Raw genomic sequence first — 144,179 nt, forward strand, 5'->3', positions numbered from 1 at the left:
AAGGCACCTTGTTGCTTATAAATACCCCCCTTTGGATCATTTGCAAATCATTGATTTTCATTTTCTTCTATCTCCCTCTCTAGACTTGAACCCAACCCAAGTGGATTCAAACCATAGGTCAAGTGGTTCGAACCACTTAGACTCTAATCCAATTTCATCGAGCCATATTAAGATTGGTCCGAACCATTTGGATCGGATTGCACCCAATTCAACATTTATATAGTATAGATGCATTTTTGAGTCAGAGAGAGTATTACACGGAGGAGGTTCACCGTATCCACGAGTTTGTAGTACTGCTACTGTTGGATGTAGACTGTTGTATCCTAGGAGATAGACGCCACTGAGTCCGTAAGCACCATAGCGGGGCGAATCTGTCTTAAGAACATAGTATCTAATACTAGTCTATGTCCAAGTTCTTTATTTATTATTATTATTGCTTTATTTTACATATTTAATTAAAAATATAGAGTTGCATATTTAATTAATGATTTCTTAGCATATTGTTAATTATCTCATGACATATTAGTATAAGGTTTGGTATATCTTAAGTGTCACATGAAACATATATTTTATCAACAATCTTAAGACAGATTCATTCCTTGCGTAGATTTTATTATATGCTTCTATTTAAGATATAAACAAGTAGAGATTATACTAATAATTAAGATATAATAAAATATTGTTATATACATTATTATAGGATAATATGCTAAATATTGATGTGTTTAATATTATGTGAAATTGAAGCATGTTATATAAGTAGATTATTGAATTATTTATATAATTCAATATTGGTTGAATTATTTTAATTTTGTAATATGATATTATGAAGTATATGACATTACCTTAAATATGAGCCAAATAGAGGTGGAAAAAGGTACTTCGTTACTTTTATCAATGGTTGCACAAGATACTGTTATGTATATTTGGTACGAAGCAAATATGAAACCTTAAAAATGTTTAAACATTACAAAAAAGAGGTTAAGAATCAACTTGGCAAAAAGATCAAGGTGTCAAGAACTGATGAATGCTATGTTGATAAGTTCTGATTTAACTCAAAATTTGTGGGGGGAATTTTTTGCTTTTCGCAAATTATATTCTCAATAAAATATCTCAAAAGAAAACAAGTGTGACACTATATGAATTATGGAAAGGTTGAAAACCTTCCTATAAATTCTTAAAAGTGTGGGGGTGTCTATTTAAGGTTATAGTTCCTACTCCTAAGAAAGTTAAAGTGGAACCTATAATGTGACGACCTTGTAGGTTGGTGTGTCATGGACGAGTGCAAGAGGCACTGACAGGCTACCACACTGGGTGAGCTACAAGTGCACAGTCTCACATCGCTTAGGTAAGGAAAAGGTGAAATGTTTTTATGTGGTGGTGTTATCTCCAATTGGAATGAAGTCTTTGGGGATAAAACCCAAGAACAAAACCGTGTGGGCTTAGATCCAAAGCGGACAATATCATACCATGTGGTGGAGTGAATCATTACATAAAACCTTTGATAGGTTATACTCATAACAGTAGTGCATATCGTTTTCTTATGCATAAATCATAAAATGAAAATAAAGATGAGCTTAGACGTAGCAAGAGGGTTAGAACGTCTAAATCTTTTGGTCCTGATTTTCTAGCATGTTTATTGGAGAATGAGCCACAAAGCTTTAAGGAAACAAAGTCTTCTCCTGATTATTATAATTTCTTAGATTAATTATGTGATATAATTAATCATATAATATAATATTGTTTTTATAAATGTTTACTATAATATTGAACTATGGAGTTGAATTATTTAATGTGCATTGTAATTCAAATTTACAACATAATTTATTTAATATGTGATATTATTGAATTTGTATGAATTCATGACTGGTTTGTGTATATAATACAACAAACAAAAATTGACTAGTCCAACTATGTCAATTCTCCCAATAGTTAAAGGAAAAAGATCTATACTAGTGTTTAAGACATGTATAACTGTAAATGGGCTGAATAAGAGAAGATTTTCCAATAACTCGAAAAAGTTTAGTGAAAAATATTATGGATACACTAAGCAAGTACACAGAGACAAGCTAAATCAAGCTAGTTAGCTCTAATGTACAATTTATCTAAAAGCTAAAATGTTATTGAGTTGCAAACTAGTTAGCTTCGCTATAAGCTAAAATGATTAATGAGGTACACAGAACCTAAGAGGAAGATGAAAAACTGTTAGTTGGTTCTAGCTCTTAACTTGATAGTAAAAAACATGAGGGTGATAAGTAGCCATTTTAGCTATAAGCTATTTGAGCTATACATCATATATGCTCATGTAGAAGGGAATAATACTATTTGTAAAGTATTAGTTTTTGAAGAATATTCTTCAAAACAAATTACTCTACTACCAAGATAGACTACTTAGATAAGTGTGTACTAAATCTATGAGCTACTAGAATTGATAACTAAACAAACTTAACTTCAAGCTAGCGGTAATAACTGAGAAGTTGGTGTTCATCATAACCTAGTAGTGAGATATGAGAATAGTGTACTTAATCTAAGCTAGTAATGATAGCTATGAACTCATTTTTAACTAGGAACTATAGTTGAGAAGTGAGTGCTCACTCTGTCGTAATTGTATCCAAAGCTTAAATAACAAGATAATTATTTGCTTAAATGATTGAGTTATGTGATATGTGACACATGAAAGGTTATGACATGTTAATATGACTGACTTAACATGAACCTAAACATGAATAACTCAATTCATAAATACAAGAGATGCAGAAGTAAATATTAATTAAAGCCCATTGTAATTAATATCTAGAGATAAAGTGAATACATATGCACTAGAGACTGTTATACATGCTTGTTGAGAAGCGAATATAGAACCTTGAAAGGTAGATGAAGTAAAATATTTAATATATGATATTTCAAGAGTTGGAAAACCATAAGAAATATATCATATATAAAATTTCAGGATTATCCCAAAGTTGTGGGGGGATATTGTCCATAGATGAAATTTGCTATGAGTTACCTCACCAGATAAGAAATACTTATAAATCTAGGATTCTTAATCCTTTGAGATTTTTGGATAAAACCAAAAATCATTTATAGTATTACAACAATAGTGCATGTTGTTTCTTATGAGAAAAATATTATGAAACAACTAAAAGAGTTCTTTTTCCAGCGGAAGAGCTGAGTTATTTGTTCTAGTTGAAAAGTAAAGTGTGCAAATTTATATAAGTCCTTGAGTGGATTAAAGCTGGTACCAAGACAATGACATAAATGTGATGTATAAGTCATTGTATGCCTTAAAAAAATTAATGATATACTAATAAGTATATTTGATATAAAAGATTTAACATCTGATAACATAGTATATTCTTAATAGAGTGAGATTGAGATAATACTAGTTATGATAACAAAAGCCTAGCTAACTTTTGTAGATATAAATCTCAAATATAAATAATAGTCAAAGTATATCATTGGTTGAGATTGTCAGGCATTTTAATAACTGTGTTTAATTGCACATTTTCAATCCAAGATCGGATCACTGAAAAACAATAAATCGGGTAGTTAATATACACCCTAAATCCAATACTGCATAGATCGAGGTATCTAACTAAATTGGAGGTGTAACAGTGATGCAATCTGGATGTGGGAATTTAAAGATTTCAAATCCAAGAGTGGATATGTCTTTAATATTAAAGGTGTAGTTCTATATTCTTAATATAACTCAAAGTTAAAAACTTTGAATAAATCAAATAGAAAAGTTAATAGACTTCACTTAGAGGACATTTCAAAGTAAGTCTACACTTGTGCCACTAAAGAAAAGGATATTGCTAACAATAAGCAATTTTAGGGCATAAAGTATACAGTTGCTCTCAATTCGAGAAATCTCTGCAGAGTTAAATATTTCTAAACACAACCTTGTGGCCACATATAAAATGAGGGTTGTATTAGAGAGCAATTATACAGGTCATCGAGGGGAATGGGGTTTAAAACCGAAAGCTAACGAGTCACCTTAATGGAAACCCAACCTAGCTGACTGGAGATCCCAAGATCTAGGTTCAAAGGGACAACAAAAATTCTGAGTGACTCACCAGAAGCACTGGGAAGATACAAATCTTCTACCTATTTCTATGATGAGACCGTGCTACCTACAACGATAATTAGGATAAGCTACGCTTTTAATGACTCTTATACCTTGAAAATTTAAGTAGGGTATGGTAGGATACTCTTAATAAGAAGTCACCTATATGAGTGTGAAGTGGGGCCGCTTCTATGAGAATTATAAAGGCTAAGTTTTTTGGAGCATTCATTGAATACCAGGAGTTGTTCAGGGCCAAAATGAACACAACAATGAGAACCAACTTTGTGAGGAAAGGTACTGTGTGTTTGTTATTGTATTGGTTTATACAAACGGCTGAACAATTCAAGACATCGTGTTCACTGGTTAGCCAGTAAATCCGATAGCAATACACTAGGGAAGGTTCAAAGCAAAAAGCTACCTATTCTGATACAGTAACTTTCCGACTATACTCTCTCTAGTGTCTGCATGATCATCTTTTTCATTTTACGCAAATATTCATTCATGTGGGGGATTGTTGGAAACGAGGGCATTAAAAATATAAGCTTTAGATGAGATTTGGAATAAATTCCGCTAATAAATTTTTGCGGATCTCTAGATGAGCGCATTTCTCTCCGCAAGAAGATGAACGTGGTATATTTACTTTCTCAAATCCATTTCCGGATAAATGATAAATTAGCTCCAAAGTGTGGTATTTTGATAAGCCTAAATGGGTATGCAAAATGTGGGAAGTGTTTGTCCCATATGAAAAAAATGTTGAAACCAATTGAAATTTAAATAAGCCAAATTTGGGCTTAGGCCTAATTGTAAATTCCAATTATTCTTTTTACTAAATGGAATCTTGGATTGGGCCTTTAATTTTGGGCTGGGTTTATTTAAATGGGTGGTTGCTTTTTGAATTTAAATTAAAAGTTAGTTTTTTTTCCAAAAGGTTGCATTTATTTCTAAAGGGTTGCACCTGTTTTTCAAAGAGTTACAATTGTTTCTAAAGGGTTGCAACTCAAAACCAACAGACATAACTATTCATGTGAACCATTGCAACCTATTGGAGTGGATGTGTCTATTGGTGAACAGACACCATATGAACCACTGCAACTAATTGGAGTGGATGTGTCCAGTGTAAAGAGACACATATATAAATGGTTGTGTCTAATGATGAAGAGACACACCCACCCAAAAAGGCACCTTGTTGCTTATAAATACGCCCCTTTGGATCATTTGTAAATCATTGATTTTCATTTTCTTCTATCTCCCTCTCTAGACTTGAACCCAACCCAAGTGGGTTCAAACCATAGGTTAAGTGGTCCGAACCACTTAGACTCTAATCCAATTTCATCGAGCCATATTAAGATTGGTCCGAACCATTTGGATCAGATTACACCCAATTCAGCATTTATATAGTATAGATGCATTTTTGAGTCAGAGAAAATATTACACAGATGAAGTTCGCAGTATCCACGAGTTTATAGTGCTGCTACTGGTGGATGTAGACCGTTGTATCCTAGGAGATACACGCCACTGAATCCGTAAGCACCATAGCAGGGCGAATCTGTTGTAAGGACATAGTATCCAATACTAGCCTCGGTCCAGGTTCTTTATTTATTACTATTATTTTATTGCTTCATTTTGTATATTTAATAAAATATAGAGTTGCATATTTAATTAATGATTTCTTAGCATATTGTTAATTATCTCATTACATATTAGTATAAGGTTTGTTATATCTTAAATGTCACATGAAACATATATTTTACCAACAGTTTTTCCCATACAAACAGTTGACGTATTTTATCAACTGGGGTTTCCTCGTTAAAAATCATGGTGCAATCTCTCTAAACTTTTACTTACTTTACTTTATAGTATTTGTATTTGTGATTGTATATGTTTAAATTGATCATATAATTTAACCAATCATAAATTGAGCAAGTTGACCTAATAATCAGATATAGGTAATTAAAGGAGTTAATCACAATTAAAATCAACTAACTGTTTTTGTCACACCCCAAATTTTAACACAAAGACTCTTTGTCCTGTATGTAAAATCTGATGTATAAATTCCACCAATTCTTAACATACATCCATTCTAAAATAGAACTATAATTAATCTCCATCATCTAATTTGTTAACATGAGTGTCTAACAAACATATACAAATAATGAATAGAGGTAAAATTCCTTCTAATATAATAAAAATCCAATAACCACTCAGTCAACTAAATAAGGTCTCACAAATCACCAACTTTATTATAATGATCATAATAAAGGAAAACTGAGTAAAAATGAATGAATATGCAATGAGCTAAAATCCATCCTCGTCATGTGTCTCCATCACGTTCCTACTCTACGAGCACCTAAAATTTGATAATGGGGTGAGTTCACAAGCTCAGCAAGAAATGCTAAACACAATCATAGTTCAGCAAGCTAACCTTACCTTGTATTCCCATATATATAAGTAACTCAACACATGCATTAATTAAATATGCATAACCCAGTTAATTATAAACTCCATAAATAATCCTCATTTACTTTTAATAAATCCACATATCCCATCTGAGTCCCGGGCTCCCATCCAATAAAGTGGTGTGAATCGTATAGTCCCTGACTACCGAAAACACACGTGTGGCTGGATTGTATGTCTACTCCCCATATGATCCCTGATCACGTCCACACAATAAGGGCTCATTAGATTTATTGTCATAATAAAAAGGTAGTGCACTCCCAATTAGGTCGGTCCCTGACCATACCCAAAAGTCATCATAGGGTCAGTCCCTAACTACCCCTCCGACTAATCCAAACTCATCCATTATTTATTAATTATGGTAAATTATGAAATGTATCAATAATTAATAATTCAGATTAATAATTAATACACCTAAATACCATATTAATTTTAAAACAGAATCTTAAAGACCCAACTAGTGAGAATTCAAAATTTTGGGACATAGCCTAACCTTAGATACATGACACTGCAAAATTTCAGAATCTAACTCTTAATAGTTTTTCTGTACTCTCCCTTTTAGTGCTGAAAAATAATACTTTTTTATGTTTAAATTTCGTAAAACTAACAAACAGTATTTTAAAAATCTAGATTTCAGCACAAATAAGATCATTATACCTAAAACTAATATTCTGGAATTTAACACAAATTTTGAAATATTTAAAATATTTTTCCTTAATTTTCTAATGTAAAACTAATAAAAAATAATAATTAAATATATTATTTTATTTTGGTTGAACCCGGGTTTGGGCCCAACAGACTCAGTTTGGCAAGTGGACTCCAATGGTAATTTCCAATAGCCAAATCATTATCTCACATCAACACACTCTCCCCCACTCTCTGCTGCCGAGTGTGAGTTTATTCATAGGATCCAAAAGTGGATCTCTTTTACACTCCACAGTTCTGCAATTTCCCATCCATTACAATCTGATATCTACCCAAACGTGATACAAGTCCTTTTGGTTATAAACTTCCATTGCTCAACTATGCGTGTGTAGCATACATAAACAATATATATATATATATATATATATATATATATATATATATATATATATATATATTTACACATCACAACAGATCCTCTATTCAATTAATACGATAATTACATATATTTATATGTACTCACACATACAATCACATACATAACTAAGCTAATATTAATAATCATCCTGATACCCAATATATTGAAACATGTAACTTTCCAATCAATTTATATTAATACAATAATAACATAGCCAATCTTTAATTATAACACTAACAAGATCAATAATTAAAATTTATGTAACTAAATTATGTTTAATCCTTTTACAATACATAATCCTCTTAATCATGCCCAATTAAATTCAAACCAACTTACACAACATATACTAATTTAATCCTAAACATAGTTAAGAATAATATCTCTATAATTTATTTAGACACACCAATTAGATTTTTAAGATTCACCGCAATCAAGTTCTATAATCAAGTTTCAAGCATATATAAAAATACAATGCAAGATTAACTTGCCTGGAAATTGCTAAACCTTCCTTTTATGTAATTGCCTGACCACCGTCCTTTCTCCTGACTACTACAGAAGGTAGGAAGTATCAGTAACTTCTCTTTCTTTCTTTCTCTCTCTCTTTCTCATTTTATTTCTTTCTTTTACGCAATAGAATAATAGAACTTATATAAATATAAGAATATCGGTAGGTGAGCTAATTTAGGATCCTCTTTTAAAAAATTCAACTTTTAAAAAAGTAGCCTATTATCTCTATTATTCCTTAAAAAGTCAACTAAAAAAATAAATATTCTTAATAAAAAAATACGGGTATTACATTCTATCTTCCTAAAAAGAAATTTTGTCCTCGAAATTTGCGTACCTTATTCGAAGAGATGTGGGTACTTTTCCTTCATTTCAGACTCTAGCTCTTAAGTAGCCTCTCTCTCATCCTGATGATTCCACTGCACCTTCACTAGAGGTATCTCTGCCCGCCTCAACTGTTTCACCATATGATCAACAATGCGAACAGGCGACTCAACATAGGTTGTATTAGAGCTGAACTGAACCTCTGTGCAGTCAACAGCCTGGGTTTCATCCCTCAAGCACCTCCTCAACATGGAGACATGGAAAACATTATGAACAGCAGAGAGTTTGGGTGGTAAAGCCAATCTATACGCCACTTCCCCAATCCTTTCTGTGATCTCAAAAGGTCCAATGAATCGAGGAGCTAGCTTCCCTTTCTTTCTACCAAATCTCGTAACCCCCTTCATTGGTGATACTTTTAAGAACATGAAGTCTCCCACACTAAACTCCAAAGCTCAACGACGTCGATCTGCATAACTCTTCTGTTGACTCTGAGCTGTGCGAAGTCACTCTCGAATGATGGCAACCTTCTCCGTAGTCTCTTGCACTAACTCTGGCCCCAAAAAACTACTATCACCAACCTCGGCCCAACATACAAGTGAACGACAAGGTCTACCATAAAGTGCCTCAGACGGTGCCATACCGATACTAGCTTGATAGCTGTTATTATAAGCGAACTCAACCAGTGGAATGTGATCCTCCCAACTTCCACGAAAATCTAGCGCATAAACACGAAGCATATCCTCCAGCACCTGAATGACCCTCTCGGACTGGCCATCAATCTGAGGATGAAAAGCAGTACTCAAACTCAAAGGAGTACCAAAAGTTGCATGGAAACTACCCCAAAACCAAGATGAAAAACGAGGATCACGATTTGAAACAATAGACACCAGCACTCCATGGAGCTTAACTATGTTTTTGATGTAGATCTTACACAATTCATTTACAGTATCAGTAGCTCAAATGGGTAGAAAATGAGCTGATTTAGTTAATCGGTCCACTATCACCCACACTGTATCATGGTTATGTATCAACCTCGGTAACCCCACCACAAAATCCATCGTCACATGCTCCTATTTCCACTCAGGCACGGCAAAGGCTGTAATAGTCCTGCTGGTCTTTATTGCTCAGCTTTCACTCGCTGACAAGTGAGACATCTAGATACAAACTTTGCCACATCACGTTTCATGCCTTCCCACCAGAACTGTCTCTTAAGATCATAATACATTTTAGTGCCACTTGGGTGTACTGTGTACCTAGAGTGGTGTGCCTCTTCTAAACTCTCTCTGTTGAGGTCTGCTAAGTCTAGAACACATAGCCTACCTCGAAATCTTATACCACTATCAACTCCATACGTCCAATCGACATTACTTTCATCATTAACCGCGTCACCTGCTTTGTTCTGTAACTTGTCATCCTGAGCCTGAGTATGAATGATCCGGCTGATCAAAGTAGGTTGTACAGTCAAACTATAAAGAAAAGCCCCTGTACTCCGAGAACCCGGCATGATAGAGAACTTTGTTAATGCCTCTAACAACATCCACTCTTGAATTATCATAAAGGTAACTAATCCTATCGGTTTTCGACTCAAGGCATCTGCTACCACATTCGCCTTTCCAGGATGATACTGAAGGGTCATATCAAAATCCTTCATCTTCTCCATCCACCTCCGTTACCTTATATTCAACTCCTTCTGAGTATAGAGGTACTTGAGGCTCTTGTGATCAGAGAATAACTCAAATTTCTCGCCATACAAGTAATGCCTCCACACCTTCAATGCAAGAACCACTACTGCTAACTCCAATTCATGTGTAGGGTAATTCTGCTCATGTGGTTTAAGCTACCTAGAAGCATACGCTACCACCTTATCATTTTGCATCAAAACACAGCCAAGACCCTGATGTGATGCATCTATGTAGATCACAAATCTCTCACCACTAACAGGAATGGTAAGAACTGGTGCCGAAGTCAATCTCGTCTTCAGCTCCTCAAATGCCTACTCTCAATAGTGGTCCCAAACAAACTTCACACCCTTCCGAGTCAAACGAGTCAAAGGTGCCGCAATCTTGGAGAAACCCTCAATGAAGTGCTTGTAGTATTCTGCTAGTCCCAAGAAACTATGAATCTTAGTGACAGTAGTAGGCCGTTTCCAACTCATCACAGCCTCTACCTTGGCAGAATCTACTGAAACTCCATCCTTGGAGATCACATGCCCCAAAAACTAAATCTGCTACTGCCAAAAGTCACACTTCTCAAACTTAGCATAAAGCTGATGATCACGTAGAATCTAAAGTGTAATCTTAAGTGTCTCTCATGCTCCTCCTTAGTCTTGGAATATATCAGAATGTCATCAACAAATACCATAAAAAATTGATCCAAGTAAGGTTAAAATACTCGATTCATCAAATCCATAAAAGCTGCCGGAGCGTTAGTCAACCCAAAAGGCAAGACTAAGAACTCATAAAGGCCATAACGAGTCCTGAAGACAATCTTAGGAATACCATCCTCCCTAATCCTCAACTGATGGTAACCAGTCCTCAAGTCAATTTTAGAGAACAACTGCGCCCCTTTGAGTTGATCAAACAAGTCATCAATGCGTGGCAATGGGTACTTATTCTTAATAGTGACCTTATTCAGCGCACGAAAGACAACATATAAGCCGAGTGACCTATCTTTCTTCTTAACAAATAGAATAGGTGCTCCCCAAGATGATGTGCTAGGTCGAATAAACCCCCAATCTTGTAACTCTTGAGTCTACTTCTTCAACTCACTCAATTCAACTGGCGCTATTCTGTAGGGTGCCCTATAGATAGGTAAAATACCAGGAGTGAGGTCGATGCAAAAATCCACTACCCTCCTAGGAGGCAAACCCGGAATATCTTGAAACACCTCTGCATACTCTGACACTGTAGGCAACTACTCTATAGTCACACGTTGTTCAACCGCCTCAATGTGGGCGAGAAATCCCATAGTCATGGTGCCCTCGAACTCTCCACACTTATATCGAGATGGTGACTGTCCCGGAATTGAGAATACAATAGTCCTCTCATGACAGTCCAACTGAGCATGATATCGAGCCAACCAATCCATACCCAGTATAGCTGTGCATCACGAGGTGTGGCATGGGAGGCTTGGGATAATTACGAGCCAAATGTCCTTGCTCACGACAATTGTAGCAATGCCCGCTGAACTGATATGGTTGTGCATCACGAGGTATGGCTGATACTAAAGCTATGGATTGCTTATCTTCACCAACTTTCTGACGTTTCCCAACTCGCCAATCTTGTCTACCTTTCTGCCAACACTGACCTTGCCAGTTTCTCTGAGTTTGCTGTTGCTGACCACTCTGATTCTGTTGAGAGCTGCTCTGATTCTGTTGAGAGCTGTTAGCCCCCTTACTTTTTTGTTCCGCCTTATGCTCCTTCTATTTCTAAAAGGCAATGATATTATTCTCCTCTACCGCCATGTCACATTCCACCACTTTAGTATATATGTCATAACGATGACCTACCACAAACTTCTTTACATGAGAGATCAACCCTCTCTCAAACTTTCTAACCTTGTGCAACTCATTTGCAACAATGTGAGGAGCGAATTGGGATAGCTCTGTAAACTTCCTCTCGTACTCACTAACTGACATCCCATTATTTTATTCCAGCTGCATGAACTCAGTTGCCTTCTTTTCCCTCACTGATAGTGGAAAGTATTTATCGTTGAACCGAGTTTTAAAATTATCCCAGGTCATAGCTGTAATGTCCACAACTATCTTGATCACTGACTGCTACCACTGGCGCGCCTCACCAGATAAAAGAAAAGCACCAATCTTCCTTTTCTGCACTTTAGTGCAGTCCATCATCTCAAAATACTTTTCCATATCTTCAATCCACTTCTCGGCATCAAGTGGATCGGTAGGTCCGACAAATTCAACAGCTCCCAATTTGCGTATATCTCTAATAAATCCAATCGTAGGATTCGGTGCATAAGGTGCATCCTCCAATAGAACATTGTCATGGTCAACACCACCACGACCGACACCTCCCTAACCTCTACCTCTAGCAGGTCGTCCTCTACCTCTTCCGGCTCCTAACATCCTATTTCCAATAAAGAATGTCAATGATAAGTCTCACAAGTAACTTATACTTTAAACTAGAGCATAGTAAGAGAGCAAATAATTCGTATAAGTATATGCTCCTATTTTTACTATCACTTCATTTAGCCAGGTAATTCCTAACCTAGACTCTAATACCAAACTGTCACACCCTAAATTTTAACACAAAGACTCTTTGTCCTGTATGTAAAATCTGATGTATAACTTCCACCAATTCTTAACATACATCCATTATAAAATATAACTATAATGAATCTCCATCATCCAATTTGTTAACATAAGTGTCTGACAAACGTATACAAATAATGAATAGAGGTAAAATTCCCTCTAACATAATAAAAATCCAATAACCACTCAGTCAACTAAATAAGGTCTCACAAATCACCAACTTTATTACAATGATCATAATAAAGGAAAACCAAATAAAAATGAATAAATATACAACGAGCTAAAATCCATCCCCATCATATGTCTTTATCACGTTCCTACTCTATGAGCACCTGAAATGTGATAATGGGGTGAGCTCACAAACTCAGAAATAAATGCTAAACACAATCATCGTTCAGCAAGCTAACCTTACATTGTATTCCCATATCTATAAGCAATTCAACACATGCATTAATTAAATATGCATAACCCAGTTAATTATAAACTCCATAAATAATCCTCATTTACTTTTAATAAATCCACATATCCCATCTGAGCCCCGAGCTCCCATCCAATAAAGTGGTGTGAATCGTATAGTCCCTGACTACCGAAAACACACGTGTGGCTAAAATGTACGTCTACTCCTCAGATGATCCCTGATCACGTCCACACAATAAGGGCTCATTGACCCATGGCCATAATAAAATGGTAGTGCACTCCCAATTAGGTAGGTCTTTGACCATACCCAAAAGTCATCATAGGGTCAGTCCCTGACTACCCCTCCGATTAATCCAAACTCATCCATTAATTATTAATTATGGTTAATTATGAAAGGTATCAATAATTAATAATTCAGATTAATAACTAATACACCCAAATACCATTTTAATTTAAAAATAGAACCTTAAAGACCCAACTAGTGAGAGTACAAAATTTTTGACATAGCCTAACCTTAGATACATAACACTGCAAAAATTTAGAATTTAACTCTTAATAGTTTTTATGTACTCTCCTTTTTAGTGCTGAAAAATAATACTTTTTCATGTTTAAATTTCGTAAAACTAACAAACAGTCATTTAAAAATCTAGATTTCAGCATAAATAAGATCATTATACCTAAAACTAATATTTTGGATTTTAACACAATTTTTGAAATATTTAAAAAAAAATTCCTTAATTTTCTAATGTAAAACTAATAAAAAAAAATAATAATTAAATATATTATTTTATTTTGGTTGAACCCGGGTTTGGGCCCAACAGACTAAGCTTGGCAAGTGGATTCCAATGGTAATTTCCAATAGCCAAAACATTATCTCACATCAACACACTCTCCCCCACTCTCTACTGCCGAGTGTGGGTTTATTCATAGGATCCAAAAGTGGATCTCTTTTACACTCCACAGTTCTGCAATTTCCCTTCCACTACAATCTGATATCTACCCAAAAGTGATACAAGTCCTTTTGGTTAAAAACTTCCACTGCTCAACTATTCGTGTGTAGCATATAAACAATATTATATATATATATATATATATATTTACACATCAAAACAGATCCTCTATTCAATTAATATGATAATTACATATATTTATATGTACTCACACTTACAATCACATATATAACTGTAAGCTAATATTAATAATCATCCTAATACCCAATATATTGAAACATATAACTTTCCAATCAATTTATATTAATACAATAATAACATAGCCAATCTTTAATTATAACATTAACAAGATCAATAATTAAAATTTATGTAACTAAATTATATTTAATCCTTTTACAATACATAATCCTCTTAATCATGCCCAATTAAATTCAAACCAACTTACACAACATATATTAATTTAATCCTAAACATAGTTAAGAATAATATCTCTATAATTTATTTAAACACACCAATTAGATTTTTAAGATTCACCGCAATCAAGTTCTATAATCAAGTTTCAAGCATATATAAAAATACAATGCAAGATTAACTTGCCTGGAAATTGCTAAACCTTTCTTTTATGTAATTGTCTGACCACCGTCCTTTCTCTCGACTACTACAGAAGGTAGGAAGTATCAGTAACTTCTCTTTCTCTCTCTCTTTCTCGTTTTATTTCTTTCTTTTACGCAATAGAATAATAGAACTTATATAAATATAAGAATATCGGTAGGTGAGCAAATTTAGGATCCTCTTTAAAAAAATTCAACTTTTAAAAAGGAAACCTATTATCTTTATTATTCCTTAAAAAGTCAACTAGAAAAATAAATATTCCTAATAAAAAAATGTGGGCATTACAGTTTCTGTATCCCGCGTAACTATATTTTCATAAATTGGTATCAGAACGGGTAACTCGATATACTGATATTTATAAGTTAGAAGTTTCTATTTTTAATAAGAATTTGGAAGAAATTGGCTATAAGAATTTGAATCTTCTTCATAAAATTGATTTTCTGGAAAATGAGCTTAAGAAGGTAAATTTGTTTAATAAATTACTGGAATTTAAAATTGATAATTTGAGTAGTGAGTTTGTTAAATCAAAATTGTCTTTTCAAAAAGTTAATAATGACACTTGCAAAATTGATAGGTTGAAAAGAGAAGTTGAGAATTCTTATAGTAACAAAGACTTATTTTTTTTTTTTTTTTCATGAATGGGTTGATTTTATAAATTTTCAAAATAGAAAAATAAAGTACATAATTCAATAGAGAGGCATACCCCTCTTTATAAAAAGACATGAAATGGAGCAAAACCATTTCCAAAACAAGCTAAAAACCAGCAACAAAAGCATCAAGCAGCATAAAAAATAAGTGGCACATCAGCTAGACCAAAGGAAAAGAAATTCAAAACTTCCCAAATAATATCATTTGCAGCAACAGCAGAAGAAGCTTTGAAACCTCTATGTAAGGCTAAATTCCTTTCCAACCAAATCTTCCAAATAAAAACTGAAAATAGCCTTTTCAAAATCTTTGACTTGTTCCCCTTATCATTTGTAATTTGTATCATCCATTCCACAAATAATCTAAGATAATGAAACCTAATATTAGGAATTGCCCAAGAATTGGCTTCAACTTCAAAGGATTTGTATTTTCAAAAATCTAAAGATGTTTTTATGAAGTTGAAACCAAATCTTGTGTTATTTCTAATTCTCCTAAACTCATTTCAACATGTCATTTTTGTGGTGAAAAAGGACATATTAAGTATAAGTGTCAAAAAAGAAAAATTAAACTAGGAAAGAAATTGAAAAACCTAGAGAGTTCAAATTTGAGGAAGAAGAGGATTATGACTGTTGAGCCTTGTGACACTTTGCCTAGAACAATAGGGAAATCATTGCATAATGAATCTAAAATTGTTTGGGTAAAGAAAGAAAATTTTAAATGCCTTGCCATGCACACAACACTTAGAGCACTTGGTCCATGTGGTTGGTACTTTGATAGTGGTTGCTCTAAGCATATGACATGGGATAGAACATTGTTTATCACTTTTAATGAATGTTCAGTTGGTACTGTTATTTTTTATGAAGGTAATGCTTCTACTGCAAGTGGTAAAGGTAAGATCAAATTTTTAGGAATTGGAAAGTTAAAAAATGTTCTATATGTTAAAGGTTTAGCTGCTAATCTGTTGAGTATTAGCCAAATCTTTTATGAGAAGTTTCAAGTCAATTTTACTCAACAAGGGTGTTTTGTAACTAATGAAAAAGACGAATGCATCTTGAAAGGAACTAGAATTTCTGATAATTGTTATGTTGTGTTTTTAGATCCTTTACTAATGTGTGTTTTTGCAGTTACTGATGAAGCTGCTTTATGGCATAAAAGACTTGGACATGTGAATTTTAACGATTTAGTAAATTTGTCTAACAATGATCTCGTTCGAGGTTTACCTAAATTGAAGATGTCTAAGAATAAAATATGTGGTCCATGTTAATTAGAAAAACAAATTAGAGTGTCACATAAGAGACTTATTCATAAAGTCACTTCTTGACCTTTAGAATTGATTCATATGGATTTGATAGGTCGCATAACACCTGATAGCATTGGAAGAAAAAGATATATGTTTGTTATGGTTGATAATTTTTCTAGATTTACTTTTGTTGCATATTTGAGAAAAAAATCTGATACTTTTGTGAATTTTAGATTTATTTGCCAACTTATTCAAAATGAGAAGGGATATCGAATTAATCGGATTAGGAGCGACAATAGAGGTAAATTCAAACTTAACGAGTTTATTGAATATTATGATAAGGTATTAAGCATGAATTTTCTGCACCTAAAACACCACAGCAGAATGGTGTAGTGGAAAGGAAAAATAAGACAATTGTAGGTATGGCACGTACTATGCTTCATGGAATAAGATTGCTAGTCACTTTTGGGCTGAATCGGTACATACTGCTTGTTATATCCTAAATAGAGTTTATCTTAGGCCTAGAACTAACAAGACTTCATATGAATTGTGGTATAATAGAAAGCCCATTGTTAAATACTTTAGTGTCTTTGGAAGTAAATGTTATATCCTTAAAGATAGGGAACACTTAGGAAAATTTGACTCTAGAAGTGATGAAGGTGTGGTTTTTGGGTTATTCACAAACAAGTCAAGCTTATAGGGTTTTTAATCTTCGAACCAAAGTGGTCATGGAGTTTATAAATGTTGTATTTGATGATACAAAATCTAAGATAACCTCTTCTCAACTTGATGAAGAAGAAACTAAATTTTAAAATTATAGGAGAAAGGAGAAAACCTACAATTCATAGGAAGAAAGAGTTGAGGATTTAAATGGAGAAGGTAAAGAGGTTGAAAAAGATGAAGATGAGGAATTAGAGGTCACCATTGATGAACCTATAGAAATTCTTGCACCATCTCTAGATATTCCCACATGTAGCAGTTCCAGAACTAGATTAAGTCATCCAATTGACAATATGATAGGTCCATGGGATAAGCATGGTACTAAGAGTACAATCCATGATGATGTGGGACATTCATACATTGTAGATGATATAGGACACTCATATCACATGGCTCAGTTTGAACCTAAGAATGTTAATGAAGCTCTTCAAAATTCTTATAGGTTTATGGCAATGCAAGAAGAATTGTTTCAATTTGTAAAGAATGATATTTGGGAATTAGTGCCTCGACCTAGTGATGTTAATATCATAAGTACCAAATGTATCTTTAAAAATAAACTTGATGAACATGGTTGATAAGAACTAAAAAGTGCGCATTTAAACCCCTTAAACTCGAGTATTCTAGAACCTTTATTTATCTTATTTTTCTGTTTTAGATTAATTTCGTGTTATTGCCCTTTTCAGTTGCTTATCCCCAAAATAAGTCAATTCAACCAAATTAGAGCATAAAAGAAGCTATCTCAAGCTGAATGGAAGAAATAAGGAAAAAGGAGCAAAGTAGTGGAAAACAGCAAGGTTCGATCGATCAGACCAATCTTCAATCGATCTCACAGTGATCGATCTAGCCTCACCAAGATGGATCAAGCCCTTTGTCCTTATCCTCTTAAATTTCCATCTTCGATTGATCCAACTTTCATTTCGATTGATCAAACTTCTTTGATCTTATCCTCACTTACCACTTTTGTCTTTTTCCCAAAATATCTCAGATTTGTCTTACTCCAAAAAGGTGCCGCCAAGGTTTGATCGATCCGGCCAAACTTTGATCGATCTATCCATTCTTTGATCGATCTCATCAGAATTCGATCGATCGAACCTCCTCAAATTCAAAATAAAATAGAGTCCAGCTCATTAAAAGATGGCTCGTGGTGTAATCATTGGAGAGGCCCTAGTGCACGAGACCTAACCATTGGGTGTGACATTGGAGCTACCTATATAAGGATTTTGAGCCATTTTTATGAGGGGGGATCATCATATCATATATTATCATATAACAAGATAAGAGAAGAGAGCCTAGAGATTAGAGAGACATACACCATTTAGGAGTTCTTCCATTCATCTAGGGTTTCCATCAAGGAGAAAAAGATCAATCCTAACATGGAGATGGCCCTTAAGGGTTGGATGACTACATCAATGAGTGCCTTTTAGAGTTTGATGTTTTGTAATATGAGGGGATTTATGTTGTAACTTTTGTCTTGACATTTGATTTATATATGAATCTTGTTTCTACAATGATTTGTGTTATTTAATACTTCTAATTGATCATTTCATTTTATCCATATGTCTATGTTTGCTAAAATAGATGTTCATATGTTTATCTCTTGGTTTTGTAATATTGATGCATGTCTATGTGTGTTAATGTTATGAATCTAGAGATTATCAAGGCATGGTACTTTAATGGAATACTCTTATGATTTGTTTGATGGTTCATATTATTTCTTGATGGACTATATCTTTACCTTAGTTTAATTTGCATGTCCCTAGTCTAGTTGTAGTGTAGTTGCCTTATTTTCCTAAATGGGAGGACAATCCATACTTGTCGTTTAATGTTCCATGCTTATGAATGCAAGTAGTATAATTCTCTAACTTGTAAATATGTTTGATTGTGAGCTTAAAGAAAGGAATAATGGCTTAGTTAGATATATAGTGCTATTCATTAGGTTGTCTAGACAATATATACTTAATTAGTTATCCATGCTTGTTGATTCAATCACTCACACATTTTAGTGTTGCAACATATATTTTCTCTCATTCATTACACATTAAGTATCTAGAAAGGTGGTGTTTAGTAGTGACCTCTAAACCCCAAGGTCTTTCTCTATTGTTCTCTACCCTTTATCTACTTTAATTGCTTTGTATTGAATTTGTTTACATTATAGTTAAAGTAACCAATCAAACCACTTTTTGATCACTCGACCTACTAGTCCGACCTTGTTTTCATATCATATTGCCCTAGATCCCTTGGGACGATCCCTACTCACCCTAGCTATATTAGTAATTAGAGGTAATAGTGGCACTTTATAAATTCAAACTTGGCCACTCTTTAACACATTTTAACTTGTTGGTTCACGACGACACCAATGGTCTTGTGATGAGAAATAAAACTAGATTAGTTGTACAAGGATATACTCAAGTTGAATGAATTGATTTTGATGAGACTTTTGCACCTGTTGCTAGACTTGAGTCTATTGGACTTCTTTTTACTATTGCATGTCACTTTAAATTCAAATTATTTCAAATGGATGTTAAAAGTGCTTTTCTAAATGGTATTTTGGAAGAAGAAGTTCATGTAGCACTACCAAAAGGTTTTATTGATCCACATAATTCTGATTTTGTGTTTCATCTTAAAAAGGCTCTTTATGGTTTAAAGCAAACACCTAGAGCATGGTATAAGAAGTTAACTTCTTATTTAATGCACAAGGGCTTCAGAAGCTGATAAAACATTGTTTATTTTCAGGAAAGAAAAAGATTTTCTTGTTGCTCAAATATATGTGGATGATATTGTTTTTGGTGCTATATGTGGTAACCTTGTTTATACTTTTTCTAAAGATGTGAGTAAAACTTTTGAAATGAGCATGGTTGGTGAACTAACCTTCTTTCTAGGTCTCCAAGTGAAACAACTTAATGATGGGATCTTCATATCTCAATTAAAATATGTAAAAGAGTTAGTTAAGAAGTTTGGTATGAAAGATTCAAAGCATGTTCAAACTCCTATGAGTACTTCATCTAAATTGAATAGAGATTCTGATCCTAACAAAGTTGATCATTTCTTGTATAGGAGTATGATTAATAGTTTGTTATATTTGGCAGCAACTAGGCCAGATATTTCATTTAGTGTAAGTGTTTGTGCTAGGTATCAAGCTGATTCTAAAGAACAACACATTCTTGCAGTCAAGCGCATTATTCGTTATGTTAATAGTACATTAAATTATGGATTGCGTTATTCTTTTGAGTCTAACTCTGAGATTACAGGCTATACTGATGCTGATTGGGCTGGAAACAAGGATGATAGAAAAGTACTTCAGGTGGTTGTTTCTATGTTGGTACTAATCTTGTTTCATGGTATAGCAAGAAACAAAATTGCAAATCTTTATCATCTTGTAAGGCTAAATACATTGCTGTTGGAACTTATTGCACACAATTACTTTGGATGAAACAAATGCTACTGGATTATGGAGTTGATCAAGGTACTATTGCTATTTTTGTGCTAATACTAGTACAATTAATATTTCAAAGAATCTAGTTTTGCATTCTAGGACTAAGCATATTGACATTCGACATCATTTTCTTAAGGAACTTATTGAACAAAATGTCGTGTCTTTGAAAAAAGTAAATACTGATCAGAATTTGGCTGATATTCTCACTAAACCATTAGATGCTCCTAAGCTTTCTCACTTTAGAAAATCTATTGGTGTCTGTTGTCGTGATTAGATGCATTGCAGAGATATGGTCTAAAAAGGATTTTCAAGTATATCTTAAGAGTCTAGATTATGTTTTTGGGATGTTAAACAAACCGTATTGATTGAGTATTATGATACCCCTCGATTCTAGAGTTACGGATGATCAAGTCCAAGCACAGATCCGAGGGATACCAAACAATTAATATGTAAACAAGCAGGAATACAAAAAAGAATAAAAGAAATAAATATTAAAGCTGAAAGAATTCTAGAATTAAAACCTCAAAATTATTTCATTAAAATCCAAAACCTCTAAATAATTAAACAATTAATTCAAATAATTAACCAATTAAGCAAATAAATACATAATTCAATAAAAATGTAACAAAATCCTTAATCAAAATACCAAGACCATCCTTTTAAAATTATGGGTATTACATTCTTCCCCCCTAACAAAAGGAATTCTGTCATCAGGATTCAAGAATCTCTGAATTCTTTTATTTCAAATTCATTTTTGTTCCATTGTGGACTTTGCCTCTATGTCTAGGCTCCACTGAATTCCAGATCCTTATAGAAAATTTAAGGTTCTGGTGTTTAAGAAACACTAAAAACTACACATAGGTTGTAGTGCACAACAATTCATCCGTACCCAATATCTATACCAGGGTACCAATCCATAGTCCTCCAAGTGTCATAGCATAGACGCACAAAATTCCTATACATGTAGTGCTTAACAAGTTGGTAATGCTAAATGATAAGCTACTGCCTAAATCGATAGACAAAATCCGTGAAAAATCAATTTAATATGTAAAAATGACCTTCCTCCAAAAAGCACATTGCTTCCTATACGGAAGACATCCCAAACAACCATTTCCCAAACAACTTTTGAAATTTCCAAGAAGATGTTCAGCAAAGTCAGTACCTCCAATAAATCATTATGGCGTTTAAGTATATCAAACTAATCGTACTAGATTATTTGACTCATTCTTCTGGTTCCATTATCCCATCCTGAAACATACTATAATTACGCATATTTAGGTTTAATAGATTGGCTAGAATTATATATATTTACCAAATCCTATGACCACATGCTCACAATCCTAGCGTAAATAACGATATTCCTCCAAAATAGTAGTTAGCTAATCACACACTTGAGTCCCCAACTAAACCACATTTCCAATCCTGAATAATTGACGAAAATGAAACACATAAGATATATACAATAAAACAAAATATAATCCTACCTGAAACATCATTCTTTCTAGAAAAGAAAGTCTCTTTTGGAATCAACCTTACCAGATTGGTTCATAATTTCCTTTATAGTTTCGTAGGTAATCATCCAACCTCAAAATATAACCTTTAAACATATCTTAAAAATAACCTCCATTTGCCTAAGTAAATTCCAAAGGCTTAACACTCATCTTCCTTATACGCGGAATGCAAACCGTATAATGTTGCTTTATAGAGCAACTTAGAACGTCATAACCTAATCTCCATACTCTCCGGAACATGATATAAAATCATTGTTTCGTTCTGATAAGAACTCCATCCGATTCCTAAACTCTTAAAGAGTTCTTTTTACCTATCTTTTTTAAAGGTAATACGAAAGTTTTATATGTAGATTGATCCACACCAACTCTACTAGTATCATTCATTATACTACTAGCGAATAAGATCACCATCATGCGATCCTTCATCTTCAAGATTCAATATCCTCTTTCTTGGATACATTGAAATCTCCTCCATTAAAATCTCTTTCGGGCTCATCCTCTTCGATTTTCTCCTTTTTGAGAAAACTGAAATCGTGTAGGTCCAAGATGTGGTGACTTATCACACACACCTAACTCCTTCTTCGGCTTATACTTTTAAAAGTAACACCAACTGGAAATAAACCTTCGATTCCTAAGTTCTGCTTCTGGCAAAGAACTTAATAACATACTTGTAACGACCCTAAACTGATGCCAATTAAAAAAAAAAAAAAAATCGGCATGACCTCTCCTAAAAAGGGTCCTACGCCAACCTGCTTAAATGCATAAAAAAAAAAAAATGCAATGGTCTCTCTTGGACCTTCAAAATTTATCTAACCTGTACCAGCACATAATACAAATAATATAAAACATTCCTAAAACAAACATCAACAACTTCGTCAAAATAGCCCATCACCATCAACCCATTCATCCAGAATAAAGGAGTACTTGTCTTATACATAGTTTCATGCTCACATACTAGAATTTTACTCCAATTACATATACTTACAGTCCATGAATATAATTGATGAGCACTGAAAAGTGCGTATTTAAACCCCTTAAGCTTAGGCATTCTAGTACCTTTATCTATCTCACTTTACTATTTTAGATTGATTTCGTATTATTTTCATGTTCAAGCACTTATCCCGAAAATAAGCTAACTCAGCCAAATAAGAGCTTAATTGAAGCAATTCTGAGATTGAACAAAGGAAGGAGCAAAGTGGAGGAAGAAAGAAGCAAAATGAAGCAAAGCAGCAAGTTCGATCGATCCAAGTCCAAAGTTCGATCGATCGAACATTGATCGATTTCAACACTTCAAGATAGATCCAAGCCTTGACCCAAAGCACTTAAGTCCCAAAGTTCGATCGATCCAACATCATTCTTCGATTGATCGAACACCTTTGTCCTTATCCAAATGATTGATCCTATCCACAGCTGTACCACCCACCAACTACTTTTCTCCTTTTCCCATAAATATCTCCCTTAAATATCTCGGATTTGTCTTTTTCCAAAAAGCTCAGCCAGTTGGATCGATCCAGCCTAAATTCGATCGATCTCACTTCCTTTCGATCGATCGAACTTCCTCCAATGCGAAAAAGTTAAAATTCCATCCCATTGAAAGTTGTCCTTTATCCAATCATTAGGGAATATTGTATGCACAACCCCTGTTGTCGGTTTCCTTGATGGAGTCGCCATAACCAATAAAGCTTGAGAGTTATGTGTGTTTAGGAGGTGGCCAAGTTTTACATTTATAAAAAGCCACTACTACCTTTCTCTATATAAAATATAGATAGGGCGAGTAGGGATCGTCCCAAGGGATTTGATGGTGTATCGAATTGTGAACTATGGTAATTAGGGTTAGTAGGTCGAGTGATCACACAATTGGTTGGTTGGTTGATTATACTAAATGAGCTAAACTATAATAAAGCAATGCAATAAGATAAAGAGTAAGTAAGAAGGAAAGGTCTTGGGGTGTAGAGATCACCACCAAACAATACTATTCCAAATCATAATCAAGTGACTAATGAGGGAAATGAATGTGTTGCAACAATGTTGTGTGTATAAAAGACATTCAATTGGTAAGGGTGACTCAACAAGTGCAAATTGTCTCAATCAACATGTGTGAGGCCACAATACATCTATTGGTAGAGGAATATATTGTCTAAACATCATGTGAAGATAACAAAATAACAATTCAAGTCATTGAACCTTTCATTAAGCTCACAGTCCAAGCAATCCATAAGGATGACTTAGTTAAACATGCATTATCTAATCATCATGTGAGAAGTACAAAATATCTATTGGGAGAGGAATAAATTGTCTAAACACGTGTGAAAGATACAACATATCATAACTAATCATTAATCCTTCGTTAAGCTCAAAATTCCTTTACACCACAAAATTAGAGCATATGCTTCTTGCATTCAAAAGCATGGAACATCAAAGAACAAGCATGAATTATTTCCCCAACTAACACTACACTACTTAAAAGAGAAACACAATCCATCAAGGAATAAGTATGAACCATCTAGAGACATAACAAGAGCATTACATTAAGAACTTCATATTTTGGCAATCTCAAGATTAAAGGCATTAATACACATAGACATGCATCAATAACATTAAATCTAGAGGTGAGCATCTACTCTAGCATACATAGACATATAGATAGAGAAAATGATCAATTAAAAGCATTAATCCATAGAACTCAATGAATAATCAAGATCTTCATAAGTTCAAGAATCAAAATATGCAATACAACACAAATCCCTCAAAATTACACAAGATTAGGTAAAGAAAGCATGTTTGGGGCTAACTCTAGCCCCAAGAAGATGTCTAGCCACTCATGGTAGTGATGATCCAACCCTCAAGGGCTAACTCCATGGCTGCTCCTTGTAGATGAAGATCTCCTCCAATGGTTGCTCTAGCTTCCTCCCTTCTTCCTCTCCAAGAATAGCCTCCAAGATGATTTTCAATGTGTGACAAGAGACTCTAGACTCCTCACCAAAAAGTGTATCATATTCCTTATATAGGTAGGTCAAATACACCCTATGATGAGCTGTGGTCGTGCAAGGCATATTCTCTAATGATTGGGTGAAGGACGGAATAAATGAGCTGGACTTTAACTTTTTCTCGTTGGAGGAAGTTCGATCGATCAAACCTTAACTTGGATTGATCGAAGATGGGTTCGATCGATCGAACTGCATCTTGGATCGATCGAAGTGGTCTGACTCCTCCGGATAAGAACAAGGCTGAGATATTTCGAAGATATTTATTGGGAAAAGGACAAAAGTGGTAGGTAGGAGTACAACTGTGGATAAGATCAATCATTTGAATAGGACAAAATAGGGTTCGATTGATCGAACTTGGAATTTCAGCAAAGGCCAAGGTTGGATCTATCGAGAAATACTGTGATCGATCATAGATGTTCGATCGATCGAACTCTAAGTTGGATCGATCGAACTTTTCAGCTGCACAACTTCGATTCCTTTTTACTCCTTTCTTTTTCCAATTTGCTCTCTCCTTTGGTTTATCTCAGGATTGCTTCAATTAAGCTCTTATTTGGCTGAGTTAGCTCAATTTTGGGATTAGTGCCTGAAAATAGAAATAACACGTAATAAGTCTAAAACGGCAAAGTAAGATAGATAAAGGTACTAGAATGCTTAAGCTTAACGGGTTTAAATGCGCACTTTTCAGTGTTCATCACACCTCCAAACTTAAATATTGCTAGTCCCTAGCAATGAACTAAGAAGTAAAAGAATGAAATGAACAACTAAACAAGTATAAACTGGAAAGCAAGTAAAATGATAGCGCCACTTTCGTAGGGAACACGATTGCATTTAGCATATGCAACAAGCCTTTTAAACCCCTAGGTTACCCCTAGTGGACGAGTAAAGTCTCGTGAGGGTTTCCAGAAATGGTACCCACAAACATTAAGCTCATTCTTTCAAAAGAGGCACCAATATTGCAAACAAGCGTTGGGAGAAAACTACCTCAAGTATGCAATTTTTCAACCGTTTCTAAACAATCTCCCAAAATTTCAATATCAAGCAAGCAAGTATGGTCCTCCACATATCAAGAAAATGATCATAAAAATCGAAACAAGTCTAGAATCCATGTGAGAGGTCCGGCATCAAGTGTGTTGCTATCTTAGCCAACTAGAGAAGTAATCACATCCTTACCCTCAAACTAGCACACAAATCTAGTACCGATCATCAAGATAAGAGAGTGGACCTTTTATTAAAGCTTTATTGTTCTAGGTGCGCTTATTCTTTTCACTCTATTTTTTTTATTTTTTTATTTTTATTGAGGATCAAAGATGGAAGTATTGTGCAATGTGTTGATCTCTTAAGCTTTCTAGAAGATTCATGTAGCGAGCTTTAGGTCAATGACTCCCAAACCAGATGGCTTTAGGGCATTAGGTGTTAAGACACCCCTACGGACTTACAAACTCAAATCAACTAGGCTACAAATCAAGACAACAACCATCTAATCATTTCCCACTTCTCACCTTTTGGGAGAAGTCCTCACTTTTATTGCTTTTTGCAACTTCTTCTTTTTCTTTTTTTCTTTTTTTCAATTCAATTATTAACCTAGAGTTTGGGCCCTCCACCTTTCGGCGCGAGAAGTTCACTGCTTAATGAGGCAAAAAATCCCGGCTACTCAATGGAAAGGGGTTGTTATCCACCTTTATCAAGAATGAAAGCTTTCAATGCACTACTAGCCCAATTGGGATATAACCAATTCAATAATCAACAAAGCATGTACCCCACAATTGAATGCTAGCGTGTGCCGGTGCTAATGTAGAATCTTAGAATGAATCTCAAAATAATCACAAAATCAGGATGATGTGGACCACAAATGCAAGCAAGATATCAATCTTTTGAAAAATTTACTCCTAAATGGCATCCTTAAGGCATACAAGGAGTATTGGACTCTCAAGTCAAGCAATTTTTAAATTTTAAGCAATATAGTCCTCAAAAGATCAAAATCATAGCTAGAAATGGACCAAGTATAGAAATATCCCTCAAATACACAAGACATGCTCAAAATTTGAATTTTAAAGTAACACTGAAACATACACCAATACCCCCAAACTTAAACTGCACATTGTCCTCAATGTGTGAAGAGAACAAAGGAAAGAGTATACCAGTGCTTTAGACATGAATGATCGGGATAGAAGTATCCAAAGTGGGTGGCATGGCCCCCCCAAACTTGGGATAAACTGTGGTCCTGAAAAGTTTGCACTCGGATAAACTCATTAGATAACAAGATAGGATAATCAGTGCACAGTGGACATGCAAGTGTAAGATGGGATAAATAGAGAATAGAGAGAGAGGTGTAAGAGTGGTCCTGAAAAATTAGGCAGCACTCTCTCACTGAAGTCACTGTGGTGTACCTGATGGAGTCAAACATACAAATATGAGATACTAAGAGACATCCATAATCAAAAAGCAATATATAGAGAATATAAAGTGCAGGTACATCAATAAAATAATAAAGCCGACAGACCGGCCGCAAGGTATAATACAGTAACAGTGACAGTATAATACAAATCCAGAATAAAAGAAATGAAAGCATAAAACATCTGGAAGTATAATACAGTAATAGTGACAGTATAATTTTTTTTTTTTTTTTTTTTTCAAATAATCAAATTTCGATCGATCGAAGAAAGATTTCGATCGATCGAAAAAGATAAAGAATGTACAAGTTTAAGGGTTCAAGAGTTGACACGTGTTGGAACCTTGGATCGATCGAACTTGGAATTCGATCGATCGAACATGAAAAATTTTGAAAAGCCCCGAGAGCATGCATTTTAGAGTTTGGATACAGGTCCAAAATTTTTCTACGTGTTGGGACTCATGATCGATCGAACCACATGTTGGATCGATCGAAAGGTATTTCGATCGATCGAAATGGTTTACGATCGATCGAACTTTTGAAACTTTGGAGATCCCGAGAGCATGCATTTTGGAGTTTGGATGCAGGTCCAAAATTTTTCTAAGTGTTGGGTGCAAAATGAGAGCTGGATCGATCGAGTCCATAGTTGGATCGATCGTACCTAAGTTCGATCGATCGAACCAAGGCTTGGATCGATCGAAATTGTGCCTAAATGCTCAAAATGACTTAAATGCTCATGCAATCCCTTACTCAGTTCCTTCCAATGTATATGAACCACAAAAACAGTATCTAAACTTCGCAAGAATCAAAATACAAGATAGAAATGAGGGAGGAATAGGGTTTTGACATCCTACGAATTTCGGTCCTAGTCTTTAACGTCTCTAGCAAGACCTATGGTTCTTTTAACCCAGATCAAAGATCTTGTAATGCATCCCCTCCTTTTTGGGATGAGAGATGTTTTGAGTTCCACCCAACAAATGGTTCTTGGAAGAACTTGTTGGATTTAACTCAAAAGATGTCTTGAGTTCTTTGTCAAAATCTTCATCAATATGTTCATACACCGGGTCAATAAGATATGCAGCCTCTAAATGTCTTTGAAAGACTTGACCCTCTATGTATGGTTTCAATCTTTGCCCATTCACCTTGAAGATGTTCCCCTTCTTCAAGTCTTGTATCTCTACCGCTCCATGCGGTGCAACCGAGATAATTTCATAGGGACCTTCCCACTTGGTTCTCAATTTGCCGGGAAAGAGTTTTAACCTAGAGTTGAAAAGCCAAGCTTTTTGACCGGGTTCTAAGGACTTCTTCACAATATGCTTATCATGGAAGGCTTTGGTTCTTTCTTTGTAGAGCTTGGCATTATCATAAGCATTGTGCCTTAGCTCTTCCAATTCACTCAATTGAAGTAGCCTATTCTCTCCGGCTTTGGCTAGGTCAAAATTGAGCTTTTTAACTGCCCAAAAGACTTTGTGTTCTAGCTCAACTGGAAGATGGCAAGGCTTCCCATAAACATTCTATAAGGGGACATGCCAATGGGAGTCTTATATGCCGTACGATAAGCCCACAAAGCATCATTTAGCTTTCTTGACCAATCTTTCCGGGTGGGGTTAACCGTTTTCTCAAGGATATGCTTAATTTCCCGGTTGGACACTTCAACTTGTCCACTTGTTTGAGGATGGTAGGGAGTGGCTACTTTGTGAGTGACGGAGTACTTAAGAAATAATTGCCTCAAGAAGTGATTGCAAAAATGCTTTCCTCCATCACTTATCATAGCCCTTGGCATACCAAAACGAGCAAAGATATTGGATTTAATGAATTGAATGACCACGGAGTGATCATTTGTTTTGGTAGCACAAGCCTCAACCCACTTAGAAACATAATCAACGGCAAGAAGAATGTATTGATAACCATATGACATAGGAAATGGACCCATGAAATCAATGCCCCAAATATCAAAAATTTCAACAACCAATATATTGGTTAATGGCATCATATCTCTTTTAGACATTGTTCCCATCTTTTGACACCTCTCACACGACTTGCAAAAGTTGTAGGCATCTCTATGAATAGTGGGCCAAAAGAGCCCACTTTGAAGAATCTTTAGGGCGGTCTTCTTTGCACTAAAATGCCCAACACATGCAAGTGTGTGGCAAAACACTAGGACACTTGGGATTTCACTCTTCGGAATGTATCTTCTCACAATTTGATCGGGACAAAAACGGTATAAAACAGGGTCTTCCCAATAGTAATTCCGGATGTTGGCAAAGAAACGATTTTTGTCGTTCTTTGACCAAGAGGTTGGAAGGTTGCCTATTGCCAAATAATTCACAATATCAGCGAACCAAGGCATTATTCCATTTGAGACTTGAAAAAGTTGTTCATCCGGGAAAGAATCATGAATTGGAGGACTAGGGAAAGGCTCTATTTGTAATCTGGAAAGATGATCAGCATCCACATTTTCGGTGCCCTTTTTGTCCTTGATTTCAAAATCGAATTCCTGGAGGAGTAAAATCCATCTAATTAATGTAGGTTTTGTTTCCCTCTTTGTTAAAAGATGTTTCAATGCAGCATGATCAGAGTAAACAACAACCTTAGATCCTAGCAAATAAGAGCGGAACTTATCAAGAGTATATAATATATCAAGTAATTCCTTCTCGGTAGTGGAGTAATTCAATTGAGCTCCTGAGAAGGTTTTGCTTGCATAGTATATGACACAAGGGAGCTTACCTACTCGTTGGCCCAAAACTGCCCCCATGGCATAGTCAGAAGCATCACACATAATTTCAAAGGGCAAAGACCAATTAGGAGGTTGCATGATAGGAGCAGATGACAATGAAGTGCGCAATTTATGAAAGGCGTCTAGGCATGCTTGATCGAAGATGAAAGGAGAATCCTTGGCAAGAAGATTGCACAAAGGTCTAGCTATTTTGCTAAAGTCCTTGATGAAGCGGCGATAGAAGCCGGAATGACCTAGAAAAGAGTGAACTTCCCTCACCGTTGAAGGTGGGGGTAGTTCAGAGATGAGTTCAACTTTCGCCTTATCTACCTCAATTCCTCTTCGAGATATGACGTGACCCAAAACAATTCCCTCTTGAACCATGAAATGGCTCTTTTCCCAACTAAGAACAAGGTTTGTTTCACGGCATCTTTTAAGCACTAAGTCCAAATTTTTGAGGCAAGCATCAAAGGAAGACCCAAAAACAGAAAAATCATCCATGAAGACCTCAAGATACTCTTCCACCATATCCGAAAAGATAGACATCATACACCTTTGGAATGTAGCAGGAGCATTGCACAAACCAAAAGGCATCCGTCTATAAGCAAATGTGTCAAATGGACATGTAAAGATGGTTTTCTCTTGGTCTAATGCGTCAAGGGCCACTTGGTTGTAACCGGAATATCCATCTAGAAAGCAATAGTATTGTTGCCCCGCCAATCTCTCCAAGATTTGATCAATAAAGGGTAAAGGAAATTGATCCTTTCTAGTGGCGGCATTTAATTTTCGGTAATCAATGCACACACGCCATGAGTTGGCGGTACGCTTAGAGATTTCCTCACCTTTAGCATTTCAACCACAGTAATTCCCGACTTTTTGGGAACTACTTGTGTAGGACTCACCCATTTGCTATCGGAGATTGGGTAGATGATTCCGGCATCCAAAAGTTTCACTACTTCTTTCTTAACTACCTCTTTCATGTTAGCATTCAATCTCCTTTGGGCATCCCTAAAGGGTTTTGTATCCTCTTCCATGAGTATACGATGTATACAAATAGAAGGATCAATTCCCTTAAGGTCAGCCACACTCCACCCTATAGCTTCTTTGTTTTCTTTAAGTACATTAAGTAGAGCATTTTCTTGGTCCTCATCTAGGCTTGAAGAGATGATAACCGGAAGAGTGTCGCGAGGAATGCATACTTAAGATTAGAAGGCAAAGTTTTTAGCTCAAGAGTTGGTGGAGATACCAAAGATGGAACCGGAGGAGTACTAGAAAGTGAAGGAAGAGGCTCAATTGGAGTTTTCCATGGTGGACAATTCAAACTTGCTACGGATTCCATTATATTGCTTACTTCATTGATTGAAATTTCGTTATCAAACCCACAACTCTCATACATTTCAAGAAGACATGAGACAAGAGGATCATCGGATAAAAGAGATGAGAGATCATCCTCAAGCGGTTGTTTGATGATCATTGTGGGAATTGATTCCTCAACAACCTCATCTAACACATCAATAACATAACACTCATCTTCATCTATGGGATATCGACTTGCATTGAAAACATTGAGTTTGACCATCATGTTGCCAAAAGAAAGATCCATGATTCCGGACCTACAATTGATAGTGGCATTGGCGGTGGCAAGGAATGGTCTTCCCAAGATGATTGGGATTTGAGTATTGGAATTAGCAACCGGTTCAGTGTCTAACACTACAAAATCAACCGGAAAGTAGAATTTGTCTACTTTGACAAGGATGTCCTCAACCATACCCCTAGGTGTTTTGACGGATCTATCGGCCATTTGAAGCACCACCGAGGTTGGTTTTAACTCATTTAACCCCAATTGGACATACACAGAATAAGGAATCAGGTTAACACCTGAACCTAAGTCAAGAAGAGCTCTCCGGATCTCGTGATTTCCAATTACACATGAAATGGTTGGAGCACCGGGGTCTTTGCATTTGAGTGGAGTATTTTGTTGAAGAATGGAGCTCACTTGCTCCGTGATGAACACTTTCTTAGGACTTTGTCCTTTGTTCCTCCTCTTTTGTGTGCAAAGATCTTTCAAGAATTTGGCATAAGGCGAAATTTGCTTAATTGCATCTAAGAGGGGAAGATTTATGTTCACTTGTTTGAAAACATCCATCATGTCAAGTATTTTCCCATCTTGCCTCTCTTGAGGTGAGGTTTCTCTCAAAGCATAAGGGAAAGGAGCTTTTGGCTCATGACATTTTGGCACTTGAGAAGATGATGAAGATTGAGTATTCTGATTTGGAACATTCTCATCCAAAGAGAGAGGTATGGAATTAGAATTTTGATGAGTGACAACATTTGGTTGCACCGATTCACTATCCTCCTTTGGCAACTCAACCTTATTGTCAACTTGCTTACCACTTCTCAAAGTAGTGATTGCTTGTGTTTGAACTTGTGAGGCATTCTCCGACGTAGAGTTTGCCTCCACACAAAATTGAGCTTTTGGGTTCCTCTCGGGTTGACTAGGTAACTTACCCACTTCCCTTGTATTCAATGAATTAGCTATGATCCCGATTTGGGACTCCAGCTTTAATATAGATTGAGAGTGTGAATGCAACAAATTTGTGTTCTTCTCTAAGCTATCCAAAGCCATTAAAACCTTATCTACAAATGTAGAATCATTGTGAAGTGCATGAGGAGAATGATGCTCCGTTTGGAATTCATACAATTAAGGATGTGAAGAATTATTCATTCTTTGATGATATGAAGGAGTGAACCCTTGAAAACTTTCATTTCCCTTGTGAGGTGGAATGTACTTGTTTTAAAAATTCTGAGCTTGAAAAGAATTTGGATGTCCATTCCACCTTGGAACATAAGCATTGGAATAGGGATGAGCAAATGTAGCATTGACTTGTTCATAGTGTTCATTATAAGCATGTCCGTGGGGACAATCAAAAGTAGTGTGCAAAACACTTGAACATGTCATACAAGGCTCATTCATTTGAGAGGTATGATGATGAGGATAGGAATTGTTAGCCGGTTTTTGATTTAACAAGAATTGGTCAAACTTTTGAGAAACAGTTTTAATCTCGGCTACAATTCCCATTGAACTCTCTATTTGACAAACTTGAGAATTTTTCTTCTTCTCTTTTCGTTCATGGTCAATTTGAGAAGTATAAAATTTTTGCAAAGAGTTTTCGCTCATCTTCTCAAAGAGTTGCCAAATGTCATCCTCATGTTTCCCAAAATACGATCCTCCACATGATGTATCAACAATGTCTTTATGAATGTCGGATAGGCTCTCATAGAAGGATTGAACCACTTGCCATTTTGGAATGCCATGATGTGGGCATTTCCCTAGCAAGTCATTCAATCTTTCCCAAGCCTCATGTAATAACTCCCCTTCCTTTTGAGAAAAAGTTCTAATTGAAGTACGCATAGCATTGGTCAAACTCATGGGATAAAACTTTTTTAAAAATTCATTTTGCATTTGCATCCAAGAAGTTATAGAATTTGCTTCCAAAGTATTGAACCAATGTTTTGCCTTACTTTTGAGTGTGAAAGGGAAAAGGAGTAGTCTAATCACTTCCTCCGGGACATTCATGTATCTAATGGTGGAACATATTTCAAAGAATTCATTTAGATGCTTATAAGGCTCCTCATCATTTAGACCATGGAAAAGTGGACACAATTGAATAGTTTCGGGCTTGATTTCATATTGATTTGTCTCGAAATTAGGCAACATGATACAAGAAGGTGCATGGTATGCATGGAGATCATAATAGTCACGAAGTACCATTGGAGGCATTGGACCTTGAGCTCCGAGACCGTATTGATCGGGAGGGAGGTTTTGCATGAAATGCGGGTCTAGGTGGCCAAGATTACCCTCTAGGTTTTCCATGTGAATGCCTAGAGTGAATGATCAAGTAAAGACTACAAATCACAACAAAGCAATCAACCAAACACTTCTCCTCCACAACAAGTCAAATATCATCAACTTCCTCCATATACAATAATTCCCATACTCCCATGCTTTCAATGATATGCAATGCCACCACGTGGGCCCCCAATTTAACTAAGGAGATTGAGTAAGAAGGTCTCACAATAGTCCTTTAACACTTCAACTCCAAATTTAAAAGCTTAGCTTAGCAAAATTTTTTTAGCAACTCTTCATTTTAAGCATTTTTCCTTTGCTTTGCTTTGCTCCTTAGCTTGGAATTACTTTGCTAGCTCCTTGCTCAATGCACCTTGTTAATGAAGAACAAACTTAATAAGTAATTAAAAACAGAAAATAAAAAGAAAGTAAAAACACGATCAAAAGAATACTAATCCTAATTGAAATTCACAATTCGACGTTGCCAATTTAAAATCCCCGGCAACGGCGCCAAAAACTTGTTGTCGGTTTCCTTGATGGAGTCGCCATAACCAACAAAGCTTGAGAGTTATGCGTGTTTAGGAGGTGGCCAAGTTTTGCATTTATAAAAAGCCACTACTACCTTTCTCTATATAAAATATAGCTAGGGCGAGTAGGGATCGTCCCAAGGGATTTGATGGTGTATCGAATTGTGAACTATGGTAATTAGGGTTAGTAGGTCGAGTGATCACACAATTGGTTGGTTGGTTGATTATACTAAATGAGCTAAACTATAATAAAGCAATGCAATAAGATAAAGAGTAAGTAAGAAGGAAAGGTCTTGGGGTGTAGAGATCACCACCAAACAAAACTATTCCAAACCATAATCAAGTGACTAATGAGGGAAATGAATGTGTTGCAACAATATTGTGTGTGTAAAAGATATTCAATTGGTAAGGGTGACTCAAAAAGTGCAAATTGTCTCAATCAACATGTGTGAGGCCATAATACATCTATTGGTAGAGGAATATATTGTCTAAACATCATGTGAAGATAACAAAATAACAATTCAAGTCATTGAACCTTTCATTAAGCTCATAGTCCAAGCAATCCATAAGGATGACTTAGTTAAACATGCATTATCTAATCATCATGTGAGAGGTACAAAATATCTATTGGGAGAGGAATAAATTGTCTAAACACATGTGAAAGATACAACATATCATAACTAATCATTAATCCTTCATTAAGCTCAAAATTCCTTTACACCACAAAATTAGAGCATATGCTTCTTGCATTCAAAAGCATGGGACATCAAAGAACAAGCATGAATTGTTTCCCCAACTAACACTACACTACTTAAAAGAGAAACACAATCCATCAAGGAATAAGTATGAACCATCTAGAGACATAACAAGAGCATTACATTAAGAACTTCATATTTTGGCAATCTCAAGATTAAAGGCATTAATACACATAGACATGCATCAATAACATTAAATCTAGAGGTGAGCATCTACTCTAGCATACATAGACATATAGATAGAGAAAATGATCAATTAGAAGCATTAATCCATAGAACTCAATGAATAATCAAAATCTTCATAAGTTCAAGAATCAAAATATGCATTACAACACAAATCCCTCAAAATTACACAAAATTAGGTAAAGAAAGCATGTTTGGGGCTAACTCTAGCCCTAAGAAGATGTCTAGCCACTCATGGTAGTGATGATCCAACCCTCAAGGGCTAACTCCATGACTGCTCCTTGTAGATGAAGATCTCCTCCAATGGTTGCTCTAGCTTCCTCCCTTCTTCCTCTCCACCTCCAAGATGATTTTCAATGTGTGACAAGAGACTCTAGACTCCTCACCAAAAAGTGTATCATATTCCTTATATAGGTAGGTCAAATACACCCTATGATGAGCTGTGGTCGTGCAGGGCATATTCTCCAATGATTGGGTGAAGGACGGAATAAATGAGCTGGACTTTAACTTTTTCTCGCTGGAGGAAGTTCGATCGATCGAACCTTAACTTGGATCGATCGAAGATGGGTTCGATCGATCGAACTGCATCTTGAATCGATCGAAGTGGTCTGACTCCTCCGGATAAGAACAAGGCTGAGATATTTCGAAGATATTTATTGGGAAAAGGACAAAAGTGGTTGGTAGGCGTACAGCTGTGGATAAGATCAATCATTGGAATAGGACAAAATAGGGTTCGATCGATCGAAGGTGATGTTCGATCGATCGAACTTGGAATTTCAGCAAAGGCCAAGGTTGGATCTATCGAGAAGTACTGTGATCGATCATAGATGTTTGACCGATCGAACTCTAAGTTGGATCGATCGAACTTTTCAGCTGCACAACTTTGACTCATTTTTGCTCCTTTCTTTTTCCACTTTGCTCCCTCCTTTGGTTTATCTCAGGATTGCTTCAATTAAGCTCTTATTTGGCTGAGTTAGCTCAATTTTGGGATTAGTGCCTGAAAATATAAATAACACATAATAAGTCTAAAACGGCAAAGTAAGATAGATAAAGGTACTAGAATGCTTAAGCTTAACGGATTTAAATGCGCACTTTTTAGTACTCATCACACCCCCAAACTTAAATATTGCTAGTCCCTAGCAATGAACTAAGAAGTAAAAGAATGAAATGAACAACTAAACAAGTATAAACTGGAAAGCAAGTAAAATGATAGCGCCACTTTCGTAGGGAACACGATTGCATTTAGCATATGCAACAAGCCTTTTAAACCCCTAAGTTACCCCTAGTGGACGAGTAAAATCTCGTGAGGGTTTCCAGAAATGGTACCTACAAACATTAAGCTCATTCTTTCAAAAGAGGCACCAATATTGCAAACAAGCATTGGGAGAAAACTACCTCAAGTATGCAATTTTTCAACCGTTTCTAAACAATCTCCCAAAATTTCAATATCAAGCAAGCAAGTATGGTCCTCCACATATCAAGAAAATGATCATGAAAATTGAAACAAGTCTAGAATCCATGTGAGAGGTCCGGCATCAAGTGTGTTGCTATCTTAGCCAACTAGAGAAGTAATCACATCCTTACCCTCAAACTAGCACACAAATCTAGTACCGATCATCAAGATAAGAGAGTGGACCTTTTATTAAAGCTTTATTGTTCTAGGTGCGCTTATTCTTTTCACTCTATTTTTTTTATTTTTTTATTTTTATTGAGGATCAAAGATGGAAGTATTGTGCAATGTGTTGATCTCTTAAGCTTTCTAGAAGATTCATGTAGCGAGCTTTAGGTCAATGACTCCCAAACCAGATGGCTTTAGGGCATTAGGTGTTAAGACACCCCTACGGACTTACAAACTCAAATCAACTAGGCTACAAATCAAGACAACAACCATCTAATCATTTCCCACTTCTCACCTTTTGGGAGAAGTCCTCACTTTTATTGCTTTTTGTAACTTCTTCTTTTTCTTTTTTTCTTTTTTTCAATTCAATTATTAACCTAGAGTTTGGGCCCTCCACCTTTCGGCGCGAGAAGTTCACTGCTTAATGAGGCAAGAATCCCGGCTACTCAATGGAAAGGGGTTGTTATCCACCTTTATCAAGAATGAAAGCTTTCAATGCACTACTAGCCCAATTGGGATATAACCAATTCAATAATCAACAAAGCATGTACCCCACAATTGAATGCTAGCGTGCGCCGGTGCTAATGTAGAATCCTAGAATGAATCTCAAAACAATCACAAAATCAGGATGATGTGGACCACAAATGCAAGCAAGATATCAATCTTTTGAAAAATTTACTCCTAAATGGCATCTTCAAGGCATACAAGGAGTATTGGACTCTCAAGTCAAGCAATTTTTAAATTTTAAGCAATATAGTCCTCAAAAGATCAAAATCATAGCTAGAAATGGACCAAGTATAGAAATATCCCTCAAATACACAAGACATGCTCAAAATTTGAATTTTAAAGTAACACTGAAACATACACCAATACCCCCAAACTTAAACTGCACATTGTCCTCAATGTGTGAAGAGAACAAAAGAAAGAGTATACCAGTGCTTTAGACATGAATGATCGGGATAGAAGTATCCAAAGTGGGTGGCATGGCCCCCCCAAACTTGGGATAAACTGTGGTCCTGAAAAGTTTGCACTCGAATAAACTCATTAGATAACAAGATAGGATAATCAGTGCACAGTGGACATGCAAGTGTAAGATGGGATAAATAGAGAATAGAGAGAGAGGTGTAAGAGTGGTCCTGAAAAATTAGGCAGCACTCTCTCACTGAAGTCACTGTGGTGTACCTGATGGAGTCAAACATACAAATATGAGATACTAAGAGACATCCATAATCAAAAAGCAATATATAGAGAATATAAAGTGCAGGTACATCAATAAAATAATAAAGCCGACAGACCGGCCGCAAGGTATAATACAGTAATAGTGACAGTATAATACAGATCCAGAATAAAAGAAATGAAAGCATAAAACATCTGGAAGTATAATACAGTAATAGTGACAGTATAAATTTTTTTTTTTTTTTTTTTTTTTTCAAATAATCAAATTTCGATCGATCGAAGAAAGATTTCGATCGATCGAAAAGGATAAAGAATGTACAAGTTTAAGGGTTCAAGAGTTGACACGTGTTGGAACCTTGGATCGATCGAACTTGGAATTCGATCGATCGAACATGAAAAATTTTGAAAAGTCCCTAGAGCATGCATTTTGGAGTTTGGATGCAGGTCCAAAATTTTTCTAAGTGTTGGGACTCATGATCGATCAAACCACATGTTGGATCAATCGAAAGGTATTTTGATCGATCGAAATGGTTTACGATCGATCGAACTTTTGAAACTTTGGAGATCCCGAGAGCATGCATTTTGGAGTTTGGATGCAGGTCCAAAATTTTTCTAAGTGTTGGGTGCAAAATGAGAGCTGGATCGATCAAGTCCATAGTTGGATCGATCGAACCTAAGTTTGATCGATCAAACCAAGGCTTGGATCGATCGAAATTGTGCCTAAATGCTCAAAATGACTTAAATGCTCATGCAATCCCTTACTCAGTTCCTTCCAATGTATATGAACCACAAAAACAGTATCTAGACTTCGCAAGAATCAAAATGCAAGATAGAAATGAGGGAGGAATAGGGTTTTGACATCCTACGAATTTCGGTGCTAGTCTTTAATGTCTCTAGCAAGACCTAGGGTTCTTTTAACCCGGATCAAAGATCTTGCAATGCATCCCCTCCTTTTTGGGATGAGAGATGTTTTGAGTTCCACCCAACAAATGGTTCTTGGAAGAACTTGTTGGATTTAACTCAAAAGATGTCTTGAGTTCTTTGTCAAAATCTTCATCAATATGTTCATACACCGGGTCAATAAGATTTGCAGCCTCTAAATGTCTTTGAAAGACTTGACCCTCTATGTATGGTATCAATCTTTACCCATTCACCTTGAAGATGTTCCCCTTCTTCAAGTCTTGTATCTCTACCGCTCCATGCGGTGCAACCGAGATAATTTCATAGGGACCTTCCCACTTGGTTCTCAATTTGCTGGGAAAGAGTTTTAACCTAGAGTTGAAAAGCCAAGCTTTTTGACCGGGTTCTAAGGACTTCTTCACAATATGCTTATCATGGAAGGCTTTGGTTCTTTCTTTGTAGAGCTTGGCATTATCATAAGCATTGTGCCTTAGTTCTTCCAATTCATTCAATTGAAGTAGCCTATTCTCTCCGGCTTTGGCTAGGTCAAAATTGAGCTTTTTAACTGCCCAAAAGACTTTGTGTTCTAGCTCAACTGGAAGATGGCAAGGCTTCCCATAAACAATTCTATAAGGGGACATGCCAATGGGAGTCTTATATGCCGTACGATAAGCCCACAAAGCAACATTTAGCTTTCTTGACCAATCTTTCCGGGTGGGGTTAACCGTTTTCTCAAGGATATGCTTAATTTCCCGGTTAGACACTTCAACTTGTCCACTTGTTTGAGGATGGTAGGGAGTGGCTACTTTGTGAGTGACGGAATAATTAAGAAATAATTGCCTCAAGAAATGATTGCAAAAATGCTTTCCTCCATCACTTATCATAGCCCTTGGCATACCAAAACGAGCAAAGATATTGGATTTAATGAATTGAATGACCACGGAGTGATCATTTGTTTTGGTAGCACAAGCCTCAACCCACTTAGAAACATAATCAACGGCAAGAAGAATGTATTGATAACCATATGACATAGGAAATGGACCCATGAAATCAATGCCCCAAATATCAAAAATTTCAACAACCAATATATTAGTTAATGGCATCATATCTCTTTTAAACATTGTTCCCATCTTTTGACACCTCTCACACGACTTGCAAAAGTTGTAGGCATCTCTATGAATAGTGGGCCAAAAGAGCCCACTTTGAAGAACCTTTAGGGCGGTCTTCTTTGCACTAAAATGCCCACCACATGCAAGTGTGTGGCAAAACACTAGGACACATGGGATTTCACTCTCCGGAATGCATCTTCTCACAATTTGATCGGGACAATAACGGTATAAAACAGGGTCTTCCCAATAGTAATTCCGGATGTTGGCAAAGAAACGATTTTTGTCGTTCTTTGACCAAAAGGTTGGAAGCTTGCCTATTGCCAAATAATTCACAATATCAGCGAACCAAGGCATTATTCCATTTGAGACTTGAAAAAGTTGTTCATCCGAGAAAGAATCATGAATTGGAGGACTAGGGAAAGGCTCTATTTGTAATCTGGAAAGATGATCAGAAACCACATTTTCGGTGCCCTTTTTGTCCTTGATTTCAAAATCGAATTCCTGGAAGAGTAAAATCCATCTAATCAATCTAGGTTTTGTTTCCCTCTTTGTTAAAAGATGTCTCAATGCAGCATGATCAGAGTAAACAACAACCTTAGATCCTAGCAAATAAGAGCGGAACTTATCAAGAGCATATACTATAGCAAGTAATTCCTTCTCGGTAGTGGAGTAATTCAATTGAGCTCCTGAGAAGGTTTTGCTTGCATAGTATATGACACGAGGGAGCTTACCTACTCGTTGGCCCAAAACTGCCCCCATGGCATAGTCAGAAGCATCACACATAATTTCAAAGGGCAAAGACCAATTAGGAGGTTGCATGATAGGAGCAGATGACAATGAAGTGCGCAATTTATGAAAGGCGTCTAGGCATGCTTGATCGAAGATGAAAGGAGTATCCTTGGCAAAAAGATTGCACAAAGGTCTAGCGATTTTGCTAAAGTCCTTGATGAAGCGGCGATAGAAGCCGGCATGACCTAGAAAAGAGCGAACTTCCCTCACCGTTGAAGGTGGGGGTAGTTCAGAGATGAGTTCAACTTTCGCCTTATCTACCTCAATTCCTCTTCGAGATATGACGTGACCCAAAACAATTCCCTCTTGAACCATGAAATGGCTCTTTTCCCAACTAAGAACAAGGTTTGTTTCACGGCATCTTTTAAGCACTAAGTCCAAATTTTTGAGGCAAGCATCAAAGGAAGACCCAAAAACAGAAAAATCATCCATAAAGACCTCAAGATACTCTTCCACCATATCCGAAAAGATAGACATCATACACCTTTGGAATGTAGCAGGAGCATTGCACAAACCAAAAGGCATCCATCTATAAGCAAATGTGTCAAATGGACATGTAAAGGTGGTTTTCTCTTGGTCTAATGGGTCAAGGGCCACTTGGTTGTAACCGGAATATCCATCTAGAAAGTAATAGTATTGTTGCCCCGCCAATCTCTCCAAGATTTGATCAATGAAGGGTAAAGGGAAATGATCCTTTCTAGTGGCGGCATTTAATTTTTGGTAATCAATGCACACACGCCATGAGTTGGCGGTACGCTTAGAGATTTCCTCACCTTTAGCATTTTCAACCACGGTAATTCCTGACTTTTTGGGAACTACTTGTGTAGGACTCACCCATTTGCTATCGGAGATTGGGTAGATGATTCCGGCATCCAAAAGTTTCACCACTTCTTTCTTAACTACCTCTTTCATGTTAGGATTCAATCTCCTTTGGGCATCCCTAAAGGGTTTTGTATCCTCTTCCATGAGTATACGATGCATACAAATGGAAGGATCAATTCCCTTAAGGTCCGCCACACTCCACCCTATAGATTCTTTGTTTTCTTTAAGTACATTAAGTAGAGCATTTTCTTGGTCCTCATCTTGGCTTGAAGAGATGATAACCAGAAAAGTGTCGCGAGGAATGCATACTTAAGATTAGAAGGCAAATTTTTTAGCTCAAGAGTTGGTGGAGATACCAAAGATGGAATCGGAGGAGTACTAGAAAGTGAAGGAAGAGGCTCAATTGGAGTTTTCCATGGTGGACAATTCAAACTTGCTACGGATTCCATTATATTGCTTACTTCATTGATTGAATTTTCATTATCAAACCCACAACTCTCATACATTTCAAGAAGAAATGAGGTAAGAGGATCATCGGATAAAAGAGATGAGAGATCATCCTGAAGCGGTTTTTTCATGATCATTGTGGGAATTGATTCCTCAACAACCTCATCTAACACATCAATAACATAACACTCATCTTCATCTATGGGATGTCGACTTGCATTGAAAACATTGAGTTTGACCATCATGTTGCCAAAAGAAAGATCCATGATTCCGGACCTACAATTGATAGTGGCATTGGCAAGATGATTGGGATTTGAGTAGTGGAATTAGCAACCGGTTCAGTGTCTAACACTACAAAATCAACCGGAAAGTAGAATTTGTCTACTTTGACAAGGATGTCCTCAACCATACCCCTAGGTGTTTTGACGGATCTATCGGCCATTTGAAGCACCACCGAGGTTGGTTTTAACTCATTTAACCCCAATTGGACATACACAGAATAAGGAATCAGGTTAACACTTGAACCTAAGTCAAGAAGAGCTATCCGGATCTCGTGATTTCCAATTACACATGAAATGGTTGGAGCACCGGGGTCTTTGCATTTGAGTGGAGTATTTTGTTGAAGAATGGAGCTCACTTGCTCCGTGATGAACACTTTCTTAGGACCTTGTCCTTTGTTCCTCCTCTTTTGTGTGCAAAGATCTTTCAAGAATTTGGCATAAGGCGGAATTTGCTTAATTGCATCTAAGAGGGGAAGATTTATGTTCACTTGTTTGAAAACATCCATCATGTCAAGTATTTTCCCATCTTGCCTCTCTTGAGGTGAGGTTTCTCTCAAAGCATAAGGGAAAGGAGCTTTTGGCTCATGACATTTTGGCACTTGAGAAGATGATGAAGATTGAGTATTCCGATTTGGAACATTCTCATCCAAAGAGATAGGTATGGAATTGGAATTTTGACGAGTAACAACATTTGGTTGCACCGATTCACTATCCTCCTTTGGCAACTCAACCTTATTGTCAACTTGCTTACCACTTCTCAAAGTAGTGATTGCTTGTGTTTGAACTTGTGAGGCATTCTCCGACGTAGAGTTTGCCTCCACACAAAATTGAGCTTTTGGGTTCCTCTCGGGTTGACTAGGTAACTTACCCACTTCCCTTGCATTCAATGCATTAGCTATGATCCCGATTTGGGACTCCAGCTTTGATATAGATTAAGAGTGTGAATGCAACAAATTTGTGTTCTTCTCTAAGCTATCCAAAGCCATTAAAATCATTATGAAGTGCATGAGGAGAATCATTATGAAGTGCATGAGGAGAATGATCCTCCGTTTGGAATTCATACAATTGAGGATGTGAAGAATTATTCATTCTTTGATGATATGAAGGAGTGAACCCTTGAAAACTTTCATTTCTCTTGTGAGGTGGAATGTACTTGTTTTGAAAATTCTAAGCTTGAAAAGAATTTGGATGTTCATTCCACCTTGGAACATAAGCATTGGAATAGGGATGAGCAAATGTAGCATTGACTTATTCATAGTGTTCATTATAAGCATGTCCGTGGGGACAATCAAAAGTAATGTGCAAAACACTTGAACATGTCATACAAGGCTCATTCATTTGAGAGGTATGATGATGAGGATAGGAATTGTTAGCCGGTTTTTGATTTAACAAGAATTGGTCAAACTTTTGAGAAAGAGTTTTAATCTCGGCTGCAATTCCCATTGAACTCTCTATTTGACAAACTTGAGAATTTTTCTTCTTCTCTTTTCGTTCATGGTCAATTTGAGAAGTATAAAATTTTTGCAAAGAGTTTTCGCTCATCTTCTCAAAGAGTTGCCAAATGTCATCCTCATGTTTCCCAAAATATGATCCTCCACATGATGTATCAACAATGTCTTTATGAATGTCGGATAGGCTCTCATAGAAGGATTGAACCACTTGCCATTTTGGAATGCCATGATGTGGGCATTTCCCTAGCAAGTCATTCAATCTTTCCCAAGCCTCATGTAATAACTCCCCTTCCTTTTGAGAAAAAGTTCTAATTGAAGTACGCATAGCATTGGTCAAACTCATGGGATAAAACTTTTTTAAAAATTCATTTTGCATTTGCATCCAAGAAGTTATAGAATTTGCTTCCAAAGTATTGAACCAATGCTTTGCCTTACTTTTGAGTGTGAAAGGGAAAAGGAGTAGTCTAATCACTTCCTCCGGGACATTCATGTATCTAATGGTGGAACATATTTCAAAGAATTCATTTAGATGCTTATAAGGCTCCTCATCATTTAGACCATAGAAAAGTGGACACAATTGAATAGTTTCGGGCTTGATTTCATATTGATTTGTCTCGAAATTAGGCAACATGATACAAGAAGGTGCATGGTATGCATGGAGATCATAATAGTCACGAAGTACCATTGGAGGCATTGGAGCTTGAGCTCCGAGACCGTATTGATCGGGAGGGAGGTTTTGCATGAAATGCGGGTCTAGGTGGCCAAGATTACCCTCTAGGTTTTCCATGTGAATGCCTAGAGTGAATGATCAAGTAAAGACTACAAATCACAACAAAGCAATCAAACAAACACTTCTCCTCCACAACAAGTCAAATATCATCAACTTCCTCCATATACAATAATTCCCATACTCCCATGCTTTCAATGATATGCAATGCCACCACGTGGGCCCCCGATTTAACTAAGGAGATTGAGTAAGAAGGTCTCACAATAGTCCTTTAGCACTTCAATTCCAAATTTAAAAGCTTAGCTTAGCAAAAATTTTTTAGCAACTCTTCATTTTAAGCATTTTTCCTTTGCTTTGCTTTGCTCCTTAACTTGTAATTACTTTGCTAGCTCCTTGCTTAATGCACCTTATTAATGAAGAACAAACTTAATAAGTAATCAAAAATAGAAAATAAAAAGAAAGTAAAGACACGATCAAAAGAGTACTAATCCTAATTGAATTTTACAATTCAACGTTGCCAATTTAAAATCCCCGGCAACGGCGCCAAAAACTTGTTGTCGGTTTCCTTGATGGAGTCGCCATAACCAACAAAGCTTGAGAGTTATGTGTGTTTAGGAGGTGGCCAAGTTTTACATTTATAAAAAGCCACTACTACCTTTCTCTATATAAAATATAGATAGGGCGAGTAGGGATCGTCCCAAGGGATTTGATGGTGTATCGAATTGTGAACTATGGTAATTAGGGTTAGTAGGTCGAGTGATCACACAATTGGTTGGTTGGTTGATACTAAATGAGTTAAACTATAATAAAGCAATGTAATAAGATAAAGAGTAAGTAAGAAGGAAAGGTCTTGGGGTGTAGAGATCACCACCAAACAATACTATTCCAAACCATAATCAAGTGACTAATGAGGGAAATGAATGTGTTGCAACAATGTTGTGTGTGTAAAAGACATTCAATTGGTAAGGGTGACTCAACAAGTGCAAATTGTCTCAATCAACATGTGTGAGGCCACAATACATCTATTGGTAAAGGAATATATTGTCTAAACATCATGTGAAGATAACAAAATAACAATTCAAGTCATTGAACCTTTCATTAAGCTCATAGTCCAAGCAATCCATAAGGATGACTTAGTTAAACATGCATTATCTAATCATCATGTGAGAGGTACAAAATATCTATTGGGAGAGGAATAAATTGTCTAAACACATGTGAAAGATACAACATATCATAACTAATCATTAATCCTTCATTAAGCTCAAAATTCCTTTACACCACAAAATTAGAGCATATGCTTCTTGCATTCAAAAGCATGGAACATCAAAGAACAAGCATGAATTGTTTCCCCAACTAACACTACACTACTTAAAAGAGAAACACAATCCATCAAGGAATAAGTATGAACCATCTAGAGACATAACAAGAGCATTACATTAAGAACTTCATATTTTGGCAATCTCAAGATTAAAGGCATTAATACACATAGACATGCATCAATAACATTAAATCTAGAGGTGAGCATCTACTCTAGCATACATAGACATATAGATAGAGAAAATGATCAATTAAAAGCATTAATCCATAGAACTCAATGAATAATCAAGATCTTCATAAGTTCAAGAATCAAAATATGCATTACAACACAAATCCCTCAAAATTACACAAGATTAGGTAAAGAAAGCATGTTTGGGGCTAACTCTAGCCCCAAGAAGATATCTAGCCACTCATGGTAGTGATGATCCAACCCTCAAGGGCTAACTCCATGGCTGCTCCTTGTAGATGAAGATCTCCTCCAATGGTTGCTCTAGCTTCCTCCCTTCTTCCTCTCCAAGAATAGCCTCCAAGATGATTTTCAATGTGTGACAAGAGACTCTAGACTCCTCACCAAAAAGTGTATCATATTCCTTATATAGGTAGGTCAAATACACCCTATGATGAGCTGTGGTCGTGCAAGGCATATTCTCCAATGATTGGGTGAAGGACGGAATAAATGAGTTGGACTTTAACTTTTTCTCGCTGGAGGAAGTTCGATCGATCGAACCTTAACTTGGATCGATCGAAGATGGGTTCGATCGATCGAACTGCATCTTGGATCGATCGAAGTGGTCTGACTCCTCCGGATAAGAACAAGGCTGAGATATTTCGAAGATATTTATGGGGAAAAGGATAAAAGTGGTTGGTAGGCGTACAGCTGTGGATAAGATCAATCATTTGAATAGGACAAAATAGGGTTCGATCAATCGAACTTGGAATTTCAACAAAGGCCAAGGTTGGATCTATCAAGAAGTACTGTGATCGATCATAGATGTTCGATCGATCGAACTCTAAGTTGGATCGATCGAACTTTTCAGCTGCACAACTTTGATTCCTTTTTGCTTCTTTCTTTTTCCACTTTGCTCCCTCCTTTGGTTTATCTCAGGATTGCTTCAATTAAGCTCTTATTTGGCTGAGTTAGCTCAATTTTGGGATTAGTGCCTGAAAATATAAATAACACGTAATAAGTCTAATACGGCAAAGTAAGATAGATAAAGGTACTAGAATGCTTAAGCTTAACGGGTTTAAATGCGCACTTTTCAGTGCTCATCAACCCCAGCTCATTTTTTGGGTGTCATTTTGACCTACCTATATAAGGATAAGGATTGCTTTTTCAAAGGGAAGCCAACATTATTTTTAATATCTCTTGGAGAGGAAGTTTAGAGGAGGAGGAGGCTTGACACCATTAGAGATCTTCATCAACAAGGAGCAAACCTCTTCCATGGAGTTAGCCCTTGAGGGTTGGAGTATCATCACCATGAGTGGCTAGACATCCTCTTGGGGCTAGAGTTAGCCCCGAGCATGCTTTCTATATCTTAATCTTGTGTATTATTGAGGGATTAGTGTTGTAATTAATGTTTTGACACTTTGATATATATAGATCTTATTTAATCAATGATTTATGTGGTTTAATGCTTCCAATTGATCATTTCATTATATCCATATGTCTATGTATGTTAGAATAGATGTTCATGTGCTTATTCCTAGATTTTGTGTTGTTGATACATGTCTATGTGTATTGATGCCATAAATTTAGAGGTTGTCAAAACATAGTGCTTAAAGGAATGTTCTTGTGATTCTCTAGATGGTTCATACTCATATCTTGATGGATTGTGTCTCCTTCTTAGCTAAATTAGTTTAATTTCAATGGCTTAATTGTAGTTTAGGGATAGTATAGTATTAGATGGAAAGACAATCCATGCTAGTTGTTTGATGCTCCATACTTTTGAATGCAAGTAGCATATGTCTCTAATCTTGTGTTGTATTTGGATTGTGAGCCTAATGAAAAGGACCAATGATTTGCTAGATATGTTGTGCTTTTCACATGCTATTTAGACAATATATACTTAATTGCTAGATATATTGTACTTTTCACATGTTGGTTAGACAATGTATACTTAATTAGTCATCCTTGCTTGTTGAATTAACCAAATACACACACACCAATATTGCAACACCCTAATTGCCCTCATTAATCACTTGTCAATAATATAGAAATGCATTGCTTGGTGGTGATCTCTAAACCCCAAGACTCTTCTCTCTCTCTTACTCAAACTCCATTGCATTCAATTACTTAGTTTAATTTTGTTGTTCTTTAATCAACCTACCAACCAATTGTTTGATCACTCGACCTACTAACCCTAATAGCGATTCCACAATCAACTCCGACTCCAATCCCTTAGGACGATCCCTACTCGCCCTAGCTATATTTATAGTGAAAGGTAGTAGTGGCTTTTACAAATGTAAAACTTGACCCTCGCCTAAATTGCATGCTTCTTCAAGCTTGTGGTCACCGCGACCTACAATATAAAGGACCAACAATAATTACAATAATAAGAGTCCATAAGTCTACGTACAAAATACAATATACTAAGTTTTACAAAAAAAAAAAATAGTGAGACTTGGATACAAAAATAGCAAAATGATCTTCTAATCCAAATTAGGCATGTGGTGGAATGTCATCCGCCACTTCTTTCCCATATCCTGAAAAATGTTAAAATAATAGGGTGAGCATAAAGCTCAGTAGGTGGTGCCTAAGACACACCTCTTGTGACCCCGTGAACCCAAACAATGAATAAAAAATAGGAAGCAGGGTCATACTATGCAGGAAAGGAATACAACATTAATTCCAATTCCAAAATAACAATGCCGTGCCATGATGTGTGATGCCATGAATATTGCTCCCCATTTTCAAAATCTAAATCCATCACTTTTCAAACTGTTAATATAACCCGTCCGTTGGTGACTCCGCGGTAACACGAGAGAAGGATTGGCTACTGTTCTTAACCGTTGGTACTTTCGAGGCATCATTTGGGGCCCAGATAGCTCAACTACACTAGGGCGATCTCCCTAATTCCCTCTAGGTTATATTAACACCACGGCCATTTGGTAGCTTCGCGGAGACCGGGTTTTCATAAAAATCACTTTAATCAAAACTTTGTCCCAAAATCCCTTTTTGCTTTCAATACAATTTTCCCCTTTTCATGCCCAATGCTATACATGAATGTCTCATATATCTCAATATTGTACAAATAGAGAAATTCATTCTCGTCAAGTTATTATTCAATAATATACATGCTTTACAACATAAAAATTTGTAAAATTATAATTTTGTTTTCAAATCACCAAACTAGCACTAAAGGCACAAAGGGCTTAAATTAATCAACAATTAACATGCTTCGTAAGAAATTTATTTATCTATTTATTTATTTATTTATTTATTTATTATTATTATTATTATTATTTTATTTTTTTTATCATCACATAAACATAACAATTTAATACCATGGGCATGAAAATTCATCAATTAAACATGCTTTCATTATCATATATCACATAAAACATAGCCACACCTTTTTACATAGCAAGTAAATAAATTTACATGAAATTTCACAATTTAAGCATGTTTTTCACACAATTTAATTAATACACATAATCATATATTTCATTTACAACAATAAAATCATTTTCAAAGTAATCAATTCAAATTAAGCATGTTAATTTGCACAATATCAACTACACACAAAATCATATACTTCATATACCCAATTAAATCACTTTAGAGTAAAATCAATACAAATTAACATGTTAAGATACTAATTAAGTAAAATTAACTCACAAATGTGTAAAATTGTGTGGATTAGAGACCCCTACCTCAAAATTGTGCAAAACCCTCAAAATGGGTCCAAATTTTTGAACTCCCTAAAGTGCCAAATGCTGAAATTGCTGGTATGGATTTGAAGGCCTCGTCGTAGGCTTCGATTTGCCGCAAACGGCTTCCAAAAATTCTAAATATTGAAGGAGAAATCTTGATTTGAAGTTTGGTACCCAAAAGAAAAAGAAAAATCAAGAAGAAGAGAGAGGAACATAAAGCTACGGGAGTGAGAGATTTGAGAGACCAAATGTGGTCTCTAGGCCACTTAAATAATAGTAGTGGGTCCTTCCACTTTCTTTTCTTTTCACTTTTTCTTTTGCTTTAAATTTCATTTCACACCACATATATATAAATACAACACCATACAAATACCACATAAATCACATAAAATAAAAATGCATGAAGTGCAAGTGAACCCAACCAAAATTCCCGTATGCAACAATACCGATAGCGGGTCCCACACGGAACCGTCCGGCCTGAAAAATAAATAAATAAATAAATAATGCGAAATGACCAACCTTGCATTTCAAAGAGTGCCGAACTCAATGAAATGCTCCCAACAACTCACAAACACACCCGGCACACCCCACGGTGTCCGGTACACAACACGTGAAAAGATAAAAATGCCCATGCATCAACGAAATTCTGAAAAATTGAAAAATAGTGAAAATCGGAAACATCACAATCTACCCTCGTTAAAGAGATTTCGTTTTCGAAATCTACCCTCCTTAAAAGAAGGAGGTTCATAGCCACACACTTTTTGAGAACACCTCACAAAATCCCGAGACTAAGAACTTAACAACCATATTGCCTTTGACATCGGTGCCAATAGGCAATCACACTCTGCTACCAGAAAACCCACTGATCGTCCCCTTATGAGGGTACTCATCACTCACAACATCATACACAAAACCGGTTGAATTCTACACTAGACTTAAAACCAACACTAGTCCCCTACACAAGGCTCGAAAGAAGAATAGTCGTAAGACCCCTGAATATGACAACATCCTATCTCAACCTATCCCTTTAAAGGACACACAAGTCCAAGACAAGGAGCCCTATCTACCACACAATCAAACTCAAACTCAGACCTACACCTCTCAGTCAGAGCAATACTTGGCATGCAACATACGGCTATACGACTACATAATTATACAACGACCACCAACCACACCAACCGGCAATTATTATACTGATCAACCTCAAGATAGCTAAATGATGAATCTCCCAACAATTATACAATCATGAGCCACCTAACTGATAGAGTGTACCCTCTTGTGCCCAAGACTCAAATCCTCAAAACCAGATCTTTAATAATCAATCGGATTGGACACTTGATTCCACCTAACACACTTCGTCACCTGAGATAACTTCCTGAATCCACATCCTCACATTGTCACAACACCCAATACCATACTTTCACTATTTATGACAACTTGAAACAATTATTGACCTTTGACCCGACATCTTAAATCCCATTGCGGATTCAATCCTAATAATTGTTTTATTTTTGAAATTAGAACTGTATTTTAAATCTACGAAATTGAACATAAAATTGGGAATTATATATATTGGATCAACTATTCGAACGGATTCATATCATTAACCCTTTTAACAACCAAGATGCACCCTTACTTGATACGTTCCATATGAAAAATGAATATTAGAGATTACAAGCTGGATTGTCATGTACTTGTTAGAAAAAAAATGAATACCAAATGCTAAAAAAATAATTAAAAAAAAAAAAAAAGGAAATTGAACAACGATTATTTCATTTCTACAAAAACAAATACAGGTACACAAATGATGTCTCATAAGAAGAATGAAGATTAAAATATATATATATATATATATATATATATATATATATATATATATTGATGAAGTTTAACCCTACTCCATGCTATTTCCCCTTCCACAATGGATTTCGTAACATAATTTGCGTATGACTGTAGGTAAAATATTGGTCAATATTGTGCTCATAAGATTGTGATGGGCCATTCATCAAAATGATTAAATCTTGTTATATGACCAAGCCTATTTGTGTAACTGTAGATCCAACAATTGGTGTTAAATAAAAAATAGAAATGATGATGAATCAAATACTCATTGTTGACATTTAATTTAATTTTTTACAAAATATCACAATACTTTGTTATTCATGCCTATAAGATGATTTGACAATTTTTTTCCATTCATATAACGTGAAATAGAAGTTTAAAAGGTATCACTCCTTATAGTGTATCATTAGCTGAAGTAAATTTTAATACCAAAATGAATCAAATTAAAATGAATCAAATTTTGAGAAAAATAGATTTGAGATATTGGAGGATACTAAACCAATATTTCAATCATATTAATAGTCTTTAGGAATATTGTCAAACAATATATGGAAACCCATTAACCACCAATATCAAAAGTTTAAAAGATTTATTTCTATTTGACGCGAATAATCCGACATGGTACAAACTCTGATACCATTAGGAGCCACATGGTATGATATTGTCCGCTTTGGACCTAAGCCCGCACGGTTTTGCTCTTGAGCTTTATCCAAAAGGTCTCGTATCAATTGAAGATGACACACTTACATATAAACACTTCACATTTCCTCTACCCAGGCGATGTGGAACTGTGCACCCGTAACTCGCCAGTGTGGCAGCCTGACAGTGTCTCTCGCATCCGCCCACGGTACACTCGCCCACAAGGTCATCACATTTGTGTTATACGTTCAATTATTATTATTGTTTTTTTTTTTTTAAATCCGAATGTATATAAATGATTTGTCATTTAATTAATTGTATGTTCAATTATTAATATTGTTTTCGAATTCATTGTTCCACTCCTTTATAATCTTAACCATAAGCATTTTATTTTGCTAAAATTATCTAAAAATTCAATGGAACTACTACAAAATAATAATAAAGATTGAAATTTAATTATTATTTTTTTAACCTGACATTGTAAAGTTCAGAATGAATTGTAACATGTTAATACATCGTGATGTTATTAACTCTCAATATGTATATACACACACATTTGACCTTTTACTCAGATCCACTAACCATGTCAACACAAGGACCCGCGTGTCAACACAATGACCCGGCAACATGTAAAAAGAGTGAATAGCCACCACACATGGAGAATTTGTGATTGTAATTGGTCATTCTTGGGTTTTATAGTAAGTGGCCAATCCTACTTCTGTAAGCCCAATTGTAGGTCCAACAAAATAAAGACCACTTTTCTGAACCAAACTTTGAGAGAAATAGATTTTGAGATATTGGAGGATGCTAAACCAATATTTCAATCATATTAATAGTCTTTAGGTATATTGTCAAACACCCTTCAAGAATAAGTTGAAAATCATGAAACTTAGACCTGTTTAGCAAAGACAATGTCATTGAATTTTTGGATTATATAGAAACCCATTAACCACCCATATCAAAAGTTTAAAAGAGAACAAATATTTCTATTTGACACGAAGAATCCAATTTTTGTAAATGATTTACTGTTTAATTCATGTGATAGATTTGTATGTTCAATTATTATTATTGTTTTCGAATTCATTGTTCCACTCCTTTATAATCTTTACCTAAGCATATTATTTTGCTAAAATTATCTAAAAACTCAATGGAACTACAAAATAAAAATAAAGATTGAAATTTTTTTTTTTTTTTTTACTTGGACATTGTAAGGTTCAGAATGAATGGTAGCATGTTAATACTTAGTGATCTTAAATTATTAAGTAATATTAACACTCAATATATATATATATATATATATATACACACACATTTTACCTTTTATTCAGATCCACTAGCCATGTCAACACAATGACCCGCATGTCATGTAAAAGTAGCCATAAGAGTGAATAGTCACCACACCCGATGTAAGATTGAGATGGAGAGTTTGTGATTGTGATTGGTCATTCTTGGGTTTTATAGTCTGTAAGCCCAATTGTAGGTCCAACAAAATAAAGACCACTTTTCTGATTCAGGCCCAACCCGACCCATTCAGTGTCTAGACCGTGTAGAATACGAGTATGACCTTGTTCTAGTCTACAACCACTACTGGTATTACTTAACCAGCAATCAATTCAACTCATGCACGAATATTCCACCACGTGTCAGGAATAAGCAAGTACATGGACCCCACACTTCATATTACCAACTCAAGCTACCGGCTGTCTCCGGCACAAATGGGTCAGACTCACTTCACCATTAACAATTCACCACGTGTCAGTCACTATCTGAAAATAATCACACCCTGTTTATACCCTCCTCGGTTAATATCTTCCTCAGCTAAATCCATAAACCACTTAAGCAGTCTACACTTTTTGTTGACTGAATTACCCTTGCCAAACACCATTTACACAATCCGGACTCTTAAAAAGAAGACGGGGGTAATAAAGTACTTTAACACGGAACTTTTGATTACCGTTACCAAGAAAAGAAGACAAGGTAAAGAATATTTATTGTTTTACAAATTCGTAATATTATCGTGAACCCAAGGGCAATCTTCAGCAACAACATCCAAAAGTCCAAAACTAACGACTATAAATTACCCACATTGAACCAGTCTTTCAGTGTTCTCGATTCTCAACCGATAAGTCTTTTCCTTTCAAAATGGGTTCGCGTTACGAAGTCGAAGTCACAATCTCTTCAGCTAAAGATCTCAAGAACGTGAATTGGCGTCACGGCAAGATCAAGCCGTACGCCGTCGTTTGGGTCGACCCCAAGAACAAATGCTCCTCCAGGGTCGACGACGAGGGCGACACGTGTCCCTACTGGGATCAGACACTTGTCATTCCCCACAACGCTCCGATCGAGGACTCCACACTCTACATCGACGTCGTCCACGCCGACGCAGCCGACGACACCAAGCCGTTCATCGGCTGGGCTAAACTCCCCCTCGCCGACGTCGTCGACGAAGTCGGATTCGGAGAGCGCGTGCTTCGCAAGCTGGAGCTGAAGCGTTCCTCCGGTCGTCCCCAAGGCAAGGTCGAGCTGAAAGTCGCCGTGCGCGAGCCACGATATCGTGCGCCGGACCCCTACTACGCACCTCCTTACGGTGTCCCACCACCCTCTGCATCGAGAGACTACCCCGCTCCGCCGGCGTACTGTAGCCCCTACGCGCCACCACAGGGACATTACCAGGGGGGCCCACCGGGTGGGTATCAATACGGCGCGCCCTCGTACGGTCAGCAGTGGCAACAACAACCCTATGGGCAGCAACCGTATGGACAGCAACCGTATGGGCAACAACCGTATGGACAGCAACCGTATGAGACGGAGGAGAAAAAGAAGAGTAAGTTTGGAGGGATGGGGATGGGGACGGGATTGGCTGTGGGTGCGGCTGCAGGGTTGTTGGGTGGTCTTGCGATCGCGGAGGGTGCTGATTACGTGGAGGACAAGATTGCGGATGAGGCGGCAGAAAGGGTGGAGGATGATCTGGGTTATGATGATGATGAGTAGGAGGAGGACCAGCTTTGATATGTTTCGCGTGCATGCTTTTGAGTGATTTGGATTGGCAATTGTGCCTGATTGGCTCAATTTTGGTATTTTGAATGTGTCTTTGCTGGTTTCTTTTAATTCAATAAAAAAAACAAATGTTATTTAAAAAAAAAAAATTAAAAAAGTTTGATATTATGCATATACATATATTATTATAAATGTGTGTATTTATTTATCAAAAGGAAGGGTTGAATTCGCAGTTAATTATTCTGTTTCAGAAACAGTGGTGGCATTTGTATAATATGATTTATGTGAGAGAGAAGCGGCTCCAGAAGCTTTTTTTGGTTTGGTGTGTTTTTTGACGTGATGTGATAATATGCTCATTGGGCATCCCAATGCGTGTGGGGACGAATCTTGTGGTATTCTTTCTCGAGAGAATAACGCTGGAGTGGCCCATTAGCAAAAAAAGCTTTTGGCTTGGAGGTTACGATGAGCGTTGGATGGAATCCTTAATTCATATATATGTGTGCATATATATATATATATATATACATATCTATATTCTTTCTTTCTCAATTTAAATGTCTAAATAAAAAAAATATGACATTTTTTTTAAGAGGAACAAGTAAAATTTAATGGAGGAATCATACCGTGTTGACGTTTTTCTTGTGGTACAAAAATGGCTGAAATCTACTTTTATCTCAATTAATGCTGTAGACGAGCCAACGTCCATCACCATCATTATCATTTTCTTATTCACATATGATTGGCCACCCAAATTCTCTGTTTCCAATTTTGTTCTATTGTTCTAAGAAAAACACAATTTTGTTTATAATATTTGTCTTACTATATTTATTAAGTAATATATAATTCAAAAAATAAGAAAAATGCAACTGAAATAAATAGAGATGAAAAATTGATATAAGAAAGAAAATGGAAACAATGAGTAATATGTCAAAAAAGAGAAGATACTTTAACTATTTTCAATAAATGATAAATTATGTATAATTTTTTTAATTAAATTATTATTTATTGTAATCTCTATATATGTTACGGTCTTGTCAAACACGTGAACATACTGTTGATTTTGATAACCTGCTCCGATAATTTGAAGATAATTAATATTATCTTTGTTGATCCACATGCACGTTCTAACATAGGAGTAGTAAACAATGGCATTAGTTGAAGGGTAATTAGTTTGGTAATGGCTCAATAGATTAGTGTTTTTTTGTGGATCTTGAACTGTTAGACTTTAACTCAGTGCATTAATTAATCTAATATTTAAAATTTTTTGTCTTAAATTTATTTATTTATTTTCTTATGTTTTTTTTCTTAATTGGTACTCAAACACATGCCTCCAATGAGACCTCTACATCTAATACTTCTTGCCTTGAATTTTTTTTTTTTTTTAGTTCTCACATACACATGTCTGTACTGAGACTCAACCCTTTGCATCTATTAATACAATATCTAACGTTTCTTGCCTTGAATTTTTATTTTTATTTCTCTATCTTAATTGGTACTCACACTATCACACACACACACATACCTTCACTAAGACTTGAATTCTTAATCTCCTTTTAGAAACTAGGGTCTAGTACCCTTATGCCATTGACCTATTAGTAAAAAAATAAATAGTTTGGCAAGATAGAGAAATGATTTGTTGTTGGGAGCAGTTGTAGGTGTTTTGGCTAGTTTAGAGGTAGCAATTTGTATTCATAAATCATAATTGTGTTTTATTGATCTATAAATATTCTCTAGGGGTACGATCCATTTAATATTTGTGTTAGAGACTCTCGATATGAACATGACAAATTTATTAAATGAGTAACACAACATGACTCGTGTACCCTGTTTAATAAATGATTTATTAATCTAATGACATGACTCGTTTAATGACCTATACATATAACATGTTTATTAACTTCAGTATAAATATAAATATAATGAAAAATAATTAAACAATGATCACTAAATTTATGAAAATGAAAATAATTGGGACAATACAATTAAAAATGAAAAAAGAGCTAAATAGAGTATCCATAATAGATTTATATAGAAATAATAAATTTACCCGTTGTAATTGAGTTAAAACCTGTTATGATTGATCTAATTGACTTGATTCAATTAATTAAATGAATTTAATCCAATTAAACGAATTAATCTCTAAAATCAAAACACAATTAATTTGATACAAGTAATGTTTAACTTAAATTAGATAACTTTGTGTACTGTTTTTGAGTCACTTGACAAATCGTGTCAACGTGGTGGATGACGTGAGGGTGGAGGAGCTTTTTGTCAACATCTTCACTATAATTTTAATATCGAAGGCAAAAGAAAATTAATAGATGTAATTCTGTCTTCGAGTGGAAGTGACATGAGAGCCATGTTAATGGATTTGATTGAAAATTTTAAATTTTAAACTACATAAGAGCCTAGTACAATTTTCACTTGATTAGCATTTTATAATGCATAAAACTATATTTGTGTGCTTATATTATATTAATATCAATGTGTATATTTATATTTTTTTATTCTTTTATCCACGAACCTCATGCTGGTGTAGAGGTGTGAACTCACTCCTAATTAGTTATTCTCTTCTAGACACTGTGCTGGCATTTGATTTTTGAATTCCAAGGAATATGATAAAGAACTGTGATAACGCTCAAGTCTTCTTTTTGTCATCCAATGGTTTCCCTCTCCTTTCCTTAATAGAATATTGTTGAAATGTCCCAAAAATTTAGTTATTTGTTATTTCATTAAATTTTTGGCTTCTAGAGTACCATGACTTTAGTAAGTCCCATATGATCCATTCATATGATCCATTTTAAAAATCATACTATATCAATGTTTTTCGTGCTGTTCACATTGTCTCTAGAATTTTGGAATCCTTAGGTATTGTTAGACGCACGGTGAAAAGTTTTGGTGCACAGTACAAATTTCAAAGCCTCCAACATCAAAACAACATGCAAGGTTTCATGTGCATCAAAATAGCACCGTACAAGCGGGATAGTTAGTCCAGGCTAACCAAACAATACAAGCCCAAGAGTACAAGGCCCAACCCAGAGCAGCCCACACAAGAGCAACAGAAAAAAAACACTGATGCCTGAGACAGGACACAAACACAAAGCAGTGAACATGGAGAAGAATTCTCGCCCTTCAAGGACTAATTATTGTCCGGAGGCTTTGCCGGCCTAATAACAAAGGCTGAGAGTTCCCATTCTTCAATGAGCACACTATACAAGAGTGGTATTTCTTATGTTACGTTTGTATAGGTAAGAGAGTTGGAATTAAACAATTTTTTTTTGGAGGCCAGGGAGTATAGAAATATATAGAATCTGCTGTCATATTTCTTGAAAATTGCTTTGATAATGATTCTTGAGTTTTGAGTTATGTAACATTTTTACCAACAGGTCTAGCGGTATCAGCCTCTTACTTCTTCAACTAGGAAAAAAGAATCTAATTTTTTTATATAAAATTTGTTTAAGATAGTTATTTAGGCGTTAGGTAGTCGGGTTTTATTTAAAAATTTTGATATTATTCTTGTGACTGATCCCGTCATCCTCTTAATATTTTTTCATGCGAATTAGAACTACACATGATTTGTTTTTATTCGTTTTTTGGAAGAATTAAGACTATGTTCGGTTGCATAGAATTAAAACCTTAGAATCGATATAATTAGAGAAAATTTTAGTTCAAAGTTACATCAATTCTAATTTCAAACAACCGAACATAACCTAAATCAACTCGAATTCAATAATTTAAAGATATTCAGATTGACCAAACTATTAAAACTAGTAGAACCGCCTCTTGCAAATAAAAACCCAAAGAATTCTAAAATTTTCTCATGATAACTGGTATTTGGTTTGGTTCAATTTTGAAATGACTCGGATCAAATCAATTCTAAAATGTTAAAACATGATGACACTGGTGACTTCGAGTAGGAAGACCTTTTAATATGTTTGGCGTGCATGTGTTGGTGATTTGGAATTGGATTAACCCTATTTTAAATTACTCTACTAGATTCTTTAAATTCAATAAATAAATAAAAAAGAAAAAAGAGTTTGGTAAAATTATATATATTAATATAAATGTGGGGGGATAAGTGTAGAAATATCCCTAAAGTATACTTTGCGTATTACTTTTACCCCCTATTTGAAAAAGTATACAAAAAACACCTCTAATATTTTTACATTGTACAAAAATATCCCATCTAACATAAATTAGTATTGTAATACCCGTTTTGCCCTTTTACTCTTTCTAAAATGCCCAAAGGGGATATATATGTTACTAATCTCATAGTATAGATGTTATGTGTACATTACCTTATATATATATATATATATATATATATATATATATATATATATATATATTGGAACTTTTTTCTTTATATATCTATCTCTAAACAATTTATTTTATTTTATTTTATTATTATTATTATTATTATTATTTTTAAACTTTGACAATTTGTAGAATAAGGATTTGAATTTATTGAGATTTTAGTTTACAATTTTCTACTATTTTTTTTTTTTTTTTTTTTTTTTTTTTTTTTTTTTTTTTTCATACCAACACTATTAAAAAAAAAAAAGAAAAAAAAAAATTTCTCAATATCAGTGTGCACTGGTTTTTGGAGTTTGGAAAAATTTTGTTTTATTTAGTTTACACTTTATTTTTATTTTTATCTTTACTTTTCTTTTATACTTTTATTTTTATTTTATATTTTTATCTTTACTTGTCCATTGTCGACTTCCTCAAATGGTATCATTTTCGGTCATTTTATAAAATTATTTATTTATATATATACATATTATAAAATGGTTCGTTTTGTTAACTTAGGATTTAAATTTGTCAGAGGGACCTATTTGTTCCAGATTAAAATTTTAAGGGTATTTTTTTGCACGAGAGGGGTATCCTACAATAGTGTCCTTTTCGGTCATTTTATAAAATTATTTATTTTTATATATTTTATAAAATAATTCAATAAGGGTAATTTAATCCACTTAGAGTTTAAATTTTTTTATACAGACCTACTTGCACCAAATTGAAATTTTAGGAGTGTTTTTTTGCACGTGAGGGGTGTGATATGCACTATAATCATACCTTAGGAGTAGTTTTTACACTTGACCCTAAATGTGTGCGTATTTTCAACAATAAGTATTGAATTCTTAGTTAATTAAATTAACTATTTTATAAACTGTGCTGCCATTTGCTTAGGGATGGCAATGGGACGGAGTTGGGGTGGAGTTGGCTAAACCCTATTCCGCTCCATTAAAAAATTCGTCATACCAACTTCACTCCAACTTCAGGACGGGTTTATAATTGGTATACCATTCCTGCCCTCACTTCGGTAGACAAAATACCAACTCCGCCCCGCATACTCCGTTTAATTGTGTTAAAGTTGAAACTGTTGAATTAATTCTTGAACTTGGGATAGAATACTAAGATCTTGAATCCTTGATTAATTCTTAAATATTGAATCACGTGCATAATTGTAAAATTTTAGTAAGTAGTGATTTTAGCGAATATTTAATCAAAATATATTAATGAACACTTAACTTAAATATATATATATATATATATATATATAATCGGGGTCGGGGCGGGGGTGGGGTGAGGGCATCACTAAATCCGCCCCCACCCCAAACCCGCTTCAGGTTTTTAATTTTTTATCATATCTGTCTCAAACCAATTTATGGAGCTACCAAATTCACCCCATTAGGAGTGGAGTGGGGCAGAAACCCAACATATCGGAAGAAATTACCATCCCTACATTTGCTCTATGTATTTAAACGTGTGAGATAAGGTTTCATAATCTTTTTGTTTGGAGTCTTTGTGACAGGGATATAATAATGCCCCAGTATTGAGTTTTGGCATCCAATTTGTGTGTGAGCGGATCGTTTTCTTGTGGTCATCTTTCTCGATAGAATAACACTGGACCGTCCCAAAAGTTGAGTTATTTGCGATTTATGTAAAAGTTTTTGGCTTGGAGGATTCGATGAATGTTGGAAGTGTCCTTAGTCAATACCGTAATCTAATTTTATATAATCCAACGTAGAAATCATACTATGTTGATGTTTTTCTTGCCGTACCAATAGTAATCTTGGAATGTGAGGTGCCTGTTGAAAAGTTTCGACACATACGGTAATTCGGCTATTAATTGGTGGTTTGTGAATGAAAATTTATTACATAATCTCAAAATTATTAGTCCGGTCCATACTAACTAATAATTTGATACGTATAAAATAAAAATTTAAATAGAATTGACACATTTATTTGTAAGTAAGTTAGTGATTAGTCCAATCTCGACGACCATGTAAGGGTACCATTCACGTGAAGGACAAGATTGTGAATGACGTGATCATAGTGTGTAGGATGATCGGATTGTGACGATGCAGGTGATTTCAAGCGTAGTAGTGTGCAAGCGTAGTAGTGTGGCTGGGATGACGAGGACCTTTAACATCATTGGCATGGATGCTTCATGAGTTTATGCTTTTGTCAACATCGATATTCACTATAATTTAATATCGAAAGTTAAGAAAATTAATATATATGTCTAACATCAAGGTGTGTGTATTTATTTATTTATTTATTTATTTTTGTATTCCGACGAATAAGATAAACTTATGAGATGTGTCTCATGCTAAAGTTTGTGTTTACGAATCATTGCTTTTTTGGGAGAATTTTATTAAGATGTGTAAAAAATACAAATATATGTGATTTAATTAAGCTTTTGGCTTTGACAATACCATGGGTCCTTAGTCCGATGTGATCCACTCATATAATCCAAAATAAAAACTACACTATGATGATGTTTTTCTTGACATTATTTATATATATTTGTGATTTAATTAAGTTTTTGGCTTTCGAAAATACGGATGGATCCTTAGTCAATCTCATGTTATTTACTCATATAATCCAATTTAAAAATCATATCACGTTGATATTTTTATGCGTGTTCACACCGTCTTAAAGAAATTAGAATCATTATCTATATAATTACAATTTAATTAAAATTTTGTCTTCCAAAATTCGATTAGTGTCGAATGGGTCCTTAGTCAGTCCCATGTGATCCACTTATATAATCCAATATAAGAATCATATTATATTGATAGTTTACTTGAGATTCACACCTGAATCATTAGCACGGTCAGCAACATAAAATGTATATATTTAGAATGTCCACCCTCATTCCCTACATCTTAATTTGACATAAGTACTCTCGTATTTTTCAAATAACGTTTATATGTTCAAGAGAAAGAAATAAAATGATATAGAATCAGTTGCTTAGAATAATTTTTTGGAGGGGAGGTGAGTGTATATAGAATCTGCTCAAACTCGAATTCGTTAGAATAATAATCTCTTAAAAATCTTATGTCTAGAGTTCAAATGAATTTTAATCCATTAAAATTCTTACCCTCTACAAATTCAAAAGGAATGACGGAAGCACCAAATTTGTCGTTTAAAAATCGAACCGAACTGTTAGAACACAATGATAATTTCGATTGGGACCGCTACTTTGAATGACTACTGTTTTGATTTAATCAATAAATAAATATAAATAAAAAAAATTGTTTAAAACAAAAAATTGTGTAAAGTGTTAGAATTCGAAGTTATTTTATTAGTCTCTTTTAGAAACCGTGCTGGCATTTGCTTTAGGTCTTCCCGCGAATATAATAAACGTGTAAGATAAGGCTCCATAAGCTTTTTCTTTGGAGTCTTTTGAGTTTTGGCATCCAATTTGTGTGTGAACACACTCATTTCCTTGTGGTCTTCTTTCTCGATAGAATAACAAATGTTGAGCCTAATTTTTTTATTTTTTATTTTATTTTATTTTTTGTGCCGTAAGAACAGTTAACTTGGAATGTGAGGTGCAGGTTGAAAAGTTCTTCCAAGATACGTCGTTTTAAGAGTTGAAATTCAGTGCCGTATAATAGATAATTTATGAATTGGAGTCCACTAAGTTGTGCTGAAACGGACGACTGAAATCAATTCACACAATAATATTATTGTTCGAATTAATTTCAATTAATCTAAGTTATACGTTATAGTAGTATTGTACTGCGAAAAATCCGAACTTGACAATCCATAAGATTGTTGGAGAGTTATACCCTCTAATTTCTTAATAGATATTATAGGCTTCTAATACCATATATTTGGAATGTCCAGCCTTATGTTCTACATCCTTGACAATATATGGGATTATTCTCTTATTTCTTTTATCACGTTTTATAAATTAAACATCTAGTGACCCAAGGTAAAGATTAAATCCTCTCCGGTAACATAATTTAGCGGTTTTTGGAATCGGGGCGGGATTGGCCACGAGCGCCATGATAATAGTTTTGGGTAGTCTGAAAAATTATTACATTGTCTCAGGACCGTTGATCCTAATCAATTGCTAATCAGAACACAAAACTAAAAGTTTAATAAAAGTGACACGTTTAATTGGTTCGGAACTAATGGTCTGGAATTATGCAATAATATGTTGTCTAAAGGTATTGTCAATGACGTGGCAGAGAGAGAGAGAGAGAGAGAGAGAGGAGGAGGAGGAGGAGGAGGAGGATGATAAAAGTTAAATAAAAGTGACACGAACTAATGGTCCGGAATTATGCAATAATATGTCGTTTAAGGGTATTGTGGATGACGTGGCACACAGAGAGGCAGAGAGACAGAGAGAGAGAGGATGATGATCGGGGTTGTGGTGAGCTCCTAGGTTCACTGGTTGAAGGAGGATCACTTTTAATATGATTGGCGCGGATGCTTTCTGCGACAGCTAGTCAATGTCGTTGCTATAATTTAATATTGAATGTCAAGAAAATTAATAGATCTAGTTTTGTATTGGAACGGAAGTGACATGACAGCAATTTTAATTTGATTCAAATTTTCAAATTTTAATTTACAGAAGAGCCTAGTACATTTTTCACTTGATTATCATTTTATAATGCATATAAATATATTTATGTACTTATATTATTATACTAACGTCAATGTATGTGTATTTGTTTACCTAATTTTTATCGCCAAAAATAATACACAAGTCACAAGCTCCACTGAAAACACAGCTAATTAATTATTCTCTCCTAAAAAGCTTTTTGTTTGGAGTCTTTTGACCTGATTTGATAAAGTTTGAGTTTTGGCATCCAATTGGCTTATTAACGAATGGTTGGCTTCTCCTTAAGAGAATATTGTTGGAATGTGCCAAATTTCACATATTTGAGATTTAATTAAGTTATTATTTTTGAAAATATTGGATAGTGTTTTGTCAGTCTCATGTAATCTACTAATATAATATAATTTAAGAATCATATTATATTGATATTTTTCTTGCGTTCACATTGCGTTAAAGTTAAAAAAATTTAGAATTATTAGCACGTTAAAAAGTTTTGGTCCACAGAACCAGATCCGCTCCTGTGCAAAATCCAGATCCGCTCCGCACAGGAGCGAATCTCTTCCGGAAGAGATGTTAGTTGGGCAATTGTTTGAATATAGTAGACAATACATATATTAAGCAATATTGTTGGAATGTGCCAAAATTCACATATTTGGGATTTAATTAAGTTTATAATTTCAAGAATATTGGATGGTATTTTGTCAGTCCCATGTAATCCACTCATATAATATAATTTAAGAATCATATTACATTGTTATTTTTCTTGCATTCACACTGTGTAAAAGTTAAAAAAACGTTGAATCATTAGCACGTTAAAAAGTTTTGGTACACAGCATCCAGATCCCCTCCTCACAGGAGCAGATCTCTTCCCGAAGAGATGTTAGTTGGATATTTGTTTGAATATAATAGACAATGCATATATTAAGCGATATCCTCTTGTTTCTTAATGTAATTATAAACAATAGGCTTCTAATAATGTAAATTTGCTAAAAGAGTTTCTTGGAGGTCTGAGGAATATAAAGAGTCTACTCAAATTTGCATTTCTTGAAAGAAAAAAGAAAGGACAATCTCTAGAAAATCTTATGCTTAGAGTTCAAATGAATTTTAATCAATTAACAATTTAACATCTATGGTAATAATAGAATCTTCCGCAATCTGAGTAGTGCTCCATCAAAGACACTCAATGCAATTGTCAATTCGGTGGGATACAAATTATTCTCTATCAAAAAATGTTCATGCCCACATGCTCAAGAAATTGCGAAGGATTGGAACCTACTCAACTCCTTCTACGAACCAGCCCACTCGAACCTTTTCTACTCATTTCCACAATCCTCATCCACTCCCCAACCCCAACCACAACTGCCATAGCCAAATCCCCAACCTCTGCTGAGGCACTTTGGAACTTCTTGATGAATTCCTGCCAATGTTTATGGTCTGGGTTTGAGATTTTGAGACTCTTGCATCCACATTGGGCCAACTACTTGGACAATCTGGATACGTTTTAATGCTTTGGGCTTGTTGCTTTATTTTTTGTTGTTTTGTATTTGCTATGGGCTTCTGGCCCAATGTTTTCAAAGCCTCATGTACATTTGTAATGTTTTCTCCTTCAAGGCATACTTATTTACCCAAGAAAAAAAAAAAATCCATGGTTATCTCACTTTATTGCTAATTCGCATCCCTACGTAGAGACGTAATTCCGATTCATTTGCCAAAAAAAACTCACACCTCCATTTACTCCTTTGACATTTGAACAAGCATTTCGGGTTGGGAGGTAGAAAAAAAAACACTAGGCTAGATTCCTTGATGATTTTTGAAAGATAGATTTTAAATCGATTCCCAAAGTGATGTTAATAGTCGAATAAGTTTTTATCCCTTTGATATAGTAGATATGATCCATACCTAAACTTTTTCTTTCTTTCTTTTGTCGATGATGTTTATGTTGGACCTCATAGAGCACCCGTAATCTGCCACCGAGCATATAAAGCCCCCTAACCCACACTTAAGTTTATCCACTACATCTAAAAGATAATAACTCCTTGGGCTTCAGACATCCGTATGAGAGAAATAGGTCTAAAAGCGTTATTCTTGAAAGAATTTGGACACACTTTTTTGTTGGGTTAAATTTTTTCAAACAGACCTCAATTTGGGTTGGGCTTGGGAAATAGTACTGGAAAACCCAAACCCAACCTATAACAAAATTTCATTTTTTGTCCTTTAAAAAAAACTAAAAACCTAGACTAACCCAACTCTACCAAGTCCAATCCGAGTCTAGATAGCTAAAATACTTCATACTATTCACAATCCCACCATTAATTTTTAAAATCACACATAATAAAATTTCATAACCACCATATTTATGTGTGATTTTGATATCTCCATATTTTTTTAGAACCTGAACTTGAACTTGTTTAGGGGGCCGTAGAGGAAGACATGCTCGTTCCAAGTTCGAAGTATTTTCCTTATGCATTTATTCTAAAGCCCTAAACGATTTCAACTAGCCCATTTCGGATCGGAAACTTGTTTGAGGAGTCAAATCCTCTGGTCCAATTTGCCATTCACCTTCCGCTCCTTCTTAGTTTGGTTTATTCTACTAATATGTGGTAGCTAAGCTGTTCCGCACAAGTTTGGCCGCCCTATACCCCTACCACAAGGACCAGCTCTTCCCAGAAATATCAGCACTTATACGCCTTTGGTTCATCGAACCGAGCTCTTCCCTCAGCCTCCGCATATGGTAAGTTGGCTTTTCAATGTGACCAAAAGTAATATTGTGGATGTGGTTCAGTCACTTGTGCGGAACAAAATAGCATAAATCTAGGTGACCCTACAATAGCACCCCCTTCGAAGAGGAAGACAAAATAGCATAACACTGGATCGAGACCAAGAGTCCACCTCGGCAAAGTGGGCCTCGAACCACGGCTCAACTAAGTGACTGTCGATTGATGGGCCTTGAATCTCGATCCGACCAAGCCACGAACTGTCGGTCGATGGGCCTTGAATTTCGATCCGATTAAACCACGAACTGTCGATCAACGGGCCTTGAACCTCGATCCGACTGAGTCACTAATTGTTTGTGTGGACAATGTTTTTCTTGAGTGGGTATCAAAAATGGCAAGAGCGTGCTAGAGAAGAAGTTGTGCAAGTCTTTGGAAGTAACCAGCCGGACTATGATGGGATACATGGCCTAAAAGTTGCAAGTGTTTTCTATAAATATTTTCATTTGGAATTTTTTAAAAAAAGAATATTAGTGAACTTGTAGAATTCTTAAACATAATATTAGAATCTTGAATTTTTGAACTTTTGAATCTAAGTATTCTAACATGCAAAGTTCACAACCAATATACTCTCATGAATGCACATGCAACACCACCAATATTTCATTAGGTTGTCAATGCACATATATTGTACTTATCAGACGGTTCTAAATTATAATTCATCTGTCAGTTTGGTAATAATTCCTCATTCTACAGCTCTTTTTTTTCACAGGTAACTATGATTTTGTGGGAGGTTTTAAGGCTATACCCACTAATCGTTGAGCTCACTAACTATGAATTTATTAGTATTTTTTCTTAGTATTTGAAATGAGTAGTTTTGATAAGTAACAATTATTTTTCTTTTAATTTCATTCCATCCAAACGTACTAACACAATATTATTTTTTTTCCAACATTCTTAAAAATTGTTCATACTAACTAAATACTTATAGAAGAATCAATTTCCTTTTCATTTACTTCACTTATGCTCACCAATTCATATCGCTTACGCTCACTAATTCATAGAGTTTAACAAATCAACCGTTTTAATGTAGAGTCCACCCCTCCCACTCATAGCAGTAGCTCACCAACCATCCAACATACCTGAACAACAAGAACCACGTGTCAGGCCGAGTTATTAATTCTAGTGGTCCGATGAGAACCTTCCGGCAATTCTAGTGGTCCGATTAGAACCTTTCGGAATCAGCAAGAGTCATGATAACAGAGAATCCTACTTTTTTTAAAATAAAAATAAAAATTCATTATTTCCTTTTATTTCTTTTTCTCGTGTACCTCATCTCAGCATTGTAAAATGTTGACCACGTAACCTTAAGAATTAAAAAACACAGCTACTGCGATGTGAACGTGACAGTTTGGTTGTGTGCTTGTGCGAAGTACCAAAACTTACATAGCGTCAGATTTGAGGATATATATATATATATATATATATATATATATATTTTTTTTTTTGCCTGTAAACGAGGTTTTGGGCTCATGGCCTGAAAACTATGCCAATATAATACTGGGTAAAGTGAAAGAAAAAAAAAAATAAAAAATAAATACCTACTACATTATGTTTAAATTTACAAATAAGTCCTTGAAATATATTTTGTGCATAATGTCTCATTAACTATCATATTTTGTTGTAAAAAGTAAAATATCCCAATGGCTAGACTATTTTTTTATTAAATGATCATAAGTCCCTTTCTTATAGAATTGCACTTAATCTAGTTTTCTTTATTTACTTATTTATTGAAATAAATTATGACAAAAAATTATACTAATTTAAAGACACATTCTCCACTAAATTTGAATAAATTTACTTTAATTATTAAATAAAAATCTTAAGTAGAAATTTTTTAAACAATTTAAGTAATTTCCTAATTTTTCATGAATATATTGCATTAAAAATATTGTATTATTTATTTAAGTAATTTATTAATTTTGCATGCATATATTATATGAAAAAGAGTGTATTTTTTTTTACGATAAAAAGTTTTATAAGTTTTATTATAAAAGTAGAATTTTAATAATAAATGAATCATTTTAGAAAATGGTAGTTACAAATTTATTTTTTTATTTATTTTTTATGATAAATAATACTAATAATAAAATTAAGGTGAATGTTATAATTAATATTTAGATAAAAGAAAAATAATAATTTTTTTTATAAGAAATGATAAATTTAATGAGAAATGGTAAATAATATTTTTGTAATAGATTTGTCCTTAATTGTAAAAAATTAATAATTTAGGGAACCTTGATATAATTAATATTTATATAACAAATTATTAAAAAAAGAACTTTGATAGTATGAACCTTTGATAGTGTAAGATTTTCGGATTTATTTATTTATTTATTTTTTAAGGTAAACCAAATCTTCGTATGTGTGTGTATGTGATTTTTTGTTAGCAGACAAAAACATGTGAATGTATATAAAAAATTATGCATGTGAACACACACACACACATACACACACACACACACATATATATATATAAGAAATTATTAATTAAAAAAGAACTTTTGATAGAGCCATCCTGCAGTGAAGTAGTGAACCGTTGATAGCGTCGGCTCTTTCGGATCTTGGGCTGAATACCATGTGAATATATATATATGAGGATTATTACATATACAAGGAGTTTTGACCCTTATTTATTATTGGGCTTAAATTATAAAACCCTAATACTATTATTTTTTTTATTATAAAACCCCAACTTGTTTCTAAAAATTCTAATAATATTACAAAGTTATCATTTTACGCTAATTCTGTTAGTTTGGGACGCGCGTGGTCTTCACATGCATTGACAATTAAATTTTAGTGACAAAATTACCCTGTAAGAACATGTGCCAACCATAAAGCCCATGCTACTTTAAAATTTTTTATCATAAAACCCCAACCTGTTTTTAAAAACCCCAATACTATTACAAAATTATCACATTGCCTCAATTACGTCAATGAATCGTTAAGGACTGGTTGAATGATTAAATTACCCTTATGATATACCACTTTATTTAAAAAATAAAATTTTGATATTTTACAATTTCAAAATTACCCTTAGGCAAATATTATAATTTAATTCAAGTTAAATAAAAAATCTTTTGTAGAATTCATAATTTGGTAAACAAAAAACTAAATAAGTCATTAAAATATCATTATTTATTTTATATTTTTGAAAAATTGAATCATTTTCACACAAAAAATTGACTAATTACTATACAATTTAAATATAAAAAATTGACAACAATTAGGATAGTTAATAATTTTTTTTCAATTATGTTTAAATGGCAAACTAATAGATTTTGGATAACCACTAAATTTAGTTTGAGTAAAATTTTAATTACAAAAGTTTAATTCTTCTTTTGAAAAATGTTATAAATAAAAAACCGATTGATTCAAAACTCAATTAGAAGAAGATTTCTAATGTTAGACTTATTATATTTCTAAAAAATAAATAAAATGAAAGGTCTTATCAGTGTTTTAAAAGGAAATGTATAATTTGATGATAAATTTTTTAAAATATTCTTTTAATATCTTCAGTCATAAGTTATTTAAAATTTTAATTCAAACATTAAAATTCAATCATTTTCAGTAGAATAGGTAAACAACGGCTTCTATTATTTAGCATGCTTAGGAGCATTTTTGGAATAACAAAAAAAGTGTAACATCACATGGTTGACACATATCTTTGCAGGGGTAATTTTGTCACTAAAAATATTTTGCTAATTCAATTGAGTACTTTAACGTCACAAACTAACAGAATTGGGGTAAACAGATTGGGATTTTATGATCAAAAATTGAAAATAGTGGGGGTTTTATGATTTTAACCCTTTATTTTTAAACATATCATAAGGTAACACTACAACAAAAATGGTTAGTTACCACATTTCATTTACTACATTTAAACTTTAAACCTTGTAAAAAAGTAAAAATTTCATTTTTAAAACCAAATTTTATTTTAAAAACTAAATATTAATGTCAAGTAATTTTTTAAAAGATAACTTCATATTTACCACATATTTTTTTTTTTATTTACTGCATTTAATGAATGTGTTTAAGTAATGTTTAAGTTTTTAATTTAAATTAATTTAATAAAACACAATTCACGTTTTTGGCTTCAAAACACCGGTCAACTAAAAGCATATTCACGTTTTTTTCCATTATGTTATATAACTCCACAGTCTTCACCAAAAAGCCCTAAAAAGTTGAGCGTATATTGCGTCGATTTCTATCATCACTGATGAATTTGTAGATTTGAGAGTTTGATTTTCTATCATCACTGATGAATATGTAGATTTGAGAGTTTGAATTTGACCAACCAAGCCTGGATCTATGCACTCGTATCTCTGTAAGTTCCTTTCTCTACATAAGCAGCAATGGCGTCCTCTGTAAGTTCCTCTCTCAACTTCTTTGACCTTCAAAAGTTGAATCTCAGCTCTCAAATGTCGTATACGGTTCTCTCTGTCTATATATACAATATATATATATACACACACACACATATAACTTCGTTAGCTTCCATTTATGTTGATCTATTGTTATGAGAAATTCAATTTCTCTACTCAAACGTAGAATCGGTGTTTGTGAAAATTTCCTAATTAGGAATTTATAAATATGTATAACATGTGTGTGTATGTGTGTGTGTATATATATATATTTGCATATTTTCGTCAAATACTTGAAATTGTGATGATTCTATTAGGTTTTATATTACATTCCCAATCTATATATACAAATTCATATGTTTATGTTATATTTACATGCTATGTCTTCTCTACTATTCTGTTTTTAGAAATTTTTATATACAACAACATGATTTCTTTGTTCTGATATCTTTGATTGTTTGTTGCATGAAATTGAATTGATTTGAGGATCTTCTCTATAGCAGAGTATTTGTATGACTTCCAAATGTTCGACAAAATGTCTCTATAATGTTTCACTTTGGTATTTCTATATTGCTTGACACTTAATATAATACATGCAATGTATGTGTTGTTATATAGGTGAAATGGCCCAAAACCATTCCCGGGTTCTTTCTTTCCATCATTTTGTTTTCCCATCAAATTCAAAGTGCTTCACTGTGTATCTAAATTCAAATTGGATGCCTATAGTTTAAGGTTCGTATTTATGGGGACAATGTGTATGAATTTGTTTGGTTTGTGCATATGCAAATGCTTTGTTGCTTTGATGTACTTCTGTCACTACAAAACATGGTTTGTTTCATCAAAAGGTACATGTAGGTTTCAAGTAGGTTGACAAAGATGATGGACAAAGTCTGGTCTCGCATTACTAACAGGTTATTTTAGTTAGCACATAATGTATAAAAATTATATATCCTTTGGGCTATTTGAACATTAGTGCATTAATCCCACGTCTCTGCAGATGCAAAATTTAGTTAGAATTTCAAGAAATATTAACATCGAAAAACAACTATAAGACTTTCTTGTCACTGAGAATGTTGCATGATAATTCTACACAATAGAACCTCTATCCAACTAGTGAATGACTATTTGTATTTTAACTCTAGTCAGAGTATATGATAGATCATAAGAAGTTAACACACACACGGTACCTGAACTTTTTGTATTTTAAATCTTCTATAAGTGGTTGTAAGTACACATTAATTTTAGGTTTGCTGATATGGCTCAAGTTAATATATTTTTAATGCTTTTAGTTTCAGTAAATTTCAATCTGGAACTAGTGTATGTTGCTTGATTGCTTTGAGATCGCTTTTTATTTTTTCTTAATTATTCATAAAAAAATGCCGTGCTGTTTCTGCTTCTTTTTCACTCCCTGTCCAAGAAAAAACTTTTTTCTTAATTAAGGAGTTATGTAGGTTTCAGTTTTTGTGTTTCACAATTGGTTCATCAACATAGCAAATTACTATATTATGTTGAAATTCGAACCTTAAAATGATTTCATTATAGGAAATTAAATGTAGCTTTAACACATAGAACCCTAGAGATATTATTAGTCTCTGTTTTTAGAAAATTATTATATACAACAACATGATTTCTATGTTCCGTTCTCTTTGCATTGTTTGTTGCATGAAATTGAATTGATTTGAGGATTTTTTGTATTTTAATTTTACTTGTTTCAATAAAATGAAATTATGAGTTTGTATTTGTAGAGCTTCGATAAAATATAAAAATGGAGCTAGAAGGTTTGTTGATATGGCTCAAGCTAATGCTGGAAACCCAGATAAGATCATGTGCCATTGCAGGCACTGTTTAAATGCATGTTATCAGCACTTTGATATCGTGTTTGCACATGTGGTGATGTTTGGAATAGAACCAACATACAAAACTTGGGTTTTTCATGGAGAAAGTCCTATGTCTCAACAAGATGAAGGAGATAGAGATGATGTGGAAATGACAGAGGCGTGTAGGATGTATAGAAATGTTTATTTTAGTAGTGATGATGATGGTGACAATGACGATGGTAATGATATTATAGAGCCTACAAATGAAGGAAGAGAAACGGAATTCAAAATTTTTTTGGAAGATACCAAAAGACATCTATATCCTAGTTGCACAAAGTATACTAGGATTTCTGCCATTATTGCTTTATACAAGCACAAAACTGCATATAATCTATCTGATACAGGATTTAGTGCACTCCTTAAAATAGTGGATGACATGCTCCCAGATGACAACACACTTCCCCTTAGTTTTTATGAAACAAAAAAGTTACTCAAGACATTTGATTTGGGGTATGAAAAGATACATGCCTGTATTAATGATTGTTATTTGTTTCGAAAAAAGAAAAAAAGTCTGGATAAATGTCCAAAATGCGATACTTCACGATGGAAAGTCAACACACATACTAAAAAGATTCAAAATAATGTTCCAACAAAGCTGTTGCGGTACTTTCCAATAATACCAAGACTAAGGAGAATGTTTAAGTCAACTAATAAGGTAGAAGGATTATTGTGGCATTCTACTCACAGAAGTTCAGATGGGAAGATGCGACACCCAGTTGATTCCCTTGCATAGGACACAATTGATCAAAAGTGGCCCGATTTTGCATTAGATCCCAAAAATTTGAGGCTTGGCCTATCTTCTGATGGGTTCAATCCATTTGGGGATCTTAGCTCTAGATATAGTTGTTGGCCAGTGATGTATAATCTTCCTGAATTGTCATGCATGTCTAAAGAGAATATGATTCTCACATTATTAATCCCAGGGCCAAAACAACAAGGGAATGACATTGATGTATACTTACAACCACTTATAGAAGATTTAAAAGAGTTATGGGACAAAGGTGTGGAGGTTTATGATGCACACAGTAAGATGAGGTTTAATTTGAAGGCGGTTTTGATGTGGACAATGAATGATCTTCCAGCTTTTTCTAATCTCTCTGGTTATGGAACAAAGGGTAAAACAGCTTGTCCAACATGTGATGCTGACACATGCTCTCAATGGCTGATTCATTGTAAGAAACATGTTTACTTGGGCCACCGACGATTCCTTTCTTACAATCACCCATTTCGAAGGAAAAAACGTTGGTTGAATGGAAATGAAGAAAGAAGGGGGAAACCTAAAATTTTGTCCGGAACAGACATTCTTCGTGTAGTTAAGAATATTAAAAAGGAATGGGGAAAATATAAAAAACAAGATAAAAAGCGAAAGAAGTGTGAGAAAACTTCGGATTGTCCTTGGAAGAAGAAATTTATTTTTTTCGAGTTACCATATTGGGAGGTAAATAATTTGTATTAAAATAAATATAATGTTTTAAACATTTTTCAGTTGCATATGGTGTGCATAACGTTACTAATTATTATTATTATTTTTTTCACTTGGCATGCTAGGTATTACTTTTGCGTCATAATTTAGATGTGATGCACATTGAAAAAAATGTGTGCGAGAGTATTATTGGAACGTTATTGGATATGAAAGGAAAATCAAAGGATGGTCTCAATTCACATTTGGATTTGCAAGAGATGTGCATTAGGGATGAATTGCATCCAATAAAGAGAGACAATAAATTTTACTTGCCAGCAGGACCTCACACGTTATTAAAGATGGAGAAACGGCGTTTCTGTGAAAGGTTACAACAGTTAAAATTACCTGATGGTTATAGTTCTAATATTGGGAAATGTGTCTTGATAGATGAATGCAAGATACTTGGCTTAAAGTCACATGATTATCATGTCTTAATGCAACAATTGTTACCAGTTGCATTACGGGGTAGTCTACAGAAGGGTTCTAGGAATGCAATATTTTGACTGTGTGCATATTTTAATGAAGTATGTCAACGGGTGATCGATAAAAACTCCTTAGAAAATGTGAGAATGATATTGCAGAGACTTTGTGCACGCTTGAAAGATTTTTTCCTCCATCTTTCTTTGACGTGATGGTTCATTTAACAATTCACATTGCAAGAGAAGCTCGCATTTGTGGACCGGTACAATATCGTTGAATGTATCCATTTGAGAGGTATTTAACTTCTTAGGTTATGCAATTGTTAATTTTTTTCAATTCTTATTTCATGTAACATTTTGTTTTCAATTCTTAGGTTATGCATTTATTAATGCCTTCTGACATGTTGGAGATAGCGCATCGTTATGTGTTATTCAATAATCCAGAAGTGGTACCGTATATTGAGTAAGTGTAAAGGCACCGAAAATTGTTAATATATAATTTAATTTTATAACTAGCTTAACATTTTTCTTTTCGTATTTGTTTTTCATATAGAATTCATTTGAAGGAGCTTAAGTGTTTGGACAAGCGTCTCTTAAGGAATAAAAATGAACTATTAAGGAAACATATAGAGACTTTTTTTGCATGGCTCGCTGATAAAGTACAAGCAAGTGGTAGTGATGTGTCAGAAATGTTGAAGTGCCTTGCAAATGGGCCCAGAAAAATGTAATAACCCATTCTGGTTGTATCATTAATAGGCAGAGGTTTCACACAAGGGATGTTGAGAGAAGCACACAAAATAGTGGTGTTTCTTTAGAGGCTGAAACTGTTTGTCAATCTAGTGCTAGAGACACAAATCAAGCTGTGGGGAGAATATCTTACTATGGGGTTTTGAAGCACATCATATTTTTAGACTACTATTCATTAAAAGTTCCAATATTTAATTGTGAGTGGGCGAACATCAATACTGGTGTCAAAGTTGATGAAGGATTTACATTGGTTAACCTCCACGAAGGTCAAAGTCAATTTGAACGAGATCCATTTATTCTTGCATCACAAGCAAAACAAATTTTTTATTCTAGAGACACTGAAAATTCAAGTTGGTATGTTGTTCTTAAAGCACCGCCAAGAGGGTTTTATGAGTCGGATACTTTTGAAGATAATGCATATGTTCCACCCACGCCATTAGATGTATCAAAACTTGGGTCAAATGTTAACGATGATGATGAGCATTATGCACGGTTGGGTTGTGAGGGCGTGACTGTAAATGTGCCAGCTGATGGAAACAAGAAAAAGAAAAAGCTGAAAACCAAAAAATGGGTGCTTAATAGCTGTTGATTTATGGATTAATTCAAAGTGGGTGCTTAATAGCTGTTGATTTTTATGTCTTGTGGTTATGTTTTGAATATATATGCTGCTAAAATAATGGGTTGCCAGAATTTTCAGCCTCTAAAGAAACCACAAAATAATGGGAGTATATGCTGCTGAGGGTATTATGTTTATCCCTGCACAAGTAAGTATTGAATTTCTTCTATTCTCTATAGAAGAAAATTTTCTTATTACTTAAGTCTTACGAATTGGTTGATGAATACTTTGTTTTGCATGTTTGAAGTCATCCAAGCAAGGTGCTAACATAGCAAAAAAATCACAGCAAGCTGCTAACTGCAATCAAAGTGCTGAGGGTATTATGTTCAGCCATGTAGAGGTATATTTTGACTTGACTTTGCATAATTGATGTTTTTCTAGTTACTTAAGTTTTATGAAAATGTTAATGTCTATCTCGTTTTGCAAATTTGAAGTCATCCAAGCAATGTGCTAAGATGGTAAAAAAACCACAGCAAGCTGCTAACTGCAATCAAAGTGCTGAGGGTATTATGTTCAGCCATGTAGAGGTAAATTCTGACTTGACTTTGCATAATTGATGTTTTTCTAGTTACTTAAGTTTTATGAAAATGTTAATGTCTATCTTATTTTGCATATTTGAAGTCATCCAAGCAATGTGCTAAGATGGTAAAAATACAACAACAAGCTGCTAAGTGCAATCAAGGTGCTGAGGGTTTTATGTTCAACCATGTAGAGGTAAGATCTGACTTTACTTTGCATATTTAAAGGTTTTTCTAATTGCTCAAGTTTTATGAATTTGTTAAAATCTATCTTGTTTTGCATGTTTGAATTCATCCAAGCAAGGTGCTAATATAGCAAAAAAATTGCAGCAAGCTGCTAACTGCAATCAAAGTGCTGAGGGTATTATATTCAGCCATGTAGAGGTAAATTCTGACTTGACTTTGCATAATTGATGTTTTTCTAGTTACGTAAGTTTTATGAAAATGCTTATTTTGCATATTTGAAGTCATCCAAGCAAGGTGCTAAAAGAACAAAAAAACAACTCGCTATTATAGCTTCGATGAGGAATCAAAGCACAGATGGTATCAGCATATCAGAGGGGGTTTCTAGTTCTCCACGCACAACTTCTAGTGATCATATCATAGCAGTTGCTGGTGTTAGAAAGGGCAAGGGGAAGGCAATACTAGAAGACTTGGGCAGAAGATGTAGTGAACCAATTTCAGTGACAAGAGAGCAAGGTGCTAAGAGAGCAAAAAAAGAACAGCGAGCTGTTATAGCTTTGATGAGAAATCAAAGCACTAATGGTATCTACATATCAGAGGGGGTTTCCAATTCTCCACACATACCTTCTAGAGATGATATCATAGGAGTCGTTGGGGCTACATCTGATCCTATTGAAAATCACAATGAGAGCACAACGGATACCCAGGAAAAGAAGGGTAGGGGGAATGCAAAACTGAAAGATTTGGGTATAGAAAAGAGTGAACCAATTTCAATGACATTTAATGAAAGAGGGCAGCCAATTGGGAAGGAAGCTGCTAAATATACTAGTTGTTTGGGGATACTAGCAAGGGAGATGGTGAAAATCACATTCAAATCTTGGAAACTTGTGCCGAAGGTAACCAAAGAGTGATTGTGGACATGTATAAAGGTACTAGCAAATTTATTATGCTTTCATTATTATGAGTATTATGATTAGTATCCCTTTTTTTTTTTTTTTTTTTTTTTTAATTCTTGTGTTTTACTAAACTCGTGTAGGAAAGATTTGTGGTCCCGTATTGTCATAAGAAAATGACTTTTAAACTCATGGGACGAAATTGGTGTGGGCATAAATCGAAAGTTACAAGAAAGATAAGGGATGTGGGAAAAAATTCACGTGCTGCCGCTCTTATGAAACCGGACAATGTCAGATCAATGGAAGAATGGATGGAATTTGTTAGAAAACGTTGTTCTAAAGAGTCCAAGGTAAAAATGATCTCTTTAGCTCTGTATTTCTTAGTTTATGTTTGAGTAATGTTGCTAGTGTGCTGCTGAAAAGCAATATGAAGTCTATTTCGATTGCTATAAGTTTCATATATTAGCCCAACGACCTTTAAAATAGACTATGACCTTTAAAATATACTAGTAATGTTGCTATTATGCTACTTAATTTGGTTGTTTTCTCCAAGTTTGGTCTGATATGTAGACTCTTCTTCTAAAATTTATTTTCAGTAATTAATTAGCATATGACATCATATTAAACAATCATTATGATGAGATCATTTACTACAAGGTTGAGGGATTTGGAAGTGGAGTCAGAAACAATCATCCAGAACAAAAAATGAAACAACTCGGGATTTTTTTATTTTTTATTTTTAAAAGTGATTTGAATGTGATGCAGGGTTTGGTTTCTCACTTGCTCATGAAGTGGCTAAATTTTTGGAAGGCCACCTTCACTCTGATGTTTTTGCTTGTCATATGATCAATATATTTTATCATGCATTATCATTGTTGTCATCAGCATCATCTCTTGCTATATTTGTGTATTTTTGTGTATATATATATATGTGTGTGTGTGTGTTTATGATTTTTAACTTGTATGTTCTGTAGGCAGAAAGTGAAAAATTTAGACAAATGAGAGCTTGGCAGAAAACTCAACGCACTATGAGTCGTAAAGGCTATGCTCGGTTAGAGGCTGAAATGGTACCACTAATTGTTTCCTTGTTTCATTGCATATGCTTTGGGTTATAATAGTTGTTAATGTAAATGTTGTATTCTTTAAGAATATAAATATATATAATTACTGATTGATTTCTGTATGTATAACTATTATGTAGAGAAATGAGAGTGCTACACCTGATTTGATGTCAAGAGTTGATGTATGGATTAAAGGACATTTGAGAAAAAATGGGCAACCACTTAATGAAACAACTCGGGAGACAATGGTAATACTTGTTTCCTCCTTATTTAACTTAATCATTAATATTTGATAAACTAATAATCATATATTATGCACAATATTGCAGAGGAAAGTGCAAGAAATTTCCAAGACTTCCGAGAACACAGGCACTATCCATGATGATGCTCTCTCAAAAGCATTTGGGCCAGAACGTCCGGGGAGAGTCCGAGGACTTGGTTTTGGGGTAACTCCCTCAAAAGTGGATGCACAAATACACCAACGCGAACAATAAAAAAAAAAATGAGGCTCAGATACAATATATCGTCAATCAACAAATGGAAGCCTTTAGAGTGGGGGTTACAAGTGAAATTAATCAACCAAAATCCATGATGGTAAGTAATTTTCTTCATCCTATTCTGTTGAAGTATCCTAATCTGTTGAAGTATGCAATGATTCTTATGTGACAACTCTATTTGTTCATCTTTGGCAGTCAAGTGGTAATTCAAGTGCTCTGCCCAATGACACTCCCAACGTTCAGCCTAATACTAATCATATTAATAGATTGGAATGTGATTTGTTAGATTGGGGTGGGTCAAGACAAGTGGTTGCTAGTGGTGAAATAGCTTCGACCGATCCTAGTGCTACTATAGAGGGTGTTCTACTTGGTCCCGACTGTTGGAAAGTGTGGCTGAACTATGTTAATGACACTGAAGCAACATTGTATAGGGCAAGCCGCAATTACTTTTACCTGGAAGAAGCTAAAGGGGAACCAGTTGCATGGCCAAGCAAGTTCATCAAGATAAAGTAGTGCTTCTTTTGGGAAGGTACCCTCTATAACCTATACAAATATTTATATGCACTTGTTCTTGCGCTTGTTCTTACAAAGTAAACATAGTAATTTATGAAGCTCCTGAAATCAGCACCAATATTTATTTTGGTTAAAGAATGTATTATAAACCTCCAGAGATAACTGCTTAATTATGGTATTTGTGTGTGTATATATATATGGTGCATATATATATATATTAATGTATGTGTGATTTGTGATGATAAATAGAAAGAGAACGAAGGGTAAAGAACAAAAAGTTTGGGGTAGCTTTGTTCTGTGATCTGATCTCTGATCTGATCTGTGTGATATATATAATGCTCGTAGAGGTCATGTTTAAATAAAAATAACCTGTAGAGGTCATGTTTGGTTAGGAACTTAGGACCTGCTGGTTAGTGGTTAGAGTGTACTAGGGGCTCATTTAATGGGATGGGTGTTTTTCTACTGTTGCTGGGGGCTGTTTGTTTTGACTTTTGGCAGATGAGTTTCAGCTTCCTTCTATTTCAATCAAATTATAATCATTAGTAAACCATGTTGCTGGGGCTGTTTGTTTTTATCGTGCAGGATTGTGTGCAATGTGCAGTAAAGCAAGTGATTGACGTCAATGATGGAAACAAGATGTTGGTACTGTGGTCCTTGTTGCGTTGTTCGACACCTATTCATCGATCATTGGCCTTTTCTTCGTTTTCTTTCTCTGCTCTCACTAGATTTCATAACAATTGTAATATACTTGAATGATTTGAGTTGTTTGATGATTGAATAGTAAAATATGGTTTTAACTTGTATAGTGGCCGGACAAGCTTTCGGTTTATTAATTGTTATACGATGAGATGAAATGGTGTGCATTAATTGTCTTTGGGGGCATAATTGTTTTATTATGAAGCTTTTATAGGTGCAGCAACATGCCTATTGCTCTGGGATGAAATGAATTTTTTTTTTTTTCAAGTTGCTTTCTACAGGGTGTAAAAAACCTGGTAAAATGTTATTACAATATTTAAAAAAATCTATTAACCGGATGACAAGTGCATGGTTATTTACATGGTTTAATTGGATGCGGTAATAAAATTCACTATTTACCGCATGGCTTGTTATCGCATATGAGTTAACCTTGTAAGAGGTATTTACAAGATTTTTTTTCATCTTGCAAGTATTCATTTCTTTTGTTGTGTAATTTAATAAGCTCTTAATTAACCGTTCTTTGACAGAATTGGGGCAAAGTGATAACTTGGTAATATTGTTAGGGTTTATACAAACAAGTTGGGGTTTTATGATAAAAATGATTTAAGCCCTTTATTATTTTATGAAATTAAAGTCATAAAATTGAAAAAACACTATTCATTTGCCAAGCTACCATTACATTAATTTATAGATATTTCTTTTTGTGCACACATGTACTTTTTTTTTGTTTTTCTTTTTTTTCTGCAAGTGTGGCATTGAAAATAATAAGGGTATTAAGTTATAATATCAATGTCAGTATTTTAGTCAATTTTATTTTTTAAATATCAGGACCACGACTTCATATAAACGATAAATAAGAGTGTGTGTGTATATATATATATATAAAAGTGTAGATAGTGGAGGAGATTCATCAATTTTATTTTATTTTATTTTATTTTTTTATTTTTTTTTTATTTTTTTCTGGAACTGTAAACATCCAATCGTATAAATTAAGGAGTCTACATCAATCATCATGTTATAATTAAGGAGTTCTCCAACATGCATGTGATATCTATATAGAAATGATGCATTTGATATATATATGTAAGAAATTATGCATTCTTTTGATAGCGCGGTCCATGCAGTGAACCTTCATTAGTGTCCGCTCGAATACCCTCTGTCACGCTCTTCACTATAAATAACCCACAGGTAGCTCAGCACCCTTGCACAAAAAACTCTCTCTCTCTCTCTCTCTCTCACACACACACACACACACACAAACGCACACCAATTAAGATTAGAAATCTATACCATTCCACCTGGCCTTCTTTCCTCTATCTCATCTAGTATTTCTCTACGATCGAGAAACTTTTGTGGAAGTAGAGATAGAAATGATGTACACTTCGATTCCAGTGTCATGTGTTGTTTTTATTATGATGTGGGCATGGAAGGTCTTGAATTGGGTGTGGTTCAGACCAAAGTATTTAGAGAAGTTCTTGAGAGAGCAAGGTTTCAATGGAAAGTTGGAAACTCCTATCGTATGTTCTTTGGAGATGATAGAGAGAGCTCTATGTTGATCAAACAAGCTCTGTCCAAGCCCATCAATATCTCTGATGACATCGAGCAACGTGCCACACCCCACATCCTCAATACCGTGTCCAACTGTGGTATGTTTTTTATTCACAAGCTAGCGATCTCCGAACCATGCATGGTATACATGTTTCCAAAAGCTAGTCAGACTTGCTACACCCGTATTATTTTACATATTTCACATTAGACTTGTCACTATATCAGATTTGATCCGAATCTAATTCGATCATCCAAATATGAATTGAATAAAAAATTTAATAGTTCCATAATGATTCTAATCTAATAATTTATTATCCTAATAAATCGAATATGAATTATAGGTAATCCGATCTGACCGTGATTCGATTCAATTAAAATTATACATATATAGTTATTACATTACAATATATTATATATGAACGTTATATATATTAACTATATACTATTAAATTCATATATATTAATTATCTACCATTATATTCATTTGGTTGCATAGTTATATTATGTACTATCCTCTATGTACGGATTAACAATTCTCCAATCCATCTAAACTTATATTTAGACATGTCAGTGGAAAATATTTTATTCTGATTTCTCTAACTATTTAAGATATGAATAGGAACATTCAATCTGATAACCTGTTAACTATCTGAATCTGATAACTCATTAGCTAAATAAATAAGATATGGATTTACTCATTTTGGTCCGTTGATAGGGCTATATCACTCCCATTGTTTACATTGGTTGTTCAATTAGAGGATAAAAAAAAAAAAAGATAAAGGTATGGAAATATCTTTATATGAACAAAAAAAATAATTTTTAATTAATTTTCATTTTAAATAAAATTATGAATCTAAATGCAATCATCAATATGCAATCATTAATTTGTTATATATATATAATTGATTTTTTTGTTAACCCGAGTGAGTGTTACTTGCAGGTAAGAATTCCTTTATGTGGGTTGGACGGATACCAAGATTGCACATCACAGAACCTGAACTAGTAAGGGAAGTGTTGACCAAGTATTATAAATTTCAGAATAATTATAGGGCACTTGATCCCATAACCAAGATACTTCTAACTGGAATAGGAAGCTTAGAGGGTGACAAATGGGCTATGAACAAAAGAATTATTAACCCTGCTTTTCGTATGGAGAAGTTGACGGTACTTGTATATATATATATACATATCATACATGCGTTTTCAACTTGTGTTTGTGTGGAAATGAATTTAACAAGCCTTCCAAATTGATTAATTTGAATCATAAATATGCTTGATTAACCAAATTAAGCATTTAACTTCTCTAGCAAATCTAATACAGATGATTCTTGGGTTACTTAATTTTGTTTTTGTTTTTGTTTTTTATAGCTTATGTTACCTGCATTTCATTCGAGTTGTATTGAGATAACTAACAAATGGGAGAAGATGGTCTCTGCTGGAGCAGGATCATGTGAGGTAGATGTGTTTCCTGATCTTGAAACTTTAAGCGCGCTGCGATGCGATTTTGAGGACATTGTTTGGAAGTAGCTATGAAGAAGGAAAAGATACACTCCACCTTATGAAAGAATTAACCGAGCTTACAATTCAGGTTATACAGTCTGTTTACATCCCAGGCCGGAGGTACGTACGTAAAACTCATAAAGTTCAAAATGTTTCTACTTAAACTACACTAATTCCGCTTCTGTTACATACATAGATGATGAATATTCAAGCTGTCCGTCTTCTATGTGTAGCTTTTTTCCAACTAAGACAAACAGAAGGATGAAAGAAATCGACAAAATAGTGTGCGGTTCGATAAGTAATATCATCAATAGAAGACTCAAGGCAATGAAGACAAGAGAAGCTGGTAGTGATAACTTATTGGGTATATTACTGGAATCTAGTATGGAAGAGATCCAAAAAAATGGAAACAACCAGAAGAGTGGATTAAGTATTCAAGAGGTGATCAATGAGTGCAAGCTATTCTACTTTGCTGGGCAGGACACCACCTCTACTTTGCTTGTGTGGACCATGTTTTTCTTGAGTAGGTATCCAGTATGGCAAGAGCGCGCTAGAGAAGAAGTTGTGCAAGTCTTTGGAAATAATAAACCTGACTATGATGGGATAAATCGCCTAAAAGTTGTTAACTGTTTTCTATATATTATCTTTTGGAATTCTAGAAAAAAAATAGGGATAATTACACATACATAGAGTTTTGGATTCTTAAAGTCATTATGTTTCGAAAAAATGAAATTGACTAAAATGAACATGAAAAATCACTGTTCATTTTCTTGCACAAAAGAGATAGTGAAAATAGTAAGACTAGTTTGGATAAATGAATAATATTTTTTCATAATCACGTCAGTTTTTTGGTCAATTCCATTTTTGTAAATTATCATGGCTTTGACTCCATAAAATAATAAATACGAGTCCAAAACTTCATGTATAGGTAATTATCCCTAAGATACATTAGTGAACTTGTTTGAATTCTTAAACATAATATTGGAATTTAGAATTCTTGAAAATTTTCAATAAACATGCAAGTTCATAACCAATATATTCTCATGAATGCAGAACCAAGGTTTGCTGAAGGAGTGTCAAAGGCAACTAAGAGCCAAGTCTCATATTTTCCCTTCAGCTGGGGACCCCGGATGTGCCCTGGACAAAACTTCGCAATGTTAGAAGCCAAAGTGGCCATGGCGCTCATTCTGCAATGCTTCTCCTTTCAACTTTCACCATCCTATGTCCATGCTCCTTACACTCTCATAACTATGCAACCCCAATATGGTGCTCACATGATTTTGCACAAACTATAGCGTGCTTTCAAATTCATCATACGATCGACCACAAGTTTCCATATATGGTTCGATGGTTGTTTTGCACTTGCCAAAGTTCAGGAATTTGTTGGCCGGAGTGCCTGCTGGTCTCTTTGTTGGGCATTTCTCTCTATCGCGTCATCTGCATTTTGTTTTCCTTGGTTGTACTTCTTTTTGCCATGTTCTGTTGAGCTTAATAATATTCCTTTTGATTGCGTGATTGTTATGAAAATAGTTTGTAGGGTTAAGTGCATTATGACCAGATTGCACAAAATCTCCTCGAATTAAAAAATGCCCCCTAAACTATAGGAGTGTTGCAATTTACCCCACACTATCAAACAACGTTAACTAAGAAATGAAATTACCATTCTATCCATCAATTAAACTACTCGTTTCATTACTTTGAGTATTGATGTGGCACTTATTATCCCTATATCAAATCAAAATTTTAACAAGTCATCCTATCTTAATCAATAATTTTGCTGACGGGATATATAAACAAGTATTTTTACTTACCAAAAAATATATATATATAAACAAGTATTTTTAATATATTTAAATTAGTAATTGAGTTGTCATCCTTTAATTGGAGGGAGTTATAATTTGTTATATATATATACATATATATATAACAAATTTGCTTCTTGCTTCTTCCCCATCCATGGACGCCATCACCGCTATCTCCCATGGCGGCACTTAAGATAGAAAATTAAACACATTTATCAACAGATCCAACCCAATTGGAGAATACCCGTATTAGAAAATTGGGAAAGAAAAAATATCCATTCATCTACAATTTTGTACAACAGACGTTAATAAATACAGAGTTCCCTAAATAGAAAAGGAAAGAAATCAATCTCCTAAAATCGGTAATCAATAAATCAATCTCCTAAAATCTGCAGGATAATTCTAGAAAGATATAATATGGTACAATAATTAGAAAAGGAAACAAAATTTCTTGGTGGAAATTCTTTCGTAGGACTCGGAGAAGATTAAGGCGCAATACTCCCCCTTAAGTTGGAGCATGAATATCAATCATGCCCAACTTGCAAAGAAGACGTTGAAAATGATCACTTGCTAACGGCTTCGTAAAGACATCAGCAAGCTGCTTAGATGAATCTAAATAAGCTGTTCGAACCAACCCACGCTGAATTTTTTCACGAATGAAATGGCAATCCAATTCAATGTGCTTTGTGCGCTCATGAAAGACAGGGTTGGCAGCAATATGAAGAGCGGCTTGATTATCACAAAATAAAGTAGATGTTGGTGAAGTGGCCCCAAAATCAGCCAAAAGAAAAGTTAGCCACTTGAGCTCACATGTTGCTTGAGCCATGGCATGATATTCAGCTTTAGCAGATAAACGTGAAACAACATGTTTTTTAGTCCTCCAAGAGATCGGACTTGAACCAAGAAAACTGCAATATCCACTTGTAGACTGGCGTGCAATTGGACAACTAGCCCAATCAGAATCAAGATAAGCTATAAGTTGAAGAGAACTCATAGAAGACAATAAAATACCCTTACCCGAACAGCCTTTCAGATAACGTAAAAGACGTAAAACAGTATCGCAATGAGGTTTCCGTGGAGCCTGCATAAATTGACTGAGGATATTCATAGCAAAAAGAATAGCTGGGTGTGTAATCGTTGTTGTTGGTTTCCTTGATGGAGTCGCCACAACCAACAAAGCTTGAAGAGTTGTGAATTTAGGAGGTGGCCAAGTTTTACATTTATAGAAAGCCACTACTACCTTTCTCTATATAAAATATAGATAGGGCGAGTAAGGATCGTCCCAAGGGATTAGATGGTGTATCGAATTGTGAAACTATGATAATTAGGGTTAGTAGGTCGAATGATCACACAATTGTTGATTGATTGGTTGATTATACTAAATGAGCTAAACTATAATAAAGCAATGCAATAAGATAAAGAGTAAGTAAGAAGGAAAGGTCTTGGGGTGTAGAGATCACCACCAAACAATACTATTCCAAACCATAATCAAGTGACTAATGAGGGAAATGAATGTGTTGCAACAATGTTGTGTGTGTAAAAGACATTCAATTGGTAAGGGTGACTCAACAAGTGCAAATTGTCTCAATCAACATGTGTGAGGCCACAATACATCTATTGGTAGAGGAATATATTGTCTAAACATCATGTGAAGATAACAAAATAACAATTCAAGTCATTGAACCTTTCATTAAGCTCATAGTCCAAACAATCCATAAGGATGACTTAATTAAACATGCATTATCTAAACATCATGTGAGAGGTACAAAATATCTATTGGGAGAGGAATAAATTGTCTAAACACATGTGAAAGATACAACATATCATAACTAGTCATTAATCCTTCATTAAGCTCAAAATTCCATTACACCACAATATTAGAGCATATGCTTCTTGCATTCAAAAGCATGGAACATCAAAGAACAAGCATGAATTGTTTCCCCAACTAACACTACACTACTTAAAAGAGAAGCACAATCCATCAAGGAATAAGTATGAACCATCTAGAGACATAACAAGAGCATTACATTAAGAACTTCATATTTTGACAATCTCAAGATTAAAGGCATTTATACACATAGACATGCATCAATAACATTAAATCTAAAGGTGAGCATCTACTCTAGCATACATAGACATATAGATAGAGAAAATGATCAATTAGAAGCATTAATCCATAGAACTCAATGAATAATCAAGATCTTCATAAGTTCAAGAGTCAAAATATGCATTACAACACAAATCCCTCAAAATTATACAATATTAGGTAAAGAAAGCATGTTTGGGGCTAACTCTAGCCCCAAGAGGATGTCTAGCCACTCATGATGATAAAGCTCCAACCCTTAAGGGCTAAATCCATGGTGAAAATCTGCTCCTTGATGATGAAGGTCTCCTCCAAAGGTTGCTCTAGCCTCCTCCCTTCTTCCTCTCCAAGAATAGCCTCCAAGATGATTTTCAATGTGTGACAAGAGACTCCCTCAAAAAGTGTATCATATTCCTTATATAGGTTGGTCAAATACACCATATGATGAGCTGTGGTCGTGCAAGGCATATTCTCCAATGATTGGATGAAGGACGGAATAAATGAGCTGGACTTTAACTTTTTCTCGCTGGAGGAAGTTCGATCAATCGAACTTTAACTTGGATCGATCGAAAATGGGTTCGATCGATCGAACTGCATCTTGGATCGATCGAAGCGGTCTGACTCCTCCGGATAATGACAAGGCTGGGATATTTTCAAGATATTTATGGGGAAAAAGACAAAAGTGGTTGGTAGGCGTACAGCTGTGGATAAGATCAATCATTTGAATATGACAGAATAGGGTTCGATCGATCGAAGGTGATGTTCAATCGATCGAACTTGGAATTTCAGCAAAGGCCAAGGTTGGATCTATCGAGAAGTACTGTGATCGATCATAGATGTTCGATCGATCGAACTCTAAGTTGGATCGATCGAACTTTTCAGCTGCACAACTTGATTCCTTTTTGCTCTTTTCTTTCTCCACTTTGCTCCCTCCTTTGGTTTATCTCAGGATTGCTTCAATTAAGCTCTTATTTGGCTGAGTTAGCTCAATTTTGGGATTAGTGCCTGAAAATATAAATAACACGTAATAAGTCTAAAACGGCAAAGTAAGATAGATAAAGGTACTAGAATGCTTAAGCTTTACGGGTTTAAATGCGCACTTTTCAGTGCTCATCAATCGTCAAATAAATAAGGCGGCCTATAAGCCGGCGATAAATGATTGGATTAGACAAGGGATTTCCCTTAACATCACTCAATTTGAGATTTTGTTCCATAGGTGTGCGAGCAGACCGACAACCCAACATACCCATGTTAGTCAAAATGTCCAAGCTGTACTTCCTTTGACAAAGAAGAAGACCACGTGAGGAACGGGTAATCTCAATACCAAGAAAATATTTTGGAAACCTAAGATCCTTGATACGGAACTGAGCATTCAACGTAGCCTTTAGAGCTTTAATTTCATCTATGTTATCACCGCCAATCAAAATATCATCAATATAGACTAAAACAAATGTAGAACCATGATACTCATCATGTTTAAAAAATAAGGAATAATCAGCTCTAGACTGAGAGTAGTCGGCAAAGCACAAAGATTGAGAAAATTTAGCGAACCAATTGCGGCTCGCTTGTTTGAGCCCATATAAAGACTTGTTCAATCGACAAACTCGATTCCCCCCCTGCCTATGATAACCTGGAGGAATTTTCATATATACTTCTTCATTTAAGTATACTTATTCATTTAAGTCTCCATGAAGAAAAGCATTATTAACATCAAGTTGATGTAGAGACCACCCTTTGATGGAAGCAATGGCAAAAAAACACCGGACAGTGATCATTTTTGCAACAGGGGCATGTTTCATTATAATCAATGCCTTCAGTTTGTGTAAATCCTTTGGTTATGAGGCGAGCTTTATATCTCTCAATAGTCCCATCTGACCGATACTTGATTTTGTAAACCCATTTGCAACCAACGGGTTTTTTGGTAGAAGGCAGAGTTGTAACTTTCCAAGTGTCATTTTCTTCCAACGCTTTAATTTCTGCCTCCATAGCCTCTCGCCATTCTGAGATCTTAACAGCTTGTGAGAAAGATGTTGGCTCAACACATGAATCAAGAGAATGAAGAAAAGCAGAATGTGAAGAAGACAAATGATTATATGAAAGAACTTGTGAAAGAGGATAAAGTGTACCTAACCCATGAGAAGTTGATTATTGCGGCAATTTGCTGAGGTCACATTGTTACAAATATAATCCTGTAAGTAGAGTGGGGTTCGACGATCACGACTTGGTCGTGTTTGACATAGAGAGTTAGGATCATTCTCATGGTGTGAGGAAGGTTCCTCGAATGTTGGCTAAACTATATTGGGAAAACCGATAAAGGAACTGAGTTGCCGGTCGAACAAGAAGGAAATTGTGCAACATTGTCAGATGATGGATTAATGACACCATTATCTGAAATTGGCAAAGGCATAACTGGCCCATCAGAAGGATGAAATTGAGCATCTTGATATGGAAAAACATTTTCATAAAATAAAACGTCTCTAGAGATATAAATTTTTTGAGTGGTTATGTCAAATATTTTATATCCCTTTTGACCAAAAGGATATCCCACAAAAATGCCAGGTTTGGAGTGTGCATCAAATTTATGTCTTTGTGGGGAGAGGTTATGAACAAAGCAGAGGCAACCGAAAACTCGAAGATGAGATTACAAAGGAGGTGCTCCTAGTAATACCTCATGTGGAGTTTTTCCATTTAAAACTGACGAAGGAATCTTGTTTATTAAATAGCTAGCTGTAAGAACACACTCACCCCAAAAAGAAAGAGGTAAGTTGCTTTGGAAACGAAGAGCACGCGCCATATTAAGAAGATGTCGATGCTTTCGCTCCACAACACCATTTTGTTGTGGAGTTGCAACACAACTACGCTGGTGAACAATTCCACGGGACTAAAAAAAACTCTGCAATTCATGTGATAAAAATTTTGTCCCGTTATCGGTTTGGATTGACTTAACAGAAAATATATTTTTTAACTCTTCCGATAAGAACCCCACAAGATTATTGGTCTGGACTCTTTTGACCCGAGAATGATATTGATTGGCAACCATAGCAATGAAGGACTTTAAATGTGATTGAGTTTCAGATTTGTGCTTCATTAAAAACAACTAAGTGCAACGACTAAAATCATCAATAATAGTCAAAAAAATAATTTGCACCTGAAGTACTAGGAATAGGAAAAACACCCCAAATATCACAATGAACCAATTCAAAAGGAAATTTTGTTTTTGTATTACTTAACGGAAAAGGAGTTCTTGTATGTTTTGCCAAAGGACATACATCACAGAGTGATTTATTGGAAACAGTGACAGAAGAGTCTAAAGCAGAAATTGAAACTAAACGATCATTTGAAGGTGCCCCAATCGCCAATGCCAAACATCAAAGGTGGGTTTCACTGTTGCATAAAGACTACTAGGTTGGGATAGATAATAAAGACCATTCCAGCAGTTACCCACTCCAATCGTTTTCCTCGAGGACAGGTCCTGAAAAATGCAACAGTCAGGAAGAAAAATAATAGCACAATTAAGAGATTTTGTTATTTGAGAAACTGACATCAAATTGAACTTAAATGAGGAAAACAAGGAAAACATTATTTAAACGAAAGGAAGGATTAACTGAAACACTGCCAGTTTGCGTAACTGACACATTAGAGCCATCAGGTAATTGTACCTGAGACAAAGATGAATTTTTGGTAAAGGACTGGAAAAAATGTGGCGAGGAACACATGTAATTTGTAGCCCCACTGTCAACAATCCAAGAATTATTAAAAAGAGATGTAAGGGCAATACCTGCTAAATTTGTAGAATGGTCATGTCTACCTTGTTGCAAAATTGCCAAAATTTGATTGTATTGCTTCAGCGAAATTGATGGCGATGCTAAAGATGGAGAACTGTTGCTTTGAGGCGCTAGTGTGTTGTTACTTTGAGGTGCTGGTGTGATAACAGGAGATGGAGATATAAAGGGAGGTTGGGATTGGTCAGATGAAGCAGTAAACCCATGTGCCAAAGGATGAGATGTCCCAGTAGGACCATCGTTAGAACGTGGTGGGAACCCATGTAATTTGTAGCAAGTTGCAATAGTATGACTGTCACGACCATAGTGGTCACAATGTGATCATGCCCTTGACCCCAACGATTATTACCACGACCCGTACCTCTGCCACGACTGTAGGTTGATGTAGTGGGACGTGTAGCCTGATTTGGTGCAGGAGATGTGGCTAGAGCTGAAGCATCATGGAGATTAAGAGTGTGTAATGAAAGAGAGCGTTGCTTTTCTTCCTGTAGTAACAATGAATAAATCTTATTCACAGGTGGTAATGGTTCCCGTAATAAGATTTGACTCCGAAATTGTGCATATGATTCATAGAGTCCCTGCAAAAATTGCATTGCATGATCTTGAAGAAGAAAATCATTTATAGCTTTGGTTGTACCACATGAGCAAGTAGGAAGCATCACATACGATGCTAGTTCATCCCAGAGAGCCTTCAATCGGGTATAATAAGCAGTCGCAGAAAGATTATTTTGTTTGCATTTAGAGATACCTGATGAGCGTTGAAAAGTACACTTTTAAACCCCTTAAGCTTGAGTATTCTATGACCTTTATCTATCTTATTTTCTCGTTTTAGTACTTATTTGTGTTTTTGTCTATTTCAGGTCAATAATGTTAAAATGGACTAAAAATGGTTTCTTAAGGCCTTTTTGGAGTCAAATTAAGTCTTAGTGATGATCTGGAGCAAAAAGAGGATGATTTGGAACAAAAAGAGGCTGATGCTGAAAATCTGCCAAGTTGGATCCATCCAACTCTCAACTTGGATCGATCCAAATTTCTGAGAAAAGTTGGATTGATCGAAAATCAAAGTTGGATCGATCGAAAATCAAAGTTGGATCGATTGAACTTTTGCTGGCAGCGAGATGTCTTATTTCGTGCTCGCCCAAAAGTCCACCTATCACATAGTACGGGATTAGATATTTTTGGGTCTATATTCCTGACTTAATGACTAAAAAAAGGACCTTCTATATAAAGGGAAATGACCCATTTTGTAAAGAAGCTTTTTATCTTTTTATTTTTTATATTGTATTTTTTATTTCTCTCTCTAGAAAAGTTAGAGATTAGGGTTAGAAGAAAAGAGGGAAGTGGAGGCACATCTCAAGCCCATCTCTAGATCCACACTCTCTCCATCTCTAGAGCTTCAAAGAAGAAGAAGAAGAAGAGGAAGAAGAAGATGGAGCCATATTTGGAGCTTGATTTCATGACCACATCTACCTCCTCCATGATTGGCTAGATCTACATTTAGGGCTTAGATAAGCCCTAAGTCTTGTGTAATCTAAACCGTTGTATTTCTATTTTTGGGGATTTATATATATTGTTGTGATTAGTGTTCTAACCTTGTGAATTTCATAAATCTTGGTATATTTCTATGATTTCTATGGTTTAATTCTTCCTATTAATTCTCTAGTTTATTTACATGTCTATGTGTGATTAAATTAGGAATTATTTCTTACATGATTCATATGAATTAATTCTTTCTATTAATTCTTTATTTGATTACATGTTGTCTTATGTGTGATTATTTGAGAATTAATCTCTAGACTAGTTTTTCTATATTAATTTCATGTCTATGTGTGGTTGATTGAAAATCTAGTGATGGCTAAGCATGGGTTTTTATTGAATGGATTTGTCAATTAATTTGATGGTTTATACTTATGCTTGATGGGTTGTTCTACAATTTAATTCTTGTTTGTAGATAGGTAGACAATCTATGCTTGCTTAGATATTCCATGGCTTATTATTGCAAATTCCATGATTCTCTAGATTGATGTGTGCTATAATTGTTGCTACTTAGATGGGTCATGCTTAAAATTGATGGGTTGTGCTACACTTAGTTTAGGTAGACAATTCATACATAAATTAGATGGTCCATGCTTAATATTGCAATTGGTAGTCGCATTTTGTTCACAACAATGTATTCCCCATTAATGAAAAATAAGTGGTTAATTACACTAGCTTAGTGGTGATTCCAACACCCTAAGTCCTCTCTTCATATCTCTTAAATCCCTATCTCTAATTAGTTTTATTTCATTTTCATTTTAATTAATTGTTTTCTAGTTTAATCAACCAATCTCTATCTTTTGCAATATTGTGATACGCTAGAGTTGAAGTTAAATTCCAACACGTATAATCCCCTGGGACAATCCCTACTCACTCTTGCTACTTTAGTAGTAGTATTGATAGTGGTTTTTATAAATTTAAACTTGACTCAAAAGGCTTTTCTTGAGCCGCATATTCACTATATTATTTTGGCGTATACAAGCGGCATCGTCAAATTTTGGCGCTGTTGCCGGGGATTAACGGTTTTGTTGGAATTAAATTAGACAATAGTGTTCATTTAATTGCTTCTATTTTTATTTTATTTTCCATTGTATATTCTTTTCTCTTGTTCTCATTATTATTTGTTCAATTAGGTACTTGACTACAAGGAAGGAAAACTTTGGAACTTGAAGCAATAATTGGAGCTTAAAGCTAATATTAAAATTTGAAGTTGCTTAAGGACCGTTATAAGCAATTCTTGAGACTCTTGTATTTTAATTGTGCACTTCTTTGAATGCTTGTGATAGCCCTTGTTGTGGCTCATTATATTGCTTTATTTTTGTCCAAGCATAGGCCCTTGTTGAGGCCAATATTTTCTTGCATTTGGATTTTAATTGTGAATGGAGGAATTGTTTGATCCAAGTTTGGGGGGAAATTACATCCTTTCACCTTATGCCCCTCCATCATATTTTAATCCTTATGAGATTGAGTCCAATTCATTTCATGCATTATCTTATTATGGACTTGATCACTCATTTAATCCTTCTTATGACTATTGCCCTCCACCACCATTTTATGATGAACCAATTCCACCACCTTCTAGGTACTTACCCGAATTTGAAGAAAAAGTATTAGCTTTACTTGATGTGCATATTTCACACACTTCATTTATTAATTCTCATTATCAAATGTTAGCCAAGTTAGAAGCTCAAGTTGAACAAATTGCAAGTACTCTTTCTCGTTAAGATGAGGAGGTAGAGGCAAAAGAAAAAATGGCAAGAACTTCAATATATATAGATGAGGATGATGAGAGTGAAGAGGATGAAACAAGTGAGCTAAAGCTTAGCACTCTATCTTGTATAGAGGAGGAAATGACAAGTGAGTTAGTAGCCAATCCAATAGAGCATAACATGATCAATGAGGACTTTCCTTGTTTTGATTACGATTTTATCTATGACCTTGCTACTCTAGAGAGTGAGGAGGTGTTGACCACACTTGAGGTAGGAGAGGAGGAGGAGGAGGAACTCGTTGAAGAGGGCCTTCCTTCTATTATCTCTACTGACCCTCTTGAGACTTGTCTTTTTGAAATGTATAAAAATTGTGGTCTTGGCTTTGAAAGCTCCAAAAATGAAATAAACTCTCTAATGAACTCCTTAGCTTACTTGGAAGGTGAGGAGATGGTTATTTTTGAGGAAGAGAAGAGGGATGAAGAAAAGGTGTTTCTTAATATTCCAAATGAGTCTTTAAAAGACTTTCCCTTGCCAAATGCAAGGCTGCTCATCATTGATTTTATTTTCAAGACCGTGGATGAAAGGAACAATATCATCTCTTTCATTTCTTTTCAAATCATTCTTTTGGAGGATGATTTCACTGTTGTAAGTGGGACATTAAATGAGAAAAGTGAAAAGAGGGTCAATAAGGATGTTTCATATCCAGTTTTTCATTCGTTTGATTAGTGAGTTGACCCAACATCTTACTAGAGACGTGAAACACTAGTATTTGTAGAGTTTCAAAACTCTATTCCTCTCTCATTTTTACTTTAAATTTCATTTCTTGCGACTTCTAGATATTTGTTTTGGGTTCATATGCATTGCTAAGAACTGTGGTTAGGATTGCATGAGCTTTCATGTTGAAATTGAGCATTTTGCATAAGTTCGATCAATCTTAAATGAGAGTTCGATCGATCGAACTTCACTCCTGCAGCAAACCTGCATCCAAATCACTCTCTGTCTCATCGATCCAAGAAAATCTTCAGATCTCAGTTCTCTGTTAGATTGATCAAAAGACCTTCGATCGATCCAAACTCCAAGTTCGATCGATCTTGAGTTCCCACGCTTAGAAAAATTTTGAGCCTGCATAAACCTGCATATTTCAGCTCTCTGTCCCATCGATCGAAAATATTTCAAGATCGATCTGAAGTTCTTCGATCGATTCAACTTCATCATTGGATCGATCTTAAGTTCTAACACTTAGAAAATTTTTGAATCCAAAAACCTGCATATTTTCACCTCTCTGTCAGATCGATCGAGCATTTTGTCAGATCGATCGAACATGTCTGCAGGTTTTGAAAATTTATTTTTACTTTTACTTTTATTTTTATTTTGTTTATATTTCAAAAATCCCAAAAATATTTCTTTTATTTTATTTTATTTTTCATTAAAAAAAAAAAATTCTTTTACTCTATTTTATTTTATTTCGGAAAAAAAAAATCAAAAAATATTTTGTTTAACTTTAATTTTTAATTTCGAAAAATAAAAAATAAGAAAACTGATTTCTTTGCATTCTTTATTTTCTTGCATTTTTATTTCTTGCCTTTTTATTTTTGTTTGTGTACATATTTGTTTTGACTAAAAAAAAAAAAAAAACGGTTTTTCAATGTAGCATTCTGTCTTACTAGAGACGTTAAACTTAGCACCCACATGACACATTGTATCTTTTATCTCTTGTATAGTTCATGTTCGCTTGCATTTTTATTTCTTTATTTTTCTTCTATTTTGTTTCATTGTACATACTTTCAAAAAAATAAAAATAAAAAATATAATAAATAAAAAAAATTTTAATAAAATTTTTTTGCATCTCTTATTTCCTTGCATTTTCATTCCTTACATGTTTATTTGTTTTATTTTTGTATGTGTGAACATATTTGTTATGTCATAAAAATAAAAAAATAAAAAAATAATGAAAAACTAAAAATAAGAAAATTTTGTATATACTTGCATTGTACATATTATTTTTCATTTCTTGTATTGTACATATTCTTTCATTACATTTTGTCTTCTTTATTTTTCTTTTTGCATTTTGTTCATGCATTTTATTCTTTATTTTTCTTACATTTTGTATATACTTGCTTTCATAAAAAGAAAATATAAAAAATTTCACCATTGTGCCCTTATGTGTAGTTATGCATACTTTATGATTTATATTGGGCTTGATCTCATATCTCTCTTTCACCTTGTGCTATATTGCCTTAGACTGCATGATTTGATTATTCTTATCCCATTTGATATTTGATGTGAATTTGCTAGTGTGGTTATTCAAATAGGTTGTTGATTCCAAGTTTGGGGGAGACCATTTTCATATTGGATCATTGCCGGGCTTCATGTTTTCGTCACCACGGTATACTCTTTCCATTTTTTCCATTGTTCTCATTGCGTATTAAGGACAATGTGCAGTTTAAGTTTGGGAGTAAGGTGACTTTGTTGCATTTTACTTAAGTTGAGACTTAATTACATGATTGAGATTTGGGATTTATTTTAACGATGATTTTGATCTTTTGAGGACTATATTACTTAGAATTTAAAAATTACTTATCTTGAGAGTTCAATACTCCTTGTATGCCCTGTGGATGCCATTTAGGAGTAAATTTTTCGAAAGATTGATATCTTGCTTGCACTTATGGTCCACATCATCTTGATTTTGTGATTGTTTTGAGATTCACTCTCGGATTTTACACTAACACAGGCGCACACTAGCATTCATTTGTGGGGTACATACTTTGTTGATTATTGAATTGGTTATATCCTAATTGGGCTAATAGTGCATTGAAAGCTTTCATTCTTGATAAAGGTGGATAACAACCCCTTCTCACTAAGTAGCCGGGATTCTAGCCTCATCAAGCACTGAACTTCTCGTGCCGAAAGGTGGAGGGCCCAAACTCTAGGTTAATAATTGAACTTACTTACCAAAAAAAAAAAAAAAAAAAGAAGTTGCAAAAGTAATAAAAAAAGTGAGGACTTCTCTCAAATGGTGAGAAGTGGGAAATGATTAGATGAAGATTGTCTTGATTTGTAACCTAGTTGATTTTAGCTTGTAAGTCCATAGGGGTATTTGAACGCCTAATGCCCTAAAGCCGTCTGGTTTGGGAGTCATTGACCTAACGCTCGACCTCATGAATCGCTAGAAAGCTTAATAGATCAACACATTGCACCATGCTTTCATCTTTAATCCTAAAAAAAAAAAAAAAAAAAAAAAAAAAAAAAAAAAAATTGAGTGAAAAAAATAAGCGCACCTAGAACAATAAAGCTTTAATAAAATGTTTACTTTTTGTCTTGATGATCGGTATTAGATTTGTGTGCTAATTTGAGGGTAAAGATGTGATTAATTCTTTAGTTGGCTTAGATAACAACATATTTGATGCCGGTCCACTTAAAATGATTCTAGAGTTGTTTTGATTTGCATGATCATTTTCTTGTGGAGGACCATATTTGTTTGCTTGATATTGAGATTTTGGGAGATTGCTTGGAAAGGGTTGAAAAATTGCATACTTGAGGTAGTTTTCTCTCAATGCTTGTTTGCAATATTGGTATCTCTTTCGAAAGAATGAGCTTAATGTTTGTGGGTATCATTTCTGGAAACCCTCACGAGACTTCACTCGTCCACTAGGGGTAACCTAGGGGTTTAAAAGGCTTGTTGCATGTGCTAAGTGCAATCGTGTTCCATACGAAAGTGACGTTATCCATTTATTACTTTCTAGTTATAGTTGTTTAGTTGTTCATTTCATTTATTTACTTCGTAATTCATTGCTAGGGACTAGCAATATTTAAGTTTGGGGGTGTGATGAGCGCTGAAAAGTACATTTTTAAACCCCTTAAGCTTGAGTATTCTAGAACCTTTATCTATCTTATTTTCTCGTTTTAGTACTTATTTTTGTTTTTGTCTATTTCAGGTCAATAATGTTAAAATGGGCTAAAAATGGTTTCTTAAAGCCTTTTTGGAGTTAAACTAAGTCTTAGTGATAATCCGGAGCAAAAAGAGGATAATTTGGAGCAAAAAGAGGCTGATGCTGAAAATCTGCCAAGTTGGATCGATCCAACTTTCTGAGAAAAGTTGGATCGATCGAAAATCAAAGTTGGATCGATCGAACTTTTGCTGGCAGTGAGCTGTCTTATTCCGTGCGCGCCCAAAAATCCACCTATCACATAATACGGGATTAGATATTTTTGGGCTTATATTCCTGACTTAATGACTAAGAAAAGGACCTTCTATATAAATGGAAGTGACCCATTTTGTAAAGAAGCTTTTTATCTTTTTATTTTTTATATTGTATTTTTTATTTCTTTCTCTAGAAAAGTTAGAGATTAGGGTTAGAAGAAAAGAGGGAAGTGGAGGCACATCTCAAGACCCATCTCTAGATCCACTCTCTCTCCATCTCTAGAGCTTTAAAGAAGAAGAAGAGGAAGAAGAAGAAGAGGAAGAAGAAGATGGAGCCATATTTAGGCTTGATTTCATGACCACGTCTACCTCCTCCATGATTGGCTAGATCTACACTTAGGGCTTGGATGAGCCCTAAGTCTTGTGTAATCTAAACCCTTGTATTTCTATTTTTGGGGATTTATATATATTGTTGTGATTAGTGTTCTAGCCTTATGAATTTCATAAATCTTGGTATATTTCTATGATTTCTATGGTTTAATTCTTCCTATTAAGTCTCTAGTTTATTTACATGTCTATGTGTGATTAAATTAGGAATTATTTCTTACATGATTCATATGGATTAATTCTTTCTATTGATTCTCTATTTGATTACATGTTGTCTTATGTGTGATTATTTGGGAATTAATCTCTAGACTAGTTTTTCTATATCAATTGCATGTCTATGTGTGGTTGATTGAAAATCTAGTGATGGCTAAGCATCGGTTTTTATTGAATGGGTTTGTCAATTAATTTGATGGTTTATACTTATGCTTAATGGGTTGTTTTACAATTTAATTCTTGTTTGTAGGTAGGTAGACAATCTATGCTTGCTTAGATATTCCATGGCTTATTATTGCAAATTCCATGATTCTTTAGATTGATGTGTGCTACAATTATTGCTACTTATATGGGTCATGCTTAAATTTGATGGGTTGTGCTATACTTAGTTTAGGTAGATAATTCATACATAAATTAAATGGTCCATGCTTAATATTGCAATTGGTAGTCGCATTTTGTTCACAATAATGTATTCCCTATTAATGGAAAGCAAGTGGTTAATTACACGAGCTTAGTGGCGATTCTAACACCCTAAGTCCTCTCTTCATATCTCTTAAATCCGTATCTCTAATTAGTTTTATTTCACTTTCATTTTAATTAATTGTTTTCTAGTTCAATCAACCAATCTCTATCTTTTGTAATCTTGCGATACGCTAGAGTTGAAGTTAAATTCCAACACGTATAATCTCTTGGGACGATCCCTACTCATTTTTGCTACTTTAGTAGTAGTGTTGGTAGTGGTTTTTATAAATTTAAACTTGACGCAAAACGCTTTTCTTGAACCGCACATTCACTACATTATTTTGGCATATACAAGCGGCCTCGTCAATACCCCGCTTAATTTTAAAAATCTTAGTACTATTAGGCTGAGAAAAACGCTCCTTCAAATCGCTCCAAATTTCTTTAGCAGACTCAGAATAAATAATACTCGCAGCAAGTTCGGGCACCATCGAGTGAAGTATCCAGGAGATTACCATATCATTCACTCGAATCCAATGCTCATAGGTTAAAGAAGATGGGTCTGGCATATGAATTGTACCATCAACAAATCCAAGCTTATTTTTTGCGTGTAAGGCCATACGCATCGCGCGGAACCATGTATTGTAGTTATCTCCATTAAGAAGAGGAGAGACGAGAACAACAGTAGGATTGTTTGAATGGTGTAAAACATAAGGATTTGGAAAAGGGTCATTAATCTGAGAAGAAGAAGTGGCCATAACTTGAGAAGAAGCTTGTTGCTGCTCCCCATAATTGGAAGGAATTGATGCCATGAGGGCAAACGTGATTTTAAAAAGAAAAAAAACACCTAATGCTCTGATACCATATTAGAAAATTGGGAAAGAAAAGATATTCATTCATCTACAATTTTGTACAACAGACGTGAATAAGTACAGAGTTCCCTAAATAGAAAAGGAAAGAAATCAATCTCCTAAAATCTGTAATCAATAAATCAATCTCCTAAAATCTGCAAGATAATTCTAGAAAGATATAATATGGTACAATAATTAGAAAAGGAAATAAAATTTCTTGGTGGAAATTCTTTCGTAGGACTCGGAGAAGATTAAGGCGCAATAACCCGGGTCATTAACAACTTCAATCAACTCAAAAATTTAAGCTTTGTATTATTATAACATGATTGGAAAAGCAATTTAGGGAAGGGCATATTGAATACCAACCAAGATCAACCAAAATAGAGAGCGATCCCAGAGAGAGAGAGAGAGTAGAGAGATAAAGTGATTCAAATAAGCAATAACGAGGAACAAAGAAGAGGAACAAAGAACGGAGATTTACAAGAAGAGTGGAGGTTTAAGAGAGGACTATATATGTATATTGTAGTAGCTCTCTCTGTGTACAATCATGTACTTTCAAATCAGAGACGATATTGCAATTTCACCGACGCCCTACCTTCCTCGACACCGTTGACGAATTGGTCGCCGTCATTTGTGATAGGACTCTCGTGGCCACTGAGAAGCCTGTCGCCTGCTGCCTCGGCTGCGCCGATGATCTGCTCCAACTAGCGATGTTTTGGCTTGAAGACGATTTTCAGATCATTGACTGATTTTTCACCTCTTCATCGTTCTTGTCATTGTCAGAGTTGGAAGTCAAAAAGTGAAATAAAAAGAGAGGGAGGTAGATTGGAGAGAGAGGGAGTGGCGGCAGCCATATATGGTGGAGCTGGAGGTGGTTTTGAGGGAAGAAGCATCTTTGTAGGGGAAGGGAGAGTGGTGGTGGTGGTGCAATGGACCGTCGGTGTTGGTGTTGGCCATGGACAAATGGTAAAGGTAGCTGGAGAAAGAGCGGACAACAATATATATGTATATATATATATATATATATATATATATATATATATCCATGGAAGAGAGTAACATATATATACATTATTTCTGTATAATATTTATTTAATAGTCATAGGGTTATTTTTGCCATTCTGAAATTTTGCTTAATCACGTCTATGTCGCGTTTTTTTGATAGTTTAAGAGGATATTTTGATAGAGAAAAAAAAGTCTAGGGGGTTTAATGCACTTAATCCTAGTTTGTATTAAGATAAAATAATAACAAAAAAAAAAATGATATAAAGACAATATATAACAGGTGTTACAGGTGCCTTGTCAGTACATACCATGTATGTGATATGGCTTTGATATGGGGTTAGCCGTACAACTGTTAATGGTTTGTTTGCAACTACTCCTATTGGTTGTTTATGGTATTTTGAATTTGAATGGTTGTGTAATTAATGATGCATCATGTTGCCCAATTAAGGAGCGGATCGATATTGGCAGGCGTGCTACCGTCACTAATATAGAGTCACCCAATTATTTTTAAAAAATTGACTCAATATGTTATATTTTAAAAAAAAAAAATTCGATTTTGTTCTTTATTTTTATTTAGATTAGGCTTTTCTCTAAGCTTTTTGTGTTTATCTTTTGACAAAGACTAAACATTTGTCACATTTGTCCAACTGTTGCTAAGGATTAAGTAAATGATCATTTCATTTCATAATCAATAAAAACTAAACAAGCCTTAATCAATAAGTTTAAGCATTTATGATACAAGTAAAATAAGTAATTACTTAAAAGCAACCATGTTATCATGTATTCAATTCAACTAATTAATCAATTAAAATAGGGTAGCAATTGGGTGGGTTTAGACGGATTTTGGATTGATCATAAATGAGTGAGTTAATAGTAGGCTAATAATCCATTATAAACCCATTTATGATGGATGATAAAATGATTGGGTATTAATAAGGATGGCAAATTCTCCATCCCCGCCGGGACCCTGCTGTAGACACTAAAATTTAGTGGGCTTTGGTTTTAACGAATGGACCCATTAAATATAGGCATAATGTTTAAATAAATTATTTAATTTACCAGGCTTGGTCCACTTAAATTATTTAATTAGCCCAGCCCAGATAATTAAATGAAACGATAATTATTCCTAATAAAATATATTTTGAATAATTATCTTTAAGGATAATTATCACAATATAACCGGCCTGGCCCAGCTATAGTTTTATCCTTATCAGGAGATGACATGTGTCATCATCCTATTAATCCAAGAAGCCTATAAATAGAGGCCTGGAGGAAGAAAAAGGGCAGAGGATTCAGAATTCAGAAGTCTACAAATTCAGACACAAATTTAGAATTCAGAAGTTCAGAGACTCAGAAATCCAGAGACTCAGAATTCAGACACAAATTCAGAATCAAAACCCAAAAGCGAAGAACATCAAGCACATCCAACAACGTGCCGTTCTTCATCAAATTCCACAGTGATTCAAGAACAAGCTCGTGCAGCCCTTGGATCCAACCAACCAAAAACAAGGAGATTGAATCAGAGGACCATTCTTTTTTTGTAAAAGATATTACAAAGGACTGTACTCCACATTCATAAATTAATAAAATTCTATTTTGCTCCATATTTTGTTTCTATTGCAGACTTACAAAATTTGTGTGTACAAATTTGTGGCACGCCTGGTGGGACTTCCTTTGCCTCTCATCTCTTTCTTCTACCATCAAGTTTCTTCTCTATCAGATTCTATGGCTCCCCCTAAGATTCAGACAGACAAGAAAGCCCAAAAGAACATCGCTATTGCAAAGGTCGACGCTAAAGCCACCATGAAAAGTGGCACGAAGACCAAATTAAGCGATGGAAGTACCTTGACGGGCCCTGTGACACGTAGCAAGTCCCAGGCGATGGCGTCATTCAAACTTCAGCAAGATATGGTGAAAACTAATCCTGCAACACCGGCGAACGTGAAAACTCAACATATCAAAAACCTTGACATTGTTCCAGAGGAGGCTCCACCACCAGATTCACTTCGTTCTATCTATGATGCTTACTCTAGTGTCAGTTCACCCCCAGAGTCGCCACGTCGGACTTCGGAGCAATCAATCACTTCAAGGAACGTGGATTCTCAAGGCCTATCATACTCAGATGTGGTTGCTGCTATGATGACTGGAGCTGCTACGGTGGAGGAACAACTAGCAACTATGGCTCATTCCATTGAGAACCTCACAAAGACTATTGAAGAAAAGGACTTGCAAATCGCTACACTAATGAATAAATTAGAAGTTCAGACCTTCGGTGAAACACCAATGCCATCCGGGAATCGTGCAACTTTCACACCACCACCGTCTGGGAAACCTACATCTTCCACAGCAATACTAACGGAGAATCCTAATTCTACAGCACAAGGTACTCACAGGGAGAATCCCAAACAGACGCCGGTGACAGAACAAGCGACCAGTCAAAACCAGACGCCGGGGATAGAACAGGCGACTGGTCAGACCAATCATACCTCTTTTTCAGTCTCTTCATTATCTGTAGAACAATTGCAAGATATGATAACGAATACAATCCGAGCTCAATATGGTGGTGTCTCACATAGCACTTTCATGTACTCAAACCCCTATACAAGGAGAATCGACAGTATAAGAATGCATGTAGGATACCAACCTCCGAAGATTCAGCAATTTGACGGAAAAGGTAACCCCAAGCAACACATTGCCCATTTTGTCGAGACTTGTAACAATGTCGGAACAGAGGGGGACTGACTAGTCAAATAGTTTGTCTGGTCCCTTAAAGGAACGCGTTCGAGTGGTACACTGACCTAAAGTCAGAATCAATTGATAGTTGGGACCAGATGGAACGAGAATTCTTGAACAGGTTCTATAGCACTCGTCGTATTGTTAGTATGATAGAGTTGACTAATACGAAGCAATGGAAGGATGAGCCTGTAATTGACTACATTAATCGGTGGAGAACCCTCAGTCTTGACTGCAAGGACCGTTTGTCAGAAGTATCTGCTGTGGAGATGTGTATGCAGGGAATGCATTGGGGCCTGCTCTACATTCTGCAAGGCATAAAACCTCGCACATTTGAGGAATTGGCTACGCGTGCCCATGACATGGAGATCAGTATGAAATCCCATGACGGCAAAAGTCCCATGACTATAGAACCACGCAAAGATAAGAAGGACTGGAAGAAGGGCGACAAGTCATCAAAAAATGCGGCTAAAGATTCAATGGCTATCTCAACCACCCCAATCAAGATATCTGTTAAAGATGACAAGAAGGATGATAAAAAGCCTCGCCAGTTTCAAGAGAGGGAAAGACAGCGTCCTACGCTAAAGGAGTTAGAGAAGAAAGAATACCCCTTCCCCGATTCCGATGTTCCTGGCATCTTGGAATGTTTACTTGAAAGTAAAGTTATAGAACTCCCTGAATGCAAACGTCCTCCAAAGATGGGACGTATCAACGATCCAAAATACTGCAAATATCATCGCATTATCAGTCATCCAATTGAGAAGTGTTTTATCTTTAAGGAGGTGGTGATGAATCTGGCAAAACAAGGAAAAATCTTGTTGGATACAGACGAAGTTGTAACTTCAAATCATACTACTGCTACTTTGACAACCTCTGTCGTGGGGAGTGCTCGTTCTCAACCTTTAACTTCGGAGGTATCTTGTATAACTATCCAGTTTGGTTCATTGGAACCAATCCCAATCTATATTGGCCAAGGGAGTGTACGTGACATTTCAACATTTGGAAGGGTTTTTCCTCAGGATGATGAAGAAGGATGGACTCTGGTGACAAGAAAGAAACCACGGAAGCAACAAGCTGATATTTTTCAGACTAATTATTCTGACAGAGGGCAAAGGAAGAAGAAACCCCAATATCACCATAAACAGTCTGGCCATAACAGAAAATGGGTCAAGAAAACACAGTCAACTAAACACACCTCTATAAGCAAAAAGAGTCAGAAGCCTATTACTTTGCAAGAGTTCTTTCCAAAAGGATACCTAAATGACGAAGTTGTAACAACTTACATGGTTTCAACTAAGAAAACATGCCTTAATGATGAGAAGAACGAGGATCAAGGTGAAGTCCAGACTGTAGAGAACCATAATACAGCCATCATTGAAAAATCTGATGATGATGAAGTGGTCAGAGGTATGTTTGAGTCATGTTGTGCACCAATTGTTTTCACGGATGAGGATCTTCAGTTGGGTTCGAAGTCGCACAATTGTCCTCTCTTCGTCTCCGGTTACATAAAAGAACGAAGAGTTACTCGTATTCTTATTGATGGTGGCTCGGCGGTGAATCTAATGCCAAAATTTACGATGAAAAATCTTGGCATCACAATTGATGAGTTATCGCGTAGCCGTCTTATTATTTAAGGTTTTAACCAAAGAGGACAGAGAGCTATCGGCATGATTCGGGCAAAGCTAACTATTGGCGAGCTCCAAGCAGAAACCTTATTCCATGTGATTGATGCAAAAACGTCCTACAATTTGTTGTTGGGAAGGCCTTGGATACATAGTAATGGCGTCATTCCATCGACTCTTCATCAGTGCTTCAAATTCTACAAAAATGGCGTACAAACGGTTGTGGCGGATCATAAGCCATTTACAGAGGCAGAATCTCATTTTGCCGATGCCAAGTTCTATATCGATCATGATACACCTTCGGAAGTGCCCATCCCAAGCCTTCTGTCTACACAAGAGATTCAATCTACCAAAGCAAAAGAAGAATTAAGTGATCCACTAGACGTTTCAGTGACAGACATTGTAAAGGTAGCTAAAACGCGAGGGGTCTCGATAAAAGCACATCGGACGAAACCTATTTTAAAGTATGTTCCAAAATCTCAGCGACAAGAAGGGCAGGCACCTGTTATCGAGATAATTGAAACTAAGGAATTTAAATTAAAGATGTCACAAACCAAGGAAAAAGAAGATATGTAAAAGCTTAAAGGAGAGTTAACTCTTCCTCTTCCTAAGATTCAGAAGTCTTCGCCTTCCAAGTCTTCGTTAAAAGGGTTCGTGCGGCCTTCTCAATCTATGGTTGATCATTTATCACTTCCAAAACAAAGGACCGACGAAGGATTCGATCCTAAAGCATACCAACTGTTGGCTAAGTCGGGGTATGATTTTACAAATCCTGCAAGCCTTAGAAAACTGAATGCTGAGGTCACTGGTGAGAAGGTGCACGGCCTCAATGAGACACAGAAGAAGTTGAAAGATCAAGGGCATAAAATCATTTCACCTAAGTCTGGTCTCAGTTTCGTAGCTTCTGAGCCACTTCGAATTCAAATCACAAAGAGGGATAAGAAGTCAAGCACCTCATACATTGGGTTTGAAGAAGTTGAGGATGAACAAGATCAGCAGGCTGGGCATCAAAAATAAGTCTTTGACCGTATAAGAGCTCCATGCGATCGAACATCTGTATTCAACTGGTTGTCAAGCTGAGAATCAAATGTTTCAAGTTCTCATATTAGTAATTTGCCTCGTAACTCTGTTTTTAACAGAATGAGCTTTCATGACCAAGGAAGAAAATCTGCACAACCTTAATCTCGAAAGTCAGTATTTTCTCGAATTGGTACTATCCATGATGCACCACTAAAAAACAGCAAGATTGTGAAGTCAGAAGAAGCTAACATCGACGTGGTGAATAATAGTGAGGTTCAGAGCCTAGTGCCTTCGCGAATGAAACGTAAGATAGAGATAGATGTCACCAATGATGTTACATTGAAAGCTCGAAGGCGAACCATTGTATTTACTAATCAATCAGCAGAAGTGGATAGAATAGAAGGCACTGGCGAATCGTCTTGTGTTACTTCATACCATATCACTGTTGAAGAGGAACCTGACTGTGAACAACCAGATGATATCGAGAAAGCTCCACCAACACTAGAAGACGTGGGGCAGGCTACTGTTGATCAACTCAAAGAAATCAACTTAGGAACTGACGATCAACCCAAACCAGTTTTTGTTAGTGCATTCCTAAACCCCTCAGAAGAAAATGATTACTTTCAATTATTGTCTGAGTACAAAGATGTCTTTGCTTGGACATACAAAGAGATGCCCGGTCTTGATCCTAAAATTGCAGTGCACAATCTCGCTGTCAAACGTGGGACACGTCCGATTAAGCAGTCTCAACGTTTCTTCCGTCCAGAGCTAGTTCCAAGGATAGAGGAAGAACTCAACAAATTGATTGAAGTAGGGTTTGTCCGTGAGGTCAAATATCCAACATGGATTTCGAGCATTGTTCCAGTGAAGAAGAAAAATGGACAGATTCGAATCTGTGTGGACTTTCGTGATTTGAATGAGGCATGCCCAAAAGATGATTTTCCTCTTCCCATCCCTGAGCTTACTGTAGATGCAACCACTGGACATGAAGCTCTCTCTTTTATGGATTGTTACTCTGGGTACAATCAGATAAGAATGACTCCGAGGGACGAGGAGTTAACTGCCTTTCGCACTCCTAAAGGCATATATTGTTACAAAGTTATGCCCTTTGGACTAAAAAATGCGGGAGCAACATACCAGCGTGCTATGCAAAGGATCTTCGACGACATACTCCACAAGATTGTTGAATGTTATGTTGATGACTTGGTGGTTAAGACAAAAGAACAAAGAAATCATTTACAGGATTTACGTACTGTCTTTAATCGCCTTCGAAAATATCAACTTAAGATGAATCCCCTTAAATGTGCATTTGGTGTGACTTCAGGGAAATTCCTGGGATACGTCGTACGTCATCGTGGTATTGAGATTGATCCTAATAAAATTGAGGCCATTCAAAAGATGCCGCCACCAAAGAATTTACGTGAACTTAGAAGTTTACAAGGTCAACTTGCGTTCATTCGTCGGTTTATCTCAAATTTAGCGGGTCGTTGTCAGCCTTTTAACCGACTCCTAAAAAAATATGTTCCATTTAATTGGGACCAATCATGCCAAAATGCTTTTGATAGCATCAAAAAGTACCTTCTCAATTCTCCGGTATTGGGAGCACCGGTACCTGGAAAGCCACTCATACTTTACATTGCTGCGCAAGAAGAATCGCTGGGTGCCTTACTTGCTCAGAATAATGACGAACATAAAGAGAAGGCATTGTATTATTTAAGTCGCAGACTCACCCCGACGGAGTGAAATTATCCTCCAATTGAAAAAACATGCCTCGCACTTGTCTTCGCTTCTAAGAAATTGAGGCATTATTTCTTGGCTCATACGATACATCTTGTTGCAAGGGTAGATCCTCTCAAATATGTCATGTCTAAGCCGGTCCTTTCCGGACGATTGGAGAGGTGGTCAATTTTGTTTAACGAATTTGAAATTATTTATGTGCCATGAAAAGCAGTAAAAGGACAAGTCTTAGCTGATTTCTTAGCTGACCATCCTATTCCAGCCGATTGGGAAATTTCTGAAGATTTTCCTGATGAAGAAGTCTTCCTTGTGGACATCCTCCCTCCATGGATGATGTTTTTCGATGGGGCAGCACGATCAGATGGGGCTGGAGTAGGTGTAGTTTTTGTTTCTCCAAAGAGACATGTCATTCCATACTCTTTTGCACTTGCTGAAAACTGCTCAAATAATGTAGCTGAGTATCAAGCCTTGATTATCGGCCTTCAAATGGCGAATGAGATGAACATCACGGACCTCGAAATATATGGAGACTCTAAGTTGGTGATCAACCAACTTCTTAAAGAATATGAGGTTAAGAAAGATGATCTAGTACCATACCATCGTTACGCCTCTCATTTGTTGGAACGGTTTGATAGCGTCATACTAGAGCACATTCCAAGAAAAGAAAATCGGATAGCTGATGCTTTGGCAAATTTGGCTACAACATTGGCGTTAACTGATGAAGACCTGGTTGATGTTCCTGTATGTCAAAGATGGGTCTTGCCACAAGTCTTGGAGGATAAATTTGAAGAAAGTAATGTGGTTTCTTGTTGGACACAAGAGGAAGAAGACTGGAGAATCCCTATCATTGATTATCTGGAACATGGAAAGCTTCCCGAAGACCTACGCCATAAGACTGAAATACGAAGGCGAACACCTCGTTTCATCTATTACAACGATACATTGTATAGGCGTTCCTATGAGGGCCTTTTCCTTCGCTGCCTTGGAAATGATGAAGCAACGTATACAATGAAGGAGGCACATTCTGGGATTTGTGGAACTCATCAATCTGGTCCAAAGCTGCACTTTCGCGTCAAAAGAATGGGTTATTATTGGCCCACCATGGTCAAAGATTGCTTGGAGTATGCAAAAAGGTGTTAAGCCTGTCAATTCTATGCCAATTTCATACACCAACCACCGGAACCATTACACCTTACTGTGACGTCATGGCCGTTCGATGCATGGGGATTAGATGTAGTTGGTCCTTTAGAAAAGTTTTCAAAAGGCCACTTATATATCTTGGCTGCAACTGATTATTTTTCAAAATGGGCGGAAGCTGCACCCTATAAACATGTGAAAAAGGAAACAGTGGTTGACTTCATCAAGTCCAACATTATTTATCGATATGGTGTCCCTCGATATATCATCACTGATAACGGGACGAATTTTAAAAACAGTTGGGTAACTGACCTTTGTGAGAAATTTGGATTCAAACAACGTAAATCCTCCATGTACAGTGCCCCTGCAAATGGTCTCGCAGAAGCAATTTATAAGACTCTATGTGAGCTATTGAAGAAAGTAGTCAACCAAACAAAGCGAGATTGGCATGAGCGAATGGAAGAAGCATTATGGGCATACCGCACTACGCATCGGACACCTACTCAAGCAACTCCATATTCTCTGGTCTATGGCGTAGAAGCAGTTCTTCCATTGGAACAACAAATCCCTTCATTAAGGATAGCCATACAAGAAGGTCTTACAAGTGAAGAAAATGCCATCTTACGTCTTCAAGAACTGGAAGCATTGGATGGAAAGAGATTGGAAGCTCAACAACAGCTAGATTGTTATCAAGCTATACTTTCTAAGGCGTTCAATAAGAGAGTTCGACCTCGGTCATTTCAAGTTCGAGACTTAGTATTAGTTGTTCGTAGACCGATTGTTATAAATTGTAAGGGAAATAAATTTGTATTCAAATGGGATGGACCGTATGTTGTTCGCGAAGTTTATACTAACGGCGTATATCTCATTATTAATGAAGACGGAGTAAGAGTGGGGCCCATTAATGGCAAATTCCTGAAGCGCTACTACCCATGAAGGCAATGCTCTTGATCGTACGAGCTTAAACTGCACTATGCTCCTGGCCTACATGAGTTAAAACTGTGATTGCTCCAAAAAATAAAAAAATAAAAAATAAAAAATTCTTTATAAACTCCTGGCCCGCAAGTGTATAAACTGTGAACGGTGAAACAAATAAATAATGATAACATCTTTGTAAATAAAATGGAGATAATAAATTATTTATTTTATTGCTAAAATTCAAAGTTACAACTTTTTTTTTTTGGAAAAAAATGATGATCAATACTAAAATTCCATAGCGATAATTTCGTCACGTTCTTGCCATAATATCTCTTCCAGTTGCTTCACTACTTCAAGATCGCGATTCGAGATGACGTTAGCTTCTTCTATTGATTTTCGATCTTCCCAAAGTTTGGTGATGGCTTCCTTCTTCTGAGATAACTGTGCATCCGGTGTCGATATGAGGACTTTAAGCCCTTGACTCTCTTCCCTGGCTTCTTGCAATTCTTTCACTAATCTAGCTTCTTTAAATTCAGCTTCACTCAAACTAGATTGAAGTGATTCTATACGCTTAGCACCATCATCTTCTATAGACCTAGCGTTGGTGAGCTGTGCATCAATACTGGCCAATCGTTGGGATTGAGAGTCTGAAGTCATCATACAGGCATATGAAGAAGATGTAGCAATATAATTGGCCGCATTATTGGTATATGAGTCAATTCGCCTCTTCAAGCTGAATGGTCTCCAGGGAGTTTTGCGAGTCCTTCATAAAGTGTTTGAAGTTTAAGTGCTCGAGATGGTATTTTATCGGTAGGAGTATCGCGTATGATATTCTTTATGAAATCAATAAAGAATAAAGCAGCACGACGATGAACATCAAGAACGATCTCTTCCGCATTGAAAATTGACATTTCAGAAAGGGCAACACGATGCAAGGGTGGACCCTGTTCTCTTAAAATCAAAGAAGGGATAACTACATGATCTTTACCAATATTTTCAACCACCTCCATAGCTTAACTAGTCACTTCACCAACCCCCAAAACATCCGAGTGTTGACTAACTCTGCTTCTTTGTAGTGAAATCTCTGTACCTTTTCCTATCGTAGTGGCCAACTCTAAGGCAGACGGTCCATAAATAGATTCTTCACTACATGTTGGGTTAGCAACAATGACGACATCTTCCCCAAGAAATCCCTTGCTGTCTTTTATCTATTAAAAAAAAATAATAATAATAAAAATAATAAATAATGGTAATTTGCAGTACAAATATATATATATATATATATATATATATATATAAAATAACAGTTACCTGTATAGGTTGTGAACTGCTAGGTACCCCAGTAAAAAATTGATCAAGAGAAGTAGCAACACATTCCTGTACTGAATCAAGTCTCACTTTGTCGGTGACATGCTTCCAGTTACGATCCTCATCATAAGCTTTCACATCCTCATCTAACTCCATTGACAACTAACGACGGCGACGGTTATTGATTAGTGGTGGGACATCTTCTGCTGTTTGGTGATGGCTACTAGATCCTCCAACAACGTCACAATTATTATGAAATTTGATGGTTAACTTTGGCACTGGCTTAGATGGGAGATTTGACTTCAGCCCCTTAATTAAAACCTTCCTGATTTTAGTTAGTTTCTCTGGTGGGGAAATCGTGTGTTTAGATTGCTTTGAGGTAGTTTCTTTCTGTGTAAATGGATCAATATATACGCTGGACCACTATTTGGCATATGCTCTGGTAACTGAGGATTTTTGGTGGCTGAAGGTTGAAGGAAGCAACGCATCACAACCAGAAGAATAATGAACGGATGAGTTCCAATGCTTTAAAAATTCCTTTAAGGTGCAAGTACGAAAGTCATTTTTTAATTTTCCAGGAATATCTTGATGGTACCCAAATTGTCGGCTAAATCTGTGTGGACTATACGGCTCAATGATAAGACAGTCATTTTGGCACAATGTCAAATAACATGATCGAAGATTGATTAGGGTGTCAAAGTCAGCCTTTTTCATCTCGCCATTATCTACAATAAGTCGCTCTTTTGAAGATCTTTTAGCTATTCGAGTTAAGTTTATTCCTTTACATGATCTGAATAAATTTTAGGCTTCAAAATGGTCAAAGTATCTTGCTCCTCCTTTGCCTGCATATAATGTCATTCTAGGCCAATAGTTGGTATTAGGAATGGTGAAATTAGTTCTGAAATATTCACTCAACCATCCGAATACATAGTGAATAGGAAATATCGCAGAGCAGCTTCCAGGATCTGGTGAGGAAACAATCTCGTTCAAGCCTCTGTAAATACTGGCCAGAACCGGGATGGAAAGACAAATGTTGCAGCCATCTGCTAACATGCTTGCGACCTTGAAAGTCCCAGGACGAATTATGTTGCCAGGGTGTGCAGGTAAGGCAAATTGGCAGAGCTAACAGGCTAAAAAAGCAGCTAGATAAGTGGTGTCTCTCGATGTTTCATCTACACCAAGGTTGATAAATACTTCTTTCTCTTTGGTGGACATCGACCGGACAGGAGGGATCACACCAGACGGATTTTGAGTCCTCATAGGGCGGTGAACTTTATTTTTTGATTTCTTTGAAGGTTTGGCATGTCTTGATGCACCTTTAAACCATAAATTAATCCAGTCAGATATTTTCACATTCTGATCTCCTTTATACTTCTTGGAAAGTCTGTGGAAGGCTAAAAATAGGTGTTGACAACTCAAAGGGATAGAATTTTTGTTGTTGCCAGCTCTTGATAGTTCATCTGCACAAGGAATAACTTCATCATAAATTGTTCTTTGGTGAGGGAGACCACCTAGCATATATAGATCTCGAAGAGAAATTGATAACTCGCCAATAGAACAATGAAGTGTATTAGTGGCTGGGCACCAACATTCAAGGAATGCTTTGAATACATCTTCATAACGATCATAGGAAAATATGGAGGCGAATAAAGCACCATATAGTTGTTGTTTTGATAGAAAGTCATGGAAACGCGCCAAGACATCTTCTAACCACTCCCAATATAGTTCGATGTTTAGCAATTCAGCAGGAAGTTTATAGGGAATACACCATGATATTTCCTTCGCCTGAACATTAAGACCCAATAGTGAAAACTGATTTTCTTCAACAACTCTCTCATGAAGTGAAGAATTTAGTATCAAGGCTTTAGAGACAATAGATTCTTCATTAATCTGATCAGGACCAAAGTCGGTGAGTTCGCATGTGGCCGTGCATGTCCAATGAGATGAACAATATTTATTGTTAGAATCAGGCACTTGAATAGCATTGCAACCAAAAAGTGAGTCATATACACTTAATGTCGTTCCTTGGACTCGTTGACTATTTTCGCTCTCTAAGATAATCAGCTTTTGCTTTGCGAAACACTTGAACACCACCATGATGGATAACAAAGCTCAAATCGGTGTTGTCTAGAAAGAGGATTCAATTTCTGCTACGGTTGACACAAATCAAGTTGTTATACCCAATCAAGCCCTGCAAAGGAAAAAAAAGGGGGTTAGAAAAAAAAAAAAAAAAGAATGTTCTCCAGCGTGCGTGGAGAGGAAAAAAAAAATTGTGCTCCTACATGCGTGGAGAGAAAAAAAAAAAAAGAAGAAGAAGAAGAAACACACGTACCAATTATTTGTGATCTGACAAGTCTTCAGAGATTTTTGGAATTGATATCAAACCGTACAATATTGAGGGTATATATAGGCAACAAGATACCTCCAAGTTGTATTGGGATTTGGACAATTCAATTTAAATAGGAAAGTACAATTAAGATGGGAAAAAAAAAAAAGGAAACTTCAAGTCCCACTTGGAAAAAGAGACAAGTTTTGTCAAAATTGGGACTTGAAGTGGGGACAATTTGTAGATACTAAAATTTAGTGGGCTTTGGTTTTAACGAATGGACCCATTAAATATAGGCCTAATGTTTAAATAAATTATTTAATTTACCCGGCTTGGTCCACTTAAATTATTTAATTAGCCCAGCCCAGATAATTAAATGAAACGATAATTATTCCTAATAAAATATATTTTGAATTATTATCTTTAAGGATAATTATCACAATATAACCGGCCCGGCCCAGTTATAGTTTTATTCTTATCAGGAGATGACACGTGTCATCATCCTATTAATCCAAGAAGCCTATAAATAGAGGCTTGGAGCAAGAAAAAGGGCAGAGGATTCAGAATTCAGAAGTCTATAAATTCAAACACAAATTCAGAATTCAGAAGTTCGGAGATTCAGAAATCCAGAGACTCAGAATTCAGACACAAATTCAGAATTGAAACCCAAAAGTGAAGAACATCAAGCACATCCAACAACGTTCCGTTCTTCATCAAATTCCACAGTGATTCAAGAACAAGCTCGTGCAGCCCTTGGATCCAACCAACCAAAAATAAGGAGATCGAATCAGAGGACCATTCTTTTTTTGTAAAAGATATTACAAAGGACTGTACTACACATTCATAAATTAATAAAATTCTATTTTGCTCCATATTTTGTTTCTATTGCAGACTTACAAAATTTGTGTGTACACCTGCCCTGACCTGTTTATAGCGGGGATGGAGATCCTTTTAGCTAAATGGGGATAGGAATGGGGGCAAATTATGAATCCCTGCCGGGGCTGGGGCTGGGGCCGGATAGGGTAAATCCGCCCCGCCCCGATTAAGTGTGAAGTTATTAATATACCCTTATATATAATAATTTATTACTAAATTAGATTTATTATATATATGAAAATAAGAAAAAATATGTTTTTTTTTTTAATAAAAAAAATTATGAGGCTGGAGGCGGGGGCGGGTATAGGGATTCTGGCAAAATTTTAAGCGGGAATGGGGAATGAAAAATGTATCAGGGATGGGGATGGAGATGGGGATGGGGATGGGGAATGGAATTCCCGCCCCACCCCGCCCCGTTGCCATCCCTAGGTATTAAATGGGTTAGTTAACATATATCCAACTCAATTATCCAAATATTTTTATATACAAATTGTCAAATTATTAAAAAAAATTTTTTTGGTCATTGGTAATAAACTCACACATATATTACTCACACACCCACTTTATTCCAAAAAAATTGGGCCACAAAACCCTTGGTAAATTATTTTAATAGTTGAATACCAAAAAAATATATATAAAAAGTATTTTTATATTAAATTTATGATTTTTTTGGTCTCACTCTTACAATATTTTTTCTTTTTATTTTTTTATTATTTATTTATTTTTTTGGGAAAAAGTTGCTATAACTTTGAGAGTTATCACAAAAAAAAGAAAAAAAAAAGAAAAAATAAAAATAAAGGGGGGGGGGGGGGGGGGAGGAGAGACAAGAGAGAGAAATAGGGGAAAGAGAATAGGATGAGAGAGAAACAGGGGAAAGAGAAAATACTATAACATCACTATAAATTGACATTTGGAGTGTAAGTGAAATACGAAATTACTCTTTCAGATATAAGTGAAAATTAAAATCAAAATTTTCATTTAGGTAAGAAATAATCTAACCTTAGAGAGTATGGGTGTAATTTATCCTTATTTTTATTTTTATTTTTTATTTTACACCGACAAATAATTCACGAACCACATGCTCGTGTGAACTCGCTCCTAATTAGTAATTCACTAATTCTCTTCTAAACACTGTAATGGCTTTTGATTTTTGAATTCCAAGGAATATGATAAAGAACTGTGATAATGCTCAAGTGTTTGTTATGTCATCCAATGGTTTCCCTCTCCTTTCCATAATAGAATATTGTTGGAATGTCTCAAATATTCAGTTATTTGTTATTTTATTAAGTTTTTGGCTTCAAGAGTCCATGACTATTGGATGGGTCTTTAGTAAGTCCCATATGATCCATTCAGATAATCCAATTTAAGAATCATACTATATTGATGTTTTTATTGCCGTTCACATTGTCTCTAAAAATTTGGAATCATTCAGTATTGTACTGTAAGATATACGTTTTGGTGCACAGTACGAACTTCAAAGTCTTCAACATCAAAACAGCATGCAAGATTTCATATGCATCAAAATAAAACCCTAGATCTCCTCCACACATGAAGGGAACTTGGATCGGATCACACCAATATCAATCTGTTTTCTTCCATTTATTCTAAGGCAAAAGAATTCAACAATTCCTTAACAAAATTAAGAAACTACTCATTCGTTGTTGAATAAAAATAAAGAACGCCAATCTTTGATGGGCATTTGTTTGGATATAGTAGACAATCCAAATATTAGACAAATGGAGAGCTAACTCCTCATGTTTCTTAATGGAATTAGATAAAATAGGCTTCTAATAGTATATATTTGGAATGTCCAGCCTCATCATATTTTACATATTTGACATTATACGAGAGTACTCTCTTATTTCTTTTGTTAGGTTTGTATATGTAAGAGAGTTGGAATTAAACAATTTCTTGGTGGCCAGGGAGTGTAGAAATATATAGAATCTGCTGTCAATCTCTTGAAAATTGCTTTGATAACGACTCTTGTGTTTTGAGTTATGTAACATTTTAAATTTTTATATAAAATCTGTTTTAAGATAGTTATTTAGGCGTTAGGTAGTCGGGTTCTATTTAAAAATTTTGATATTATTCTTGTGATTGATCCCATCATCCTTTTAACATTTTTTCATGAGAACAAGGACAGCACATGATTTGTTTTGATTTGCTTTGATTCGGTTGCATAGAATTGAAAGCCTTAGAATTTGGAGAATTTGAAAAATTTTGGTTCAAATTTCTCCAATTCCATTGAGACTTCAATTATAGCTAAATCAAATCGAATTCAATGATTTAAAGATATTCGGATTGACCAAACTATTAAAACTAGTAGAATTGCCTCTTGCAATTAAAAACCCCAAAAATTCTAAAATTTAGTCATGATGACTAGTATTGTTAGTTTGGTTTGATTCGGTTCAGTTCAATTTTGAAATGAATCAGATCAAACCAATTTTAAAATGTTAAAACATGATGATACTGGTGACTTCGAGTAGGAAGACCTTTTAATATGTTTGGCGTGCATGTGTTGGTGATTAGGAAAAAGAGTTTGGTAAAATTATATATATTAATATAAATGTGTGTGTATGTTCAACAAGAAGTATTGAATTCGAAGTTAATTAAATTAACTACTCTTTTATAAAGTGTGCTGTTATTTGCTCAATGTATTTAAACGTGTACGATAAGGCTCCATAAGCTTTTTGTCTGGAGTCTTCGTGACATCGATATGATAATGCCAAAGTATTGAGTTTTGGCATCTAATTTGTGTGTGAACGGATCGTTTTCTTGTGGTCATCTTTCTCGATAGAATAACACTGGACTGTCCCAAAAGTTGAGCCATTTGCGATTTATTAAAAGCTTTTGGCTTGGAGGATATGATTAGTGTTGGATGTGTCCTTAGTCAATCCCGTAATCTAAATTTATATAATCCAATGTAGGAATCATACTATGTTGAAGTTTTTCTCGCCGTACCAACAGTAATCTTGGAATGTGAGGTGCACGTTGAAAGGTTCCGACACGATACGGTAATTGGGCGTTTGTTTTTGATAAAGTAGAAGTTGGAATTCACTTGATATAATAGACAATTCATAAGTCGTCGACTTGAAGAATAAAATAAATTCAATTCACACTGTAAGAATTGATCTCAATTAATCTGTGGTGTAAAATAGAGTAATGTTGTAATCCAGAAGAACCAGACTCGATAATCCATACAGATACAATAGAGATGGGGAAATGATAAGTTACATAGAAGAGAGAAAAAACACTTCAGTTATTTTCCAAAAGAGACAACATGTATACAGGGACGGAGTCAGGATTTCAAGTGGGGGGCACGCTGTAAAAAAAAAAAAAAAACAATACGGAGTATATATATATATATATATATATATATATATATATATATATAACAACTATAAAATTAAAAAGACAGAGGAAAAGAAAATTATTAAAATATAAAAGAAAAGAAAAATGAGAGAATTTTAAAAGGAAATAGTTGAAAAGTTTCAATTGAGGAAGAAAAATTTGACTTTTTCTATTAAGAAAATTTAAAGAATGTAAAAAATAAAAGAGAAAATAAAGAAAAAATAAAAATATAATTTTAGGAACTAGAAATTTGAGGGGGCACTATATAATTTTTTTTTTTTTATTTTTTTTTTTATATATATGGAAATTTTTTAAAAAATTATGACATATATTATAGGTTGTTGACGAACTCAGGGGGGCACGTGCCCCCCCTAGGCCTTCATTGGTTCCGTCCTTGCATGTATATAAATTGCTTTGAGAATATTATTCAGATCTCTCGGCCCTAACAATTGAACAAGACTATTAATTGGTGTTCTTGTGAGTGAGAAACTATTACATAATCTCATGACATCAGTCTCGGCCAAGTACTAACTAATAATTGATACGTATAAAATAAAAATGTAAAAATAAAAACAGTGGATGTATCATTTTGTTCCTATCCTTTCATTGCTTTTCCTTTATTCCTTCTTTTGTTCTTTCTTAAGACTAGGACAAACAGTGAATGTATTGCTTTTGCCACCACAATTCCAGCCTGTCAATTCAATTTCTTTGGATTCTTTTACTTTCTTTTCATTAAACCTAAACTTTGATATTTTGTTAAAGTTTTGAGGATTAGCCATGTTGGTATTCCTTCTCCTTTGTTGTCTCTGTAAAATCTGAGTGAATTGTCTTGACAAGAATGCAAGATCATCATCAGAGTTGTCATCCACAGAATTCTGTAGATTTCAACGTAAGATTTTTTTCCTTTTGACTTAAATCAAAATTCTGCATCTCAAACATTTTCAATGAACCTACAATCTCATCAACTTAACAAGTAGTCAAATTTCAATGTTTAGAGATGGTTTCAACCCTAATCTGAAATCTTTTAGGTAAAGACCTGAGAAGTGCTAAATGACCCGACCACTGTTAATCGACAAAAACCGACTTTACGTGTCAATACTGGATTGGTCCAACTGGCACACAGGTGGTTCCCCTTTCTTCGTCTCAGCTTTACTCTCGCATCTATCTCTTTCAATCCTCTCATCTCCCAGCTCCAGCTCCATCACCTGCCACCCACCGCCCAGCTCCACCCCAGTTCGTTGATGGCTGGTGGTTGGTGGTCAGTCGTGGACCGTCGTGGTGGTGGTGTGTCGTGGGGGAGAAACGATGGCTGTGACATATTGCCCGGCGAGTTGTGGACTGAACAGATGGCAAGGACAACACAACAAGACTTCCACGACGACGATGGCTTCACAGAGAGTATGGACTGAACATACCGGCGAGGAGTGGGCCACGACCGTCGGCGGAGCTTTCTGCCATGGACTCGTTGAAGCTCTGTAGAAGAACCATGCGCTGGCGAGGAGTAAGCCATAACCGTGCTCATTAGGAGCAGGCAACAGGGGTCGGCGGCTGTGAAGCTTTGGTCACCGCTGTCCTCATCTGGGCGAAGCTGTGAGGCTTTGGTTGTCGGTGCCGCAAGGACACCGTCCTCATCATCGCAGTAGACATCATCAAAGCTGAGAGTCCCTCCTTGCTGCGCCAGTGTGGATGATCTGCGACAGGGGATGAGAGTGACGGCAAGCTCGGTCGGTGGCTGTGGCTGATACGATAATCAGCTGACAACGTCTGATTTCTATAAATTCATTTTTGGGTCCTTATTGCTTCTACCCGAATTTCAACGTATTCATTGGAATTATAGTTGTTTGCGACCAATTTCATGTAATTCTTAAATTTATATCGCTTTTATGAACTGGGTTTGTTTCAATCTAGTTTGTTTTTGTTTTGGGTAGTTTATACACTCAATCTTGAAAGCCCTATTTTTTTTGGTTAAATCTTTGAAATTAATTCCTTCTGTTGAAGGATTCAATTGCTTTTGCTAACTGTTTAGTTTCCGGGTTTCCCAAATTTTCTGTACTTGAATGTTTCAGAGCATTGACTGTGAAAATTCTAAGTTGATTCTTCACTATTCTTCCCTATCTCCTTAAATTCCTTCACAGTCAATTCTATGTTGATTCTTCTCTTTCATTTTCAATTTCACCTTCATGAATCATGGGGAAGGAATTTAGGCGTAAATTGACTGTGAAAATTCAAAGTTGATTCGTCAAGATACTAGAGGTGTGGATCTCTTTCTTTTCTTTTCTATTCGACGAATGGTTGAGAAGGATTTGGTTATGAACTGGGGTGGAGCTGGGTGGGGGGTGGAACTGGGCGGAACTGGGCGGTGGATGAGTAGTGGTCATGGTGGTAGGGGAGGTGGCCGCGGCATGTTTGACGGAGAATATGGTGGTCGCGGATGTTCGCCAGAAAGATAGGTTCGTTGCCGATTGTTAGAGAGAGAAAGAGAGTAGGGAGAGAGAAGGGGCATCGGTTCAACAAAAACAAAAAAAAAAAAAGAAAAAAAAATTGCCACGTTGGACAGCCACGCATGACAGTCGGTAAGTGTCAGGTGCAAAATGGTCGGGACGTGTAGCACCGCTCATTAGTTTCATGTTCTAACCAAGTCTCAAGTCCCTATTATCTACTTTATTGCTAATTCGCATCCCTATGTAGAGACGTAATTCTGATTCGTTTGCCAAAAAAAGCTCACACCTCATTTACTCCCCTCAAACTTGAACACTATGCCAGATTCCTTGGTGATTTTTGAAAGATGGATTTTAAAACGATTCCCAAAGTGATGCAAAAAGTCCAGCTGAACTTTTTTCTTTCTTTCTTTTGTCAATGTTAGATCTCATAGAGCACCCGTAATCCACCACTGAGCATATGAACCCCCTATCCCACACTTAGTTTATCCACTCCATCTAAAAAGATAATAACTCCATTGACTTCACACATCCGTATGAGAAATAGGTCTAAAAGCATTATTTTTGAAAGAATTTGGACACACTTCTTTGTTGGGTTAAAATTTTTCAAACAGACCTCCGTGTGAGTTGGGCTTGGGAAGTAGTACTGAATTATGATGATGATGAGCCAGGCTACCATCATCATCATCATAATCATCCTTTAGGGGTATATTAAAATGTACCTGCCAACACACCAACGTGCTTAATTAGAACAAGGCAGCAACTGTTTGCATCAAAATCAATTCTTAGGTATGTGAGTTGTAAATTAAAATAATAAAATCAACACACTCACATAATAGCTAAAATGGTTTCGAGCAACAAATTTGAGCATTCATCCACACTCGAGCAGAAAAGGAACGTGGTTGAAATTTGAAAAACATAAAACCATAGTACATGTACCACAAATAAATACCATATAACCATATGAACCATGTAGGAAAGTAATTAATGAAGCTTTCACTTTTTGTAGAACATCAGAATTCAGTGGCTCAATTTGCTAAGTCTAAAGGAAAGCGTGAAGGCTACATTCTACCCTGGCAATAGTAAGTAAAAGACAACCCAATGTACGTACTGGTTCTCTGTCTATCGACTCTATCCATTAAGAATTATCAAATTTAGATCTCCAAGAGTCAACTTCAATCGTATCCAATATTCATATGAAAAGATGAAGTTCGATGCTAATCCAAGTACCCTGTTCATGTCCTAAGTAGGTATGCACAGCGTAGGAGATTTTGAGCAGGGGTATCCTCCCCATCCTTACCCCGTCCAAAATATCACAAATTCATACAGAACATAACAGAACCTAAAAAATTGAAATATTAAATTGTCACGCCCCAAAATCCTAAATACATGAACTCTTATCTCGTATTAAGATTTGACATGACTTTCCTTACATAACCACAACTTTACAATAAAAATAATTAAATAAAGAAGTGGATGAAAACCACCCTCTAATTTATTAAATCGATACAACCATAATATCAAACAATCTTGTCAAAAATAATCCATGATAACTGGACAAAATGAACTAACTCTCAAAAAAAATATCGTCATTCTTATTACAATGCGAAAATTGAACTAAACCAAAGAATGCGACAAACAAGCCAAAATCCATCACCATCATGTAATCCCATCACGTTCCTACTCAACGTGTACCTGAAATGTGATAATGGGGTGAGCTCACAAGCTCAGCAATAAATGCTAAACACAATCATCGTTCAGCAAATTAACCTTACCTTATATTCCTGTATATATAAGCAACTCAAATAAGTTCATTATTCAAATGTGTATAACCCAGTTAATTATAAACTTAATAAATAACCATCTTTTATTTTTAATAAATCGGCATATCTCACATGAGCCCCGGGCTCCCGTCCAATAAAATGGTGTGAATCGTATAGTCCCTGACTACCAAAAACACACGTGTGGCTGGATTGTACGTCTACTTCCCAGATGATCCCTGATCACGTCCACACAATAAGGGCTCATTAGACCCATGGCCATTAACAAAAGGGTAGTGCACTCCCAAATAGGTAGGTCCCTGACCATACCCATGAGTCATCATAGGGTCGGTCCCTGACTGCCCTCCGACTAATCCAAACTCATCATTATTAACTATGGTGAATTATGATAGACATTATTAATTAATAATTTAAATTAATAAGCAATACTCCCGAACACACTTTTAATTTAAAACAAAACCCTAAAGACCCAACTAGTGGGAGTACAGAAATTCTGGACATGCTCTAATATTATATATAAATCCCCGTAACATTTTTGAGTCAAACCTTTAATAATTTTTCCGTACTCTCCATTAATTGTTTTTTTTTCCAAGTTTTAATTTGGTTAAATTATCTAAACAGTATCTAAAAAATAAGATTTCATCACAATTGATTTCAATATGCTTACACAGAGTAATATAGAATTTCCTGTAATTTTGAAATATGATCACTATTTTTCTTTCCTAATTTAATTAAATCAAGATCACTTAAAAGAAAATAATTAAAAATAATATTGAATCTCTATGGACACAACAGTGAACCCAAAATAACATATTTAGAAAGTGACATGGAAACCCAGTTAAAAACGCATATGGGTCTCTCTCTCTCATTCACTTGTCCCTTGACTGCGAGTGGTTACACAAACCCACTACATCACCATCATCCGAATATGATTCGCAATATGCTATTAGCAATTAATTATGGAAATCTATAGTTACATCTAATCTAACCCACTAGCAGGCCCACAAGAAGTTACTGGAGTCATTCTAAATAAAATTACTTATATAAGAGGTCTAACATACATATATACGTACATAAATATTCATATATATATATATATATATATATATATATATATATATATTTGCACCTTCACAGTACTCCAACAAAGTTAACAGAGCAGGTTCAGGCTTCTAAATTCCATGATATGCTTCCACAAATCTCCTTAGTTCTTCAACCATATATGCCACATATATTATATCACATATATACCAATAGATCATAACAGGAACCCATCTATAATAATCATTGAAATCCTTTGAATGGAAACTGTACATTGCATTATGTAAAACTTTAAATTCAACTTACCAATAATAACATGCCTAGACTAAACCATCCTAACTAAATCCTTGATTTTTGAGTTCTACGATCAAACTTAATTTAATTATTTAGAACAAATAATTTCTTTTATTGGAACCTAATAATTTAAGAAAGCAAGTGCACAGTTGTACTAGTATAATCCTAACTTTAAGAATAATATTTCTACAATTTATTTAAAACACACAAATTAGATTTTTTTAAGATTTATCATAATCAAGTTTCAAATATATATAAAAATACAATGCAAGATTAACTTGCCTGGTATAAATAATTCTTCCTTTCTACGCGACTTCCCGATTACCGTTCCTTTCCCCCGGCTACTGCAGGAAAACACGACGTCAAATCACCCTCTCTGGTCCCTTCTTCTCTCGTTATCGTGCTAATATATCTTTTTATATATATATAAATAAAACGTATTAGAGAGTTATAGAGATATAAGGAGTCTGGTGAGATAAATTAGTTTTTTTTTTTTTTAAATTTAAATTATTTAACAAACTTTATCACAATCACCCATTTAAATTAAAACAGAGATAACCATTAAATTATATTAAGTAAATAAATATATGATATAAATATATATATATGTATTTTACACGGGTCTTACATTCTACCCTCCTAGAAAGAAATTTCGTCCTCGAAATTTGCGTACCTTATTCAAATAGATGTGGGTACTTTCCCTTCATTTCTGACTCTAGCTCCCAAGTAGCCTCTCTCTCATCCTGATGATTCCACTGTACCTTCACCAGAGGTATCTCTGCCCGCCTCAACTGTTTCACCATACTGTCAACAATGCGAACAGGCGTCTCAACATAGGTCGTATTAGGGCAAATCTGGACCTCTGTGCAGTCAATGACCTGAGTTTCATCCCTCAAGCACCTCCTCAACATAGAGACATGGAAAACATCGTGAACAGCTGATAGTCTAGGTGGTAGAGCCAATCTATATGCCACCACTCCAACCCTCTCTGTGATCTCAAAAGGTCCAATGAATCGAGGAGCTAACTTCCCTTTCTTCCTACCAAATCTCGTAACCCCCTTCATTGGTGATACTTTCAAGAACACCAAGTCACCCACGCTAAACTCCAAAGCACGACGGCGTCGGTCTGCATAACTCTTTTGTCGACTCTGAGCTGTGCGAAGTCGATCTCGAATGATGGCAACCTTCTCCGTAGTCTCTTGCACCAACTCTGGCCCCAAAAAACTACCATCACCAACCTCAGCCCAACATACAGGTGAACGACAAGGTCTACCATAAAGTGCCTCATATGGTGCCATGCCGATACTAGCCTGATAGCTATTATTATAAGCGAACTCAACCAATGGTATGTGATCCTCCCAACTGCCCCGAAAATCTAGCACACAAGCACGAAGCATATCCTCCAACACCTGAATGACCCTCTCAGACTGGCCATCGGTCTGAGGATGAAAAGCAGTACTCAAACTCAAAGGAGTACCAAAAGCTGCTTGGAAACTACTCCAAAATCGAGATGAAAAACGAGGATCACGATCTGAGACAATAGACACCGGCACTCCATGAAGCTTAACTATGTCTCTAATGTAGATCTTACACAATTCCTTTACAGTATCAGTAGCTCGAATGGGTAGAAAATGAGCTGATTTAGTCAATCGGTCCACTATCACCCATACTGTATCATGGTTATGTATCGACCTCGGTAACCCCACTACAAAATCCATCGTCACATGCTCCCATTTCCACTCAGGCACAGGCAAAGGCTGTAATAGTCCTGCTGGTCTCTGGTGCTCAGCTTTCACTCGCTGACAAGTGAGACATCTAGATACAAACTCTGCCACATCACGTTTCATGCCTTCCCACCAGAACTGCCTCTTAAGATCATGATACATCTTAGTGCCACCTGGGTGCACTGTGTACCTAGAGTGATGTGCCTCCTCTAAAATCTCTCTCTTGAGGTCTGCTAAGTCTGGAACACATAGCCTACCTCGAAATCTCATACCACCATCAGCTCCATATGTCCAGTCAACATTACCTTCATCATTAACAACCTCAACTGCTTTGGTCTGTAACCTGTCATCCTGAGTCTGAGAATGAATGATCCGGCTGATCAAAGTAGGTTGTACAGTCAAACTACAAAGAAGAGCCCCTGTACTCTGAAAACTCGGCATTATAGAAAACTCTGCCAATGCCTCTAACATCATCCACTCCTGAATCATCATAAAGGCAACTAATCCTCTCGGTTTTCGACTCAAGGCATCCGCTACCACATTAGCCTTTCCAGGATGATACTGAAGGGTCATATCAAAATCCTTCATCTTCTCCATCCACCTCCGTTGCCTCATATTCAACTCCTTCTGAGTGTAGAGGTATTTGAGGCTCTTGTGATCAGAGAATAACTCAAATTCCTCGCCATACAAGTAATGCCTCCACACCTTCAATGCAAGAATCACTGCTGCCAATTCCAGATCATGTGTAGGGTAATTCTGCTCATGTGGCTTAAGCTGCCTAGAGGCATACGCTACCACCTTGTCATCTTGCATCAAAACACAGCCAAGACCCTGATGTGATGCATCTGTGTAAATCACAAATCTCTCACCACTAACAGGAATGGTAAGAACTGGTGCCGAAGTCAATCTCGTCTTCAGCTCCTCAAATGCCTGCTCACAGCGGTGATCCCAAACAAACTTCACATCCTTCCGAGTCAAACGAGTCAATGGTGCAGCAATCTTGGAGAAACCTTCAATGAAACGCCTGTAGTATCCTGCCAGTCCTAAGAAGCTACGAATCTCAGTGACAGTAGTAGGCCGTTTCCAACTCATCACAGCCTCCACCTTGGCAGAATCTACTGAAACTCCATCCTTAGAGATCACGTGCCCCAAAAACTGAATCTGCTCTTGCCAAAAGTCACACTTCTCAAACTTAGCATAGAGCTGATGCTCACGCAAAGTCTGAAGTGTAATGCTCAAGTGTCTCTCATGTTCCTCCTTAGTCTTGGAATATATCAGAATGTCATCAACAAATACCACAACAAACTGATCCAAGTAAGGTCGAAACACTCGGTTCATCAAATCCATAAAAGCTGCCGGAGCGTTAGTCAGCCCAAAAGGCATGACTAAAAACTCATAGAGGCCATAACGAGTCCTAAAGGCAGTCTTAGGAATATCCTCATCCCTAATCCTCAGCTGATGGTACCCAGTCCTCAAGTCAATCTTAGAGAACAACTGCGCCCCTCTGAGTTGATCAAACAAATCATCGATGCGTGGCAATGGGTACTTGTTCTTAATAGTGACCTTATTCAGCGCACGGTAGTCAACACATAAGCGGAGTGACCCATCCTTCTTCTTGACAAAAAGAACAGGTGCTCCCCACGGTGATGTGCTAGGTCGAATAAACCCTTGATCTTGCAACTCTTGAGTCTGCTTCTTCAACTCACTCAATTCAATTGGCGCCATTCTGTAAGGTGCCCTAGAGATAGGTGAAATACCAGGAGTGAGGTCGATGCAGAAATCCACTGCCCTCCTAGGAGGCAAACCCGGAATATCCCGAAACACATCTGCATACTCTGACACTGTAGGCAACTGCTCTATAGTCACGCATTGCTCAACTACCTCGATGTGGGCCAGAAATCCCATAGTCATGGTGCCCTCAAACTCCCCACACTTATATCGAGAAGGAAACTGTCCCGGAACTGAGAATACAATAATCCTCTCATGGCAGTTCAACTGAGCATGATATCTAGCCAACCAATCCATACCCAGTATAGCATCAAATTCTCTCATACGTAATACTATTAAATCAATAGGATACTCCAACTCCCCAATTGTAACAGGGCAAGCACGACATATTCTATCAAGTGTCGTCGCGCTCCCGAGTGGAGTTGTAATAGATAAGGCATTACTTATATGTCCAGGTTCTAATCCCAGTGTATTCACAAATGATAGTGCAATAAAAGAATATGAAGAACCTGAATCAAACAGTACTCTAGCTATACTGCCATAAATAGTAAGTGTACCTTCCACTGCTGGTGGTGCACGATCCTGTCTCCCATCTGGAACAACTGCATAAACCCTTGCACCTCCTTGTTGCTGTGGTGCCTGACCTTTCTGCTGGTTATTCTTGTGAGGCTTGGGACAATTACGAGCCAAATGTCCTTGCTCACGACAATTGTAGCAATGCCCGCTGAACTGATATGGCTGTGCATCATGAGGTGTGGCTGGTACTAAAGCTGTGGATTGCTCACCTTCACCAACTCTCTGCCGTTTCCCTGCTCGCCAATCTTGTTTACCTCTCTGCCAAGACTGACCCTGCCAGTTTCTCTGTGTCTGCTGCTGCTGACCCCTCTGATTCTGTTGAGAGCTACTCTGATTCTGTTGAGTGCTGCTAGCCCCCTTACCTTTCTGTTCTGCCCTACGCTCCTTCTGTTTCTGAAAGGCAATGTTATTATTCTCCTCTACTGCCATAGCACATTCCACCACTCTAGCATATGTGTCAAAACGATGACCCACCACAAACTTCTTCACATAAGAGACTAATCCTCTCTCAAACTTTCTAACCTTGTGTAACTCATTCGCAACAATGTGAGGAGCGAATCGGGATAGCTCTGTAAACTTCCTCTCGTACTCACTAACTGACATCTCATTATTCTGTTCCAGCTGCGTGAACTCTGCTGCCTTCTTCTCCTTCACTGATTGTGGAAAGTATTTGTCATTGAACCGAGTTTTAAAATCATCCCAGGTCATAGTTGTAATGTCCACAACCATCCTGGTCTCTGACTGCCACCACTGGCGCGCCTCACCAGATAAAAGAAATGCATCAATCTTCCTTTTCTGCACCTCAGTGCAGTCCATCATCTCAAAATACTTTTCCATATCTTCAATCCACTTCTCAGCATCAAGTGGATCGGTAGCTCTAGCAAATTCAACAGCCCCCAATTTGCGGATATCTCTGATAAATCCAATCATAGGATTCGGCACATGAGGTGCATCCTCCAACTGAACATCGTCATGGTTAACACCACCACGACCAACACCTCCCTGACCTCTGCCTCTAGCAGGTCGTCCTCTGCCTCTTCCGGCTCCTGACATCCTATTTTCAGTAAAGAATGTCAATGATAAGTCTCACAAGTAATTTATACTTAAACTGGAGCATGGTAAGAGAGCAATAATTCGTATAAGTATATGCTCCTATTCTTACTACCACTTTTCTTAGCCAGGTAATTCTTAACCTAGGCTCTGATACCAAACTGTCACGCCCCAAAATCCTAAATACATGAACTCTTATCTCGTATTAAGATTTGACATGACTTTCCTTACATAACCACAACTTTACAATAAAAATAATTAAATAAAGAAGTGGATGAAAACCACCCTCTAATTTATTAAATCGATACAACCATAATATCAAACAATCTTGTCAAAAATAATCCATGATAACTGGACAAAATGAACTAACTCTCAAAAAAAATATCGTCATTCTTATTACAATGCGAAAATTGAACTAAACCAAAGAATGCGACAAACAAGCCAAAATCCATCACCATCATGTAATCCCATCACGTTCCTACTCAACGTGTACCTGAAATGTGATAATGGGGTGAGCTCACAAGCTCAGCAATAAATGCTAAACACAATCATCGTTCAGCAAATTAACCTTACCTTATATTCCTGTATATATAAGCAACTCAAATAAGTTCATTATTCAAATGTGTATAACCCAGTTAATTATAAACTTAATAAATAACCATCTTTTATTTTTAATAAATCGGCATATCTCACATGAGCCCCGGGCTCCCGTCCAATAAAATGGTGTGAATCGTATAGTCCCTGACTACCAAAAACACACGTGTGGCTGGATTGTACGTCTACTTCCCAGATGATCCCTGATCACGTCCACACAATAAGGGCTCATTAGACCCATGGCCATTAACAAAAGGGTAGTGCACTCCCAAATAGGTAGGTCCCTGACCATACCCATGAGTCATCATAGGGTCGGTCCCTGACTGCCCTCCGACTAATCCAAACTCATCATTATTAACTATGGTGAATTATGATAGACATTATTAATTAATAATTTAAATTAATAAGCAATACTCCCGAACACACTTTTAATTTAAAACAAAACCCTAAAGACCCAACTAGTGGGAGTACAGAAATTCTGGACATGCTCTAATATTATATATAAATCCCTGTAACATTTTTGAGTCAAACCTTTAATAATTTTTCCGTACTCTCCATTAATTGTTTTTTTTTCCAAGTTTTAATTTGGTTAAATTATCTAAACAGTATCTAAAAAACAAGATTTCATCACAATTGATTTCAATATGCTTACACAGAGTAATATAGAATTTCCTGTAATTTTGAAATATGATCACTATTTTTCTTTCCTAATTTAATTAAATCAAGATCACTTAAAAGAAAATAATTAAAAATAATATTGAATCTCTATGGACACAACAGTGAACCCAAAATAACATATTTAGAAAGTGACATGGAAACCCAGTTAAAAACGCATATGGGTCTCTCTCTCTCATTCACTTGTCCCTTGACTGCGAGTGGTTACACAAACCCACTACATCACCATCATCCGAATATGATTCCCAATATGCTATTAGCAATTAATTATGGAAATCTATAGTTACATCTAATCTAACCCACTAGCAGGCCCACAAGAAGTTACTGGAGTCATTCTAAATAAAATTACTTATATAAGAGGTCTAACATACATATATACGTACATAAATATTCATATATATATATATATATATATATATTTGCACCTTCACAGTACTCCAACAAAGTTAACAGAGCAGGTTCAGGCTTCTAAATTCCATGATATGCTTCCACAAATCTCCTTAGTTCTTCAACCATATATGCCACATATATTATATCACATATATACCAATAGATCATAACAGGAACCCATCTATAATAATCATTGAAATCCTTTGAATGGAAACTGTACATTGCATTATGTAAAACTTTAAATTCAACTTACCAATAATAACATGCCTAGACTAAACCATCCTAACTAAATCCTTGATTTTTGAGTTCTACGATCAAACTTAATTTAATTATTTAGAACAAATAATTTCTTTTATTGGAACCTAATAATTTAAGAAAGCAAGTGCACAGTTGTACTAGTATAATCCTAACTTTAAGAATAATATTTCTACAATTTATTTAAAACACACAAATTAGATTTTTTTAAGATTTATCATAATCAAGTTTCAAATATATATAAAAATACAATGCAAGATTAACTTGCCTGGTATAAATAATTCTTCCTTTCTACGCGACTTCCCGATTACCGTTCCTTTCCCCCGGCTACTGCAGGAAAACACGACGTCAAATCACCCTCTCTGGTCCCTTCTTCTCCCGTTATCGTGCTAATATATCTTTTTTTATATATATAAATAAAACGTATTAGAGAGTTATAGAGATATAAGGAGTCTGGTGAGATAAATTAGTTTTTTTTTTTTTTAAATTTAAATTATTTAACAAACTTTATCACAATCACCCATTTAAATTAAAACAGAGATAACCATTAAATTATATTAAGTAAATAAATATATGATATAAATATATATATATGTATTTTTCACGGGTCTTACATAAATCGCTAAAAATAGAAAAGTTTAAAAGAAAAAGAAAAAAAAAAAAAACACATTAAAAATGAGCAGAAAAGGCTAAAATTTCACTAAATACCACACTTCACAAAACAGAATCCAAAAAATTAAACTCAAGGATCAATACAAATTTCAATTGAATGACACCGAAAGATAAGTCCATTAAATTAAATTTTTATAAGAAAAATAGGTAGATCTACTAAATGCATGAAAACTTTTTACTCTTGCGCTGAAGAAGAAGAAGAAGAAGAAGTCGCGGTCGGTGAGGTTGACGGCGGCGAAGGTGACTGTGGTTGATCGTCGTGAGGGACTGACTGTGTGAGGGCTTTAGGGGTCTTGTGTCTAGAACGACTAACGACATAAGTAAAGAAGACGACGTAAGCCGATGGTCCGTGAGGTTGATAACAGGCAAAGGCAACGGTGGTTGGTGGTCCCGAGGGACTGAGGGGTTTTAGGTCTAGAATGGCTAAAAAGTAAAACTTCTAAACTAGGACTTTTTTAATTAAAAGGGCAAAGAATCCTTATCCAACACAGATATGCTAAAAAACAAGTATGAAACTCTCCTTTTTTTTTTTTTTTTTTTTTCTTTTTTTCTTTTTCAACACGGCAAGGACACGCCGTAATTTATTTATTTATTTATTTTTTTTTTGTTTTAAATATTCAACACGGCAAGGACACGCCGTAATTTTTTTTTTTTTTTTTTCATAAGTCTTTTACTTGGGTATTTTAAAAAAGTTTTAGAAAGAAAGCTAGGTTGAAGTGAAACTCTGAAAAGCTAGGTTGAAGTGAAACTCTGAGTTGTTTAATAGTTTTCAATAATATGATTGTCATTATATAATTACTTAAAAGTTATTGTTTTATATAAAATTTTTATATTAAACAATCAGATATTTATGCTTATATTTAGTTCAAAGGTTTCCAAACTCTTGCATATTTATGTTTCTTTGTTTTCTCCTCTTTGTTAACCTTATTTGTATCATTCTTTCTTTTTCTTTCTTTCATTTTTTTTTTTTTTCATTATTTGGTTGGTAAAAAATAATATTACTCTTAATTTCTTAAAGCACAACATCATATATATATATATATATATATATATATATATATATATATATATATATATAAGGATAAAATAGTGAATTAGTAGACTAAACAGGGTGGGGCGAGGCCAGGATGGGTGACCTTCCTCCACCCTCGCCCCGAATTGGCACGGGTTTTCTTCCCTCAACCATATCCCTGACCAAATCCCATAACGGAGCCCCCAAAACTGATTTAAACAGGGTGGGGCAAATTGACATCCCTAGTCCTAAGTGCCTCCAGAGAAATATATCAAGATATTGTAAACTATAATTAATTCGTGTTAAGCCATTAATCACAAATAAACATGAATCATATAATCTTAAAATTTCATTATTCTCACATATCTATAATGCATAAATAAATATAGTTAGATATAAATACCTTCGATCTGTAATTGCAAATATCGTAGAGATCAAGTTCAACATCGAGATCCTTCTGCAGAACAAACAACGTGCTAAACTGCAATAGTCAAAACGTGGAAACCGATTTCTCTCTCTTGGTTTTTTGCACACTTAAAACTTTTACATGTTGTATCATTAATTATACATAATTGATAGAGTATATGCACTTTTATAAAAGCAGAGAGATGACCAGTTTTCTTTTTAGTAACCTAATTCACTTTCCATCAAAGTAAGGAATAAGAAAGGAAAACACTTCTCCAATAAATAATTACTAAAAAGGTAATTTATAAGTTGACCAAATAATATAATATTAATCTGATATCTATTTTATTTAACCACCAAATAATATGCCACATGTCCAAATTATGTGGGTCACAATTAAATAAATAATCTTACATTCTCTCACTTGGCACATATAATAACTTTTGTAGTGGTTTAGTAAAATAGTCATTAGTGTGCACCATAAATTAAATTGACTTATTAAGTTGGCCATCATAAATACCATAGTAAATAAACTATTAATGCGAGTCATGGCAGTTATATATCTTTAAATGACACAGTCCCTTCCATGTACCACAACACTAGTAACCTATTTAACATAGTCTATAAATGAGAAATATCAATAATGATCTAACAATAATGTCTTTTCCAAAACTATTCCTATTACCATTTATTAAAGCAATATGTACATGTACATTAATTAATAGGAAATATCATAAATATATTTAATTAGCGCAAAATGTCAAATATATATAAGCACTGTTAAGCAATCCACAATTAAAAAATAATTATCATTGACTACATTCGAAACCCATTCTTTTAACATGTTTCATAAATGTCTTGGGTGGTAGTCCATTCGTTAATGGATTGCAATCATAAGCTATGTGCTTATATATTCAATAGATATTTGTTATTTCTAAACATCTTCTTTAATGATAAAGTATTTCAACTTTAGAATACCTATCATTTTTTATACAAAAAGGTCAACAATTGCAGCATAAATTTTCAGTAATCTGAAAATGGTACCCATAACTCCAAATCCTGAAATAAATTTTGCAACCAGAAATTGTAGCCTCAAAGCATGCTACAAATTAAAAATTCATAATAGACAAAGTAATACAAAATTATTTTATACTTTTTCATAATATTATTCTTTCAGCCAAAAGAAACAAAGAACCAATTAAAAAATGTCTTCCTAAGTGTGAGCATATAATCTTTTATCACATACCAACTTGTATATACATCAAACTCTACAATATATGCATAAGGAATATTTTTCATTTCTTTACCTTCTAGCTAACTCATTCTTTTGGACTGTATTAGGCTGAATTTATCCCCTTTTATGTATGGAATAATACCGGTTGAATAATGTTACATACCAAATCTTTCTAGAACTCTTTCAATATATACTTTCTAAGCCAATCCTAAAAAATAAATATGATCTATCATGAAATATTTTTATTCTTATCACGTAGGATGGCTCATCCATATCTTTCATTTCAAAGTTTTTAGAGATAACTTTTAGTTTCATATAATTAACTAAGATTACTACTAACAAATAAAATATTATCAATATATAGAATCAGAAATATAAACTTACTTCCACTAACCTTCTAGTATATATACTAATCAACAGTGTTTTTCTTAAAACCAAAAGAAATAGTGGTATCATTGAACTTAAAATACCATTGTTAAGAAGCTTGTTTAAGTCATATATTGACATCTTAAGTTTATAGACCATATATTCTTTACCCTCTAATGTGACAATCTCATATATTAACTTCTTGTTAAGAAGCTTCCACTAACCTTCTAGTTTCATATATTAACTTCCTCTTCTAAACTCCCATTTATAAAAGTTGTATTCACATCCATTTGATATAACTCTAAATCATAATAAGCTATTAATGCCATGATATTTTAAAAGATTCCTTCTTAGATACTGGAGAGAAGGTTTCTTTATAATCTCTTCATTCATGGCACTAATCCATTTAGTAAAATCATTATTGTTAATGGCTTATGCATATGTAACCGGATCCGTATATATCTCACTATATATCAAAATCAAATTCTTGCAAATATATCACACAGTCATCCGAAATAGCAGATCTCCTTTCTCTTTGAGATCGTCTTAATGTTATTCCTTATGATTCTCCTACAATCTATTCATTGGTGACAATCTCATTATAGAGTTGTTGATCATTCAATTATTCTTCGTTGTTATACAGTTCAACAACTGAACGAATAATTATTTCTTTAGAAGTTATGTGTAAAGAAATTTGTACCCTAACTTCTTAAATGATCACATTCTTATTTTTTATTACTCCCACTGACTTCACCATTCTCAATGAATCTGACATTACCAGTTTTAATAATTATTGTACTATGTTTAAGATAGTAAAACGTGTACCCTTTAGATTACTTAACATCCATAACATTATGGGTAGCGAGGAATTACTTAACATACTCCTAACCAATTCCATAAGAGTACAATTACGCCTTACAACTACACGCTTCTGCTGTGGCATGTATAGCAAAGTGTATTGAGCATAAATGCCATATATTGCAAGGAGTTTAGCAAACGGTTAGAGTATTAACCCGTTTCATCATACTTTCCATAATATTCACCACCTCTATATGACCTTATGATTTTCACTTTTCTATCTAGTTATTTTTCAACCTCATTTATGTATACTTCAAGAGTACCCACTGCTTGAGATTTTTCATTCAACAAATAGATATATCCATAGTGTGAAAAATTAACTATAAAGGTAATAAAATATTTTTCTCCACCAAAAGATGGAACATCAGAAGGTCTACAAATGACCGTACGAATAATTTCAAGAAGCCCTATACTTATTATGGCTCATTTTTTTGTGTGTTTGGTTTGTTTATCCTTAATAAAATCTACACACACACCAAAATCAGTAAAGTTTAGATTCAGAAGAATCATATCCTTTACTAATTTCCTAACCTTTCACTAGATATTAACTTAGTCTTTTATGGTACAAGAAAGATAAATTTTTCTATTAATTGAGTTACGCTTAATTCTAACATTATGATGCAAGATCAAAATGTTTTTAATAATTAAACTATCAATTTTGAATTTACAGAAATCATCAACAATAATACTATAACTCACAAATTAAAATTTCTTGAATAAACATCATTATCAAATTTAAATGAAAAATCATTAACATAAAGTTTTGAAATAAAATCAAATTATAGGAAATTGAATAAACATAAAAAGTTTAAAATAATTTAAATAAAATCCACTGTCTAACATTAAACATAATGTCACAATGGTTTCAACAAAACTTTTTCCCAATTATCATAAATTAGAAATTCTTATTTGAATTTGTGATTTAGGCCATAAGATATTCTTGTATCTATTAGAAATATAAACATTAGTACTTAACTCAACCTATCATGTATTAGAAAGAATTTCAATAAGTAATTCGAAATAGATAAAAGCCAAAAACTTACCATTCTTTTTCGAATCATTCTTTATATTTCATGTAATCTTTCTAAAAGTATTCAATACATTAATGACACTTTTTTATTATTACATTCATTTCTTTTAGTAGATTGACCTAAATCTTTTAATTTTGGGTGTTGCTCTCTTAATGCCTTTTCAGGTTTATTTCCAAATTTCTTTTTAGCTACTTGAGTCATCAGATGGACATAATGATTACCTTGCTGCTTAAACCTTGTCTCCTCCTAAATTAACATAATGGTCAATTCATTCACTTTCCACTTATTTTAATTGTGTTAATTCGAAATGACCCATACTGAGTAGATAAGAAATTGAGAATAAAGTGAATAAGAAAATTCTCATCCACAATCATTCCTAAGGTTCTTAATTTTGCAGCAACATTAGTATTCTCATAATTATGTTCATATATAGTACGAGTACCAATAAAAAAATGTATAGTAGTGATATCAATCAATAATTTTTGTTTTAGAAATTTATCTACAATATGAAAACATTCTTTTAGTTAAATATTCCTTATCACTATTACTATGGGGAACAATTATTCGCATAGCCATAATGCTTAATCTGTTTGATTTTTCCTAAATTTTGAACTTAACTTATTTATTTCATTATGAGAAGTTAGTCCTATTGAAAAGCAGAACAGATGTAGCATGTGAATTAAGGAACGTAATAAGAAAAACATAATAAGATAAAATGCTCACAACAATAATACTTTAAGTTAATAACACGTATAAATAACTTAAAATATAAATACAATGTATAACTATAGTACCCCTTTGGGTGGCAACAATAAAATACTAATAATGATACTTATTTGTATTTATATGTATACCTTCATTGGTGATACATTATTTAATTAAATAGATAAGTTATCTTTGGATATCTTATATCTACCTAATTAAAAAATACATGCAATCCCTTAATTTTCATTTAATCACTTGAAAATCAATTTCTTTTGGAGAATTATTTCTTATAATTAAATAAACTCATTATTCATGAATATCACAAAAAATCATAAGCATCATAATTAATGAAATATTGCAATTATATCTACCACTAAAATTAATATTCAACAACCATTATGGTTGGGCCACTTTGGTAGCTACCAACCTTTACATAATATAAATATTAAATTAGCTAGTAACAAATTTATGATTAATTATGTCTAGTACAAAAATTAATATTCATCAATCATTATGATTGGACCACTTTGGTAGTTACCAATTTTCACATAATATGAATATTAAATTAGACAGTGATTAATTCATCATTAATTATGTTTACTATTATAATTAATATTCATCAATCATCATAGTTAGGCCACTTTGGTAGCTACTAACCCTAACATAATATGAATATTAAATTATCTAGTGACATATTCATCATTAAATTATCCATTTAACATTACACACACATACTCATGCTGACCGATCCAAGTTTAAATATATAGATTCGATTCCAGAAATTTAATAGTTCAAAAATTCAATAAAAATATCTTTTTACTTTATATACATAATAAAATATATTATTTTTATTTTCAGACTTGAAGATCATAATTGAATCAATTTAAAATTGATTCTCCATCGTGTATGTATGGGTACAAAATAATTATTTATTATTTGCATGTCCATTAAAGTTAAATTAAATTTCTAAACTAACACATTATTTTAAAATTTTAAATTTTTAATAAAATAAATAAATATACGTATTTTGTGTAATCAATAATTTATTAAATTTTCAAATAATTAATAAAATATAATCTGTGTAATCATTAAACTGTAATTGATATAGAGATTGGCTTCATTAAAAAAGTAACAAACAAAACAAACATTTTTCAATTCATATCATGTACCGAAATTAAGGCACTAATCAAAACTAAATTCCTTTACAATAATTTACATAAAAGATGTAAAAGCATATCAGTCAATCAATGGTGGACAAAGCTTTATTAAAGGAATCAACTACATCAGTACATTCGGATACATACATATATATTATACAATAATTTAATTTTACTTTTATTTATGCGATTTTAAAGGAAAATAATGAGTTCCTAAATAACAGCTCTGATACCACATATAAAATATAATTAATTCGTGTTAAGCCATTAATCACAAATAAACATGAATCCCATAATCTTAAAACTTCATTATTCTCACATATCTATAATGCATAAAAAAATATAGTTAGACATAAATACCTCGATCTGTGATTGCAAATATCGTAGAGATCAAGTCCAACATCGAGATCCTTTTCACGGAACGAACAACGTGCTAAACTGCAATAGTCAAAACGTGGAAACCGATTTATCTCTCTTGGCCTTTTGCACACATAAAACTTTTACGTGTTGTATCATTGATTATACATAATTGATAGAGTATATGCAATTCTATAAAGGCAGAGAGAGTACCAGTTTTCCTTTTAGTAACCTAATTCCACTTTCCATCAAAGTAAGGAATAAGAAAGGAAAACACTTCTCCAATAAGTAATTACCAAAAAGGTAACTTATAAGTTGACCAAATAATATAATATTAACCTGATATCTATTTTATTTAACCACTAAATAATATGCCACATGTCCAAATTATGTGGGCCACAATTAAATAAATAATCTTACAGATATTAGTCACCAGTGAATAAACATACTAAACACAAACCAGCATCCCTGGCCAGATAAAGAGTATTATGCCCTCTTTTAAATTTTTTTTTGGATGAATTCCATCTACTCCCCCTGATCTTTGACCATATCCTGCTTATACACCCTCTAGATTTCAATATTCCACCTACACCCCTTGTATGTGACGACCATCTATTTTACTAACAGAATTGTGTGATTTTATAGTTTTGCCCGTCTTTTCTTTTACTAACACAATGTGAATAGTTGTTTTTAATCAAACAGGGACAACAAAGATGAACCAAAGAGTAGACCTCAATCAAACCCATAAATAAACCCACAATGAATTCATATAAGCATTTACAGAGCACAGTGAGCACTTATTTGGTTTTGGTTTCATTTCTTCCAAATTCTCCTCAACAAATTTTTCTTTTTGGTCTTCTTTATTTTGACATTTTAAATCAAAATGTCTGTCTTTTTCAACTGTTTTTCATTTGTCATAGATTTCTCCCTCATTCATAATGTTCAAAGTTCAAACCAACAAATAGTTGCTAATACATCTTGTTTTTGCTCTTTCTTCTTCTTCTTCTTCTTCTTCTTCTTCTTCTTCCTTCCTTTTTTTTTTTTGGTATATCAACTCTGTTTCTAGTTTCATTGGAAGGCCACAAATTTCATATTTGAATCTTGAAACTCTTATTCTTTTCCCAAAATAGATAATGAAAAGGAGTTTTGCGTCTCCCTTTTTATTTATTTATTATTTAGTAAAATGAGATTTTGAAACTCAAATTCAAAGCTCAGGGACATGGAGAATGTAGATCAGTAGAAAAAAAAAAAAAAGCTGACACAGAACAGAAGAGAGAAGCTGATATATATATATACCTATCTTCTATTTTAACGATGCGATCTTCATCAGTCTTGTAAATGGATGATGTTGGATTCTTACATTGCGAGCGAACAAATAGATAGACCAAGTAGCAGTGCAAATAGAGTTTCATTGAGAGTGACAAATAAATAAAACCCACTTAATTGGAAAAAAGAAAAAATTTAATTGAAAATGTCAAAATAGAGAAGACCTATATAAACTTTTGTCGAGAACACAGAATGAAGAACACCAAGATCAAACATTTGCAGAGAAGATAGAGAAAAAGTTGATGGTTGAAGATGTGGTAATTTTGAGTTAATAAATGAAGGCTAGTTTTGCAATTCTACATTGTCAATAACGTTAAATATGTCATTTTACGTATTAGAAGGGCACAATTGACCTTTTACCAATTTTTTTAGGCTGACATCAGCAGACATGGTCAGATGTTTAACGGCAGGGGTCAATTTGCTATGTAAATCAAAAGATCAGAGCGTGTAAGTGGGATATGATCAAAGGTCAGGGGTTTAGGTGGAATTAACCCATTTTTTTCCCTTATTATATCCATTATCAAGGCTGAAGAAAGACAGCAAAGAAATTTCTCAAACAGAATAAGAAGACAGTAAGATTGAAGCAAAGAAAATTCCAGTGTTTCACAATAAAATGATATTAGAATTTCTTAGCTCCTTACCTGGTCTCTCAGTTTTTGCTTATGGAGTTCTCATATTCTTCTATAAGCACAAAAAGACCATAACCGGGGAAAAAAAAAAAAAACAGTATGGGATTTTTTAAGGGAATTTTTAGCAGACTTTTCTCCATTCTGTTCTTTTCATTCCCTTTTAACAACTACTTTGAGCGTGTGTATATATATCAAAAGATATTCATCTAACATCAATTAAATACATGGGTGTAGAGATGTCAGAAACTATTCTACAGCCCTTTCTTACATTCTCTTTTCTACTGTCTTCTTCTCTCTTTATTTTATCTCTCTCTCCAAATACCAATACCCTACAATATAATTTCATCTGATTTTTTTTATATATATTCTTTTATAATTACTTTGTAAAATAAAGAACGCTACTTGATCAGGTAATTGTGCAATACTTGGTTTTTTCAATCTTCAACTACCTACTGAAAAAAACCTGGTATCAATATGGTTATAGCATACACTGGACCAGCCCGCCCCAATGTTGATCCTTATTGGCAAATTGCATTATAAGATATTAATGAGATGGAGACAGTGGATGAAATTATGAAAATTACAAGGGTATTTTCGATAAGTAGAATTATTTTTATTTTCTTTTTATATTTTCTAAAGTAACAAAATAATATTTTCTCATAATTTTTTCAAAAAAATTTATGCTAACCAAATACATGATGAAAATTTAATATTCCTATCTTTCATTTCACTTTCTTTCACTTTCCATAAATTTTTCCGTCTACATACAACAAGTGACTAGAAGTCAATTCATCCTAAAACGAAACTAACTTCGTACCCGAATTGTGTCTTAAAATGTACCTATATTTTGTCATTCTTCTTCTAATTATTTCCATTTTTTTAAAGACAGTTTGTATTGCAAGGAGAGTGAGGTTAAATCTTCCACCAAATCCTTGTGTTTATAAATTTGTATTTACAATAAATAAATAATTAATACACATTAAATAATAGAACATTTAATTCACATAAATAATTAATAACACATTAAATAAATAATAGAACATTAAATACACATAAATAATAAATTTAAACCAGTAATTTAAATTAATGGGTTAGTGCCTCTTGTAGACTTCTAAGCTTTATACTTTGTTTGGGGGCATGGTGAATGCCCAAGACAACTGTAATTATTTTTCTTCTTTTATACACCCTCCGTCCCAAAATAGTTGGGTATTTTGGAAATTGTAATTCTCAAAATACCCAACTATTTTGGAACAGAGGGAGTACATTAGCGTGTCTTATCCATATCCGATGTGGTGTATTTTCCCTTCGTGCTTCCTAGATTTGTGAGATGGGGACGAGATTGGGTGTGGGTGAGGCTGCAGGCTTGTTGGGTGGGTGAGAGATTAGAACACTCCGGGAGTATTGTGTTCTCAAGAATCTCGCCATTGAATGTGACGGTGAAATGCACTTAATAAATGATCTAACAGTTGATAGGTGGAAAATTATTGGTAGTCCTAGTCCACCACTTCAATTTGCAGATTTTGTGAACTACACAAATCAGCTCATGAGTCATTTGTATAAGTTGCCACATCATCACAAACATGTAAGAAAAGTTGTGGAAGTAAACTCAAACTCCAAATCTTATCACAAACTCTCTTTCATTCACCATTGCCGCCCTACCACCCATATTGCTGGACTTTGAAGTATCTTAAACAATAAATCTTTTTTCCCTAAAAGAAAAAAAGTAAAATAAAAAAAATAACGAAATATTCATGCATGTTATTATGCTATTATTACAGTAAGTTGAAGGGGCCTCCCATACACACACAAACAACTAAACAAATAAAAAGGATTAAGGGGCATCTTTGATGATTTTCCCATAAGAGAATCTCAACTAAAATAATAAAAGAGGCATTTCGATCCTCATGTAAGGGATCAGTTCCTTATCTTTGTTTCGTGAACTAACAAATGCAGTTGCAAAACAGATTATACATACATACATACATACATACATACATATATATATATATATATATATATATATATATATATCATATCATATCATATCTTGATTAATAAAGTATCCGAATGGGGGAGTTCGCCAAGTAGCAAAGCAGAAACAGCCAATAAAAGGCAATAAAATTGAATTTTTTTTTTTTTTTTGATATGTTAATTCAAAATTAAACTAGATTTGACGAAAAGAAATCAAGTCTATACTCAATTTCCAAGCACAGTTGGGACGATCCAAATTGCAGGCGGCGTGACCCTATGTGAAGGATCAAGAATGTAATGGGTGCCAAAGCTTCCATTCTCTACGTTGAAGATACCAATATCACGGCGCCCATACGGTGGGTAAGCTAAAAACATATAATAATTATCGGTGTAATATATCGAATTTGGCTGGCATCCAGGGAACTTTGAAGCTGAAATGCAAGTAGAATGTCTATCCCCTAAAAACGTTGTGTCTCTGCCCAAGCTCTTCACTCGAATCCGCTTAGCATAACCCTTCATGTTTGGTGGTAGAAGCAGCTTGAAAACCTTGAAGCCAGAAGTTTCATGTTGTAAATCATCTCCTATTTCTTTCATAAACCGTCGCACAATAAGCAAGTCTCCACTAGATGATTCCACAACATATGCAAGGTCAGCATGCACTCTGGTCCTTGGTGCAATTATTTTAGCTTGGGGAGCTTTACTGGCCCGTCCCTGCTATTCACATCAACCATTGTAAAAATTTGGCCTTTATAATATATGACATCTTGGATTAAATTAAACCT

General features: G+C 35.0%; 4 protein-coding genes, 1 long non-coding RNA gene and 1 pseudogene across 5 annotated transcripts; 3 read left to right on the forward strand and 3 right to left on the reverse strand.

The window, feature by feature from the left end:
- Positions 1 to 8,473: 8,473 nt before the first annotated feature.
- Positions 8,474 to 8,815, reverse strand: LOC132270306 (uncharacterized). Its single transcript, XM_059771490.1, has one exon. The coding sequence runs from the start codon at positions 8,813 to 8,815 to the stop codon at positions 8,474 to 8,476; it is 342 nt and encodes a 113-aa protein (XP_059627473.1).
- Positions 8,816 to 37,299: 28,484 nt separating this feature from the next.
- LOC132271776 (uncharacterized) lies at positions 37,300 to 50,344 on the reverse strand. The gene is made up of 2 exons (XR_009469830.1): positions 50,127 to 50,344; positions 37,300 to 38,416 (listed from the first exon to the last, which is right to left on the reverse strand). It is a non-coding gene; the product is annotated as an uncharacterized LOC132271776 (long non-coding RNA).
- A 4,357-nt stretch (positions 50,345 to 54,701) lies between these two features.
- LOC132271775 (protein SRC2 homolog) lies at positions 54,702 to 55,841 on the forward strand. Its single transcript, XM_059773250.1, has one exon. The coding sequence runs from the start codon at positions 54,750 to 54,752 to the stop codon at positions 55,596 to 55,598; it is 849 nt and encodes a 282-aa protein (XP_059629233.1). The 5' UTR covers positions 54,702 to 54,749; the 3' UTR covers positions 55,599 to 55,841.
- Positions 55,842 to 73,390: 17,549 nt separating this feature from the next.
- On the forward strand, positions 73,391 to 75,444 carry LOC132270307 (uncharacterized). The gene is made up of 3 exons (XM_059771491.1): positions 73,391 to 73,949; positions 74,250 to 74,917; positions 75,028 to 75,444. The coding sequence occupies exons 1-3, from the start codon at positions 73,391 to 73,393 to the stop codon at positions 75,442 to 75,444; spliced, it is 1,644 nt and encodes a 547-aa protein (XP_059627474.1).
- Positions 75,445 to 82,454: 7,010 nt separating this feature from the next.
- LOC132270308 (7-deoxyloganic acid hydroxylase-like) lies at positions 82,455 to 85,427 on the forward strand (annotated as a pseudogene).
- A 43,150-nt stretch (positions 85,428 to 128,577) lies between these two features.
- Positions 128,578 to 129,763, reverse strand: LOC132270309 (uncharacterized). The gene is made up of 2 exons (XM_059771492.1): positions 128,660 to 129,763; positions 128,578 to 128,592 (listed from the first exon to the last, which is right to left on the reverse strand). The coding sequence occupies exons 1-2, from the start codon at positions 129,761 to 129,763 to the stop codon at positions 128,578 to 128,580; spliced, it is 1,119 nt and encodes a 372-aa protein (XP_059627475.1).
- Positions 129,764 to 144,179: the final 14,416 nt, after the last annotated feature.

This window comes from Cornus florida, unplaced genomic scaffold (genome assembly GCF_030987335.1).
Source record: "Cornus florida cultivar Cherokee Brave unplaced genomic scaffold, ASM3098733v1 CherokeeBrave_3.0.0_Hap2_Chr08, whole genome shotgun sequence".
In the NCBI taxonomy this organism is placed as follows: Eukaryota; Viridiplantae; Streptophyta; class Magnoliopsida; order Cornales; family Cornaceae; genus Cornus; species Cornus florida.

Coding starts and splice junctions, on each gene's coding strand:
- LOC132270306 (XM_059771490.1), bottom strand. CDS start 8,815: ATGAAGGGGGTTACGAGATTTGGTAGAAAGAAAGGGAAGCTAGCTCCT.
- LOC132271775 (XM_059773250.1), top strand. CDS start 54,750: ATGGGTTCGCGTTACGAAGTCGAAGTCACAATCTCTTCAGCTAAAGAT.
- LOC132270307 (XM_059771491.1), top strand. CDS start 73,391: ATGGCTCAAGCTAATGCTGGAAACCCAGATAAGATCATGTGCCATTGC. Junction 73,950..74,249: donor GTATGAAAAGATACATGCCT/GTATTAATGATT, acceptor ATTTTGCATTAG/ATCCCAAAAATTTGAGGCTT. Junction 74,918..75,027: donor TCGAGTTACCATATTGGGAG/GTAAATAATTTG, acceptor TTGGCATGCTAG/GTATTACTTTTGCGTCATAA.
- LOC132270309 (XM_059771492.1), bottom strand. CDS start 129,763: ATGTCAGGAGCCGGAAGAGGCAGAGGACGACCTGCTAGAGGCAGAGGT.